Source organism: Bradysia coprophila, unplaced genomic scaffold (assembly GCF_014529535.1).
Source record: "Bradysia coprophila strain Holo2 unplaced genomic scaffold, BU_Bcop_v1 contig_70, whole genome shotgun sequence".
NCBI classification, from domain to species: Eukaryota; Metazoa; Arthropoda; class Insecta; order Diptera; family Sciaridae; genus Bradysia; species Bradysia coprophila.
In genome coordinates, this window is record NW_023503941.1 from 745,006 (window position 1) to 889,184 (window position 144,179).

Below are 144,179 nucleotides of genomic sequence, written 5' to 3' on the forward strand. Positions count from 1 at the left end.
AAATTGGGAGAATTCAGTGAATTTGAACAAAACAATTTGCCGTCCATTAAAAATGTTATAATAAAGAATGAATGCGTTACGTTAATATTTACCTCGACTTCTTCAGTTTGAAGTATTGAAAATATTTTCTATTTTGAAATTGCAACGATAATATTGTTTTGTTCCGCATTTGCATTGTGTGATTTCATTGGATTTTCATTTAACACCATGGGCAATTATGTTCTGTACAAAAGTCAATTTATTTCATTTTTATTATTTTAAAGATGTACAACTGAGTTGTTAACGATCGTATTCTTACCTATGCATTGGACAAAGATTTTGTCGCATGTCTAAAATAGTAATGATGCACTGATGCAACCATTTAATATCGTTTTGAGGGTGTTACTTCACTGTATTCCCGGACGTAGTGAAATACGAACTTTTTTTCGCACGCAGTGCAATAAGAACTTTTTCTGCACGCTATAGAACCTTCATCGAAGATCTTTTTTCTTAGAAATATAAATCTTTCATAGATCAGAATCCCAACAAAAATCTCTTCGAGAAAAGTGTGACGCAGTCTTTGAAGTACAATTTCTAAAATAAATGATATCGCTAGAGTTGACGCTTTCAGCTTCGTTACGCAAAAATTAAATTTTACACCCAATTAGTTCAAACAAGCTGGCTTAGGTTTTCTCATCATCTGCCAAATAATTTTTACCAAAAAAAATTTGACTGGAAACAACCAAAATTTTACCAAAAAAATCTCAAAAAAATTTGACGAAATTCGAAAATATGACGAAAATCGAAAATTTGACGAAAATCGAAAATTTGACGAGAATCGAAAATTTGACGAAAATCTTAAATTTGACGAAATTTGAAAATTTGACGAAAATCGAAAATATGACGAAAATTGAAAATTTGACGAAACTTGAAAATTTGACGAAAATTGAAAATTTGACGAAAATTGAAAATTTGACGAAAATTGAAAATTTGACGGAAATTGAAAATTTGACGGAAATTGAAAATTTGACGAAAATTGAAAATTTGACGAAAATAGAAAATTTGACGAAAATCGAAAATTTGACGAAAATCGAAAATTTGACGAAAATCGAAAATTGGAAGAAATTCGAAAATTTAACGAAGAAAGTAATTCTCTATCTGCCACCATTCAAGAAATATCTCCAAAACCCCAATTGACCCACCCATTTCCAACTTTCGACATTTTTCACATATGCCCCTCTGTTCTACTCGTAAAACTCTGAGACTTTGCCGAAGAAAGTAATTCTCTATCTCTCATAACCCAAAAAAATATTAGTTCTTTCATCCTACGCTCGAGTAGCTCAAAATTTGGTCACTCTAATCACTCTAGCTCAAACGAATCTGCCCCGATTTTTTAAATTATTTTTTTGTTCGAATCGTGTTACGAATACCTTTCATTTGATGGGTCGCACGCCTCTGTAGGTTTCAATACAGCTAAGCTACAGCCGAAAACGCGTTCCCGATCCTCGAAAACCACACTCAGAAACAACTTCGAGGCCAATAAAACAAAATTCTGGTTTTTCCTGGGGTAATGGCGTATCACATTTTCATTTTTATGCCCACCCTGAGGTTCCTGCAAAATTTCATGGAGATTGGCTGACTAGTTTCCGAGATCGACCGTCGATAGATAGATAGATAGAAACATACAGAGTAAGTTGAAAGATTTTGATTGTTTGGGAAAAGTCAATTTGGTGTATTTTGTATGAAAAGTGACCAATTTCAAAACGATGTATCTCCGGCAATTTTAAACCTACATAGTCGAGTGATAGCTCGTTTTGCTCGTATTTAAAGCGAGAATATGATAGAATAGGATTTGTGGTGATACAGGCCAAAGGAAAGAAACTGAAATACTCGGCTATATATAGTTGCCGCGTCTCAAAAAAATTTCTTCGTTCTTTTTTTGGAAGTTAGACTGCGTCAAGTCCTCCGCTATCGCTCCGGACATGATTTTAACCCCCGACACCAAAACTTTTCTGAACATCAATCAGTGACTGTAGCCATTCTGCTAAAGAGTCACTCAATTATACCGAAAGTATTGTTGAAGCGTATATACTAAGCATTGACTACTTGATTTCATTCAACGCGTCTCTTCATCACATTACAATGTTTGGCATTGGAAAGGTGATTATCTCCCAAAGCTGCAAAAAAACGTCGTATCTACCCAGGCTTCGGCTTCGCCTTGGGTCGAAAATCGACATCTAGTGCGATAAAATACCTTCATACCTACCTTGGTAGATAAATAACCATTATCTACTGTAATGTCAAAATGTTTCAGTTTTTAAATGGAGTAAATTTACACTTTGAGAGATCCGTTGTAGCAGATGTTACATTTTGTAGTAGATGCTACACAAATCAGTGAGTGAATTGACAGGTCCGTCAATTATTTGACTTTTTTCTTTTTGTCGTTTCTTCACACTTTGGCGAATTTTCTTGGCGTTTCTTCACACTTTAGCAATTTTTTTGTCGTTTCTTCACTTTGTCGATTTTTTTTTGGCTATTTAAAAAATTCTTAAAAACTGACGAATCGCCAAAAAAAATTGCCAAAGTGTGAAGAACCGTCAAGAAAAATCGCCAAAAGTGTGAAGAAACGACAAAATGTGAAGAAACGCCAATTAATTTGAGATCTCTTATCTGCATCTGAATGCAAATAGTGAATGCATGCGATCAGACCCACTGAACAAGTATATAAGTAACTGTAACAATTATCGATCGACCTTGTCGATTCAAAAACCGCTAGGAAGTAAAAAATGTTCCATATCCCAACCGACAACCACTAAAACCAATTCTGTACCTCAACCAACAACTAAAACCATGAACATTTACTTCACCGCACAATGAAACAATCCGTTCAATTCGTACATTGCCAATAAAATGCGTCAAATCTGTGGAAATGCGACTAATTGTGCTTCAAACTGTTGCCAACAGGTGTATTTACAAAACTAACGAACCGCGTAACCATATAATCACCTACCGAAACCGTAGCACATTATACATCTTATAAGCTTCAAAGTACAATTTATATCGTCTCTCCACTTCGCCTGTGTATAAAACATACCACATAGCACACCACACAAAACACCACTAAGCAAAACCAATATAACAAATCCTACCTCTTGTGTACACATGATACATATATATATATAACTCACATACTTTGCAAAGCTTCAGTATTAATCTGTTCGGCTGGATGAGGCGTCGCGTCACAGAGGATAGCTGTAATTCTTCATAGGGTTAACGTATTATTGCATTCTTTACATTTCGATAATTGTATTCGGTCGGTTTTGATAGACCACATACAGATAGTTGGAAACAGTATGGACATTCTCCATTGGACAGGACAACACTATTTTAGTTATTTACATAATAAGTAATGAACGAACAGGGCCTACTTTTTAGAAACTTTTAGAGAAAATCGAGAAATTCAAGAAACTTCGATAAATTCAAGAAATTTCGAGAAATATTTCTTGAATTTCTCAAAGTTTCTTGAATTTCTCGAATTCGAGAAATTTCAAGAAATTCCAGAAAATTCAAGAAATTCGGGAAACTTCGAGAAATTCAAGAAATTTCAAGAAACTAATTTCTCGAGTTTCTTGAAGTTTCTCGAAATTCTCAAATTCGAAAAATTTTAAGAAATTCGAGAAATTTCAAGAAATTCAAGAAATTAGTTTCCAAAAAGTAGGCCCTGGTAATGAATGTGTCCATGTGAATTTTGTTGATCCAAAGAGACGGCGAGATCAATAATCACACGAAAACGTGACTTTTCACTTTGATCCTGAGTTTTGTGATGGATTTTACATTTAAAGACCGTCGAAATTCATAATAACGATTTTCGACCATTAAGCATGGAAAATGAGCATTACCTTCCTCAGCTGTTTCAAATTTGAATCTATTTTTCAATAGGTCTCTTCCAAGGCCGTTCAAAATGTCAATCGTCATCCACAGAGAAGCCAACACAACCTCACTTTGAAGTTTTAACGAACAAATTTGTTTAAGTTGCGGTTATGTTTGCTTCTATGGATGACGGTCGGTTGTTTTCGGCCTGTCAAAATTCGTTTTTACCGTACGATGGAAGAAACCTATAATGTTTGTTTGTTTATATATTTCGTGTTTATAAAATAATTAACCATTGATAAGTTTACATAGACAACAGGGTAATTATGTTGATTGTAGCCACTGCGCAACGCTATACAACTAACTAGCTCAAAACCAGTGTTACCAACACAGGTTTTTTTTTCTCCCACGATAATCAACTTTGTCGCATATATCACTCCTTCATTATGTGGCCGTAGCCAGCTGCGTAAGGAAGAAGACCTCAAAAGTATAGACCGTCGAAATCTGAATAAAATATTTATATGGATACACTTCAAGCCGTCGGTTGAGATCAACTCAAATCGAAAATTCGATGGCAAATCGAAATTAACAAAATTGTTGCACTGTTGCTGACATAGATGTATTCAGGTCAATTTTTCGAAAACTGAGTTCTAATCTGAAAATTTCGATTAAGTAACGGGTAACTCATTGGCTTTCAATAAAGTTTAAGCTTTTTCATCCGTTCGGCGTGAATAACCTTACTGTCTACTAGACAGCGAGGGGGAAACCACTCTTTTTATATACGAGCGGAGCGAGCGAAATTTTTTGAAGATTGAATTTTGATGATGCAAAAATTTTACCATTCTTTGAAACTGTACTAACTCAAAATTCTAAATTAAAATTTAATTTGAGGAAAAGCACCGCAGGCGACGTTTTTCAATTCTTAGGTCTATGCACCCTATTAGGAACTGTTTCACCAGAAGTAGTAACTCATCAAAAGTTTAGTTCGTTGAAGAGAATAATTCATCGGGATCGGGATAGTGACGAAAACTTCTTGATAAACTCTTCCCGCTGATAAAAATTTCCCGCTGAGTACTTCCCGCTGATAGAGACTTAACACTGTACTCTAACAAAATAACAATTCCCGCTGATAGAATTCCACCTGTTAGAAACTTCCCAATGAGTTCTTCCCGTTGGTAGAAACTTCTCGATAAGTTCTTCCCGCTAATAAAAACGTCCAGCTGAGTACTTCCTGATGATAAAGACTTCCCGCTAAACACTGACAAGAAAACAAATTCTCGTTGATAGACTTCCCGCTAACAGAAACTTCCCAATAAGTTCATCCCCGTCGGTAGAAACTTCTCGATAAGTTCTTCGAGCTGATAAAATTTCCAGGTGAGTTCTTCCCGGTGACAGCTATTTCCCGGTTAGTTCTGAATTCTTCCTGCTTATAGATATTTCCCGGTGAGTACTTTCCGATGATAGACATTTCCCATCGAGGTCTAATTTTTACAGTAAAAAGAAGAAAATCGCCTTCGGCAAAGGCTAAATTTCCCGGTATCCAATTCTTCGCCCCGACGACTTCCCGGTATCTAAATGGTAAAAGCGAAATTAATATTTTTTGAATCGTGTTATTTGACCAGATTCAGTTTTAACTAAAAAGTTTGTAAGCTACGACTGGCTTCAGCTTATTTTGAATAGCTGGACAACATCAAAACTACTGTAGTCTCTTCATCTGTTTAACCATTTATTATCGGGGCGACAATTTAAATACATTTGCCATAAAATGAGTTTTCCTTGTTTTAATATGTAACAACCACGAAAAACGAAATCTCTTTTAAAATGACAGAAAATAAATGAACCATGATGTCTGTTTGTTGTGCGTTATGCACACACACGATCAGCATCTACATAACTTCATGTACAATAAGCCAGCGTGGAAAAAATAATCTAAATATCAACAACACCCCGCTACCCTATGATATAAGGAAAAGTGGCGGCAAGAGCAGTTTTCGTTTAATATTTTGTGCCAATTCAACCGGAAGTAAATTCCTAAAACATTTCTTCCTCACTTCCTCCAATATCGAATATTATAAATGCGCACAAAGTACAACTTTTAAACGATTTTCCACTGCTTTGATGCACGGCACACGTGTTCGGTATATGTTGAATCTATTTTTTATTCGTTTTTTTTTTCTGCTTTATGTATCCAATTTATGTACTTCTGTGGCAGATTGCTTTTATTGAAAAATGAAAATGGAAAATTTTGAATGGAGAGATATGTTTTCTATGTAATTAAATTTTTTTTAAATAGTTTTCGGCTTGTAGGGAAATCAGAAATTTGGCCAAAATGAGTTTGTCTATACGAATTCATTTATGTTTTTGTGTGAAGAAATATATCGGTTCGACCAAAATTTCAAGTATAATCGAACTTGATGAGGCGACATAACTACACGGTCAATATCGTCAGGAACGATATTATCGTTTTTTAGACATATAAAAAAATTTCATCCATGACGATAATATCGTCTAAAATTATAAATTTTAAAATATTTTCAGGACGATATTATCGTTTTCTTGACGATATTATCGTTAAAAAAAAAACAATAATATCGTTTTTAAACGATAATATCGCTTTTTGGACGATACTATCGTTTTTTTTATGATACTATCGTCTAAAAAACGATATTATCGTTCAAAAAAATTTCATCCATGACGATAATATCGTCTAAAATTATAAATTTTAAAATATTTTCAGGACGATATTATCGTTTTCTTGACGATATTATCGTTTAAAAAAACAATAATATCGTTTTTAAACGATAATATCGTTTTTTTGACGATAATATCGTCCTGGATGAAAATATCCGCTGGATGATATTATCGTTATTTTCGTTTTCTGAACAAAATCGGTATTTTGGACGATATTGTCGTCTTGGTCGATAATTTTTGGGACGATAATATCGTTTTTGATTAATTTATTTTTTTATATTTGAGACGATAATATCGTCCAGGACGATAATATCGTTTTAAATTTATTTAAAATAAAAATTCTAGACGATAATATCGTCCTGGGCGATATTATCGTTCTGGATGGTTGTTGAAGACGAAACACAAAATCTTGTAGATAAACACCTTTTTATAGACGGCAAATATATATTAAAAATTGATTCATTTGGTTCCGTAAATTTAAATTTTATATAGAAAAATTACACAGACTAATTATGGCCGCTAAAGCTAATTTCCAACGCTAAATCCCCCGCTAACGCTAAAATCAACGGTAATGCCCTGTCAATAAATGGCACCATTGTGAATGCATACACATGGACGACGCAATTTTCGATTTATTTTCATTTATCATTTTAAAAGGTCATCCGGATCAATATTTTATTACTGCAATCCGTAGATCTAATTTGCAGTAAGGTAGCGACACTGTGCTGGAAAAAATCTATATTCACTTTACAATGAGCTGTTCGACGACAAACATCCTCCACACCTGAAAATAATTTTGTGATTATTGCTCCCACAATGTGATCAGATTAACATTTTATCAATGGAATTAGTAGATCTGACTTGTAGGAAGCCAGCGGAATTAAGCTGGAAACGTTTTTTATTCTCTTTTTAATGTTACAAATAGTATCCTCCACACGACGAACATGCAGTTGGAAAATGTGATTCGTAATACGTTTTATTGCAATCAAAAGTGAATAAAACTTTTCCAGCTTAATACCGCTGGCTTCCTACAAGTCAGGTCTACTAAATGCATTGATAAAATATTGATCCGATCACATTGTGGAAGTAATAATCACAAAAATAATTTCATGTGTTTCAATCGCAGGTTAACCACGTGTTTGTTGTGTAGTTGAAGATGTTTGTCATCGAACAGCACATTGTAAAGTTTATAGATTTTTTCCAGCACAGTGTCGCTGCCTTCCTGCAAATTAGATCTACGGATTGCAGTAATAAAATATTGATCCGGATGACCTTTTAAAATAATAAATGAAAATAAATCGAAAATTGCGTCGTCCATGTGTATGCATTCACAATGGTGCCATTTATTGACAGGACATTACCGTTGAGTTTAGCGTTAGCGGGGGATTTAGCGCTGGAAATTAGCGTTAGCGGCCGTTTAGCTAACGTTCTCTATTATCGTCCTGGATGAAAAATTTTTGGACGATAATATCGTTTTTTAGACGATAGTACCGTCCAAAAAAACGATAATATCGTTCCTGACGATATTGACGGTGTGGAAATGTCCCGCCACCATCGAACTTTTTCAATAGATGAATTAATAGTTACGTTACTAGATGTCACTATTCCCCATTCAACATAACAAGACTGCGATATATCACTCACATTTGCGTGAGCAATCTTAATCTATGTTAATATCAAATTTCATTTTATTCATAACAATTGCATGAAATCCTTAGTAATACACAAAGAGTGACGTCAGTGGGAACGAAAAGTGATGTCACTGTAACGAAAAGTGAAAGAAAATGTGAAAAAAAGTTGTTGGTGAGAGAAGAGAATATGACGCCTTCGGCTCTGTCTGGAAACCTCTCACACGCTAAAAAAGACTTTCAGTCCTAGGTACGAAATGTACTATTTCGGTGGGGGACGAGACAGAATAATGCTGTATTCCTGGGGGGCTCACGCAGATCGTCATTTTATGAGCTGTAAACCTCACACTTGGGGTTGTTCGTCAACGAAAAAAAACTGATTCGGATGGTTAAATGACTTAGGCCTCCGTTCAACGAATTAACACAGAAACTGACTTGATTTTTCTCTCAATTAGTTACGGAAATAACAAATCGAGAGAGAAAGACAGCGTCACAAATGACAGATTATGGGGAAACTGAGGACGCTCAACACGATTTTAACAATACCAAATAGTAGCACACGTACTACAGCAATTATTCACAGATATTTCCGTGATATCAACACTCAATGGAACAAACGAATTACGGTGGTAATTCATTTTCCGGTTGTTTGAGGATTAAGTGACTTGGAAACTTCATTGTCCATTTACATGTCATCTTACGAATAACCGACCACGGTAATCGATTTCTTATCAACTTGTCCGAACATTACAAAATATTGTTCGAAATTGTGTTTACGAAACACTTCCCTTAAATCGCTCATTCACTTACCATATCCACTACAAACAATTTTCTCGGAATGTAACGAATGATTTGTTGCGGTAAAAATGAATATCACAAAGTTTTCATACTATACACAATAGGACACACCCTAATTTTATAAACGAAATATATTTCATTTTCTTGAATGGGCTGTCTAATTCAGTTACTCCTGTTTTTCGTCGTCTCTTTCCTTATGAACGTTTACAACGGCAAATCAATGAAACGAACTGAAACGACAAGAAAAATAATTATAGGCTTTTCAAACGGCATAACAACGTTCTCTTCTGAATGTGTCGTCAGTGAAAGTTTTGCCAGTTTAAGGAGTACTTTCAATTTTCTCTATATGCTCAACAGGGTCAATTGGTAATCGGGAACGCATATAAGAAGTTGAAAATATTGTAGACATGACCACTCTGTCATCCTTGATTTGTTTAATGTGTCTTCTTGAAAGAATAGCTATTTTGCTAATTAGTTTTAGTAAATGGGATTGTTTTGCTGATTCGAGCGAAGCGAACTTTATCAGCGATTCCCTGAATGTACACTCGCGGAATTCTGAACATCGACATATTTTCAGTTTTGTGTTTTTTCAGTGTTTTGTGATTTTTGCATGTATTTTTAAAGGGAGAAATTATGAACTTGCGTAAAACACAAAAACAGAAAATATGTCGGTTTTCAGAATTCCACGTGTGTATCAAGATTCTGACATCAAAATTTCTCTGCTACGATACATTTGATCTGTATCTGCGTGACCTCCCCATAGTTTACAACCTTGATTACAGTCTTCGTCCTAACCTGTTCTTTCAGGGCCTTGGTACTACAATAAACTCAAGGTTGTATACTTCGGGGAGGTCACGCAGATCGCCATTTTATTAGATACGCGGGAACACACCTTTTCCATACAAACAAATTCACCAAAATTGAATTTGTATGGCGTGGTGAATTTTTTGTATGAAACGTGGTGTGTAACCCGCGTATCTGCATCTGCGTGACCTCCCCAAAGTATACAGCCTTGCAATAAACTCGGGTCCTGTATGTTTTTGTATCCCTTTGATCAAATACTTTGGATTCACTGTGTTTGAATGACAATCCGTTTCTTTCGTTTTAGAGCCCGTGTTGTGTCTTTTTTTATATCTTAATGATTCTGATTACGATTGTCATAGGCTATAACAGTTTACAGCCTGAGATACCAAACTGAACTGTGCCCAATTATCAGCCAATTCTGTTTATATTGATAAAAGTGGTTTGTATTTATGTACACAATAATTAACAACAATAAAATAATTATGATTCAAATAAAATTTATGGAATGGAACGTTAAATGCATATAAAATTGAATGTCAGTGTCTTGAATAAGTTTAACCATATTGTTGGATTAGACAACGATATACTAGATTCGGATGCGTTTTTCGTGCTATTTCAGTTCTATTTAAAGAAACGAAATTACGAAACCTCGCCTTCAGCTCGGATACTTTATATTTTGCGCTTATATAGGATCAGGCAAGGCCGTAGCCTAATAAAACATCCGACTTTTCTCAACGTAAACGAATCAAATTTTATTTATCTTCATCTACGGTTCGCCTGAAACTGATTAACAATCATACTCTCTCATGTCAACAACTGTTCTAGTTAACAAAAGGATATCTGCATTCGAATAGTTAATTGACCTGTGCCAACTACTCGGTTCCCACACAACCCCCTCTTAACAAAACATTTGACCTCAAATGTGTTCAACCACACAGCCCTCTTTACAAATATAACGAATGGTAAATTCACAAATGTAACGAATGATAAATCCAAACACTTTTGCCATATTCATCGCCATTGCAACGTTTCATGTTCACATCAAAATCGTCCACATTCCTCGTATATTCGAAACTCAAAATTATCCAAGTCGTCGCATCGTATGATCCGAAAATTATACAACCAGCCTTGCCGCACGATTCCGATTTACCAACCAAATCGAAGTTCAACATATTAGCGACAATTGTACTGCAAATCACTGTTCGATCTGTTGTTTGTTGTTGTCTCGCCGACCTGCTTATTGTTTCGAATTGTATACACCACGTTGCTGTCGATTCGATGTTTCTGGAACTTTTAAAGTTCGTATGCCAACTTTTAAATTACTTTTTCGTCGCGTTGCGTGTTCGTTTTCTTTCCAGCTTCTTTTCGTCCCATCTCAGTCTTTACTTCTTAACAGTTGTTTGTTATCTTCATTTCGATTTGTTCGGCGTAAATCCACTCAGCATTCACCCGTACTCTTTGCGATTTGTTCGGCGTAAATCCACTCAGCATTCACTCAGACTCTTTGCGATTTGTTCGGCATAAATCCACTCAGCATTCACCCGGACTCTTTGCGATTCTTTTCTCCACGTGCTTCTTTTCATTTACTTTCGGTTTTCTATTGTTCAAAATCGTCTTTACACAATTCACTCTGCAAACTTTAAATAGATTTTCTCAATTGTCTTTTAATTTTTCTCACAATTTACTTCCCTTAAAGGTCCAAAAGCGGTTGAGCCCCCATATAGGATCAGGCAAGGCCGTAGCCTAATAAAACATCCAGCTTTTCTCAACGTAAACGAATCAAATTTTATTTAAATCTTTCTTCATCTACGGTTCGCCTGAAACTGATTAACAATCATACTCTCTCATGTCAACAACTGTTCTAGTTAACAAAAGGATATCTGCATTCGAATAGTTAATTGACCTGTGCCAACTACTCGGTTCCTACACTTATGTAATCGGCCATTTACATAGCCTCTGCTGTAATTTACTATTTCTCACACGATATGTTATTAAAATCAGCTTCGCCTCGGATTGATCATTCAGCACTAGGTTACATATATTAGTTCTCAAGAAAAATGTAGATCCTCCTCAAATAACTTTAATACACAGATATTCGATGCAGCTTAACTATTTTTTTTTTTTTGTAATAGGTGTTTCAAACATTTTGAAATCAAAAACTTTTTAGTGACTTGCCTCAAGCCACCAAAAACCAACTGATTTAATAAATTGATTACAGTGAGGGTATTCACTGTTGCTACTAGTGTGTCCGCTAAGGCAAAAGATTGTGCAAATTAAGGTAAAATTGATTTTATGATTTTATTATGATCTGTATGGAATGCTGATTCCAAAATCATCAGGGGCAACTCCGGCAGCTCAATCGTTTTAGAATAATTTTTGCGTTCACAAAAAAATCCAAAATGGCCGAAAAAAATGGCGGATTTAAATTTTTTTAAAGCGTAAAGTATAGGATTTGTAATTGGCTACAAACTTCCCAAAGAAAGTTTTCGGGATTTTTTAGTATGTCGATCGGATTTCTAGGTTTTAAGCAGAAAAAAATGAACCTCAAACTTCCGCCATTTTTTTCGGCCATTTTGGAATTTTTTTGTCAACAAAAAAATTATTCTAAAAAAAAACTTTGAACATTTAAGAATATTCAGCTTTAATATTCTGTTTTAATAAACCGCTTATTCCACATCGATATCTGTTTGGAAATGGGCATGAAAATTCAGTGAAGCCAAAGTGACGTAACGGTCGCTCTAGGCGAAACGAGTGAGCTGCCGGAGTTGCCCCTGTTGATTTTGGAATCAGCATTCCATACAGATCATAATAAAATCATAACCTCAATTTGCACGATCCTAGTGTATTTCCCAGCCTTAGCGGACGCACTATACAGTATATCCAGTATTATACCGTTCAATTATCGATAAGGACAACTGTCAACTGAAAAAAAAATTCGGGTCAACGGATTTTGGTTAAACAAAATGCAAGTAGTTCGCGATGTCAGGACCCCGATGAAGCAATCAATTTTTCGATCGGAGCAATATCTACCGTGCGTCTTTGAAAACGTGATGAGAAAAATATGCAAAAGAAAAACTTTTTCTGAAGTCATTGTCAAGTGCTTTTGATATTATGCATTTAACTGACATTTTCACAAACCTAACCTCTAAAAAATAAAATGTTCCAAGTGTTGTGAAAATAACAACTAATTTGACATATCAAATGTACATGAGAATGACTGAACAGTTGGCAGATATCGGTCCGATTGAAAAACTAATTACTTTACCGGAGTCCAGAGATCATTAACTACACATTGGCAGTTGTCAGTTGTCAGTCGACTCGATTTTTTTTTAGGTCATGACAGTTTATACTCGATATACGGTACATGCCCGAGTATAAGTTCGCAACCGTGAATACCCTTAGTATTTTCCCGAGCACAAAATGCTAGTTCAATTCGTCGTACATGGAATCTTTCTTATTTTCATCATGGTTAGCCATCGTTTTCAATTCGTCTTTACTAAGTACTTCAATGATTGCTGCTCCGTATGCGTCCCCCATTATATTGACAGCAGCCCGAATTCTATTACTGAAAGGTAAAATGTTCATAGAAAATATTAATTTTGCTTCTCCTGCTCGTGCTCCAGTTCAAGTCTTACACAATCCAGTCAATAGCAATGACTAGTGAAATATCCTCTGCGGGTATCCCAATTGAATCTAGTACCATTACTAGTGTTACCAGACCACCCTGAGGAACGCCAGCTGTACCGATAGCGGCACATGTTGCAGTTATGCTAAATCCGATAAATTAATTTTGACTCCTAACTGACAGGCAAGATTCTTTTACCAAACTGCAATTACGTTTCCTATTGACAGATTCACCTGTCTCAATTGAGCAATAAAAATAGCTGCAACTGCTTCATACAACGCTGTACCTATAATTGGCAATTCGACGATAAATATTCTTTTCTTTTCTTTCATCGACAATGATGCGCGCACCATTCATATTTATAGTAGCTCCCAATGGTAACATAAACCGAGATATGCGAACATCAATTTTCGCGTTCTCCTCCAGGCATTTAATCGAAACTGGCAATGTAGCTAATGACGACGATGTCCCCAATGCAGTAAGAATTGCTGGCATCATATGACCAATGAACACAACCGGATTTTTTCTGGTTATTAACAGGAAAATCAGCGGCAAAATTATGAAGCCGTGAATAAAAATTCCTGCAGAAACTGTGGCCAGGTACATGCCCAGTTTACCGAACACGTCTAAAATGTCGTCCATCTCAAGGAATTTTGCCAGAATCAAAAAGTAAACTCCGATTGGCGTTAACCAGATGACAATTTGAATGATTCCCATCATCACCTGAGTGAACTCAAGCACAACCGTCAGCAAATGGCTTACTTTGTCACGCATCGAGCTCATAATGATTCCCAAAACGATGGCAATCGAAACGACCCCGAGCTGTAAGTTAAACGTAATGACGTGACAAAATAGGGGATATTGTCACAGTTTGATCACCATATTTGTACCGTCCACATATCTTCCGCTAATAGTCCAATCGTTAACATGAGCATCAGGTTGGTCTTCTAACGGTGTGAGGACGGTTTGATACGTGGACAAAGTTGCCTGCACTACGTTCGGCGGGAAAATATTTCTGAGGGAGAGAATTTCGATTTTACTTTTGGCGGAAAAATATTCGTTTTTTGATGATTTCTCTGAACCAAATTGTATAATTATTCGACTCGTATAACATTTGAAGTAACCGTGATATTTGAATTGTATACGAGTCGAATATTATACACAAATTCTTTTTTTGGAAAAGAAACCTTTAAAACTTGGATTAGGTAACGATCATGTCCGGAGCGATAGCGGAGGACTTGACGCAGTCTAACTTCCAAAAAAAAACGAAGAATTTTTTTTGAGACGCGGCAACTATATATAGCTGAACATTTCAGTTTCTGCCCTTTAGACCATATCACCACAAAACCTATTCTTTCATATTCTCGCTTCAAATTGACTTTTTCCAAACAATCAAAATCTTTCAACTTACTCTGTATGTTTCTATCTATCTATCTGTCTATCTATCGACGGTCGATCTCGGAAACTAGTCAACCGATCTCCATGAAATTTTGCAGGAACATCAGGGTGGGCATAAAAATGAAAATGTGATACGCCATTACCCCAGGAAAAACCAGAATTTTGTTTTATTGCCCTCGAAGTAGCTTAGCTGTATTGAAACCTACAGAGGCGTGCGACCCATCAAACAGGCCCGTAACTAGCGGGTCTTGGGGCTGGCATTGCAACCCATGAAAATTAAAAAAAACAGTTTTTTTTTTAAATTTCGCCATAGTTGTCTGGCTAGTTACGGGCCTGCCATCAAACAAACAAATAATTAGAAACATTGGTGCAGATTCGGTTGAGCTAGAGTGGTCAGAGTGACCAAATTTTGAGCTACTCGAGCGCAGGATGAAAGGTCAATAAGGGTTTTAGAGCTATTTCTTGAATGGTTGCAGATAGAGTTACTTTCTTCGTCAAATTTTCGAATTTTGTCAAATTTTCGAATTTCGTCAAATTTTCAAATTTCGTCAAATTTTCAAATTTCGTCAAATATTCGATTTTCGTCAAATATTCGATTTTCGTCAAATTTTCGATTTTTCGTCAAATTTTCGATTTTTCGTCAAATTTTCGAATTTCGAATTTACCAAAAAAAATTTGACTGAAAACAACCAAAATTTTACCAAAAAAATCTGCGTCGCATGTGGCAGATAAATTTTCTTGCTGGTCTGTTCCTGAACATCTGCCACTTTGCGACGCAGATTTTTTTGGTAAAATTTTGGTTGTTTCCAGTCAATTTTTTTTTTTTGGTAAAAATTATTTGGCAGATGATGAGATAAAACTAAGCCAGCTTGTTTGAACTAATTGGGTGTAAAATTTAATTTTTGCGTAACGAAGCTGAAAGCGTCAACTCTAGCGATATCATTCATTTTAGAAATTGAAACAGCGTCACACTTTTCTCGAAGAGATTTTTGTTGGGATAACGTCTATTTGTGTTACATCTGTAATTGTTCGTTGGCAATTTCACTCAGTCAGGTAGGCGAAAAGCCCGTTAACGGTGTTATCTTTTCAAAAAGCTTCTTTCTTACCTTATCAAGTCTAATATTGTGTCGGATATTGTGCTTGCTTTTCGCTGTTCTCGATCGACTCCATCGTCAACTCCATCACCTCCTGGTTTAATGGTTACCACAAGCACAACTCCCAGAATTACTGCTATCACAGTTGTCAATAAAATGTACACAATCGTCCGAGCCCCGATTTTTTTGCTCAACGATATATCAAGTGGTGCTATGGCAGCAATCAGAGATGACATGATCAGAGGAAAAATTAACAGACGAATCATGCGCAAGAAAATGTCTCCGATGAAATTTACATACATCACAGTTCGTGCATCATAAGTCGAGTGACCCAATCGCATTATGATTCCAGTAACTATACTTAGAATGACCGAAATTACTGTCAGAATAGTTAGGAGATGAACACGCAACATTTGCAAGAATTTGGCTCTATTCATTTTGAAAATTTGTGAACTTAGGTTCGCCCTTTTATCGAAAGCAAGTTACAAGATTCGGAAATTGACTGATAATCTGACCCGTAAAGCACGTTAATCACTAAACACATAATTCCAACTGCACGTAGTTTATCTGGCTTATTCTGTGTTGTTATCAAATGATTTTCCCCATTTTTAGCCCCGTACGAAGTACAAAGTGTTTGCCTATGTTCATAGATGACGAATCTGCAATAAACATTTATCACGTCAATCTGTCACGTCGATATCTTGAGTAAATCAAATCCGATTTCAAAAATTTTTCCCTGAAAGATAGTCGAAATAGTGAGGCTAAGTTCGAAGATGGGCATATTCGGGTCGGCCCTTCGTGAGTTAGGGCCACCTAAGTGATTTAAGGTCTTTTGGTGATATTTATGGCAAAATAAACGATGGAAATGTAAATGACACGGCAAATGATAGGTATTGTCAATACCAATCCAGGAAAAAAGAGTTTTTTAAAATCGGGTGAGTGGACCGTGAGTTAGGGCCTTAGAAGTGAAATGCTACTAGGGCCCTATGTGTATTTTACATAGAACTCGAGTAAATTTCATTCGTTTTTCGTAATTTTTGTTTGATTTGGAAGGTAATCGAATGCCGAATAGAATGTTGTTGAAAAAAAATTAAATTTGGGTCCTTGGCCTAAAGCCGCTACTAGGGCCCTATGTGTATTTCACATATAACTCGAGTAAATTTCATCCGTTTTTCGTAATTTTTGTTTCATTTGGAAGGTAATCAAAGGCCGAATAGAATGTTGTTGAAAAAAAATTAAATTTGGGTCCTTGGACTAAGGCCGTTACTAGGGCCCTATGTGTATTTTACATATAACTCGAGCAAATTTCATCCGTTTTTCGTAATTTTTGTTTCATTTGGAAGGTAATCAAAGGCCGAATAGAATGTTGTTGAACAAAAATTAAATTTGGGTCCTTGGACTAAGGCCACTACTAGGGCCCTATGTGTATTTTACATATAACTCGAGCAAATTTCATCCTTTTTTCGTAATTTTTGTTTCATTTGGGAGGTAATCAAAGGCCGAATGGAATATAGTTGAAAAAATTTTAAATTTGGGTCCTCGGATTGAGGCCGATACTAGGCCCTTCAAAAAATTAAAATTTTAGGGCGATTTGAAATTTTTGTTTTATTTGAAAGGAACGTCGTACGGGGCTTCGTAATTGCGCTATGCGCAATTTCTAAGATGTACATATTACATAATAATTTTACGTTAACTACATTAACCGGCGCAATAGGCTTACGGTCAAAGTAGGGTGACAGACGCACTAGGGTCACGTACGCAATAGATATACGGGTTTGTGCGGGGCTCAGTCGCAGCAAACGCTCCGACTGTTCTGATGGCTCGTTGTTGAAACCGTTTTGCGTCTCAAAACATTTCCTTCTTCAATAGATTACAGCATATGCGTCATAATAGTAGATTATGCAACTATGGAGAAAATCAAAACAACAACAAGCAATGAGAAGAAAACGTTTTCTATGACTAGCATCGAGTTTCAAATGCTGACTGTGTGTGTGTGTATCTGAGAGACAGGCAGGCTGGTAAACGCCGCTAGTAACCAACAAGGACGGTACGTAAACTTTACCTTCCCATTTACTTACATTATAATAAACTATTGACACAATCAACCAGCTAGAAAAACTCTAATAGACAACCGCTACGTGTGGATTACGCACATTTCTATCTCGATTTATTGGTGATATTGATTACCAGACCGAAGTGATTATACCACAAGTGACAAAATACAATTACACATTTTCAACGTGTGGCTTTATCATTATTGTTGAAGTGCAATAAAAGATGATTTTCTTTACAGAAATAATAGTCTTGTCTATTGTTGTTCAGCTTGTTTGACTCTTATCGTATTACAAATAGATCACAGTAATTGAGATTGCATTTAGTGATTCAATTCGGCCTTGAAAATATTTGCTGAAATAATATTAAAGCAGGATTAGCTATTTTGCTAACTAGTTAATGAATTACGTTGTTTTGCACCATTTTTTTTTTGTTATTTTTTTTATCAAGACAGGAAAAGTAGTAAGGAAAATTTAGGACATGTGCTGAAAAAATCACGTTCCTGTCAAGGTACAGACAACTTTTTATGCATAAGACAAAGGCAACTGAAACAGACAAACACCAAAATAATCAATAATAAATCACTTCGACGAACAATCAATAGTAATTGGATTTTACATGGTTTTGAAACGTAAACCAAATTTATTGTTTTCCCAGGTGTGTAATAGGCCACTTTCGACCCTAGGGAAAACAAAGGCATGTAAATAAACATGTTGTCTACCACAACTCAGTCGGGAGAATACATATGAAATTTCGTTGTCGCCTTAGATCGACAAAAGTATACATTTCAATGCTATCTGAGATTAAGAAAAAAAAACGTATTTTATCTATTGGTACCACATGCAAAACCACATCAACCTGTAACTAACACAGAATCCTACTACACATGATCGTAGTGGGATTCTGTCAAATGCATGAGCAAATACTTAAAGATATTGGTTATATCAACGCACTTCAAGCAAAAGTGCTTCGAGTGACAGCTGCCAAATAGTTAAAGTGCCAAAATTTGCACTACTCTATTTAGGGTACAACTTGCTTGAACTGCGTTGGTTATAAATATTTGCGCACGGAAATTCTCGTGTGTAAATCGACTGCATTTGCTAACTAGATTGATGCTGAAGATTATGAATATCTTCAACTTACGTTAGAAAAATTGTTTTCGTAGGATATTGTCACATTTTTTAACAGTTCGCCTACTACAACAAAATACCTCACCTCACCCTCGTAACGTATTACGTATACGTCTCGTATAAATAATGGAGCATGGTAATGCACTATTTGACGTATTAAAGACATAAAGAGACAATAATAGCGTCTATAGTTCTACTACAGCACTACGCAACACCATCATCGCATACAATTTTTTGACATGACTAGCTCAAAGTCAGTGTTACAAACACAATTTATTTTGTACCACGAATAATCAACTTTGTCGCAAATATCACTCCTTCATATACGGTGAAGCTAGTTAAAAAGTCAGTCGTTGTGTTAGATACTTTAAGATTCGTCGGTTCTTTGCAACCATATTTATAGACCCGTACGAAGTACTGGGGTCTTATAGGTTTACGCATACGTTTGTAACACGTCGAATTGGACTCCCTGAGTAAGGAAAAACCTATTGTGGTTGTCTAGAGATGCCAAATCCGCGAAAAAAAATGTCCGTCTGTCTGTCTGTCCGTCTGTGGGTTCTCTAACTTGAGTAAAACACATCCGATTTTAAAAATTCTTTTTTTCTTCGTTTGGTAATGTCAAAAGACAAACTAGGTTCGAAGATGGGTGATTTCGGATCGACCTCTCCGGAGCTGGAGCATAATAAGTGCCTAAGTGTTTTTCGACGATATCTCCAAACATTTAAGCACTACACTTATCAGTGATTCGTCAAAAGAAAGGTTTTTACAATACCGATCGACAAAAAAAAAGTTTATGGAAATCGGATGACCGACTCGTGAGTTAGACCCCTTGGTGTGAAACAGGCACAGGACGGCAAGCAGTTTTTGCTTGTAGGTCGGCCACATTTGAACATATTTCGTCTGTTTTAGCTTTATTAGATAGGTATTGACCGTACCAATCAGGTAAAAAATTTTTATGAAATTATGTTCACCGGAGCGTGAGCTAGGTCTCTTGGAGTGAGCTCTTATCTGGCTACTCGGCCGTACAGTGAACGTGGTGTATTTTGTCAATATCTCGAGTAAATTTTGACCGAATTTCATGATTTTTTTTTGTTTGAAAGGTATTAACGAATGTAAAGCGTCAGTACTATTTCAGGTCTCCTAACAAAATGGCTTCCTGCGGCCATATTGGATTTTAGTAAAATTGAAATATCTTGTGGAAAATGGTACTTAGAGAGTTTCTGTTAACAGAGAAGTAATTGGTTCTGTGTGGGGGGTTTTAGGAATCCCATATACGGACATCTATATATACCTATATACAGTTATATTGAGCAATATACAGGCATGTAGAGCTATATAATATCAAATTCATCTGTGAAATGTTTATTTATAGGAAAATATAAGTAAATATAGCGGTATATAGCTGTTTAAATAGGAATTTATGAAATTTGACTTCGTACGGGGCTGTCTATATTGCCTCCGGCAATTTATTTGTTGATGATAGCAAGGCAAAGAGTGGATAATGCAAGTGATTTTAAAGCGCGAATAGCTTTTCAGCAGAGAAGAAAATGAAGTAAGAGAAATGAAGAGTTTCACAATAAAGGCTTTTGATACGAATAGGTGTTTCGTACGGGTCGGCGTTAGCTATGTTTATAATTATTTTTATTCTATACACAATATCGTACATGTCCGACTACGTACACGTATAAATCACTTTCAAAATATACGGTCCGGATATGTATAATGAAATGCAATGTTAATGCAATTTACCATCCATAAATTTTCCTAAAAAACAATGTACACACAACAAATAACACGCAACAACAACAACAACAAACCGACCGAGAGAGAGAGAGAGAGAGACTTGGAAAATTTAATTGTAAAATGATTTAATGGACCAACGTTGCAATTATGCTTTTCAATGGAATGGACATAATTCGAATTTGATATACCCATCTTCATCTATTTAAATGGGTGCACATTTTATGTGTTATGTTTATGCCTAATGGGGGATAATATATGGATGGGTCGAACAAAATTCCTCATGTATTATACAATGTATGGATGAATGGGGGGCATTATAAATCCTCGCATAAATCGGTTTTGTCTTTTTATACTGCTCCTGCTGTTAAAGTGGTATAAATTTAAATATCCGTTTGATCATCACTTTGTTGCATATCGATGCTAAATGAATATGTTCGAATTTAGAGCTTATGTAAATGGCGTAAGACGATTTACCCAACATTTTGAAAAAAGATTGAAAATGTCCTTGAGTTTAATTAATCGCATCAGAAAAGCATATAAGGTACATTAGAGGCCGAATAAATACTTTGCATACATCGACAGGATATTTTTACTTACACTGAATATTAGCCAACACAGAATCTATTTGGAATCTCTGCTAGGCTTTGTGAATGTTGGCCCAACATTGTTGGGGTATATCCAGAGGCCGTTTTTTTGTTGCTTTTCTATTGATCTCCAAGGTATGCTTTCCGATGACAATTTAAAAAGACTCTAACTCGTATTTGTTTCGCATCACCTGTATTTTGCCAATAATTACTATAAAAAGGACGCTCAATGCACTGTTTGTAAGGCTTGCGCCAACCTAAACTAAGATTTGATCTGTTTACGAATACGTTCTACCGACATTATGAATATAATATAATATGCTCGTGTGCCTCAGATGACAGCACTACAAACGGCAACAAGAACACTTCAAACAAGTGATCACTTGAATGAGCTTAAAAAGGAATTTGAACACGGTACATTAACTCTGTGTTAATTTGCTTCCCATATATTATTCAGGAATTATTTTTAGTAAATTTTGTATTTTATTGATATGTTTTTTATGATGGGATTTCATTTCAATGTTGTTGGTTGACATTTTTTGTAAATAATTTCTGAGTCTTAAAAGAGCCAAAAGTTATGCCTGTGGCTACCAACACGACAGTACACCAGCTATAACCTCATTAATTTGATAAATAAATAAATCGGAAAAACTTCGACGACAGCATATCTAGAAATAGTTTCCCAAATCAATATCAATTCTTCTCTTCCCGGAAATAGGAGATCGACTTTCTTTTTAAATTGTACAGAAATGATCCTTGGCTGACAGGAGTCAGGAATATTGATCAAAAATCTAAGTAAATGACCGGAAATCGGGAAATGACTAAGAATGGGAAAATGACCAGAAATTGGGAATGACCGTCAGAATGACCAGAAAAGGGAATTGAAATGACTAGAAATATGAAAATGGACTGAAATTGGGAAATCGACTGAAATCGAGAAATGATTAGAAATCGGGAAAATACCGAGAAAAAAAACGGAACAAGGGTACTCACCAGGCATGAGCGCCGCCGAAAATAAGCCGCCGATCAAGCCGCCGCCGGCCATTTTTGAGCAAGCCGCGCCGCAGCCGAGCCGGTGCCAAAAACACGGCTCAAGCCGGCTTGAAACGGCTGGAAAATTAAATAAAGATTTCGAAAGGTGAATGGGTGAAATAATTTTGAAAACCGAGATTCCTGTTGATCCTAAGCAGCTCAAGTACTTTTTGATTTTTTTTTTTCAAAATTAAGAAAATTTTGAAAATTTTCTTGAATTTTCCAGAATGGTATATTACGTCCTCGCTTCTAAGTTTGTTGTTTTGGCAAGAATGACCTTTGCGGAACGAGCCGAAGGCGCACAATCAGTTTTAATTCACAAATTTGAGAAAACTTTATCGATCTTTGCGAATTTTCTCGATTTTTTTTCTTTTCAATTTTTACTTGATTTTCGTGAGCTTTCGATTTCTTCTCGAGAACCATTTTCTTAATGAGTTAAATGAGTGTACTGGAGCATGATTTTCCATTTAGTTCAAGTTTTGAGGCAATAAAACTTGACGTGTTAGTGAACCTTAGACTTAGAGACTTGCTTGTAACAAGACCAGTTCCACTTGCACTTTGAACAACAATCTACCTACATTTTCGCTTTCCGTACAATTTCATTTTCATGCTTACTAGTTCATTTTCCATGAATTTATCTAAACCGTTTTATTTTTAAAAAAAGTTAAAAGGAACCTCCAGCCGAGCCGTTTTAAGCCGGCTCAAGCCGATTTTTTCGCCGCCGCCGAGAAATTTTTTTCGGCTAGCCGCCGCCGAGGTTTCTCCGTCGGCGCTCATGCCTGGTACTCACAATCGAGATGGAGCAAACTTCGTTTTGGCGCATTCAAAGTTCAAAATGCCACATTATTTCTTTGTTTGACGATTGATTAATTTCTAATTTTACATGTAAAATGCAAATGCTACGTTCTGAAAACCTACACATTTTCTGTTTGTGTGTTATACTTGATTTCTCCATATGCAAAATTCAGAAAACGTCATAAAACAGAAAAAGGGTCGGTTTTCAAAATTCCGTGGGTGTAGGTCGCTAGAGAGGATATTGAATCGAGTCGAAATCAGGGATTAATATCATTACATGACAACAGGTGAGTAAGTGCAACAGAAAGCGAAGGTTATCAAAAATTCTATTTTCTACTGTAATGTCATAATATTCACAATTTGTTGACACTTTTAGATGTCAAAATGAGCTAGATTTAGACACGTCATTCTCAGAACGTCAATTTATGAACTGAAAAGTGCAATAATGTTTCATTTGCGCACGGCTAACTTCGATAACAGTGGCGATCCACCGGCACCCTATCTGGTCTCGGTAGCAGGAAATGTGTCTACCCTTCGACACATTATTTAACTTTCAACTCTAAATTTCTTTTGACTAATCCTAACGTAATCGTGCAACTTCAGCAAATGTTTTGTGCTTTAACTATGAAATTTTATCTTACTATAAGCTGCACAACTCGTTGGATTCTTTCACTTCTTTCTTGATTGATTGTGACTTATATAACAATTATTGTAACATTAAATTATGACAATAAATGATTAGATTTGAGATTTGTCAACACTCCCATTTACTACCTTATTATGAAAATAGCTAAATCGATTCTCTTCATTTCGGAAACGGTCAAATCACCTTTTCCAATGTTCTTGCATTTCAAAAGAACAGAATTCAAACGTCAATACCTAGTCAATCTTATTTTTTCGCTCGCTCCGCTCGAGCTATTTTCATTCATCTGTCAGGCTTCATTCATAAAATTTTTCGCTCGCTCCCCTCTCGCCTTTCCGATTCTATGAAGAATAACATTGTTTGTCAGCATTATCGAAAATTGAGGAACCCTAAAGATCAGATGGAAGTCGCATGCCTTTCGTCTACAAACATATTTAAGCGCTGCTATTTTTCCTCCATTTCTCGTGTCCGAAGCCGACATTATGTGTACCCCAACGCGGTGATAATTTCGTATTATTTTTTATTTAAACATAGACTCCATGTTCAACCTCTACCCATGTATCTTTCAGTAAATAAACCAAATGTTCACACTAACGCCGAGACTGTATAGAGCGACCATCTTAATTCAGTAAATTTATTATTGCAGTGTCACTGATGACACAAAAAGAATTTCTCGGGTGTTAATTTATTGAATTTTTTTTTTGTATAGCTCCGGCAAGGCATGACTGATACTATAAAGGGAGTATAAAATATATTGTATACACAAGAAGGGGATGGTTTTACATACATTATTTTGTGGTTGATTTTATCGTTATTCCCTTTCGATGTGTAGACTTCTAAATTACGATACTAATGCACTAGGGTTCATATTGGAGCAAAGACATTTTTTATGTTTTTATGGTAATTTTGGTGAGAAAAGTGACATTTAAAAATTTGCCACCGAATCGATTCTACCAGAATTTGGTCATGTTTTCGTCAAGACAGTCGGTTGGTCGCCAGCCTATGTTGGCGGTCAGGTGGTCATAGGATTGCATACGATTTCGTATTGCTTTCGTTGTTGAATTCAATATAAATAGTATATTTCAACATATACCAATACCCACCAGGTGTGTATGAATACCAGAGTGAGTAGCACGAGTAAAGTACGCACCATGTGTTCAATATAGGCTTGTTCCAAGGCAATATAAAATGTCAAATTTCATCCACAGAACCATAACCTTAATAATATTTCTGTGTAAATCGCGTAGGCGACGTTGCTCGTTTTGTATGAAATATAACGTAAGCGACGTTACTGTGGATGAAATTTCCATTATTTTGTTGGTCTGAATTTGGTTGCCGACTTTGTTCTATTGCATTATAAACTTGATATATTTCTGTCTAGTGATTTTGACAAGTAGTTTAAATGAATCGGAAGGACCTAGTGACCCTACTTAAGATATAATATATATTATACACTTGTCACGAAGAAGTCGAGACTTGCCGAGACTGATAGTGACAAGTGTGTACTCTACTTTATTACATAAGCGAAAACGAGACAACAACATAGACCTGAAGTGTAATTTTTGAATTATTCTTCTAGTTAAGTAATTTTGACATCCGAACATCTGTGATAAAATTATGAAAGTCACTTTGCAATAAACAGCAGAGACGGTTAAGTCTTGGTGGTCCAGATATCATCATTTATATCCTGCAATCAGTTCACGTCTTTGTTGAACGTCTGAAGCATACATTGCTATGAGATTCCAACTGATCTGAATTGACGACACATTCGCAATGTCAGCAAGCTCAATTCAAAATTTCTTTCATTCAACACATCAGAAATTAAAATATCCTTCGTGTTAACTACCGCAAATTTGTTGGAATTATTTAACACACATACGAGTATTGTTTAATGCAAATAACACAAAAAAAACTACGTGAATACACATCCAATTTCTTCACACTGTAGGGTGAATAAATTTTCTGCAGCAGCTGAGCTTTATTTACACATTCAAGTCACTTCACCATCCAATTCAATATACGATTACATGAGGGGAAAGTAGTCGAAAGTTTTCTTTGGCTTTCCCTTTTAACGTCTTTCGTCTTTTTTCTTCCTGACGTAGTGGCACGACCATTTTTTTTCTTTCGTTTTTCTTGTGTAGGATTATGCAAAGAGTGTCTATGTATAACGATGTTTGATGTCTTTCAATAGATATAGTGAAAGAATGACGTTATTATTTTTGTCCATTTTACCAGTGTTTGCCTTTATATCGATTGGTGAAACAGGAATATAAACCGAACAGGTTTCGGTAAAAAACGTAGTGATCAAGTTCAAGATCTTTTGAATAATTTTATATTGCAGCTGGATTTGTTCTGAATTTGAACGAATGGTATGAACGAAAGAGTGAGCGAAAGAGTCTCAGTTGATAAAACGTAACTTTCCAATAGTTCGAACAACAAATCTGTTAGGGATGTTATCCATGGACGCACAGTACTGGAAATATGCCGATTTCTCTGGTGGCCTAATTACTACATATGTTGCATCAAACACGATGAAAAAATTACAATAGAGGTTGGCGGCGAATGTTCTGCATCTTTCTATTTACCACATTGACTTAGATCAACTTCAAGCAAAAGTCATACTCGACAGCGAAATAGAGTACCGTTTTGTGTGAAACGGTTTTTTTTACAGTGTTTTACAGTTGTATGACACACTGTCAAGTTTCATATCCTATTTAGATCACCACTCATGCTTGAAGAAGTGCTTTGCTTAGATCTAAAAGTTAGAAAGTGAAAACCTTTTTTGTCCTTTCTGTTGTAGTAATAGCCAAAGACAGTATCAAAGTAAGTATACAGAACCTTCGTTGACTTACCGCTTGTTGAGATTTTTTCATGGTAAGCCAAGGTTGAAAGAAAAATGCCGAGGTGAAAAAGAACCATGAAGATGGGATGGGTAACTTTCTGAAAACTCCAATGAAGTCGTTTAAAAGTTGTATTCTCCACAAATTTTCTAAAAAATTGCTATGCTGCTACTGTTACACCAATATTTCGTGACGATGTCTTCCAAGAGAGACGGTCCTGCTAATAACACCCGCTGATAGGTAAAATGTATTAAATAAAAAAAACTCGTCCAAGCATATCACTATTACCTTAAGGTAGGGCTTACATTTTTAAATTTTGTATCAGAGGACATTTTGACATAAAAAAGATGACAAAAAGAGAACTATCGAAAAAGAGGATGAAATGGTTTTTTGGATCACAAGGGACGAAAGTGCCATGTGATCCACACAATTTTTCATTACAATATCTACGAAAATTGTAATTTGAGCTTCCGAAACACGTTTTAACTGATGAAAAAGAAAAACGTTCTAACTGGTAAAAGAAAAATTAATAAATTATTGGCAACATTCTTTTCTATCACAACAATCACAGCGATCACAATGACACCAGACGGAACACATGTTGTTGCTGTCATTTACTTTCGCATCTTCGTTTGAGAGTCGAAAGTACTTTCGATCCTCTGTTGTTGCTGGTATCTACTTTCGCATCTTCGTTTCGGGGGCGAAAGTACTTTCGCACCTCTTGTGATGTCGTGGCTTACTGAGAGTTGAATTTTTAAACTTTCGCATCTCATTCAATAGTCATTTGTGTACCTGTTTTGGACGATTGATTTTAGGCAATTTCGCGGATGTGCACATGTGAGTTTTCATGCAGAGGGCCGGAAACCCGAGAAAATTCGAAAAATTGCCCTCATTTTCGGGACCGAAGCATGAAAAGTAGATTGTTAACGAAGTATTACAGCTTTTTTATGCCAAATACTGCGAAAGTTTGTATTTTCGGTTCTCAAATGGTGACCGAAAGTAAAAAAATTCAGGCCTTGGGCCGAAAGTAAATGTCACTGTCATCATTTTACTTTCGCCCCGTGGGCTTGCGTATTTGCGGGCCGAAAGTAAATGTCACTGTCATCATTTTACTTTCGGTCCTCATATGTCTAGAAAACACATGTTCACTTGATTGAAAGTACGCATTGAGTGTAGTGTTGTGTGGACGATAGCCAAATGTTTTGTGAGCAAGTGAATGTATGTTTACAGTAATTTCATTTGTTAAATTGTTTTTATTTTTATACCAGGGGGCTGCCGCCCCCTGGACCCCCGCACTTTTCGGCATATTGGTGTTTCTACAGCAAATTTTGTTGATAACTCAACAGTTTAATTAAAATTATGTTTTGTTTCGGACCGAAAATACAAATCTTCCGCAGTATTTGGCACAAAAAATAGTATGCATCACTCGGGGCAAAAGTAAAAAAATTCAAACGTGTGAAGCTTGCAGCCCGCGCCGCAGGCAAGGGCGGCAATCACACGATTTGAATTTTGCAAAATACTATTGTTAGTGATATCATCCACCGATTATGCGAATAAGGCCTTTTTTCTTCCCTATCAAATTTTCTTCAATTTTATTTTGATTTTCTTTCCTGCGAGAATTTTGGTATATAAATTTAAGGTAGTGTATTGTATATAGAAATTTTTCGCTCTGTGGGTATGAGCTGCGTCAAATTTACTTAAAGGAGTAGTTTGTTTTAAGAAAGAAAGGCAAAAAAGGACATTTTATGAAAAAAGTGATGTTCTTAGAATTTTTGCAAAAAAAAAGAACGAGGCGAAAAAAGGGCACCAATTAAGGGAAAAAATTTAGACCATTCAAGCAAAAATTGCACCCTTGCCTTCATCATTACAGTATTATCAAGTGAGAAACAGAAATACTTCAAACAAAATGGATCAAAATTAACACAAAATGTATTGTTATCGGTATGATCGTACATTCGATAACTAATAAGTTTCATACTAAAGTGCCGCATTTAACTGTAGGATTTTTCTTTCATTCCTAACTCAGCATGATTCATCAATGAAATGTTGTTTCCCTCATCCTACCGTTTAAAATTTTGGTGATCCGATGCATAAGAGATTTCATTTCAATTCGCTTCTTTTACTCAAAATTATTTAACACAAATAATTTCATTCAACAATAAACTGTTGGCAGCCAGTCTATAAAATGATTTGTTTTTCTTAAGTCACTCGTAAATTTTTAAGTTAAAATGTTCGACAAATGTTTCAGAAATAAAGTCACATGCGCAAGAGCATTTTTCTTTCAATTTACTTCCATAACAATCGTCTTACATCGTACAAATCGATCAATAAAATAAGGACACAATGTATTTAAACGACATTATTGTTCCTACCTTTATATTGACATTAGTCTGGTCAAAATATTGTATTGAAACACAATGTACGAATGTCTAATAATAACAGTACAATGAAATTCAATATAATGCAACAACCTATACGACAAGTAAGAGCGTATCGTCTCATTGAAACGTACCTAGTAAAACTGTTCTGACCCAAGATATTATTATTGGAAAGGAAAACCTTTCATTAAACTTACGTCATGTGGTTATTGAATATTAACATAAAACATATGCAATGCCGTAGCGTATAAAGGAACGCGGCAAGGAATCGTGTGAATCAAATTTTCGAGATTTTTTTTATGTTTCGAACAAAATGTAGAATTTTTGGGGGAAAACTATGATTTTAGCCTCATTAAGAATTTTAGTCTGTTCGAAGTCGAGTGAAAATATAAGGCGCCAATTGACCGATAAGCTAACGAATAATTGTTCAACGTACAACTTTATTTAAATTTAGATAAACGATAATGTTGTTACATGCTTGAATTATAGGTGTGGTTCCAAGTAACTGTAAACACGAACTTTGACAACACAAACTTTGACAACCCGAACAACGAAAATTTCATCCACAGCAACGTCGCTTACGTGATATTTAATACAAATCGAGCAACGTCGCCTACGCGATTTACACAGAGATATTATTGAAGTTATGTTTCTATGGATGAAATTTGACAATTCATACGGCCTTGGAACAAACCTATTATCTTACTTAAAAAGGATTTAGTATTTGGTCTAGAGACGAGTGGGCCGCCCGCAAAAGCGGGCTGCCCGCAGCCCACGCCTCATGCCCATGGGCATGGGCGTAATGGGCCTCAGAGATCGTGGGCATGGGCCAGGGTGTGGGCATTTTTATAAAACTTGGGCGCCCAAACTACGATTTGTTATTGTCATCCCATCACTTAATAAGTAATATTTTTCGATAATTAGTGTAATATCGGAATTTTTTTGGATCCTGGAATTAAATTTTGTTTGAAACGGTCGTCATTGACATGGGAATCACTAGTGGAATGTCTTTATACAAACTTATTACCCATACAAGACACATTTAACACTAACTAAATCAGCGATTCTTGTAGACAAAGTTTGTGGGCTGGGCTAGTGCCCATGGGCATTTTACTTGTGGGCATTGGTCTGGGCATTGGGCTCATTTTTTCAAATGATGGGCATAGTGGGCATGTGGGCACAAAAATTTGCTATGCCCACTCATCTCTAATTGGTCTGTCGGTTGACTTTTTCCAACTTTGACTTCGTTACCTCGATCCAGAGAAATGATAACAGATCGATCGGTTATCCTTTCTCTGTCTCGATCACGTTAGTATTTATAGTAAGTGATGTTGGCTGGTACTTTTGTGAACCCTAATCAACTTCTGTCAATTTCAAATATTTCCCACATAACATGACAAATGTTTATTAAAAATGAAAAATAAAACAAACCAACCATGCGTTGTTAAGAACAATGGACCCTTTACAAATCTGTAGCCCACATTTAGGAGGAAAAATATTCGTTTTCTGATGACTTCTCTGAACCAAAATCGTTTAAAAAAAAAAAGTAAAACCATTATAGCACGCAAAAATGTGTTAATTTGAAAGGAAAAATTGGTTTGTGAGTCATAACTTAACTTACTTGGAGGAAGATAAATTTACACAATCAGCAAAGGTTTCTTCAAGTGGGATAAATTATGACTCATAAACCTCAACATCAAATAACAGAAAACATATGACACGTTAACGAGTCGAAACTCATAAACTAATTTTTCTTTTATCATGCATTGTACATTTTTAAAAATGAATTCTGGTGGAAAGATATCATCAAAAGTAAACTAACATCCAGTATTTTAAAAACGCCCAAATGTATGCTTTTCAGCAAAGCATCGATGCCTCTTTAAAGTAACAAATTTTTGCGTGATTTAATGGTTTTTCTTTTTCAAAAAAAAGATTTTGGTTCAGAGAAATCATCAGAAAACGAATATTTTTCCGACTAAATGTAGGCTAAAAATTTGCAAAGGATTCATTGCTCTTAAAGCATATTATATCACTATGAATATGCTGCTCACCTTTCTGCTTTATTTAATATGTTTGATGCCACGTTCTAAATACATAGACAATAGTCTCACTATAATAGCGAAAATTGTACTGTACCCGAAATGTGTGCAAAAAAGCGAATGATTTCTATTATAAAATAAAATAATGAAGAATGGCAGCGACAAAAAAAATGCATCATCAAATTTTTACACTGTCCACGAGACCTTTATTTCAATTTGAGTACTTTACTCACATCGACGTCTGCTCTATTTTCATCAATTTCCGTTAAGATCCAAAGTCTTGCTTCCTATTTCATTCACTGTGCTTCCGGATGGGGAATGATATTAAGATTTATACACAGATACAGACACTGTGTATAAGCGAACGTGTGTCAGTAGGAAACGTATTAATATTCTAAATGAAAAACAACGTTTTCCGAGTACGTTTCTGATGCAAAGAAAGAGGTTGGCGTTAGTGTGAATGAAACGATAATAATAATAATCATAAATTAAATACAAAACAACTTTTGCTTTCTTTTGTCGTTGGATCGCATGGATGTTATTTTCAGTTAACGAATTAATTATTTTTCTTTTAAATTTGAAGTTGGTGTGATACAGTCGACGTCAGTGAAATTTAGTGAGAAATTTTCTTCAGCTGGTTCACTCATACACACAAAATTTTATCACTTCCGCGCTCGTACGTGCCTAGTTACACGCATAAAAATGTCTGTGTAGTTTTGTATGTATGCTTGGGTCAGCTGACAAACAGCTGAAGAAAATTTCTGTAAGTGACGATAATACTAGAATGTTTAACGAGTTGCTAGATCCATCTGTTAAGAGAAAGATTGAACTAAAGTTCACAAATTGAATAAAAACCTGCACGTGAGTGCTTCCAAACTTTACAGAGCCAGATGTGATGTGATAAATGCATCTAGCATTCTATGTTAACCAATTTAATGATGATCGGTTCATCTTTTGGTTCAACAAACTCAACAAATGCAGACACATTGCACATCGTGTCTGTAGAAGAATCAAACTACTCATGCATGAGCATTTGACTTGTTTACAGGTCTGTTGTGTATGTGTTTACTCATCGTTCTGAAATGCTTTTTCATTCGCAGTATGTGCTGCTCTGTAGTGGCTGTAGCTACAGCACTCCAGCACGTGGAGTGTAAGTTTTTTAGTGATGAGGCAATTTGAAGAATTTTATTTCTTCATTTAGCTAATGATTCACTGAAACATAGCGTGTATAAAGTTATGACTACCTCTCGTAGTTTGGTCATTTCTTTGCCACTGTCGCCATGTGCATGTTTATAGATTTACTGAGCAAACATTACAATGTAACAGTGTTTATACAGTTCTACCACTACCACACATCTGCGTGCACTGTTAAATGTGTAAAACCAATTTTGTTTGTATGAGTGAACCAGCTGAAAATCAGCAGCAGCAAACGTAGACTGAAATTCGATAGCCCTTAACTGCGCGGCGAGTCAGTAAATTTTTAAGTTTTAATTTTTCGACAAAGACTTATTTTGTGTAACTATACCGCTTCCAAAATTCACACATAGCTTCGTTCTTTCGAAATATTCACGTTTCTATGTTTGAAAGACATGTACGTACAGTCACTTCTTCTCCTTTAAAAATATTTTTATTGAACACAACATAAATAACATTTTGCCACAGAAAAAAGGGTCTTTTAGGTGGAACGGCTGTTCTATTTTAACAGAGCGCGACGACAGAGAGCAGACTTATCAATATATGTGTTTTCACTGTGTCTTATCACCGCTTTCTGGATGAATGCGTTTAAATTTAACTCCATGGTTAGGTTGAAATATTGCCCCAATCTTTTCGGTGCATGTATATGTAAAATAATGATATAGATAACGAAAATATCGCAATGAATATTCGCTAGTGCAGTGCAGAATACCAAATTTTACACTTCCATTAATGTATCATCAACTTTATACGTAAATTTGTTTATTTCGCTTAAGTTTACATACAGTAGTCGTTCTAACCGAAAATTTAAGCTGGCAATAGGGAAACTGACGCTCAAATGTAAAAGATTTTTTATAATTCTATTACATTTCGTCAGAACATTAGAGAGTTTGCGCAAATGGCGTATAACTTATACGTCAACTTATCATGGGCGCGCGTTAGTGACGCAAGTCCTATTACTAGAAAAAAATTATTTTTTTTGTCGTAGACTGCAGAACCATATATACAGCAAATATTGAAGTTCTACAACTCAAATCCAAATGACTCCAAATTAACAAAATTTAAAAAAAAGCTACGCGTCCGTACGAGTTCAACGAGCTATCACACGTTCTTGTAGCTTAAAATTTGGCCACGCAATACATCTTCCAAGAAGCCACTATCCCATACATTTTGGTCTATTACAGTACTTTAAACGAAATTAAAACATAGCTAACGCCGACCCGTACGAAACACCTATTCGTATCAAAAGCCTTTACTGTGAAACTCTTCATTTCATTTACTTCATTCTCTACTGAAAAGCTATTCGCCCTTTAAAATCACTTACATTATCTTTCTTTACCATTTTATCATCAACAAATAAATTGCCGGAGGCAATATAGACAGCCCCGTACGAAGTCAACTTTCATAAATTCCTATTTAAACAGCTATATACCGCTATATTTACCTATATTTTCCTATAAATAAACATTTCACAGATGAATATGCTATCATATAGCTCTATATGCCTGTATATAGCTCAATATAGGTGAACATAGATATATATAGATGTCCATATATGGAATGCCTGAAACACCCCACACACATAACAAATTACTTCTCTGTTAACAGAAACTCTCTAAGTACCATTTTTCCCAAGATATATCACTTTTATTAAAATCCAATATGGCCACCGGCAGCCATTTTGTTAGGAGACCGAAAATTTTACCGACGCTTTACATTCGTTAATACCTTTCAAACAAACAAAAATTCATGAAATTCGGTCAAAATTTACTCGAGATATTGACAAAATACTCCACGTTCACTGTACGGCCGAGTAGCCAGATAAGATCTCACTCCAAGAGACCTATCTCACGCTCCGGAGAACATAATTTCAAAACCTTTTTTTCCCTGATTGGTACGGTCAATACCTATCTAATAGAGCTAAAACAGACGAAATATGTTCAAATGTGGCCGACCTACAAGCAAAAACTGCTTGCCGCCCTGTGCCTGTTTCACACCAAGGGGTCTAACTCACGAGTCGGTCATCCGATTTCCATAAACTTTTTTTTTGTCGATCGGTATTGTAAATACCTTTTATTTGACGTATCACCTACAAGTGTAACGTTTAAATGTCTGGAGATATCTTCGAAAAACCGTAAAGCACTTATTGGGCCACAGCTCGGGAGGGGTCGATCTAAAATCACTTATCTTCGAACTTAGCCTGTCTTTTGACATTACCAAACGGAAAAAAAAAGAATTTTCAAAATCGGATGCGTTTTACTCAAGTTATCGTGCAGACAGACAGACGGACAGACTCAGGGAGTCCAATTCGACGTGTTACAAACGTATGCGTAAACCTATAAGACCCCAGTACTTCGTAGGGTCTAAAAATCCTATACGTTACTTTGTGGTTCCGTCCGTGTTTCCTATCTTCTAAAGTCTTCTTTAGAATTTCTTGAAATTTTGGGAGTAGATTCTAGTCGTCATTTAAAAAATTGGGGGGAACGGGCCTCGTTTGGGAGCTAGGGCTCCTCGAAGATCCCATATAAGCCCCATTAAAGAACACCTTTAAGTGTGTGTGTGTGTGTGTGTGGATGTGTATGGTAGAACAAATTTGTTCGCTTTTGGTGAGCTCGGCTCACCTCAAATTTTTTTCCTAAATTTAGTATTTTGTAAATTTTTCAAATTTTTTACATTTTTCAAATTTTTTAAATTTTTCAAATTTTTTAAATTTTTTTATGAGTATTTTTGTAATTAATAAAGTGTGCCACTTTGTGACTTCTAGAATTTTTTGGCCTAATTTTTGCTTTGACAATTTTTGCGTACAAGCGCAGAATGCGTCACCTACAGCGATATCAGTTGTTTTGGAAGTATGCCCAGGGACTTGCGTCACTTTTACTCTTTGAGTGTTTTTGACTGATTTATAAGTGTTGGAAACTATAAGTAACATTCCAGAACGTCTTGTATGTAGATATGACCTGTAATTTCATGTGCCTAAAAAAGCATTTATCACTTGGTTGCATAAATAACAATTTGGGTCAAAGCCTTCTCCGACTCGGATTGACAGTTTTTCCTTTTTTCGCAAAACTTCAAATTAAGACACTTGATAGGAACAGCTATTGATTGTGGAATCAAACTTTGATTATCAAAGCGTATAGCGAGTAGGTGTTGCAAACAGGTATGTGGATCTCTTTATTGTATAATATGTCTATAATACTGCAACGGAATGAAAAGACCTTTAACGATTAAAGTCAACACAAAAAACAAACTCGAGAGCTTCAATTGAACCACGAAGTCAATGTAAAAAGTCTATTCTATTCTTCGTACAATAACCGATTTATGTAACAAAAAATGTGTGTCCTACACTTACATGGGAAAGTGCTTCCATGGACATATTATCGGTTGTAACTATTTCCATTATAAATACTAAAATATCCGAAAATTGAATTCATCCGTGTTTTCAGTTGTCGAAAACTTATTGCTAATAAAATAAATAACTTTCCATTATATAACGTCCTGAAGTGACAATAATTCATTTCATTAGAGGTTGACTTTAATAAATATAACACGTAAATCCAATGTTATTAGAATTTCCCTTAAAAACTGCACGATGAACGGGGAATGTTGTTGTCTTCTCTATCATTCAATTCGGTTTTTGTTAAACGTTGAATGGCACTTTGAAGTGTGTTGTTTGTGACGAATACACTCAGTGAGGGTTATTTTATCACATGCAACCTATTATAACTGAAACTAACCATTGTCACATAATATCCATTTTATATTGTAGTACAACAAAATAGGTATGTGAGGCATTTTATGCATCAGCACTATTATATGGTATAAGTTTGTACATAGGTAGACGCTATTAAAAGGATCCATTCGGTCTTCATGCATTCAATATGAGGTGCTAATTAATGGTGCCATTTCTATGATTTAATACGACAGATGGTTTTTAGGAAAAAGGTCAGAGTGAGAATTTATTTTTTATTTGTGACGGAATAGAACAATAATTTATTGAGATTGAATCGTTGCATTTGAAGGTTTTGCTTTTGAATTTACTTCCTATTTATATTATATGGAAGAGTTCGAAAACTTAAGATTTTTCCGTAGAAGTCGAACTCTATAGGAGAACGATGTTTAGAAACTATGAAGAAATGTAATAGAGTTTCCCACATTTTAGTACATTCTGTCATAAAATTACAGCTGTCACTGCGCTTATTTTCATGTGATCCAACTTCATTTGTTGACATTTGTTCTGTAACGACAAATGTGAAAATAAGCCGCAGAGAATGAAGTACTATGCAAAAAATGTGGTGCCTCTACAGGCCAACCCACTTGTCCCATAGTTTTCAACGATTCAAGTGTTGGCTGATAAGACATTCGACCACTACCGTTTCGATCTGTGAGACAATTAAATACGTCGATCGACGATGCAGTTCAAAAATACATACCATTTCTCCATGACAACAGAGGTACTCGATACAGTGCTCTATCGAACACTAGACCGATTTGCGCACGAAAAATTCTAGCGAATCATAGTTGAGATGTAATGTCACATCATCACCAAACTTCCTAATTCGTGGTCCGGGTGAAAAGCACCACTAACTGAAATTCAGCAAGGGGTTTGCAAATACATACACAAACCTATGAAAGTTTTTCAAACCTTCATAAGTCACACACCCATGCGACTTTTTGATAGATACGAAGTGCAATGTATCTGCATTTGTCGAATTGTCAACCAACTGTCATAACCACTTTCTTTTTACGAAGAGCGTCTTTTACGTTTTTTGACAATGAAGTAGTAGATGGAACTATACCCTAAAATGCATCTGATCAAAGTAGATCCAGATCGATTGTGTACAATCTTGCAATCATATGAAACTTTGGTATGAATCGAACCAGCCAATATCTGGCTATGGGATTGAAAACACTTCAATGAAACCCGATTGTAACTATTGCCCTCTTTCTGATTCAACTGAACAAGAAATTGATCAAGCATTGAGATAGGAAATATTCGCTTCAATTAGGAGCATAAAAAATCGATAAAAAAAAAGAAAATCTTGGACGAATTTGTGACGAGACAGAAAAAAATTGTGTTTTGCATAACTGACTCGATTTTTTTTTTATTTATTTGCATAATGAAAATGGTAAATCGGGGTCAATGGAGTTGATGTGAAAAGTTAAAAAATAAAAATCGTGTAATGTTCTATGTATAGATTGTCTGGCTGTTTTGTCCGTATATATATTGAATTGCATTAAGTGCATTGCCGTTTTAAACGTTTAACGAAAAAAAAAACAAAAAAAAACTATGGACAAAGTTCAATGCTGATAATAAGTGTGAAATGATAATGCATTCTTCGTGCTGATAATGAATGTCAAGCGAATGTATATGAACGGTTTCTCATTGGTCAGTGGGCGGAGTCAGTAATGCGTTTATTTCAAAGCACTGTTTCCGTTTCCCCACCTTGCAGCAGAGTAAAATTTACCATTTCATATGAGGCGTGCGTATACATTCGATTCATTCACACGACCGTTGCAACACTATGTTATATCTCAGCTTATCGGTATAGTAAGCAGTCGAAGCGGTACCGAATCAACATGCCCGTTAGCATAAAATATAATATCGAGACGAATATACATCCAGCCCACTTATATCCATTCACCAAACCAATTATACCTATAGTCGCACACCGAGCAACAAACGGTTAAGACATGTATTCATAATATATCGGGGAAATTTTACGTTACCAAATTATTTTCTACACCCAAAAAAAAACAAGGAAAATACCAACAACAAACCAGCACATAAATAAAAACGGATTTTTAAAGTTTCGTAATTTTTGTTTTGTTTTTCATTTATTTTTTTCCCGTACGCGTACTACACAGTGTCGTTCGTATGTGTAACCCGTTAATAGCACAACCGAATAATACACATCTCCCGTATATCGACGGTATTGGATAGAACCTGCGTGAATTTAACATTATACGGTTTTGTGGAAAACTCCCGACCACACACATATCTCCATATATAAATAATATGATGATGATGATGATGTTGTTGAGGTGTGTGGCAGAATAGAAAATTGTTTTTTTGTGTAGTACTCGGTGGACCATTTTTCTGGTTGTTTGTTCGATGCTTCGTGAATATTAAACACACGGATACAATCTCCTGAGAATTTCACAATTTATTTTTATTTATTGATTGTGTGTGGAACATTAGTGAATTTATAAATTTTGAATATTTACTTGGAGATTGGTCTTACACATTTATAAATATATCTCGGATATGAAAGAAGGAAAATATTTTGATTTGTGATTTGAATTTTTTGTTGCAATTAAATATGATTGGATGCTGTAAGGAGCAATACTAATGACGTGCAATTTTATGTATTTTGTTTTGAACTTAAAGGGAATTGAAAATAATTTTTATTGGAACATCATTTTGGATTACTCAACACAATGAAACAAATATGTAAGTGAGGCAAACATTTTCTGTTTTGTTTTTATATTCAAAACGGTTACGGGTTACGGCACAGCACTGCTCATTGCATGATTAGATTCGGGAGACTGATGAAATCACAGTTCTTTTGTACAGATAGATCACTTGTTTTCGTTGCATGAGTTAGAGCAAACAATCCTAAGCGGTCGCTCTTATCACTAAAGTCTCCAAATGTAACACTTGCCAAGTCAGTGTTCATTCTAGGAGCAGTGCTGTGCATTTGTTGTTAAAAAATCCAACAAATGAGATTATAAACAGATTTATTCGTACTCTCCTTTTAACAAAATTCCAAACATATATATAGGGTACGTGGGTTTCGGATACACCTATACACCTAATCTGTTTTCTTAAGTCGATCAATTTTCCAGCAATTATGTGAGTTACTCTCGTCACGGCAAAGTAAAACAAACCAGCAATACTCTCTCTAGCAAGCAAACTCTCTGCTCTCTGTGTCAAATTCACACCTTATTTCTTTGTATTCTACAAACACTATTTTACATTTTGACTGACTAGTAGTCAGTGACTATACTGTAAAGTACATGTAAATTCGAAAGGCTACTTGATTCTTTCACCACCTTAATAAAAGTATTGTGGTTGCTAGAGAGGGTATTGAAACGAGACATGAGCGCTTCATTTAACTAGGGACCTGAATTATCTAGCAGTCTCATAATTCGCGAATAAAATTAATTCAATTTAAGTCAGTGTTCATTTGCATGCACTGTATTAGGTCGCTTATTTGACTTTTCAAAAATGAACCACTCCTGCCTGGTTTATTTTACTCTACCGTGCTATCATCTACTCTAATCGTTATGCTTATTTCTGATCGCAGAGTAAACCAACTCTGTAACTTCTCGTTTTTCAATAAAACAACATCGAATGATCGAATGGTTCTACTAAGCGATAAGAGTTATTTATGTGTGCGAAATAGCAAAGCACCTAGCAGGGTAATAGAAAAAAATAAAGTAGTACTTTAATCGAAGTATGCGAATATTTCCATACCTTTTTTTCATAATGTCATTGCAAAATTACCATTAAGGCTGCTAATGGTATTATTGGTATCAAAAAACTACTCTATTTGACGTGTCAAAACCTCTATTACCCTGCTAGGTGCTTTGGAAATAGGGTTGTTTTTGTCTCCAGATGTGAAGTGATTAAATAAAAGCAACCAGTTCCGCATCGTGTTGCGAAAAGTGAACTTTTGAAAGGCAAACAGATCTTTTGATTTCCACTCTAGTTTGCAATATAGAAACACTTTTTGCAACAAGTGACGAAAAGTAGGACTTTCCTTTGTTTTTATTGCGAAAAACGTTGTATACAACTCGATGATAAGTGTTCGGCCTCGAGTGACAATCTTCACATCTAGATCCTAAAAAAGCATTTATCACTCGGTTGTATAAATAACTATTTTAAGTAATCATTCACTGTCATAGTGTACATCGAAAAAGTTAGTTTTGCGTCGGTTCTGCAATATAATTCACACAATTTTGTTGGTTTCTTCAAATAATTAACTACGTAAGTGTGTTCTAGAATTTGAATCTCAAGTGAACAAGTGAACGAAAAATGAACAAATAAATAATTGATGTTAGCGTTTCCTTGTATGAGAATGTGAGGTTTCAACTCTGCGTTAAAAAGACCTTCTCACGTTCCCTTTTGTTGAAGGTGTGTAATTCAAACTTTCGATTGTATCGAAATTCTTAAATTACTCCAGTAACGACCAGTTTCTTTCTGTCACTAGTGACAGAAAGTAATTTCTTATTGTAACTAGAGACAAAAAGTAAAACTATACGTCACTCAAATGAAAAAGTTCACTCTCCGCAGCTCAGTTGCAGAAAAGCTTTTTTAGGCACTAGATTGTCATTTGAGGCCGTAGGTGAGTGTGACAATACACATTTTGTGCCTAAAAAACAATTATAACGGAGTTATATACAACGTTTTTGTAAACAATGATTTAACTGAGATAAATAGACACAACTGGAAGGAAAAATTTAAATTTTCTGTGTGATATTTGTCCTTGGGTTCGCCTCGGGTTACACATTTTAGAACTATGTTTTTGACTATGAACCGTCATAATTTGAGGGTAATTGACTCGTTTGAAACTCTCGGATCAATTTTAAATCAAGTAAGGTCTGTAATAATAAACGGAACCTAGTCATTCCATTACAATTTTGCACACCCACCGCCTAGCACTCAATGATCGATTCGAAATTTATTAAGCCGAAGAAGAATTTTTTGGGGGGGATGCTCAAACGGAGAATCCCGCTAAATCCTTAATCATGGAAGTATATAGCAATTGCACATCTTTGATATGTTTGTTAGTAGCCAAACACGCTTCTATTTCCCTTTTAATGTTTTATAACTACTTTCCCAAGGTGTGCTTGATTGGTTTTGCACACAAGATGTGAGACAACCAGCCACAGAACCAATGCGTAAACCTTCATTTTGAGTGTGCGAATGTGAAATAATAAAGATTTTCTCACATAGCGTGTATACCCTAGATGATTCATGCTAGTTAGTATAGTTAGTATTTTAGCCAAACCACTTCAGCAACTTTAGCAATCTAGCAGCGAAATAAAGCAAAAAATTGTATCAAACAGAACTTGTTTCCAGTTAAATTTCGTCTAACAAATCTATATTTTAGTGTTTCGTTGTTTCGTCGCAACTATAAATCTGAAAATGGAAATCTAGATTTTCGTTTGTTGAACGTTGCTTTTGTGGAAACAATTTCTAAACACACCAAATTCGAACTACGCTTTTCCGCGATCCTAGACACTTTTAAATTTTGAAGGCGCCACTGGAAAATTGTATCCACCATCGGTCTTCTTCACCAGTTCAGATATGACGTACGATCTTTCAAAGACGTTTTCAACGCTTTTAGAATTAGAAATTCTTTGATTGGCGATAGTAGACACTTTCGTCTCTTGGCATGCACAAAAGATTCTGCTGCAATATTTCTGCTTTTTTTAATACTATTTTCCTCCTAGGTATTTTCGGTCACGAATTACATATCAACATATCGCCGCACAACTGAATTACCAAACACGCTCATCAAGTTCAACGCAAGTGAAATATTAATTTAAAGCAAAAAAAAAAAGAAAAAATCTCAGAAAAATGTGTCAGTGAAAGTAAGAAGATGCAAGTAATAGTGGTGAAGAAAACAAAAAAGGAATACATATCACGTGGTATATTAACGAAATATCAAATCAGTATTATGCACCTTCAACTAGTTTGTGTTATTTAATGGACGTTAATTTGCTTCTTGTGATCACCATAATTCTTTAACGAAAAAGTGGAAAAACAAAATTTTTGCATTACAAACAACACCAGCCATGGGAGCGGCTGTGACTCCCTGGCCTGGTTCAATGATGGACCGCGTTGGACTCGATGACATGACCCACAAAGGTGAGTGAAAAGAACTTTTGTTCAAGACATGGCACATTTGTCACATTTCTTGGATGGAAATACTTTTTACGAGTGCCACAACGAAATTACCAATTTTAGGCCAGGAACAGTCAAAAGTGGACAAAAAATTGGTCGAAAAGTATTTTTTTCTGATTTTCATGCTAATTTTCTTGCGATGTAATAAGAGACTTATTCATAGTCACAGGGTAAATAGGGACACCCTCACTCTTTATGCAACCGATGTAAAGAAAGTTTTACGTAAATTTTAGTTTACTTTTGATGATATCTTTCCACCAGAATCCTTTTTCCAAAATGTACGACCGCAATTCCGAACACGAATGTGTTAGCTTTCAACAGAAAATAGATTTGGTTGTAGCAGCTTGACCAGCTCTGAGAACAATGAGCAGTTTATGAAAATTTCGTTAAACTGCTCACTTTTCTCAGAACTGGTCAAACGACTACAGCCAAAACTAATTTTGATTTAAAACTAACACATTCGTGGTCGGAATTGCGGTCGTACATTTTTGAAAAAGGATTCTTGTGAAAAGATTTCATCAAAAATGAAATACGAGGCACACAAATGTAGGCTACAATTTTAGCTTAGTACCGGTGCCTCTTAATTACGAGTAATGTGAAAATTATTACCGATTGCCGCAACTCCCCGTGACGCAAGACCAATTACAAGAAGAAATGTAAATGTAAAGTGTTTCTCTTACACTCGCGGAATTTTGAAAATCGACACATTTTGTTATATTTTCTTTTACGTCCCAAGGTCCCTAAAATGCAACTAGAATTTCTTCGTTGAATCGCAATGGAAACCTTCTGTAGCAGGTAGTCCATAGAGCGCGGTTCCCCAGAAGCCTTTTGCATTAATGATCCCAATTTCTTTATAAATGTCTTTGTCTCAGGACCCATGCTACCTAGTGATTCAAAAGCAATAGGTGTGAATAAATAATTATCTGTAAAATAAATGTAACGATTGTGCTTAAATCTTTCGGCATTATCAGCAATCGAACCAGGTTTTTTGGATGACTGATTAACATAAGAAGGGGCTAGGGTGTCTCTAATGGTTATATCCCACAAAATAGGTCGACCGTGACTCCATGGAATTAGAGTCATACCATCCGGTCTTTTCCCGTCATCTCTTGAAATTCCCGGAGGCTGTACTAAATTCGAAAACCCTGTAGAAGAAAATGCATGAGAAAAGATTTTGTTAACTTCATCATGTCCAGGAATCCATCCTCCGCTTTTATTGCAAGATAAACCATGTAAGCCATCCTTCTGAACGTTTTTACCACAAAGCCACTCCATGGGTGGAATTTGTGTCATGTACAGGTACAAATTTAGGATTAAATTAACACTTTAAACGAGAAAAACAAAGACATTTATGTTCTTCGCATAATTGACAACCTAGTCGAAGACCAACAGCAATTCGTGCAGAATTGTTATCTAATAATAAGCCTAATTGACTCGATGGAACTACTTGTAGCTACTTTGAAGATTCTTTAGTAGATGACGCAAGCAGTCGAGCAGGAGCAGTTGGCTCACTAGAATGAAACATTTCCGAAAATTTACTTTTGGACCTACCGAATTCTTTTGCACTTTCTTATGGGCATCATTATCTGGAATAAAATCTTGAGGAATATCTTCCATCAAACGTAAAATGTCGTCATTTATTATTCGTAAATTAAATTTTTCATGTTTTTAGAGGTTTCAATTCAATTTTATTTAATTAGATATTTATTTATAAAATTTACAATTTTTGTTTAGAAAGGAGGTAATAAACCTCATCCAGGGCATATGTTGATGGCAATGTTCCAATAACTGATGCTGCATTGCCACGTTGTATGTCTATACTTATTCTTTGTTTGTTTTTTTTTCAAGTAATTTGTCTGACAGATCGGATGATGAATATACAGAAGACAAATATGCTGGCAATGCCAAATCCTCTACTTTCCTAATACCCATACCTCCAAAGGATAAAGGCAGCGAAGCCTGATCCCACGAAAACCCATCCACCTTCGTATTAGTAATAACTTCGAGTGTAGAACCGAAGATATCGTCTACAGCTTTTAGTTTATCTAACAATAAGAAAGATCTACAAGAGCACAAGAGATAATTAAACCTACAGCTAATCAAGGACTTCCTAAAAATACACAAAGCAGGATGAACATCCATCAACTTCAAACGATCGCACATCAAACTAATTGACTCAATCTTAGACGAAAACATCCTCTCTAAACCTAATTCGAAAATCGGTGAGCGTAAAATCTCAAGTGAAGACTCATCAACTTTCTTAATCCCTGGCAACAACGCTGAAATGTCAGCGTATATACGAGCCTCATCCTCAGCAGAAGCGTTAACAAAAAACACCTCACACTTGTTCGCATTCAAAGGCAAACCCGAGATGTCGCAAAAAGACAACACATTCTCAATATCTCCTAAAACAGCTGACAGTACATCACCAAATAGTACCATCATCTAAATACCAACCGTTCAATCTAGAAGAAAGAGAATGAGTCATTCTCATAATACCAATACAGAACCCCGGAGGACCCATAGGATCACACATTTTCTGTTTCGTGGTCGCAAGTATTTTTATATGGAGAAATCAGAAACTCAAGTAAAACACAGAAACAGAAAATGTGTCGGTTTTCAAAATTCCGTGTGTGTAGATTTATATTCCTACAAATTTTACGTACTTCTCGTAGAAGTTTGTTCTCGTTGTTTCTATGACCCGAAAATTAATTTTTCGATTTATTGTTACTAGTTCTTTTGAAACGGTTAAGATAATTACGAAGAAACTTCGCATACGAGTAGTATGTCGACCGACAAGATTCATGAGTGTACCCTAAAATTGTGGTAGCATATCTGGTACATACATATTACTCCTCATAGATTTCTTTCAAAAACTGTTAAATTCTGAAACGACTCTAACTCAAAAATCTTAAAATATTCCGTAAAATTGTGGAACTCCCAGTTTTACACAAAGAAAACCATATTCCTTCTTATCAACAGAAAACTCTTCACAAATCAATAAAAAGCAATAAAAACAAAAAGAAAACTTTTCGCTTAAAGTATTGAACCGTTAAAATTCTTTTCGCTGTTTTATATTGCACGACTTGGGCCGTACTGATTATCGCTCGTTGTTCGGTTATCAAACATCTTAATGCTGTATCATATGCGTATAAAGGAAAAGATCAAAGCGTCACTTTCGGTAATATATTGGTCGAAATATTCAATAAACGTTTGAAAAATGTATCAGAAAGATTGTATTGGTTGTGTTTACAATATGGCAGTTTTAAAAGGCAAAAAAGGACAGGAAAAAAAACCTTTACGCTTCAATATTTGAATATCTCAAATGCTTTCACATTTTCCTTTTTATTTACTTTTGTGAACCTTTTTCCTGATCAGTTTCGATTTTATTCTGGATAACTATACGTAGAATGTATAATATTGCATGATTGTGTACGTTTATTGAAATCGTATTTATTTTCACTATAAGCTGATATGGGTCGTAGTATCTTCTACACATACAATCAAATATCTATCATTTTGAGCGGACTGTTCTGAAAAGGTAGCCTCCCCACTTTAAGTGGAACTTAGTGACGTTTCTTCTTTTTCATTTGAGCCAGTCGAAAATCGGCTGTGAATACTACGAATATAATTTGCCTATTCGCCTATTGCATTCAATCTACTTTTCTTGTCTCAACTGATTCAACAGATTAAAATCAAATCTTTCACTCCATTTGTTTACTAGGACTCTCGACTGGACAGGACTGGATCCCTTGACTAAAAATCTTTTCTGTAGATTTTTGAATTTTTAATAATAATAATAGTAAAGAGACCGTAAACGATGTTTTTTGTTTGTTCCATTCGCTCTATTCGACCCACATAAAGAGTTTCTTTACATTTATTTCATTCCACCCTATTCAGTCTTTCATTCCACTCTATTCCACTCTTAACATTAAAAGACGTTCATCTGCTCCAACACTTAAATACACCCTCATGTGGACGGTACTGACACTTCTACCTTTTCTATATTACGCGATGGAAATTAATCTCAATACCAACGCACTTCAAGCATGAGTGGTACTCTAAATAGGGTACTAAAACTGGACAGATTTCAGCACTGTAAAAAAATTTCGGACAATTTTTTCATACAAAGTAGTACTCTATTTGGCAGCTGTCATTAATAGCACTTTTGATTGAAGTGCGTTGTCAATACTCAAGTTGTTGAGTCCTCAACACTGCTACCAGCTAGCTTACGATTTGTGGCTTCGGGGATTTCGAGATTGAAAATGAATTCTCATTTTATTCTAACCTTTTTTCCACGACTGAGTTTTCCACAGAAAACTCGATTCCATTTCATTTCAATGGCATGGATTCGCGTTTCAACACAAGTTCTTGTGGTAATAAGGAAGAACGTCTTTCCCCAATATCCCAGATCTTAATTATTATCCATCTACGAACTCAACGACAAGGATTTCATTCTTTGTCGATTAAAACCAAAATCTTAAAAATTGGGCAACCTCGCAATGTCACTGGAAAAACTCAGTGTAATCGTGAAAATTACCTACAATCATCGCAGTTCAACATTTTATGTGTATGAAGTCCTACAGCTTTATTTGCTCCACATCGTTCTACGAGCTGCCAACGAAAGAAACGTGAAGAAGAGAGTCGTTGAACTCTTCTCGTAGCGTGTGGAATGGAAGAAATGTAGAGAGAGCTGATACTATTATATAATGAAAAACATTTGGAACAGCCTATTCCAATCTATCTCCAGGAAACGAAACTATGAAATCTAGTGTGGTAAAAATGTGCAGTGTACGCTGTCTATGACAGCCTGTCATCAAAAATTTTACACTTTCAAAAATAAGTTTCGGTGCTCGAAAGTCATTAAAATTAAATAATTTGTGTGTTACAGTGAACGACATCTCAAATGTCTCACTGTCATTTTTTTCAGAGAATGTCATTGTGAATTTGCAATGACACAATAAAATTCTCAGAAAAATTTGACAGTGAGACATTTGAGATGTCGTTCACTGTATGTTCGTTTTTGTGTTTGTGTTGTGTTGATGTACAAAATGAAATAAAATTGGTGTTTTCTTGTGATGTCGATTTTGTTTTTAAAAAAAAAGCGCAGCACGGAAATGCCATCACTTAAAAATTCAGTGTCAATGTTGTCAAAATAAAGTGGTATTTTGACTGCGTCGAAACGAAGTTGGTTTGCTAGAGAGAGTGTTGTCTATTCAACGAAATAAAATGTAAAAACTGGTCTAAATTTCAAATCAGCTTATTGATGACCTCCATTTCCATAAAAAAACGTACTCACTTAAGGTGTACAATATTGCGTGTGGAAACGGCCACGGTCAAAAAATCAATCGTACTCACAAAGATGCATTATAATATGGACGTTACACTAGTATCTCCCGTCGAAGCTACATTATCTCAGCTGGAGAACTGTCTTTCTTTTTGGTATTTAACTGAATATGATTTTCGCTAAACAATGAGTCGATGAGTGGGTAGGCTGAAGAATCAAGAATCAGTTTCTTGAATTGTGAATAGTCGGTAAACGTCATGAAATTCCATTTAATTGTATTGATACACTCTATTAAAAGTAATTACCGACATATTTTCCAATTTTGTTCTTGTTGTGGTTTGAAATTGTTTCCACACAATTTAATTTAACAAATGAAGATCTAGATTTTTTGGATTTTTTGTTTCAATTGATTTATTGCATCACAGCACGAGCATGAACATAGAAAATTTTAGGATCACATTACACACTGCGTTTCTTTTGTACAGATAGATGTTTTCTAATTCGGGAATTGTTGTGGTTGGTAAATGATTCAAAAAATGACAAATCGGTGTTTCTACATTAGAACCAAACACTCCACATGTACTTGTGTGAGCGTTCGAAGTTTTGTTCTTCGTTCGTTCTTGCACAACACTCGTACGTGCTTTCGTTGGTATTTAACAGATTTGTAGCGTTTCCACATGTCTCGCATGTGACTGCATGGCTAGTGATGAAGCAGAATGAAAGCATATTTTCATTTTGCTTATGATTCGCTAGACTTGTACATGCAACAGGGTATGACTAGCCACTTGCTAAAACACAATTTCCACACAAATTGAAGGACCGATGTGATGCAGCACAGTAACAAACCAGAAAAGATATGGGTATGTGGTGATAGGGCCAGATGTGCTCTACATTTCACTCATAGTCTGATGTCTCAACAAACTCCGACTTTTGCGTTATGAGTGTCACAAAAAAAAAACTTGTGGTTAGTTGTTTCCTTGCCACTTGGCCTGATGAGATGTTGGCAAAAATAATTCTTTAAAACTTTTGAGGAATTATGAAATTGCGTTGCACTGCCGTCCCTCAGATCGAAACAGTGGCAGAAACCATTCGCTAAATTTTGTATAACAAATGAAAATCTAGATTTTTTATTTTAGTATTTCATTCTTGTTGCGTGACCATTGACCAATAACCGAAAATAAAAATCTAGAGTTTCATTTGTTCAACGAAATTCTTGTGGAATCAATTATAAACCACAACAATTCCCGAATTAGAAAACATGTCCACTCTCACCTTTCTCTCACTGTAGTAACGCGAAACACTAAAATAGAATCTAGATTCTCGAAATCATTATGAAACTTCCATTATTTACAAAAAGATGCACCCAGAAAAAGAAAACTCAAGCAATACTCCGGTTATGTGTAAAATTCATCGGAACGGTATGATATACATCATTGACGCATATGATACATGGACAATGTTTCGTATACTTGGGACACGTTGACACCGTACTTACGTATTTCGATTGTCAGATTTGAATATTCATGTGTTGCGTATTGTGTTGATGTACGTGAAATGTGAATAATGTTGAAATACGATGTTGCAGCGGACAATAAAAACACAAGCGGTCAGGTTGAATGCTGTGACAAGAAGAAATTTATTTGATGACAAGTTCAACTTACATAAAGACAACAGAACAAGCCTAAATCAAACGTCCATATGACTAGTACGAATTACAATTCCAACACACCTCCTTAATGCGTACGGTCATATCAAAACAATAATGGGAAACTCCCTTAAACTGATCAATTCGTTTCAGTTAAAACAGTTAAAAATTTCAAGACAAATTACGTAAAACAACTACTTCACTGTCTTCAATAATTCAAAATCCTTTCGATACTTTAGAGTCTACTTCTCTCCTTGTAGAATAATTCGTCGTTCTCCGTTCTACTTCTCTTCTTGTAGAACAATTCGGCGTTCTCCGTTCTACTTCTCTTCTTGTAGAACAATTCCATTCTTCTGTTTCGCGTTCTTCGTGTTTCTTCGTACAGTCTTTCGCCATGTGACCCCTTTCACCACATGTATGACAACGAAACCTAAATGCTCCATTTTTCGACGATCTTACCATCAATGCACCACCGCGACTTTTCTTCGTAGCTAGTTTCGGGTCTTGTAGAAGCAATGTCTTCACAGAATCCAACGTCAATTTCGCAGTTGAATTTTCTATTGCCATTACTAGCGGTTTACATTCGATCGGTAGGCCCGCCAACATTAGTGATGCCAGCAATTCATCGTCCAGTGCCGCCGTATGTAACAAAATCCACGCTCGGTTTCCATTCATACCTTTCAGCAGAATCCTTTGCAATGTGACCAATTCACCACGTTTCGGGTTTCGGCATTTTCCTTTGTATGAGACCGATTCACCACATTTCGGTATTCGAGCGATCCAGAAGCACCCACTGTCTTCGAATTCATCATAAACGCACTGTCCAAACTTTGCTTTTGTAGCGTTCGTTCTTCTTTTCAATGATTTCGTGTCCACAGAACAAGATTTGCTACTTCCCATTGTTCTTTGTCGAATTTTCCATGCCTCGTGAGCCGTTGATGTCTCGATGATGTACGACAAAACACTTCCATGAACCAGCAAATTGATTTCAGACCACGTGTTCGTATACCAATTCCAGCAGTTTTCACGTCCAAAACCAGCCAAACGATTCCAGTTGTTTTCACGTCCAAACCAACCAAACGATTCCAGTTGCTTTCACGTCCAAACCAACCAAACGATTCCAGTTTCTTGTTCGTCAAATTCCACTTCCTCAATGTTACTATCAAGCACTTCGATGATTGTCTATTCTTTTCGTTTTGTACCGATTCACACATGAACGAAATCAAAGAATATTCCAACAAATTCGAATCATCGGCAAATGAAAACATTATAAAATAGATGCGCAGCAATGCTGTTTCGACTTGTGATATTTATTTCACGTAAATCTGGGTCCATAACCTGTTGAAATACGATGTTGCAGCGGACAATAGAAACACAAGCGGTCAGGTTGAATGCTGTAACAAGAAGAAATTTATTTTCTTTTTCTCTTAATGCTAAGTACATTCATGTTCCGAACTCACATTACCATATGGTCAGTCATACGAAATAACATATTCCAACAATGCAAATAGTTATTTCGAAGCGCTTACTTAAGGTGAAACTTTTTTTTAGGAAAACCACGATTCATGCCGTTCTCTCATTTTTTTTCTCTTACTTCTAGCTCGAGTTCAATACCAGATGTCGGCTGAATTCCAACCAGATACAAGTGAGTACAAAATTATTATAAATGCGTTCCGGGCAATAATCACGTCTAGATGATAAAATCTTAGCTGAATTTTCCAACAATCAAAAAAAAGCAAACAAATTTTGTCAATAAGTTTCAATTTTATTACGCTTTGCGGTTTACTTCACATATTATACAGCAAATGAATTTATTTTTTTGCCAAAATGATTTGTGTCCCTGCTGTGCCGACAAGTTTTTCTCCATTCAAACGTTAAACACATCATTTACTGACAATAGGGCAATAGTTTCATGCTTCTAAAATACGATAACAATGCAATTATTGTAATGTGTGTTGGGTATACATGAGGATTTTAATACATACAAGTACTTTACTGGGTCATACCCTTATAACTGAAATAAGGATTTCATACAAAAGACCTACTGTAACAAACTCAGATCCTTTCGGTATACACAATCTTCGTTACATAGGTGTGTTTAGTTATTGTTGTTTTGTTGTTGAAAACGAAAATGATTTTGTAAAAGGAATTTTGATATATTGAGCTTAAGATGAAAAAAATCCATTATATCTGTAGATCTATACACTATTAGAGTAGTGAGCTACTTAATATAAAAGAATATTGGGAATAATGTTGTTTGAAATTTTACGCTGGTAAGAAGACATCACATTACGTTCTCAATTTGACTTGATAGGTTTTGGTTCTTCGTTGGTTTATGCTTGAGAAAATAAGTTAATTTTGATGCATAATATAGCCCGGCTGCTTAGCTTATTCATTACATAATTCCGATTTGTAACGTTTAAGAACACTTTTCTGTTTATTATGCCGACGGCTGAAAGCATCAGTATGCTCAAATCAAATCTATAGCTTTGCAGAAGACAAGGAGGATTGGGCGATAGCTGGACGAACTTTAAAACTGAGGACAAAAGCGAAGAAAACTTGAAAATATTGTACTGACGGAACTAGTATTCGAATTATTTTTTCTAATTATCTAGACGCAGATCTCTTATTTGGTTCATAAGGTCTTGTAGTACGATTTTGAAGAAGAAAGTATAAATATACGCAGACCAGTGTGATTTCCTTATACAGTCGGCGACTTTAACATAAGTGACGCAATTTCGTTTCAGCTGTTTTTCAGCTGATCCACTCTTACTAACAATCCGTTTTATCATTACCACACACCTGCATATACATATTGTTCACCCGTGTAAACAAGCATTTGTTTATATGAGTGGATCGGCTGAAAAACAGCTGAAACAAAATGTGTCCTTTCTTTCAAAGTCGCCGACTGTAATTCGACAAAAGTTTATAGAGTACGTGGTGCATTTACACCACTTACATACATTCAGGACATTTATGTTAGAAAAAATCTTGAAAAAAATTTTAATATAAAAATTCCTCACCTCCTAATGCAATGGATTGCGAAGTCAAAAATAGGCATGTCCATCGAATCCGGAGCATCTTGTCGAAGCAAGACCAAGAACAATTAAGTTGACAGAATATTGCACAGGCATTTTAGATTTTTACTCCCATTTAAAGTTTTCTGTCTAACAATACGGCCGAATCAGAACCAGCTTCGACTTCAGCCAACGCCTTCAAGTAAAAGTGATCAATGTCGACGTCGACTATTTGAAGTACCTCTGATGCTTGAAGTGAGTTGCTTCTAATTTCCAATGCTAATAACTGATCTACTTAAATAGTTATTAGTAAACCGATATTCATAATAGGTTAAATTGTACTAGTCCTGTTAATGCTATAAGCGACAGTAATTGTCATTCAAGGGTTACAAGATTTATCATACATAATTATGCATCTTGCAGAACCTCTGCGTTATTTCCTATCAAAAAGAGTTGCCTATTATCATCGACCTATTATTCACCGTCCCTACTGTGACAATCATTATCGCTTTTTGAAATTAAAGTTGCGTCTAAATCAATTATTGGAATCATCAACCGAATGACAGTAGTTTCTATTCATATTCTGATCGCTTGGTGTGGTACAAGTTGAATTACTATCGCATAATTTGTAAACGTGTCTTTGCCTCTTTAAGATTGCATTAGTATTGGGCTCTACCTACCGAATACTACGTTCCATCATCACTCCAACAAAGAGGAATATTATTTTATTACCGTGAAAATAACGGAGACACTGTCATACCCTCCAAATAAATGGATAGATAGTTGTTTAGTAGGTACATCAACAACACTTTTGTTGACAATATGCATGTATGAGATCATTCCGTGTTTGATTGTACCGATGTGTATATATATAATGTTGTGGTCAATCAACCAAATGATTTGGAGTGGCATTCCTTGAAAATGTCAACACAAATTAGTTCACGGTTGGTAAGTCCCCGTGACATTATAATGTTCGTTGCTTTGTTCATGAGTTTTTTTTTCCTCTCTCGATGAGATACATATTACCTCCCGCTAAAGTCAATATGTGGAAATTAAAGAACGCTTACAGTTCGTTCAAAGTATAAAATTATGTTAAAGAATGGCGTTGTATTGTTGTTGTATGAAATCATTTACTGTAAGGCTTGAACGTTTCTTTATGCTTTTTTTCGAAACATTTTTGTATTGAAATTTCATTCAAATTTTATTTTGAACAACATCGACCTGATCTGATCAGATCTACCTGAAATGTGATACTTTCATCGAACAAATTTAGTTATTTATGCAATCGAGGTGCAATAGTACATTACTGCTGTAAGGCTGTATATAAGAGACGTGTACGTATACGAGCGCTTGCGCGAGCAGTAATATTTGGCAGCTGTCACACTGTTGGTTTTAGCAGATTGCCAGCAATAATACGTTCAAACTAAATGATCAAAAACATCTATTCGTAGCACACTAAATTGAAACATAGGCTTCTAGATTATTCTGATTACTCAAAATCCAACACTCCTCCTTATACAGAATAATCCTCGACTCCTCCTTAATCAAGATAATTTAATTTGAAATTCGAATGACCGCAATTTGTCCTTCGAGCATCCAAAATTCGTTCACGGAAATCGAATGATTCTTTCGACCATATTTCTTTTGCCGTAGGCGGAGTACCTAATCGCAATGATTAGAACTTATAATAATATTAGCTGGACTATAACATAACAATATCACTCCCAACACCACCAACGCCATAACCGATTTTAAAACTGTTCACGTTTCTCATTGAATTATTTAATTCTGCCATAGTCGCTTCCACCACTCCGCGACTAATTCTAAATTCTCCCATGATCACTTCCAGATTGCAGTTTCTATCACCATTCACGTTCCATACGACCACCACGCCCCGTGACCAATTCTATCAGCCATGACCACTTCCATTCCATGGTCAATTCTACAAATTAAATCTCAAAATTCAAAACACTTTGAATCCTCTCCAATTCGTTCCAATCTTCCGTGAAATTATTTCGCGTTCCGATTATTTCTGTGCTGCTCCGAAGCTTTGACGATTTCCGCAACGACTTCACTTCAAAATTATTCCTTCTTTGCTTTTGTCTTCTGGGCCCATAACCTGTTGGTTTTAGCAGATTGCCAGGAATAATAATAAATCCGGAGTGATACAAATGTACAGAAAATTTTATTAGAAACGTTGATCAAAAACATCTATTCGTAGCACACTAAATTGATACATAGGCTTCTAGATTATTCTGATTACTCATAATCCAACACACACGAATCGTAACCCAATGTGAAGCATCTTTGCAACTGTAACTTTGTTTTGGGTTTGAAAAATGGTGAAACAATTTTGATGTGTTTTCTTTCGTGGAAACGGTTATTCACGCCATGCACGGTTGAAAAATTATGTTTCATCTCGGTGACAAATAGAAAATTCCAGCATGAGCGAAATGATTGAATTTCCTATTTTCGCGCTTTCGTAAACAAATAACCAAAAATGTACCTGGAGTCATTATTAGCCACAATTAAATGAAAAATCGTCTCACAGACATCATTAACAAAAATGTCATTTTTCCTCTCTTTTTTCAAAACATTATGACAATTGTCAACGCACTTCAATCATGAATGGTACTCTAAATAGGGTACTGAATCTGGACAGTGTATCGAACAAATTGTGGCACTGTGAAACAATTCAGACACTTTTTTCATACAAAATAATATTCTATTTGGCAACTGTCATTAACACTACAAATGCACTGGAACAGGGACTAGAATATCTTTAGTCTACATAATAAAGCCGAGAGGTCGTTCCACTTAGGCTCACCTAGCTTCACTTGGACTAGGAATTATCAAGGAATTCCAATTCCCTGTGAATTATTCACTGGAACTATAAGATTCACTACGAATTACGATTAAAATGTTTTGTATTGCAGCAACACAACACTTAGAAGTTGAGTCAGTGTTGTTGAAGAAAATTAAGTGGTAAGCTTGGAAGCTCTTACACTGCAGATGATAATTTTGCTGTCACGATATTCTTCCTTCGACAAACACAGATCACACACACACACGTCATTAACGTAGAGAGTAACGTTTGTAAAAGTTATGACCAAATAATACCCATTCCGCTTACGATTACAATGAAATTGAATCGAAACATGGATTTCGGTAGGATAAAGCAAATTATATTTACCTGGTCTAAGGGTCAATATATTATCGCAACAATAACACATAAATGTTTCCTTCTTATAGTAACAAAAACTATACAATATCGGCATGTCGCTTTTACAGAGCTCAATGTTAATTCATATCATTCATTCCATTCAGTCCACATTCAACATTAAATCATCTACAGTTCAACACCGAAATTTTCTTCTTTTTTTTCGAGATATCATTGTTTGCAACGATGGTGACTGCTGTAAAATATTTATTTATTCTTCAGTTTTGAATGGATCTGATGATCGTCTCGTTATTTGTTGAAGTTATTATTGTTATTATGCGATTGGACAGCTGGATCTACGGTTAAGGGTGTTTCGAGATTCAATTAATTTAGTCCTGGTGCTACTTTTTCATCTCATTCTGTGATGGATCAATATGGTCCAGACGGTTATTGGTATTTTGGATGTCTAAGGTCTTTTTTGACTTGATAAATTAAAAAAAAAAAATTGAATGGCAACACAAACAGATGTTTGTCGCTTGCTTAGTGGTAATTGTAATCATTGTTGGCTAATAAATTTAAGAGGGTTATCACAAAATGAATTATTTTGGTACTTTTCCGATTCAGTGTTAATAATGGTTAATAAGTGTACGGATGATTCCATTACTCATTCAATCTTTTCTGACTCACCTGAAGCTCAGAAAACAGTCCAAATTCTTTAGTTTTGTATGTTAGTTGCAGATTGTTTATGCATCACATAATTCTAGTTAACTGTACCGGATTTTAAAGTTTCAACATTTTCGCTTCTAGTCGCGGGAGTATTTAAGAGTCAATTTTCCAAAACTTCGAACAAGGTTATGGCATTGGGAAATCTGGCACATGCGATCATAGTATGCGCTCTTTGACGACATGTAACGAAAAGTCATGACTGTGCCAGATTCACCTCTAAGTGGTGAATCTGGCACACCATCAATTTGTATTTATTCGTTCAATATAATCGAGGGATTGTAAATTACGTTGACAAAGGATTTTCAAAAAGGAAATCCTCTGAGGATTTTGCTATCGTTTTCCAGGGATTTTTTACTCATTCTGGATGGATTTTCAAAGGATTTTTTTCTTCAATTTTCAAGCATTTTCTTGAGCCTTTAAAGGCCAGTTGAAGTTGTTTACATATTTTGCGATAGTAAACACCTTCACCTGGCCTTAAAGGATTTTCTAAGAAATTGAGGGTTTTTTGAAGATTTTCTTTTGACTGACAAAGGATTTTATATGAATATTTGCCACTTGATTAAAGTTGTCGAAAGAAATGTCTTTGGTATCTAAGAGTAATTATACCTAGAGAGGAAATTTTGAACAAAACTACGTAAAATATGTGGTCCCAACATTAAATACGAAATGTTTATTGGTATGTGTGTTTGCCCTCTTATTTAAGAGGGCAAATTGAACTATCAAAAGCAAAATAGCGTCAACGCATACATGTATTGGTGTAAAATGTGTATCTTATACAAACTGATGTTGGGACCACATTTCGTCGTACGAATTTCCTCTCTAGGTATAATTACTCTAAGTTTGGTATCGGGTAGTGTGACAATTTGACAACAGTGGTCTCACTAAGAACTTGAATTTCTGTGACTATGTAAATAAGTATATTTGTTCGTTTTTTTTCTTTGTCGCTGTTGCTCCAAGCCATGTAAGCACCATATTCCGGATCTTAACCCATCTTCACAACTTCACAATGCCTGTATTTCTTTCTTCGGTTGAAGGTTTCTTTTTGAATTGATCTCTGGCTATATCATATTTGCTCTATTATGCAGTATTGTAGCATACATGTTCTACCACAGAGTGATTGAGCTGAACGCTGAATAATTTTCTATTTCTTTAGTCGATTGTCGATTGGATTCACGTGGGTGGTAATAAAAAAAAACTGAATCCGTCCCATATTCCTTACCATCAATATTTAAATAAGACGACATTTTATACCGGTGAGGTCTGACCATAGATATTTAATATTTTTCCCCATCAAATTTGAACGACATTTTCAATAAATTTTTTATATGTCCGGTCATATACTGTACCCTATTAAGTTATATATAGCAAGTCAAAAAAAAAAATATAAACACAACATACAAACGTCGTTTGTGACAGAATATCGTTGTGGTAATCGATATGTTAAATTTTTATAAACATAATTTTCTAGAAAAATATTAAGTGTCGATGTGCAATAGCCCATAATGGAAAGTTATTGTGTTGACTTTTATTTTAGTTTTTTTTTGTTGTTCCAAGAGTATTTATAGAATCATAAGAAATCAATCAATCATTATAAGGAAAACAACAAAGAAACATGTAGTTTAACAGAAAAATTTTCGATCGAAATTATTTGTCATTTAGATATTGGAGTATTGATTGGACTTATGAGATCTTTTTCGATTGATAATTCCGTATCTGAGTTTGTCGTATTAATTTGAAACTTGTATTCAAATTACTTAGTTATCACAGAACACAAATAAGTTATCGCTTTCTTTATCTCATAATTATTATTAGATCAGTGGCCACGTACTAGCCTTCCACCAAATTGATCTGGGTTCAATTCCCGTGTCAGACAATTGAACATGGAACTTTTCTTGCGATTATATTGCATTGCTAACGTCCTACAGTTCACTCAAGCTTGGGTAGTTGAATGACTCGTATGACGTAGGCCAAATATGACAAATTTGTGGGCATATGTCTAGTCTACATTTAGGCGAGACATCAATTAGCACCTAACTTTCCTCAGAGAGTATTTTCATACTTTGAGGCGTGGTTTGAAAGTCACGTTAAGCCTGTTGGTTGTCCAGCTTACATTTGTTGATGACCGTAACAGGCTGTTAGTGAGATTAAATCAAATTTCACAACGATGTCGATGACGTCATATTTCTGTGACAAAAAACGTCTCTATGTCTCTACAAGATCGTGAACCGTCCCACGATCCATATCTTTTTTTTTTTCACATATGCCGTACGATGTGTAACTAAAGAAATGAGCAGTTGGCTTTACGAAAAATCACACGAACTATGGGTGGTCCTTCACTCGTTGATCACTAAATACCTTCAGTAATTAGTATTACCTTTCATGCTCTAAATGTTATTGTGCGCTCTAAGACACAATGACCATTGGATGGATGTTATGAATTATTTTAATTGACTATGCTAATTTGCTAAAGTGTTTAATTGACAGAATTTTGTTTGACAATGAGTTGCTTTAGAATTTTTTTTTAGAGAATTGAACCATTGTCGGGACTACTTTTGTTCGAAATTCTGAAACGTTAAGAGTTCGGACGTCGTAACGAAATAGTAAGATTGATTTTGATTTTACAAGTTAATTTCATCTGCCTATCACTTTCAGGTCATAGCGGTGTCAATCAATTAGGTGGTGTATTCGTTGGTGGTCGTCCGTTGCCTGATTCAACTAGACAGAAAATTGTAGAGCTCGCTCATTCCGGTGCACGTCCTTGTGACATATCTCGCATACTACAAGTATCGAACGGGTGCGTCAGTAAGATACTAGGAAGGTAATGGGCGCAAAATATCTCTCACAATCGAACGTGAGTAACAAGAATTCTATTTCAAGATATTACGAAACTGGAAGCATACGACCGAGAGCGATTGGGGGTTCAAAGCCGCGTGTCGCCACTGCTGAGGTGGTTAGTAAAATATCACATTACAAGCGAGAATGTCCGAGTATTTTTGCATGGGAGATTCGAGATAGATTACTTCAAGATGGTGTTTGCTCAAATGATAACATTCCAAGCGTAAGTATCGTTTAAAAATTTGAAACGTTTTATTGTTCATCAAGCATCAGGTCACCATAACTTAGAACCATTCAGTATTTTATTATAAAATGCGGAAAAAAGACTGCTCACTAGAACATATTTCTTGATGCTGATTGGATTCCAATTCCTATTGACGTTAGGGAGACAACACACGATCTATTTTGCGTTACTGAGATCGACAATTATGCAGCGCTTTCAGATATTGATCACAGTGTAAACATTGGGAAACTCCCCATAATTGTCCATCCCATCAACGCAAAATAGATCATTGTCAATGTCATTGGAGATGTCAAATGAGCTGTCATTTTTACAAAGCTAACCACAGTGTTATGATGAAAGAGAAGAAGATAATTTGACAAATACCCCAAGGCAAGTTAAAACAAGGAGAGCGATTTTTGACCACTTTGTTTAAACTGGTCTCGGGGTCACACGTCAAAATGAGAGAAATCACATACAAATTTAACTGGACTCAACTCGCTCAACTCTCAATTTCTTTTTTCATTGATGAATATTTGACAGCTGACCCCGAGACCAATTAAATTTAACTGGTTTTCGCTCTGCTTAAACACTGTATAAACTGGTCTTCTGTCCTCTTGCTCTCAACGTACCACGTTGAAAGAGAAGAAAATACGTTGACAAGTACCCCAAGGCAAGTTATAATAACTACTCTTCGGTTTTCTCGCTCTGATCATAACAGTCTATGTTACAAAAATTTATATGGAGCTGTCATTGTTTGAGGTTAGCTTTGTGAAATTGACAATTCATTTGACTCTATTTTGAAAGAAGAAACCGTTATTTGACACTGATCTATTGTTCGTGTGTTTTCAACCTTGGCCAGAAATCATTTGGTTCATTTGCGACTCTAGAACATTGCCGCAGTCGATCGTCTTCATCGAACCTCCTTATTTTTCATCATCTTTTACATTTTACCTAACTTTTTAAAACGGTTTTAGCCGAGAAAAAAAATTGCAGCCAATTTGAATATTCTCTTTATATTCAACCAACATATAAGACATCCGTATCTCTGCTTATACCCTAAAAATCACATAAAGTATCCAATAAACGACATTTAACGGTCCTTAAACGATATCCGGATATTTTCTTTCGGGATTTTTTTTTTTCGTTATTCAGATTCATTCAGAAACATTTTCTTTCATTTTTCTTTTCTTCGTCTTTTTTTTTCGGGAAATGGAAAATGGTAGAAAATGTGATGGTTGCTTAACCATCAGGGATGAAAGTTAGACTGGTGTGTAATATAATGTGACGGGTGTTAGGTATTTATATTCTTCGGAATACATCGATTGTATTCACCCACAACAACAAAAAATGTGGGGGAAAAAAAGAAAGTGTAATGGGGAGAGAATTATTATAAATACGAGAATTATTTTCACCATGGTTCTCCAACAATTCTGAAAATGTGTTGGTGCTGTGGGGTGAAATGGCTTTGAATGTTCATATGATTAGTAAGACGATGTGATAGTTTGGGGATTGGTGAAAGACTGTGAAAATATTTGCCGCAGCTATATGTTCAAACGCTATGGTATATGTATAGTCAATGTTTGTATGGAAATACGCGGACGTCTTCAGTCTACACATTAAGAGAGTACAAGGGTACGCTGAAATTGTAGCCTACATTTGTGCGTTTCGAAATTTTTGATCGCTGATAACCGAGATTTGCACCAAAGGTACACTTTTCTTAAAGCACATGAATTTTCCACAGACAATCATATTTTTTATTCAAAGCTGCCCTGTGAAAGTTATCAGCGATCAAAAATTTCGAAACGCACAAATGTAGGCTACAATTTCAGCGTACCCTTGTACCCTCTTAAATTGTTAGGAATTGTTAGAGACAAAACAATTCAGTTTCTTTAGGGCTCAGTCGAAAATCGCTATTCTATTCAGCATCAGCAGGTCCGCCTGACTTACAACTAAGGACGTAAATTAAAAAATTGTTTAGCGTATTGACAGCGTAAATTCTATCGAGTTCTATACACTATGTGAAATAAATATCTAAAAATGCAGCTAAATCTCACTGCAATAAAGAAAAATGAAATTAATCGTTGCAATAATGACAGAAATATTGTGTCTATTACAAAATCAAACATTACGCTGGTAACATTTATCGAATTGTTTATTACATCCAATAAAATGGTGTAAGCATACACGAACGACTCGGGACGCGTGCCATTAAACGCGCACATCATGCAGAACACATCGTCCAATCCAATAAAAAATCGATCACAAAAAATATGATTTCTCCGTAAAATTTGTGAAATTTGGAACAAATCTCAATTCAATATTATTATTTAGCTGGCTGGGCAATAAAAAAATTATTATTTTGTGTAATAAAGACATTATATGACTTTTTTCGATGATTCTTTACCCACGGTTTTTTTATCAATAATTGACTATACGTCCGTATCTTTTAATAATGTGCCAGTGTAGCGTGCGTTCGAAAAACACATTTTCAATCTTTTTTGTGCATAAAAGGAGAGGAGTTACCTACGATAGAGTGATATGTGAATTAGGGTAGATCAAGTTTTGATATTTTTTTTCGAAGTGACTGATTGAAATGGCAAATATGTAATCTGATGGTTAATTTAGGACAGATAAACTTTATGAAAATAATTTAAAACATTTAGAAGAATATCATTTCCTAAAAATATTAATTAAAAGTATGGAAACTAAACTTTAACAGCAGTTGCAGAAGCAAAGACCAGCTGGATTTTCAACAGATATTCGAAAATTTTGTGCCAAAATAACAATTTGGAAGGAGTTAGGTACTATATTTACCTGCGTTACAAAAAAGTACCACTCTTTTAGTTCCACTTTTGTTCGTAAAAAGGAAAAGTGTAACAAAAAATGTGAAACTATACGGGTGGGACGGATCGATTTTTTTTCGTGATTTTTTGTCACATATTAGCAGAAACACGAAAAATAAGACACTCGTATATCGGGCATTCTCAAAATATTGTCTCATTTAAAAGATTTTACAAAAAGAAAATCTACGAAAATAGCACTTCCCACTCAATTTCACACCCAAATTACATCCAATCTGAACTTAGTCAAATTTGGTTTAACGAAGAAAATCGTCGTCAAAGTCGTTAATCGTAACATGAGTATTGTTTTTGAAACGTCAAATCACCAACACAAAAATTTAGTGTCGGTTGCGTCGGTTGTGAAATTGAAATAACTTTGATGATTTCGATGTGATTCAATACAGATTTTGTGCGCAAATGTGCTTCTTTTTTTTTAACAGTTCGCTTAGCGGTTTACTTAAAATATTCGTCAAAGCCACCAAAATGATGAGAAATTTATTTTGACCAATCATGTAAGCAAACAACAATATTGTCATATATTGACATATTCCCTCTATCCGTCGAAACGACCCAGTCGTCATATTAGCATCTCTCTGACTTTTGAGGAGCTTAACGGTAACACCTTTAGTTAGAGAAATGTCACATCCCTTCATGCTACACCCAAAAAATTATATTTAGCTCAACATTTTTTTTTGAAGCGGGACAAGTAGAAATGTTTAACGTAGGAGTAAATATAGACTTACGACTAAAATGCATTAATATTCAGCTGAGCAGGGCATCATTCTCATCTATTTTGCACATAGTATAGCTTAATAGACAATAGTACTGTTCAACAGTACTGTTCAACCACCACGAAAAATGCAAGGCTGTAGACTTTGGGGAGGTCACGCAGATACAGATACGCGGGTTACACACCACACTTGATGATAACATGGCAGATCTCATACAAAAATTCACCTACTGTGATGATTGTCATCGCCGTGATGATGTGGGGAATTTTTTTTTGTATGTAAAACCATCAGACGTTGTGTGTTCCAGCGTATCTGATAAAAAGGGGGTCTGCGTGACCTCCCCAAAGGATACAGCCTTGGAAAAATGTACTGGCTGCGTCATTATTGTGAGCAGTCTTTTCTTGCGCATTTAATGTAAGAACAGTAAAGGGTATTTCATGTTCTCAAAATACCATTATCGTCAGGGAATTTTAACGAATAGGATTGAGTGAAATTCAGTGAACGATTAGTGGAGGACGGGTATGGGTGCACCAGTCTACGGCACATGTAACCATTAGACGAGTAACTGTTGTTACTTCATTGATAAACTTTTTGCGTCCGACTGCTGGTACACGCCTGGAGACTGATGCCGCCATCTCAGCCAGGATTCGTTTAAAAAAGAAGCAGAAAGAGAAAATGCATTTTAAGAATTTTCTGTACAATACCGATTACCGATGTGTTATGTGTCTGCCTACAAAGATATATAAGCTCCCAGCTACACCAACGTGTTAACATAATCTCACTAATCCTTGATTGTCTCGAATAACAAATCAAAATACAGAATTATCATCACGATCCCATCATCATTTCATATTCAAAACGTTTGTTTAATTATTCGTTACAATCCTTCTGATTACTGCTTTTCAAGACCACTCCAGAACGTTTAGATCTGTGTCCATTATACCAATACAGCATTCACATCATCAACAACAACAAAAATATTAAATGAAAATCGCAATAAATTTATGCATAATGAATGTTTCCACTTGCTGTGCTCCGAACAAGAAATGAAAAGTGTTCTTGTTTCAGTCGTAAGTACATTTTAAGATTTAATTTTGATTAAAATGAGATTAAAATCTAGAAACAAATTACATTTTTGTTTATTGTTGCTGATGGTATGGTGTTCTGTGTTTGGGTGATGATTATCATTGAAGGGGGCTTGGAATTCAGTCAGCTTTAAGGGCTGATGGTGGAATTTTCATTTATTAGGTGAAAGCACAATCCAAAAGAATATTTGCAGATGAGGCGACATAACTACACGGTCAATATCGTCAGGAAAGATATTATCGTTTTTTAGACGATAGTATCGTTTTTTGGACGATAGTATCGTTTTTTAGACGATAGTATCGTCCAAAAAACGATAGTATCGTTTTTTAGACGATATTATCGTCTAAAAAACGATATTATCGTCCAAAAAAATTTCATCCAGGACGATAATATCGTCTAAAATTATAAATTTTAAAATATTTTCAGGACGATATTATCGTTTTCTTGACGATGTTATCGTTTAAAAAAACGATAATATCGTTTTTAAACGATAATATCGTTTTTAAACGATAATATCGTTTTTAAACGATAATATCGTTTTTAAACGATAATATCGTTTTTAAACGATAATATCGTTTTTAAACGATAATATCGTTTTTTTGGACGATACTATCGTTTTTTTGATGATACTATCGTCTAAAAAACGATATTATCGTTCAAAAAACGATAATATCGTTTTTTTGACGATAATATCGTCCTGGATGAAAATATCCGCTGGACGATATTATCGTTATTTTCTTTTTCTGAATAAATTTATCGTTATTTTGGACGATATTATCGTCCTGGGCGATAATTTTTGGGACGATCATATCGTCCAGACAATATTTTAGAATTTTTCAATTTAGACGATATTATCGTCCTGGATGAAAAATTTTTGGGCTATAATATCGTTTTTTTTGACGATAGTATCGTCTAAAAAACGATAATATCGATTTTGAGACGATACTATCGTCTAAAAACGATATTATCGTTTTTTAGACGATAGTATCGTCCAAAAAAACGATAATATCGTTCCTGACGATATTGACGGTGTGGAAACGTCCCGCCACCTATTTGCAGGCCAATAGGCAATTGCAGCTTAGCTGTGTGATATAATTCGATTTGTTGGGCTTTCACTGGGACTTCCAATGTTGCTGTGTGTTTCACATTTGACTTCGTTGAACTATGTTAGTACGATGATTTTCTATTTTTCTTTGTTTTGTGATAGGTCGGCAGTCATATTACTGTCCCTTATCCTAAAAAGTACCGACCCACCAAAACCGTACTACCTTCCTAGCAACGTTTTTGTTTCGACATGTGGGATGCATTCCTCGCCTTCGGCGCACTTTCCACACACATCAACGAAAACTGTCCCAGCGATACTATTTCTCTTTCGTAAAAAAATTACAAATAAAACTTGCCAGATACCAGTTAACGAAACGGACTTTTTTTTCTCGTACAACTCCATTTCATTTCTCATAGCGAAAATAGCTACAACATTTGGCTGTGTTCATATATTACGGAGTGATTCACACAAGTGCGTCCGTACGTGATGCTTATCTCTTTTTTTAATATCATTTTAAATATGTAATAAAATGATTAAAATCCTCATCACCATCCCACATATAAATGATATTGGGATGAGATAAGCAGCAATGAAAAATATTTCGAAAATTCAACCCTCATCGCAATATGCTTCTCTGCAACTGATTTTGAAATAACGTGAAAAGTGACACGCGTCGCCCCTCGAAACGTCATATTTAATGTTTAATCTCCATGTAACATTAGTTTTTACGAATGAGAGATATGTGCGTAAATCTGATTGGAACGTCTGATAAGTTGATATTTAGAATAATGAAACAATGCAAAGTAATCTCTCATTTTCTGTAACGATTCTTCACTTGTTTTTTGAGTTGAGCGAATAAATAAAAAAAAATTTGGTTTCAGGTGTCTTCTATTAATCGAGTCCTACGAAATCTAGCAGCTCAAAAAGAACAACAAAATAGCTCACCACCAGGCGTAAATTCGGGTATAAACAGTGGCAGCAACACCAATAATTCTGGCATTGTGGTAGATTCCGTGTACGAAAAGTTACGGTTACTTAACGGTCATCATCAGAATGGTCCACCACCGAGCTGTTGGCCCCGAGCGCCATCTTGGTATCCCAGCTCGTTAAACAGCTCAACGCCATTTCCTTTACAGCCACTCAGTCCAGATGGACCAACATGCACAATCTTAGCGGATGACATTCAATCCAAAAAGGGTAAGTTTTGTAAAAAAGATTTTTTTGTCGGTTAAGGTGATTGTATCATCATCAGTTGGTGTAGCTGCATCAGTCATTTCATGTATTTTAATTTGGTAACTTGCGTGAGATACAGTAACTGTATACAGTGTTAGGAAAGCGATAAAACAGGGACAAAAACTCGATCAAAATACGTCAAAATTTCTACTCTCTTTTAAAACTCTATATACAGTGTTAAAGTAGAGAGATTTCTGCTCAGTTTCAGTTAGCTGGCTTCCACGGTTTTCATACCCATACAAAGTGCAAATTTCGAAAGTTCTAACTCTCAATTTCGATTTATTTTCATTAATAAATTTTTGACATTGCCCTCGAGGCCAGTTAAATTTAATTGATCTTCTCTCTACGTAAGCATTTCCATATACATACGTAGTGCTTTTTTCATAAGTGGAAAGCAAGCATAAAGTATGATTTCCACTCAACAAAAAGTACTCAGTAAGAGAGTCATGAGAGAGTCGTGATAAGGCGAGCTGTCAAATAAACAAAGCAAAAATTGAAAAAAATCAATTTTTTCTCTCACACGGAGTACCTTTTTGGTAAGTGGAATACTGCATAAACACACTGAAAAGAGCGTAAAAGAGAGAAAAATGACACTTTAATGCTTGATTTCCTCTTACGCCGTTTACGTTCCGTTTAGCTAAACCACGCCTCTTTTTTATTGTTTAAAGAGTAAACGGAGTGCAAACGGAGCGTAAACGGCGTAAGAGGAAATCAAGCATAAGTGTCCATTCCACTCAACAAAAAGTACTCCGTGAGAGAGCCGTGAGAGAGCGAACTGTCAAATAAGCATAGAAAAAATTGAAAAAAATCAATTTTGTCTCTCACACGGAGTACTTTTTTGGTAAGAGGAAACTAAGCATTAACCAACTGGTCATTTTTCACTCTTTTACGCTCGTTTCAGTGTGTTTAAAAACGAGAGAAAAAATACCACTAATTCAACTGCTATCGATGGGTGATATGTCAAAATTTCTATGTCCAGTTAACTAGGAACAAACCAGTTAATTTAACTGGGCTCGATGGGGGAACACTATTTTTAACATTCTATTCATTTTGGGGGACCATGCTACCACTTTCGCTTTAACTTCGATTCCATTTTTCGACCACTAAACGCTAGACCTACCATTTTTGGGGCTCGAAATCGATAACAAAAATGCCAGAACATAGGTTCACTTAATACGTGTACGTAAGCTCTGGGTCACGTAAAATTGGATTTTTCTATGTTTATGCAACGTGTGTCTCTACAAAAACTTTTCAAATTTTATCAAGACATATGTTCCGTAGCAAATCCAGTACCGTGAGAAGACAAGAAACAATTAAGAATAAAATAATGACAAAGAAAACATTCGGCTCAATGTGAATCGAAAAAGCAGAATAAAAACCTGTGACTTTGGCTAATTAATTGAAAATTAAAATATATCATGCAGAGTTTGATGAAATTTTACCATCGACTACAATATACAATATCGCTTATACTTACTCTGCCATACTGTACACCGTCTCTACAATGAGTTGAGAACAATATTGAACAAAAGAACAAACATTTCGCCCCTTTGTTCAGATACCTTCTTTTCTTTTATATTATTACCATTGCGCGACAACTACAGCACAAAACACTAAATATGAAAATTGAAAATCAAATCGGCAGCGTTCAATAAATAAGAAAAAAAATATAAAAATTCACGACAACGAATCACTGGAATATATCTAACAGAAGTAAAAATATGCCATTGGAATCGAAAATCACTCACACATTTTACAATAAGGTAGAAAAAGAGTCCTACCCGACAATGGGTATATATGAAATGAATATAAGTTCGAAATGAAAAGAAAAGAAATTGAAAAGAAAAATAAATGGAAATAAACAATGGCACAATAATATAGATCGAAGATTAAAAATTCTCATGCGAAAAGTTATGTTGCGAGAGTGCGAGACACAGGAACAATTTAAAATATTATTTTTGATTTTTTCATTAAATTTATTTCGTTAATTGGAATTTCTATTCTGAATCACACGACAATGCATGTATGAAAATTTATCTCGATACCTTCACGGTGCGTAGCGTTCTAGTACATCTCGTCTGTCTAGAAACTATATCAAATAATCGACTCGGAAAGTGCTATAACAGGAAACCGCGAATAAATTTTGATGAATAAAGGAAATGGGAAATTGTGTGAATTCCGAGAAAATGGTAATAATGGCTCGTAAATAATAATAGTCATGGTAAAGCGGAGAGGAAATTACCAGTTAAATGCTGGTATTCAATTATGTGCATAGAGTTATCCAGTGAATAGTACATTATTTACCAATTACTTCTTGTGTGTAATTTGCCGATCAAGGCGTAGCCGAGGTTGGTAAACACACAAGAAGTACCAATTCCATCATTTGCCCCATTGCCAAGTAAGGTATATTGTTCAAAAACTTGAGGTAAAGTTTTGGATCCGTGCAGTAAAGTTAACTTTACATCACTTTTTTGAATAAAATACCTTACCTGGCAATGGGGCAAATGATGGAAATGGGACTTCTTGAGTGAAATTTATCCATCGAGGCGTAGCTCAAATTTCAAAAACAGTTCAGTTGCAATATTTTATCACACTCGTGCCATGTTTTGATGTCACGTTATTTATCTAGTAGGATAAATCGGTAATTATTGACAGGAGAAACTGTTGTGGTTTACTAACAACAGAGTAAAGTAAACCAGGCAGGAGCAGTCGATTTGACGAGGGATCTAGATGCATAAGTAAGCTTTTGATTTCGGTGCAAAACGCTCACCAATACAGGTGCATGAAATAATACGTAAACGATTGTAACTGGATTTAGGTCCTTGCTTTAAATGTATTTGCGTCCTCTGCTCCTGTCGTGGGATCAATGTTAAACGTGTTCAGTTCAAACTTTCGATTGTATCGACATTCATAAATTCCTCTTCCTCTTCATACGCCACCCAAATTCAAATCATGCTCGAAAAGTTTACTTTTCACAGCTCAATTGCAGAAAGTTACTTTTTCATTCAGGACCAACAACGTCACATTCTCTCACCAGATAGAGAGCCAATACAACAACTTTTCTCTCACCTTTTCGCACTCCTACACTTTTTGCGTATTGCGTATTGGGATTTCATGCAATTGAGTTACAAACAATTTTTTTTTTTTTTTTTATCGATGAAGAACCTAATTATAAGACACTTTGTCTCGTATCATATGCTAAAAAAAGTTAAAACTTTTTTTATAAATCATTTTGAAAGTCACTAAAAACACGAAAATTCGAATAGAAATACAGTATGTCATCAAAAATTTTTGTATTTCGATTCGAATTTTCGTGTTTTTAGTGACTTTCAAAATGATTCATAAAAAAAGTTTTAACTTTTTTTGGCATATGATACGAGACAAAGTGTCTTATAATTAGGTTCTCCATAGATAAAAAATAAAAAAAAAATTGTTTGTAACTCAATTGTTATGAATAAAATGATATTTGAGATGAAAGTAGATTGCTTCGATTGGCAAATATGAGTGAGTGATGTACCGCAGTGTCTGTTGTTATGTTTCGTTCGGAATGTGACCTTCTGATCAGCCTGACTCTGAGAAGTACCGAAACATCGAATTTTTTAATCGTAGTTGCAGTGACGGAAAACGTCGAATTATGATCCTAAGGTACAAAAAATAATATTTCTAACGAAAAATATTTTGATTTTGAAAAAAATCTACAAATTTAAGATTCATCAGCTCATTTTCCCAGGACGTCCTGAGTCCTGAAACATTGCCCAATTTTTTTTTTCAAATTTGTTAGCACTAAGAGTCCAATCTTAAAATGCTCAACTAACACTTTGTCAAGGGAGAAATCTCCGAAGTTATCAACCAACCCCAACACAGAACAATGTTTTCCAAACCACAAAAAGAAGGAAGCAATACATTGAACGCCAAAAAAAACGCCTTCAAGCAATTATGTACCTATTTATGTCGACTAAGTTCTTGTTTATTTAAACTCCATAAAAGTTGTTTAAGCAAAAAAAAAAACAAATTTTGAGTTTGTGACACATATCAAATGCATTTTCTAACAGATGAAACAGACCCACTCTTTTCATACACATTTTACAAACAAAAGATTTCGATGTTGCTTCAAACATTGGGATCTCACAAAGTAACAATTTTACTTTGATCATCTAAATCCGATTAATAAACATCATCAGGCGATGATAATCGCATAACATTACAGATTTTCCATTTCATGTTTTGTTTGCATTTAAGATACACCGTGTCGTTGCCATATAACAAGATTTTATGGTAGAGTACACTATTACACTCCACCTATATACCACATCGTTCTATATGTAGATATATACACCGTTCGGCACGAAATGTTGAATAAAATGTAAACGCAGATATTTCACACAATGCGGTTGTAGATAAATGGGCATTTAACTGTTTTGTGTGGGCGAGGTATGTGGCGATTGTGTGGTAAAATTATATGTTATTGTATGAATGGGGTTCGTGTGGGAGGAGTGGATTTAAAAGCATTTAAGTGGTGGAGAACGTTTTAATTTAATTAATATTGTTTGTTGTGGTTGGATGATTGCATTTGTTTGCTTTTTTATGTTGTGCGATTGTGCCTTTGAATAAACAATTTTTTTTTGCAGTTCGGTTATGAAATAGTTATTTATGCAATCGAGTGGTAATAGAGTATTTTGTACTCGGTGAAGAAAATTGAAATTTTCTAGAACTCGTCGACGTGTGTCCATGAGACGAAATCAAGAGTTGTACTCGAAAGGTGGCATGGTGCCGCTGTCAATCAAAGGAAATCACAAAAACATATGGGAAACCAGACATGTTCAAACAATCACAGTGCCACGTTGACATCTATCGAGTGTCAATGTACAACAATTTAAGTTTCTCTTGGAAACCATCATTGTACGTTCGGTTGCGGCCGAAATTAGTAATTTATGCAACTAGTTGCGAAAAGTGGTACTTTGTGTCACTAGATGTGATGTCATCAAACAAGCGAAGTGAGTTTGATAACCACATCATGTGACAAAAACTACCACTTTCGCAACGTGTTGCATACAACGTTTTCTGCAACAAGCTGCGAAAAATGAACTTTTGAAATGTAAAACATAACTCTGCCTTTAACATACATCCTACTGTATGAACGATCAAGTAGACTGCATTTATGTACGCTTCAAAAATTGGTTCACTGCGATTATATATCTCCATAGCCGAATGGTTAGAGGTGTTGCTTGATAAGCATTGGGTTTTGGTGTCGGTGGTTCGAAATTTGGTCAGGGCAGAGTTTTTATTTACGGGTAATGGTTCAGATATTCAGAAGGAGTGGTGAAAAGGAAATCCATTTCACCACTAGTGACAAAAAGCATATATGAATTTCCATTTCACCACAAGTGGTGAAAAGTAAAACATAGAATACCAGAGAAAAAAGACCGCTCGATCGCCCCCCAAATCACGCATGAAAAAGTTCAGTTTTCGCAGCGCAGTTGCAGAAAGTATATTTTGTCACGTGTGACGAAAAGTTGAATTTTTCGGCACTAGTCTGCACGACATGTACAGAAGAATTCCACTTTCAGTTCGAGTCACAAACGACGTTTTTTAGCTTGAAAACTGAAATAAAACGAAAGTACCACAACACAGACAAAGAAATCACTCTACAACCATTTCAACAGCAAAGCATGCACACTTGATCGCAGTCGGAAAAATATATATGAAAATACATTTTCAGCCGCTTTCCCCGGTCCACAAAGTTTTTTTGCCTTCGCCGTTTAGGAACAGCGTTGTTCCTAACTTATGTTAAAAAAGCATTGTAGCATGCTTTAGGAAAATAACTATTTTCGGCCGCAAATATCTCTCTGCGGAAAGTACCGCAAAAAATCAATTTTATGCCACTCAGCATCATAATATGTAAAATTTGCATAGTTTAGATGTCTCTATGGCATAAAACGTTGTATGCAACTCGATGCAATGTATGTCTATACTATAGACTCTATAGGCTCACGATGTGTACTATGACACACGACCTCGTATCATAATTACAGATCTAGAGCTATTTCGATCGTAGTTTGTGTGTCGAAATCCGTCGAATTTCAGTCTTCAATTCAAAAAGGCAACGCACTGCTACTAGCACGAACACTACTTTGACAAATGTCCAATTTGGAGGCTTTTGTGATGAGAGCTACCGTTTAATATTGTTTGTATTGTGTGTTTTAACTCATACAACGAAAACTATTCATCTATCTTTACGAAAGAAACGCAGTGCCTACTGTGACTACATCAGCCTCCAAATATTTCTTATGTTCATGCTAGGAGCAGTGCGTTGAAAAAGGTTATAAATCCTTTCATCGAAATTCATTGACGCGAAAAAACACACGCCATCATATTTTTGCATACGTAAATGGTAATGCAGACTGCTGTTCGACTACAGAAAAAAAGATATTTAAACTTTACCGCCTTGCAGCGGCAGCCTAGACTTTTTCGAGATACAGAAAATCGTGGAAATTTAATGAATATTTTCAATTTGACAGTCCAATGGTATGTACAAGCTATAAAAACCTAACAACAAGAAAAACAATGTTTTGCGTTGTTGAGTAAAACAGCGTACGAATCTTTGGGATCATGATGGAAAATGGATTAACTCGGGTCAATGTGTCGCTCGGCCAAGGGCTGCGGTAACACAATGACCCTCGTTTTTTATATATAAATACGTAATCTCCTATAAGATTTATTTGAGACGCCACTGTATGTAGTACGTGGATCAAGGTAACATAAAGCAATCCAACTGTATACCATTACTCGAATACCCTTGCATGATACGGTAAAGTTAGAAAACTGTGATTTTTCTTTGCTGTTATTACACTCTTAGAGTAATTATACCTAGAGAGGAAATTTGTACGACGAAATGTCGGTTTTTGTAAAATACTCATTTCGTATAATTTTACACCAATACATGTATGCGTTGACACTTTTTCGCTTTTGATAGTTCAATTTGTCCTCGTAATGCCATTCGGTGGATTTCATTCTGGATAGTTTGGATTTCATTCTGGATAGTTTGGAGAGCGGCAAATAATTAAGAGGGCAAACACACATACCGATCAACATTTCGTATTTTCTGTTGAGACCACATATTTTACGTAATTTTGTTCGAAATTTCCTCTCTAGGTATAATTACTCTTAAATTACACTTACCGAATTTGAAGTTTTTGCTGGTCGTCGTCAGCTGGGTTTAATTAATAATTAATAATTATCGCTTTTTTGGCAAGTGTTCCACCCATTTGTCTTCACATACTTGCATCGTAAGATGTACGTATATTGAAATGATAACCGTTCTGGTATGAATTCGACACAGATTTGAAATTCGTTGATAGTAAATATACCCTGCATACGCAAATGATTTATACAATATACATGTACAATACACACGCACATAAATGAAAATATAAAAATGATATGAACATAATGTACGCAAATTTATAAATGGGATGTAGGCAAACAAAAGAAAATTCTAAAAAAAAAAATCCGAAATATATTTTACAATACACAGCAGATATAAACGTTGAAATTTGCATTACGTTCACAGAAATGAGCACATTATATAAATATGGATGAGTGAGTCGAGTATATGTATAATTTCAGTTTTCTGGCTGATAAAAAAAAATATTTAGGGATGAAAATATTAAATTGTTTTACTTTTCATTTTTTTTTATAGCAAAAAATCGGAAAATACGTCTGGGGTTCGCTCACATTTGGAGGATGTTGTTAAAGTCAGATTCTTTTTAGTATCGCCCCGCCCCGCCCCACTATCGAACAATTAAAACTGCTTATGTGTAGAAAAAGGTTTATGTTTAATAAATGATGGAAACCCCGTGGAAACAGACATCAAAAACGGCATAATTCGTGTATTTTTCTAAAATTAATATTTTGCTTTCAAGTGAAGGCTCATATTTGACCAATTTTTGAAGGCTCATAAAAATTTCTGGTCTTTGACTGAAACATTATTTTTGTTATTTACGAACAATGGGACAGGACATGTAACATATCTGTACTTGCCCTGTGTCTCCGGGACAATATCTATCCAATGAACCCCAACACACGTATGTCCATAGCCTGTAGCGGCAGTCAATCACGGACAAAAAACACCCTTCGATTTTTGGTGGAAGTTCACTTGCCAATAAGAGAATATTAAAATTAAACGACTGCGGTTTTCGAGTATCTGGCCAAGGGCTATCGGGGCTTTTACACAAAAAGTTGCTAAAAAATAACTCCGACGGAGCCTGGTCCACTTTCGAAAAAATCCCTCTCTTTTTCGGTAAAGAAGAAAACAAGGAAAAGTGCCCTGGTTACTCGCCAAACAAGCTGCTTAATCCACGCATTTAGTGGTATGGTAGAAAGCGCTGCATAAAAAGCGGTCGAATCCGATATTTTAACGTTGATATCTCCGTTGTTTTTAAAAGAATAAGAGCCAGATTTTGCTAGGTTTGCATCTTTTATGGAGTTTTATCGATTGGCATACTCATTTGTGTAAAATGTTGAGTAAAAATTTTTTTCTAACTATTTCACACAATTGAATATGCCAACCGATAAAACTCCATAAAAGATGCGAACCTAGCAAAATCTGGCTCTTATTCTTTAAAAACAGCGGAGATATCCACGTTTGAATGTGAATTCCCATACAAAAATTCAAAATATCGGATTCGACCGCTTTTTTACGCAGCGCTTTCTACCATACCACTAAACGAAGGAACAGTGGCTATTGACCGGGGGTGTCTAGCCCAAAGTTCGTTAGATCCATTCTAGCTACCAAAGCGCAAAATGAGTACTACTGGTTGAACGGCGAATGCCAATTTCCAGGACGTCTCTCGGAGTGTTGCGACTCCGCGCAATTTGAGCAAGCTGATCGGAGCTGGAAGTTCATGCTTCCATCCGAAGTGGTCATACCAACCACGTACCCTACCCGAGGGTTTGTATCGGTACCACGGGCGCTGGCAGCCCCCCGAGAACCTTCGGGAACTCTCGGGCCCAGCGATGGTTGAGGAGCCTATCCTTGGCTGAAACGTGGTGGCTGTGGGTTGCACCCTTTGGGGTACTACTCCCGAGGGAATTGTAGTAAGAATAAAGATGGGTTCTGGCCTCACCTTTGGTATGCGGTGCATGAAACACCGGCATAAAAAGGTAGTCTTCGGACGCGCTGATTGAGCGTATCTCAATCTATTCCTCTTAGAGAGGACGAGATGTTATGCCTTCGGGTGGGTAATCTCGTTAATCTAAAGATGCTTTTCTTACATACCACTAAACGCGTGGATTTTCTTATATTTTCACAACTAAAGCGTCTCTTCCGACCATAAACATTTGCAGTCAGTTTTACAAAAATTCCGTTCGTGTATCATCGGTTAATCATTTCACCTAGACGAACTATCTCGAGCTAGCCGAGCTGCTGTATTTTATTTGTTCGGCGTTTCGGATTTATTGCAACTCTTTTACTGCCGCCAGCCTCTAACAGTAGTACGTTAAAATTAATTAAATTAATTAATTAAATTAAAACGAGGTTTCTCCATTTCATGCAACAAATTTAAGTCCCATCCAACGTTTCCCATTATTTATTACGTAACTATAACTGTTTGATGACAGTCATGTGTTCTTACTAAACTGCTTTTATAAACCCAGAAAACATCTAAACTATCAAAACGGAGATCTACCGACGGCAAAAATTTCCTCCATTCAATGAAGTGCATTCCAACGCTACGAATTGTTATTCACTTTTTTCATCTATAATTCGCGACTATTCAACGTAGTTGACACACATGCTTATTATACTTGTACATAAAAGAGTTCGAGTGCCACTTCGTTAGAAGTAATAACAACTCTTCTTGCTTACCCATTAATTTATTAATGTTCGGGTACTGTGTAGGTTACAATCACATGTCAATGTCACTTATTCATAATTTAAAATGTATATTTAACAACAGGGGCAAATGGGAAAAAAATGTTTTTTTTTTTCTTTTATTTTTGAAATGGATATGGTAGTTAAGTTTGACTGTTCATATATTTCTGCCGCAACTTAACAATTGAAGAGTTTTAGTACTTTTTACCTCTGGAGCATTTTACAATAGGTTATACGTTGCGTTACACTAAAGTATGTAAATTTATTGTGAAATTGGAATTTTCAGGTTCTAATACGTAAAGCTCAAGAATTAATAGTATTCGAGTGTCTGAGAGACCGTAGACTAAAGTTGACCAAGGGCGTACCCTGAGCGTGGTATATTTGTACTAATCGTTACATTTCCAGGGGTGCAGTGAGTAAGCAATACCTTTGACGTCTTTTATTTACCCAGAACACATTACTTTAATCACTACAACCAAATTCTCGAGAGTATAAATGAGTCGCGTTTACTTACGTGCGATTATTGACATCGGCTTCGATTCAGATCAACAGAAATACGCACGTAAACTTGACTTTTTACCCCTTTTGAACCATTACTCGTAAATAAAAATCCTACCGTGACCAAATTTCGAACCCCCAACAACAGAATGCTATGTTTATCTAGCAACATCTTTAACCATTCGGCTTTTACGATACATAACCAGTTTTTGAAGCGTACATTATCGTTCATACAATTTTTCCTTCATTCAGTAGTAAATGTTTTGAATTTCAAAATTGTTACTTGTTACCCAACGGAAGAAAATTAGGAAAATTCATTTCGAGAGTGTTGTTCGTGGCCAGAGCGTAGCGAGGTGTGTAATAAGCCACTTTCGAGCCTAGGGAAAACAAATGACATGTAAATGACTATATGCCAAATTGTGACCGGTTCTGACGCTAGGCTGATATTATCATTTGAATAATACAACCGACATATTGGGAACTTTGTTTTCCTTAAAACAACATAAAAATGAAATGTGATTTGAAATATACGTATAAAGTACTTTTATTTGTATATATACGTAATAATTACGCTAAAACACCTATGCTTCTGCTATGGGTGTACGTATAATTTGAATTTATTCTACGATGAGATATGCCAGGCATTTTACTTTACACAATGTCAGGTTTATTCAAGCAGAAGGCTGTGATAAGGCATTCATTTCATACATTCAATGTTTTCCAACCCCTCGGTACATGCATTCTATTACACGTTTAGAACGGCAATATGTGTGATATATACTTTACAAACGTATATGTTCGCTAAATTTTCACCATTGTGAGACTGTATATGGACTACATACAGTGACACTAAACTAAACATTGTTATTTAGAGGATTATATTATAGATGGGATATGAAAAAAAGAAAGGTATGAAAACGAATGTTAAATTATGATGACGATGTCGACGTGTCTGTTGCTCAAATTTTACTGATAGATACAGTTTACGCGTTACACTCTACATTTGGTCATAAAAGAACAAGAATGAGGTAACAGACCAGTTCTCTGATCATATTTATACAGTTACCCAATTATATTATGACTACGGTTGTGGGATTCATTACTTTTACATCCTACACACTTCCCACATTCAATTGAACCAACGAATTCAATTTTGATTTTGTCGATTGGCACCATTGGCATACAAGTGGTTAGTTCTCATTATCTGCTTGTGGTGGCACCATATACTTTGCGTGTCCAAGCAGTTAAAGAAGTGCCAGGTAGCGTCAATCAAAATTCTGAAAGGACAGTTTAGATCACATCTGAGTTGATCGCAAAGGGAGTAAGCAATTTAGAAGGTTTTTTTTGTATACTATATGCATTTTACATGCTACATGCGTCGAAAACGGTACTTTTCATGTTTCACGCACTACTTTCGACTCCCATAGCATGTAAAATCCACTCGGGAAGATGAAATGTCTCGTTTTCCTGTGTTTATTGACCTCAATTGCGCCTCGGATCAACAAAATTCACACGAAAACCATACTTTCCATCTTTTTATCCCAAGTCATGTAAAATACTAATGCTTTTCTGATCTTTCAAACATGAGAAGGAAATTCGTGTGAAATGGGAGAAATGTAAAACCCTAATGAAATATACCCTCTGACAAGCCTTCTCTTTTGAACACTTTGCACCGAAAACAAACAAAATTTATCGAAAAAATTAAAGATGCGACTTCTCTAGAATTGAAAGACGAATCCAACGATCTATCACTCATTTGAATTGGAGAACCCGTGTTCCCAAAGTTAATGAAATAACCTGCAGTTTTTGCGATATCACGAAAAGCTTAAAAATACACTGAAATGTCACTTCGCAATCTGTTGACAAATGAACAATGAAAATGTTATGAAAAGAATCTTGCATATGTCATGTACCAAGAAGGCGGATATCAAAAACGGTGGAGGTACAGCCGATCGTCATTTTGTTGCACAACATCTTATGATTAGAATTTTGCTATTTTGTCCAATTTAAACTCAACAATCAACACACGTTTTTAACGGTTTTGTTGGTTTTCTTCATGTAATTCGTTCCATTCATTCTACATGTATTTCATTAGGGTTTTACATTTCTCCCATACGAATTTCCTTCTGATATTTGAAAGATCAGAAAAGCATTAGTATTTTACATGACTTGGGATAAAAAGATGAAAAGTATGGTTTTCGTGTGAATTTTGTTGATCCGAGGCGTAGCCGAGGTCAATAAACACGCGAAAACGAGACATTTCATCTATTTATCCCGAGTGGTTTTTGCATGCTTTGAAAGTCGAAATTAGTGCGTGAAACATGAAAAGTACCGTTTTCGACGCATGTAGCATGTAAAATACATATAGTGCACAAAAAAAAAACTTCTAAATTGCTTACTGCCTTTGCGATCAAGTCAGATGTGATCTAAACTGTTCTTTCAGAATTTTGATTGACGCTACCTAGTAATTCTTTAACTGCTTGGACACGCAAAGTATATGGTGCCACCACAAGCAGATAATGAGAACTAACTACCTGTATGTCAATGGTGCCAATCGACAAAATCAAACATAGCTAACGCCGACCCGTACGAAACACCTATTCGTATCAAAAGCCTTTAATGTGAAACTCTTCATTTCTCTTACTTCATTTTCTTCTCTGCTGAAAAACTATTCTCCCTTTAAAATCACTTACATTATCCACTCTTTGCCTTGTTATCATTTACAAATAAATTGCCGGAGGCAATATAGACAGCCCCGTACGAAGTCAACTTTCATAAATTCCTATTTAAACAGCTATATACCGCTATATTTACCTATATTTCACTATAAATAAACATTTCACAGAAAAATATATGCTATTATATAGCTCTATATGCCTGTATATAGCTCAATATAGGTGAATATAGATATATAGATGTCCATATATGGAATGCCTGAAACACCCCACACACATAACAAATTATTTCCATGTTAACAGAAACTCTCTAAGTACCATTTTTCCCAAGATATATCACTTTTTATAAAATCCAATATGGCCGCCGGCAGCCATTTTGTTAGGAGACCGGAAATAGTACTGACATGTAAATTCGTTAAAACCTTTCAAACAAAATAAAATTCATGAAATTCGGTTAAAATTTACTCGAGATATTGACAAAATACTCCACGTTCACTGTACGGCCGAGTAGCCAGATAAGAGCTCACTCCAAGAGACCTAGCTCACGCTCCGGTGAACATAATTTCATAAACTTTTTTTTCCCTGATTGGTACGGTCAATACCTATCTAATAAAGCGAAAAATGTTCAAACGTGGCCGACCTACAAGCAAAAACTGCTTGCCGCCCTGTGCCTGTTCCACACCAAGGGGTCTAACTCACGAGTCGGTCATCCGATTTCCATAAACTTTTTTTTTGTCGATCGGTATTGTAAATACCTTTTATTTGACGTATCACTTACAAGTTTAACGTTTAAATGTCCGGAGATATCTTCGAAAAACCGTAAAGCACTTATTGGGCCACAGCTCGGGAGGGGTCGATCCAAAATCACTCATCTTCGAACTTAGCCTGTCTTTTGACATTACCAAACGGGAAAAAAAAGAATTTTCAAAATCGGATGCGTTTTACTCAAGTTATCGTGCAGACAGACAGACGGACAGACGGACATTTTTTTTTCGCGGATTTGGCATCTCTAGACAACCACAATAGGTTTCCGCTTACTCAGGGAGTCCAATTCGACGTGTTACAAACGTATGCGTAAACCTATAAGACCCCAGTACTTCGTACGGGTCTAAAAATGAAATTGAATTCGTTTGTTCAATTGAATGTGGGAAGTGTGTAGGATGTAAAAGTAATGCATCCTACAATCCCATACTCATAATATAATTGAGTACCTGTATTCTCAGTGCAGCGAAATTATCACCATCCCTCTCTCAAACCTCATTACCACTAAATGTCTTTAAAATTCCGAAATGAACGAAAAAATTGAAAATTTGATTACAGAACTAGACGCTCAAAACTCCGATGAAACTGGGTCTGGTGAAGGAGAAAATTCGAATGCTGGCTCAACGATTGGTACAGACGATGATCAGGCAAGATTGCGTTTAAAAAGAAAGCTTCAACGAAATCGTACATCTTTTACGAACGACCAAATAGATAGTCTAGAAAAGGAATTTGAACGAACGCATTATCCTGACGTTTTTGCTCGGGAACGGCTAGCATCCAAAATTGGATTACCTGAAGCGAGGATACAGGTTCGTAAATGATCGAATCATCAAAATTCGACCGATTGTTCTGTAAAAAAAATGATTTAGGTTTGGTTTTCGAATCGCCGAGCGAAATGGCGACGAGAGGAGAAGCTTCGTAATCAACGACGAACGCCAAATTCATCCAATCCAATCGGAACGGGCGGCAACACAAATACGAACACAAGTCATGGATCATCAACTCCATCACATTTGGGTACACCAAGTGATGGAACGAATGATTTGCAATCGGGTATCCATAGTAGCACACAGATTCCGTCTCTATCACCTCCTAGGCTAAATCTGAATTCAAATTTTGGCAGCACAATGAGTTCTATGTACTCAACGATACATCCATCAATGTCAATGACTGATTCTTATAGGTAAGAGAAGCATTCACCACCAACAACTAACTGAGAACTGCTCATAACGAACCAAAAAAAAAAAAGTTTTTTCAACAGTCCAATGACATCGATGTCATCCTTTTCTCATCCGTCGATTGGATCAATGCCTTCCTCACCGAACATTGGCATTGTACCGGGTAGCGGTAATGGCGGCAGTGGAAATTGTTTGCAGCAACGTGATTTAACTCCACCGTCACCATACCAATGTCACATGACACGTGGACCGATCGGACCTGTTGGCGGTGTTGTGCCGCCACATCCATCACATTCCCATTCCACATACGATTCATTAGGCTTAGGTTATGGAACACGTCATTCGCCATGCAGTCCATCACAGACGGGATATCAAATGAACGGTTCTGCGTATGGTCCATCGAATGGAAACACAACAGGTAAGATTTGGAATTCATTGCGCCGGCATCCGGAAATGGTTTAGTAATTTGAGTTCGCTTCATTATTTCGAAGGACTCATATCACCTGGAGTTTCTGTGCCAGTCGCCGTTCCTGGTCAACCTCCAGATATGTCAACGCAATATTGGGCAAGGCTTCAGTGACCATGGTGTTAATATCAATTTTGATTTATGATTTTTGTTAAGATTCTAATTTTAGTCAGAAGAAATCTTTTGTTTTCTTTCGAAAATAATTCCATTCCACCGATCGTACTATTATTTGTAGCGAAAACGTTAAGGAACAGATGTAACTATGATCCGGTCGAGTCGCTATCAAAATTGTTAAAGGGAGAACAAATTTTACGTCAATCGACCGAATCACTGCAAAAGGGATATTTAAAAGTTGGTCTCGAACAATGATTTGCTGATCAGTTGAGCGTTTGCAAATGGTGCGTTTTTGTGAGTAACGAAATAGCTATTTTCCTAACGCATGCTAAAAAAGCCTTTGCTACGCGAAAAAATTTCCGCAACGACAAGACTTGTGGTAGAACTTTTTGAAAAATCTGTGTTTTGATGGCGTTGGGAAATCTGGCACACGCGATCATAGTATGCGCCCTTTTACTGCATGTAACAAAAAATCATGACTGTGCCAGATTCGCCCCTTAGAGGTGAATCTGGCATACCAGCAATTTGTAAGGTGTGCCAGACTACCCCACGCCACACTCAACGAAATTCGAGACAAATTTAACGAAAAATTTCTGTTAGATTCTGCTATAACTGATCGCGAACGTTACTAATGACATTGAGGTCGTTTAACCAAAATCGACAGATAAAACTAAAATCTTCAGTTACACATTATTTTCGTTACCCCCACGTTCATCGTCTAGTTTATTCATTACTTTTTGTATTCCATCGGAGAATATTATTTTATGGCTTTTTGTGTCACTGAAAATATGTTCGATTAAAAATTGATTTGTATATTACCGACAGGCCTCCCACTTCCCATAAAATTCCCACAACTTCGCAACACTGTAAAATAAAAATAAATTTTCATGCTACTAGGTTCCCACTACCCATTTCTAGGTGACTTATCTCCACTTTTATTACTGGCTCACTTCTTTCCTCGCATCGAGTCGAAATATGTTTAACCACTACCGAAAATAGATCATTGTCAATGTCGTTTGCGCTGTCAAATAAGTTGTCATTTTCATAAAAACTAACCTCAAATCGAACAAAAAAGGTGCTGGACACAAATTTTCATATATTTCAAGGGGCAGCTCTGTGAACGGAATATCTTTTGAGGTTGGCTTTGTGAAATCGACAAGTTATTTGACACATTTAGAGATCTAGGAGATCTAGAGATCTATTGTAAGGTCAATTCTCGGAATCCGATTGTCTTTCAGCAAAGCACCTCAAGCATAAGTGGTAATCTAAATAGAGTACTGGATACAAGTCCTACAATTGTAAAAAAAAAATTGGATTAAAAGTTCATACAAAATCACCCAAAAACCACTTACAGTGGAGGTGTGACGCAGATTCTTTTATACACTTAGAAAAGAACGATACACAAAAAGAAATGCACAACAAACGCCAAACGATTTCAGCGTCATAGCTATTAACATTGACAAGATTGTACACATTCCGAATGGATCTAAAATCTACAACTTCACATTAAATTGAGTTTCAAAATGTCTGACATTGTTCCAATAACGAACTTTTCATGCAGTTGTTTACAGCTTCCTCATCGTATGTCATTTCGTTTTGCGTATCGAATCTGAAAGCGTCACCCTACCGATATCAGTTCTTTTGTAAGTGGATAAGTGGACTTCATTAGAATATTCATTAAAACATAAATTTTTGAGATATGGCTCACACAGCTTAAAACGTTCATTTTATGAAAAATGTTCCTTTTCCAAATTTTGTTTAATTTTTAGCCCCGTACGAAGTACTGGGGGCTTATAAGATTAATATGCCGTTTGTAACACGTCGAATTGGAAGCAGACAGTAAGGGCAAAGCATTTGCTTATGTTCATAGATGACGAATCCGCAATAAAAAAAATGTCCGTCCGTCCGTCCGTCCGTCCGTCCGTCCGTCCGTCCGTCCGTGACCCCTCTAGCTAGAGTAAATCACAACCTTTTTTCAAAATTCTTTTTTTCCCCGATTGGTATCGACAAAAGTAAGGTCAAGTTCGAAAATGGGCATGGTAGGGTCGGCCCCTCCAGAGCTAGGGCCCTATAGGTGTTTTTCAGACTTTCGACGATATCTACCGAAATACGCACGCAATAGCTGCTTGTCATATATTAAATGAAAGGTATTGACGAGTAGAACAAAGTTGCTGAACATTGTTTTTGGGTAAGATGTAACATGGGCTTGTTGGGAGGGCTCAAAGGTCGTTACTCGGCCCTAAGTGTTTTTTGCACATAAATCGAGTAAATCTCATCCGATTTTGCTAGTTTTAGTTTTTTATGGAAGGTAATTGAATACCGAAAAGAACGTGGCGAAAAAAGTTTCAAATTAGGGCCCTTGGACTAAGGCCGCTACTCGGCCCTAAGTGTTTTTTGCACATAAATCGAGTAAATCTCATCCGATTTTGCTAGTTTATGTTTCATTTGAGAGATAATTGAATACCGAAAAGAACGTGGCGAAAAAAGTTTCAAATTTGGGCCCTTGGACTAAGGCCGCTACTCGGCCCTAAGTGTTTTTTGCACATAAATCGAGTAAATCTCATCCGATTTTGCTAGATTTTGTTTTATTTGAGAGATAATTGAATACCGAATAGAATGATGGCAAAAAATGTTTCAAATTTGGGCCCTTGGACTAAGGCCGCTACTCGGCCCTAAGTGTTTTTTGCACATAAATCGAGTAAATCTCATCCGATTTTGCTAGATTTTGTTTCATTTGAGAGATAATTGAATGCCGAATAGAATGATGGCGAAAAAAGTTTCAAATTTGGGCCCTTGGACTAAGGCCGCTACTCGGCCCTAAGTGTTTTTTGCACATAAATCGAGTAAATCTCATCCGATTTTGCTAGTTTTAGTTTTTTATGGAAGGTAATTGAATACCGAAAAGAACGTGACGAAAATTTTTTTAAATTAGGGCCCTTGGACTAAGGCCGCTACTCGGCCCTAAGTGTTTTTTGCACATAAATCGAGTAAATCTCATCCGATTTTGCTAGATTTAGTTTTTTATGGAAGGTAATTGAATACCGAAAAGAACGTGGCGAAAAAAGTTTCAAATTTGGGCCCTTGGACTAAGGCCGCTACTCGGCCCTAAGTGTTTTTTGCACATAAATCGAGTAAATCTCATCCAATTTTGCTAGTTTTTGTTTCATTTGAGAGATAATTGAATGCCGAATAGAATGATGGCAAAAAAAGTTTCAAATTTGGGCCCTTGCACTAAGGCCGCTACTCGGCCCTAAGTGCTTTTTGCACATAAATCGAGTAAATCTCAACCGATTTTGCTAGTTTTTGTTTCATTTGAGAGGTAATTGAATACCCAATGGAAAGTTGGCAAAAAATTTTGGGTTTCTAAAATAATATCGTAAATTGTTGGTTTTATTTGAGAGGTACTTCGTACGGGCTTTCGTAATTGCGCTATGCGCAATTTTAAAAATGAACACTTTCAGTAAATTTGACAATTCCCAACTTGACTTGCATTTTGGTAACAGACGCATTAGAGGGTTGTAGACGTATTAGGGTTCCGGGCTTATTAGGGCTACGGACGTATTATGGTTGCGGACGAAATAGGATTACGGGTTGTACGGGGCTAAGTCGCAGCAAACGCTCCGACTGTTCTGATGCCTTGTTTTTAGATATGAGAACTTGCGTCACGGCCACTTACTAAAGTGGGGCCATGATAGTACTCCCTAGAGTGTTATTGTTTGCACTGTCAGCAAAAATTTTCGAACAGTTACATATACAGTGACATAATACATTACCAACACTATATTTGACAGCTGTCACTTCGATCACTTATGCTTGTAGTGCGTTGCTTTCAGTCATTTAAAACAATTTTCTAGTAAAATGTATATTTTAACTTGCGTTCCCGTGAGAACTATAATTGTAATTCCCAGAAGATGAATAAAATGAGTGGAAGGCCTGAAATGATGCTAATAACGTGTGTTTTGTATATGTGTACCAAAAGAAACTGCGAGTAAACTTATTTCCAATGTTTTTTTTATATAGAAAAATTCTATTGATTTTAGTCGTAAGATAGTCATCACCCATCAAAGAGCATATTTTTACTAATGAAAAACTAAATGAAAGATTTAAAAAGAAAATATGAGAAACAAAAATGTTAATGAAAAACAATTCTAAAAAAAAAATTGCGAAAAAGAAATGGAAAACATTGAAAATTTAACATTTAATTTATCCTAGTTGTGTAAGGTCAAGAGAAGAATAAAAGAGATTACAAATTGTGTATAAATATTCGTGAAAGGCGCGGCGGCGCGATAACAATAATTAAATTTAATTTGAAAAGGGAAAGACATCAACAGCAATAGAATTGATATTCGTAACATAACAACAACCACAAAGCAAAAGAAAGGAATGGATTGTGTAAATTCTTAATGTACCCCCCCTTTAAAATCGTTCAGTACTCCAAAAAGAAAAGGAATAAAGAATATAAACCAATAAAATCGCTTGTTTCTCTTTTTGGTCTGAGCCCCTTCAATTCGTCAAATGTCTGCATAGCCTTGACAAAACCACATAGTAGGGGCTCACTAGCTACATTTTGCTGCATTTTGGCATAAATCCGTGAATTTTTCACTATTGATAAATATGCATTTGTGGATTCCAAAACGAATAGGGGACCTTGAAAAAGTGACCTCTAGCGCCACCTACATCCGGTTGCAGTTTTAGATGCAGAGGTAACTTTGATGAATTTCTGTGTAGCGGCGATCGAAGCTACACAGGTGATATTGGGCTCAAACGAAAGCTAAAGGTGTGAGATATGTGGTGGGATCCGATTTCAAGCAAATTTCTAAAAAATATGGGAGGTAAGTGGAAAAGGTAAACCAAAAATGATTTTCTAATCAACATCCGTCTAAAAATGATTTTTGCGTCCTTTTCACTTATCTGCTTATCTCCCATATATTTTGAAATTTCCTTGAAATTGGTTCTTACCATTTATCTCACATGACAAATCAAAATCATACATCCTTTGATCCGAAGGTGGAATTGGTATCATTTGAAAGCTTAGGGTCTCACAAAGTTCGCCGAAGGAGGAAAACTGGCCGATTTTAGCAGATTTCAAGAACTTATCTTTTTTTCTAAAATCGAAAAACTGTTTTTATTTTGTTTTTAGATCATGTCTAGCAATACCCAGTACTAGTCTCATTAAATTTACGAAAGAAAAAAAATTCGCCATGCAATAGGGTCCAAATTTTCGATGAAAACTGAGACTACTTGCCTCTGTTGCGGAACATCCAAAAACTTTTTACAAGTTTGGAAACTGAACGTGCAACGATAATAGCGTAGAAAAAAAAAACTTTTTTGAACCATTTTTAAAAATTACTTAACTCACCTCAGTTTTAAAATACCATTTTTAAGAAAAATCGGAAAAACTGCTGGAAAAACGGAAAATTCATGAAATTTTTTTGCACCAAAAAAAACTTTGAACCTTTAGCTTTCGTTTGAGCCCAATACCACCTGTGTAGCTTCGATTGCCGCTACACAGAAATTCATCAAAGTTACCTCTGCATCTAAAACTTCAACCGGATGTAGATGGCGCTAGAGGTCACTTTTTCAAAGTCCCCTATTCGTTTTGGAATCCACAAATGCATATTTATCAATGGTAAAAAATTCACGCTTTTATACCAAAATGCACCAAAAAATGTTTTTTGTTCAACTAGTGAGCCCTACTAACACTAATTGGAATTATGTTTGGATAGAACTGTGCGAGATGAGTCAGATTTAACTCAGCAGTTACAGAAACTACAAAATCAGCGTTTCTGACAATGAAGCTTTCAAGAATACGGTGAACTTTTTGTTGGTGTCACTGCTATTTTGTTTGGTTCATTGTCAGCGCCACCTTTATGAAGTTTTCGCAACTGACCCTGGTACATTACATTTAACACAGATGCCGCACGTAGGCTGCTATAAAAATTATCGCAACAGCCGCAGCTTTACAAATTTTTTTCGGTAGAAGTTGGGGCTGTAATGTAGGGTTTGTTGGCTGATTTCAGTAAAATCGGCTCGGCGTGGTTTCAGTACGTCCCAGAATAATGCCGTGAATAGAATTTTTCTCGATTTTTTTCACATTTTAAGGGACTTACGAAACCTTTTCGCTGATTTGAAACAGAGATGAAGAAGCGGGTTGAGATTTTCTCCGAATCGCCCGAACCAGACTCGACTCGTTGACTGTTTTTGAAACCCAGCAACTTGTGGCAACCAAATTTTCTAAATTAACGATGAGTCTGATGATTAGTAGCGACAATAATGAGCAATGATATTCGGTTAATGTGGTCTTACAACAGTGTGTGGATATGTTGAAACAAATGAAGTAACAGATTATGTGGGCCACTGGGCAATATTTTGAAGAAGAAAAAATCGCGTGACTCTTTATTCTGATTTATTCGTTGAAAACGTTGATTCGCGCCCTTGACATTATATTCTTGCTTGCAATTGAGTAAAACAAAATTAGATTCACTTTGGGCATGTTAAATCGGGCATCGGTTTCACACAGGCTGATCTGCATTCTTCGTCCGCACAAATTCCACACAAATCTTTCGACTTTGTCTGATAGAACACTGTCCCTCGACGACCTGCCAGAATAATTAAAAAAATCGAAATTTAGTTACTGACAAAACCGGTGAAACAGTTCAGCTACACCGCCCTCTATGCATAGCCATTACTCACTATTATCGTAGTAATCGTAGACCTGAACAGAAACGGGCTTCTCATCCGCTATTTGACACATTCTGTATGCATTCAGTTGCAGACAAATTTCACTCACACCAACATTGTCCAGATAAATTACCACGACGGTGTGTCCATTTTTCGTTTCGATTTTCTTCACGACCGGATTTCCTTTCAATTCCTCTTGAATGGACTGAAAATCAGCTACAAATCCGGTAGGGAGTTCTGCTTCAATAACAGCCATATTCGATGAGTTACCATCAGCTGCCGGTATAAAGCTGGTGCAGATGTTGAGTACCAGGTGATAGTCGTTTGAGTTTTTACCGACGTGAGCGTTCAATTTGAATCTTGGCGACATTTCGGCCGTATTCAAATTGAACTGATAAGTCAACTGAGCTAATGAAAATCCGCTGCCCATACAGGTGAGAGATACCAATTTAGTGTCTCGTGGCAGCTGTAAATGTGCGAAATATTTCTGTAAAATGGAAGAGAGTGACACGGAGAGTAGAAAAACAAGTTACCTCCACTGACTGTAGCACCAGCGAATTCTCTTTATTGATTTTAATCGTTGACTGACCGGATCCATAACTTATTGAGCACGACATTGCATTCCCTCCGGAAATTTCGCCAGCGAACGTGGCAAGTGCTGTGATACCCATGACCTATTCGAAATTCGAGGAAAATCAGTTAACGCATTCGATTTAACTTTGGAGTCATTTCTAACCGTATCTTGTGTGGACGAAAATCCACCAGTACTGCTTTGTTGGCTCAGCAACCATCTCATAACTGGAAGACCGTCAATAACTCTTCCAGCTTTGATGTAGCTCAGTAGCGCATATGATGTTATTTCGACATTGACGGAAGGTGGTTGACACCACGGGTCGGATGGTGTGGTCAATTTTACCTTTTGCCAGTACTTAAGATCGCCTATATAGAATGTCAATGGTCAGTCAATTTGATGCAGTCGATGCGTTTTCGTTTTTTCGACGCTTCTTACCTTCGACTATTGCCAGCCTGTCAAGTTGCTGCATTAGCACCGTTTTCGATGAGTGGTTGGCGAGTTGTGCTGCATAGCATGCAATAGCCAGCGAATAAATATCACCGTCGCCGAGCATCGTTTTCACATAATTCAGAGCTTTCGAAATGACATCGGCATATTGTCTGGCTCTCACCTGAACGTCACGTTCAAATATGTTCAATGAGTAAGAAATACGTTTGCAATCGAACAAACCAAACCTCATTTTGAGCGAATGTAATTGCCACGTAAGCGGTTAAAGCAACTCCTTTTGTGGCCTGTCCCTGCATGTCTGAATGAATTACTCGACCCACTTCTGAGAAGCTACCGTCTGATTTCTGAGAAAGGTAAAAGTTTGACCAGAGTCGTGGAAAATTGGGATTGTTCGCTATAACTAACTTGCAGGTTTTTCAACCATTCCAGAGCTTTTGTTATAACTTCACTGTCGATAGTTATGAACTCTGAAGCCTGAACGAAAATTCTCACAACGAATGCCGTCAACCATGTACTACCACGACCATCTGATTTTCCGAACGCACTGAATGACCCATCTGGGTGCAAGTAGCACAATTCACCTTGATAACCGACCTCCAAGTAGTTGATGAGTTGTTTCTTCAATTCACCGGTTAAACGACCGACCTTGGTCAAATAGGACAAAATGACAACATCTGGTGCTAGGCCTGAATGAAGGGTTTGCTTCAAAAATATTCTCAAATTTGGAATCAACTTTTAATACCAATCATTGTCTGCTCACCGCAGCCACTAGGCAACTTAATCAGCGATTGGATATTTTTGAGAGTTACACCCATGATGTCACCTGAAAATTTTGAAAGGTTTTTTCTTTAATACCGCGCGATGGAGGAAGACCTGTCTACAATCAGTTTACCAATTAACGAAAACGACACCTGAGTGGACTCCTTCACTGCGTTCGACGGAACGTCCGCGGTAAAGTCAGTAGCGTATGCACTGACTTTCCGTAGGTCAATGAACTTCGCTTTGTTTTTATACTGTGGAACACCTTCAGGTACTACTGGTAGCATAACTTCGATAGCATCGCCAGCAATCGGCGATATTGCAGTCACTTTTATTGTCATTGGTCCGACAATTAGTGGCGTGATTAAGAACGACAATTGAGCACCGTCATTGGATGGTACGTTAATGTTCTTAGCACGGGACAATTCAATATCTGAAACAACTTCATCTTAAGCATTTACAGCTGGCGTCAGTGAAATTTAGGAATCTGCTCCAGCTGATACACTCAAACGAAACTGCTTATTGGTCTTTATACGATTTTACCACTACTACTACGATGTGTGTGTAAGTATTCCACCCGCATGAAGAAGCATAATCAGTTTCGTTTATGTGTGTGTACCAGCTGAAAAACAGGTGGAAGAAATTCATGTCTTAATTTCACTGACGTTCCCTGTAAAATTTGTGTTTGCATGTCGTAATTACCTCTCCGACATCCTTTATTTTTGTAGGCCTGCGAAATTGGATCAACGAATTCAAATTCTTTTCGTGAATTATCCAGTGTTACTCGGACCGTCACTTTTTCCGCCATATAGTTGAACACCACAATCGATAGAGCGATGGTCTCGCCGCGTTTTACAGAATACGGTAGATTGAGTGAGATGAAAAACGATTTGAAAACTTTGAATACGGTCTTGTCATCGGTTACGCCAAGACCGAATCTGGTGTGCGTCGCAAAGGCCGTTATATACCACGACGTAATAGTATCCGGAACGATTTGTGGGATTGTTAAGTTGCCGGAACTGGATGTTTTGGAGAAAAATTAGAATTTTTTCAATTTTCCGCTTAAATACTAGAATCGAATTGGATTTGAAATAAAAATTTTTGATGTGCGCGGGTGAGGCACGAACTCACAACCTTCAACTTGCCGGGCTGATGCTATGAACATCACATCAAAAATTTTTATTTCAGATCCAATTCGATTCTAGTAACTATTTCTAAAGTACAAAAAATAGTAGATTACGTTGGATGCTGCGAAAGTAATTCATTACACAAGGACACAATTTTGTGATACGAGCAAACTCACGAGTAAGTTTTTGAGCAACAAGCTTCGGTAACTGTTTTCGAGGCAAGTGTAGAGTTTGCATATCCGAGCCGAAGGCGAGGTATGCAACTACACTTGTCGAGAAAACAGTTACCGAAGCTTGTTGCTCAAAAACACGAGTGAGTTTGCGAGTTCTACAAAATTGTGTCCGAGAGCAATGAATTATGTCGCAGCATCCAACGTATTCTGGTTTATTGCCTGCTCATGCGAAAATTGACTATTACACGGCTGTTCACCAACAAAACAAAAATAAATCTGTTCTTCCGATAAAACGTTTACAAACAAATCTAGTGTGCTGACGAAATCGGCTCACACGCTGCACGCCTACTAAAAAATTGATCCCGAAAACAGCACTCGTGTTACATTAGTATTGTCGCAACAGTAGTTACAATTGCGTTGGTGACATGTTGACATTGAATAGTTTTTCGCAGTTAGTATCGATGAAGACGCATCGTTTGTGCAATTATTTTGTTGGTCCTTTTTAATGTTTTCAAAAAAATGTGCAACAAAGTGTAGTGTTTGTACTATAAGCAAAAGCATTTAGTGTTACAAGTGAAAAATACAACGAAATGTGTGGCCATAAAGTGTTACTTCGGAACATCAAAATTATTGTTACAATAAATATGGCCGACAATTCTGTGTTGCGAATTTTTCTAAAAGTATGTTGTAACCAGATTACTTGCGTAACAAGTTTTTCTGAAATAACTGTGTTCATCGATCAATATTTTTAACGAAAAAATGTTATTTTAGCGACATTTCTTACATTCTTTTTCGATCGATCGATTCATTCAACAAAAAAGATAAAATGAAAGCAAGGCAAATTTTACTTGAAAGAACTGTCAACTTGAAATAAACCCCAAATATCCCTAGTGTAATGGATCACTTTCGCAGGGGGTAAACAGCCGTGTAATAGTCAATTTTCGCGTGGGGCAGGCAATAAAAGATTTTTGTTGAATGTTTAGAAAGCTCAGTTAACATGAAAGCAATTAAGTTAGTCACCAATGAGATCAACGAACACCAGCCGTCTAAAACCTAATTTACTGAGACAATAAAGAAGATCTGTACTGTCTCATTAAATGATTCTTTTTAGAAACCCTGTAGGTCTTTCCCACAAAAACATAAAGCCTCAACTCAAATCGACCATCAAATCCACATTGAATCTTCAAACATTCTGTCAAAAAAAGTAAGTTTTTCCAACTAACCCGACCAAATTACAATTCCAAAGCCAAGTTTCTGGAAAGTATTTACGAGTTCTGATGGGCGCTAATGCGTTTTGTGGCGGTTGGCTGTCCATTATTTGCTCGTCTGGTGGAGGTGCTGCAGCTCCTGCCATTGCCATCATCGGCATTCTCCATATCTCGTCAACTTTAACATTTGATAGAAAACTTTGTAAATTGTAAATTGATTTCGCCTTTTGTAACAGTATTTTGCCGATGTATACGTCTTGACAAAGTTTCTGGAAAAAACTCTACGAATTCATTTGGGACGATGTCGAAACTGCCATTACTTCAGCATGATTTACGATTAATCAATTTTATTGGCATTCTACCCCGAATCGCGACGCCTGAGATTTACGCATATTTTTCGCGAAATTATACTCAATATACAAATTTTGGTTAAATTGAATGAAATGAATTTGAAAGCGATTTCTCGATGATAGGCAGAATAAAAATATTTTTGAAGCAGTTACAAACCGCGAATCTTTACAAAACCAGATCCAAGTTTCAGGGAAAATTTTTCGAACGGTAGGCGACGCTGACGTCTTTGCAGCTATGGAAGAAGTGTTTGTCGCAGCTGATAATTTCATTGAAACTCCTCCCATTAACTTCGGCATAAATACAGGGACTAAAACAGAAATTCGTCATTTATCTGGTGATAGATGTACGAAAGAAAATCGCTGCCTCTGTTGATCGACATTAATAGAGTGTTCCATTTCGGAGATAGTTCAAGTTTGTCCCACGGCATCGTCATATAAAAAATACCGAAAGTGAACACGTGACTCATTTTTTGTATGATGTCCCACGCGTCCCACGGCATAAAAGTGAACTATATCCGAAATGGAACACTCTATTCTAAATTTTAAACGGAATTTCTATCATTTTACGAGTAACAAAAATTAAAACTTTCGTTGACTGCATTGAGAAAAACGTTTTATGCAAATGCAACATAAATGTGTATAGAGTGTAACCGTGGATTTACATAGCAACGTAAAAGTGACAGATGCAATGTTTTTTAAATACTGCAACCCGAAATTTCATTCATAAAATTAAAATTATGAATGAAATTTCGAGTTGCCGTATGAGAAAATTTTTGCATCTGTCACTTTTACGTTGCTATGTAAATCCACAGTAAGTGAGAGAGATGGCGAAACGACAACATATTGTTCCATCTCGGGGTCTGCTGTCAGATTCTTTTGTATTATCGATGACAGCAGACCCCGAGTTGACTTTCCATCTCGTTCTACTTAAACACCATATAGTTTAGCCACATTCGACCTGCGGCCTCTGACGACAATTCATCAAAGGACATTTACAGTGGACGTCAGTGAAATTTGGACATGTATTTGCTTCAGCCGTTTTTCAGTCACAAACAAAGCTGTTTATACGTCCTTATACGGTTTTACAAGGAATTTCGTTTGTATGAGTTGACCAGCTAAAAACAGCTGAAACATATTCATGTCAAATTTTCACCGACATGTCCTGCATCATTCGGTTGCACAAATAACTATTTTTGTTACTTACATACTGGCGGCGGTGAGTTTGCATTTGTTAAGATAAACAAGTTGGCGGACTGTAAAAAATAAAAGAATTTGTTATTATGACGGTGTTAAAACAGGAAATGAGGACAACTGAGAAGAAGTTTCGTTTTCAATTCTGTGTGTTGCAAATTCTTCTACAAGTTCGTTGTAATCACATTGCTTGCGTCAGAATTTTGTCTCGAATAACTGTGTTCATCGGTCAATATTTTTGTAAGAACTGTCAACGTGAATAAACCCTCTAAATAAACCCTAGTGTAATGGATCATTTTCGCAGGGGGTAAACAGCCAATTTTCGCATGGGACAGGCAATAAAACAAATAAAACATTTTCTTTTGGACTTATTGAAAAAAAAAACTTACATCAAAATCCACCCAACCACCTCTTCGTCTGGGTGGCCAAATAATTGATCGTTCCATTGCTACCACGTTTGGCTGTCGTTCGATTAATGGACGAAATATTGGAGATGTATTTCCGACGTAATTGTTGTAGGTTCCCAGTTCAGCGTAAACTTCCGATGGTACAATGTCATTTCCTGATAAAGTCGTCATGATTTTGAGAGAAAAAAAGAGAAGAAAAGAAAAATCGAACCGGATTTAAGCAGAACCACACTCTGATCGACTCCGAGGAGACAAACATTGGACGAAGGTTTGGTGGAGACGATTACGTTCACTTTCTCGCCAGGCTGTTTTTCCGCAGCAGATGTTTGTAATTTCACCTATGCGAAAACGTTGAAAGTATGAAAGTATCTAAACACTGAAGGTAGAGCACATCCGCAGTTACGCACGGATCCCTACACTGAAAACGTTTTTCGTACCACGTACCAATTTTACCGTTGATTTGGAATGAACATTCCAAAATGGTACAATTTATTTGGTGAGTCGTACCAATCGTTGGTATGCTGCACAAATTAATTGGTACAAGGTTACCAAGTTGACCGTTCATTCCAAATTAACGGTAAAATTGGTAGATTTTATTTTCAGTGTACTTTCAGGTGAATTTAGTTTCGTTAAGTGGCACACATAATGAATTCGTTTGCGTCAAGTTGCGGCTAGTGATGAGGTGAATTCGATTCCATACAAACTTAGCAGGTGCAACAACATTAGGCACAAGAATATATGACGATGGCAACATTGCAAAAATGAATTCACCTGAAAGTCTGGATCCGTATTTTCTCTGATCCGCTGGGGATTTGTATTACCTCCAGTGTTTGGAAGGGATTATTTCGGTAAAGTTTAACTTAAAAAAAATTGGGAAATCTTCATGATGCTTACGAAGTTATTGAGACCAGTGACTGGAATCTGAATATTAGTGGATATAACGTCGCCGTTTTCTGTTATGTAGTAAGCAACCAATGTACCACTAGGAACCATGTCGAAAGTAGCAGTGAATGTGATGGTGAAACTGCTCTTGTTCGGTATGTCCTTTTTTGCTGATAAAATTAACTTACCGCGTGAAGATAGCAAATAATTTAAGGACGTTAATGGTTGCGCCGATGTTATTTCAACGGAAAGTAGGTCGTTTATCTTTGCGCTGAGGGAGGAAGCAATTAGAATAATACTCTTGTTATCACTCACCCGAATAGGTGGGTTACTTCTTAGTTAGTAGTCTGGCTGATATCGAATTAACACCACCGGAAAGCAGAGACGTTGGTTTTGTATAAAAGCCAACATTGTCGTAATAGTCCATGAATTGTACCTGTTGTGCAAACAATCTGCTTTTTATTATTTAGTTCCACGTGCGGTACCGCATTACTTTAGCTGTTCTTCGCGGTATGGTATACATTCTATTTTGTTCTACCGTGTTAAGCTAAATCGTCGTAATCGTCGAAAACGAGAGCTTTCAAATTTCCTTTGTTTTTCTATTGAGAAATTGAAAGCTCAGAGCTTTGGACTTACGATAGTTTAGCACGGCAGAGTTTTGCTCTTTTCACTTACAAAAATATAAAATCCATTTGTGTTACTTGGTGATGGAAATGTAATGCCAAACGTGGCTACACCTTTGGAATCCATGGTACCAGACTTCAGGAATACGGCGTTGCTCTTATCAAGGCTTGGACCATAGCTGATTTTTATGGGTGCATTGGTATTGACGAATGGTGATCCATCGTGGTAAGCAAATTGAAGCTAAAATAAGCGAAAGTAAGGAAATTCGAAAGACTGTAAATCTGATAGGATCAGACGAAGATGAGACACGCTGCGGCTACGCATGCAGACTGTTTGTGACTATTCAAGTTTAGGCAGCCAGATTTGCTGATACAAAACGATACACACAGTAACGCCGAATCTTAGATTAGATTAGATTGTATGGGGTGTGACGAATCTCTGCACTTAAGCCTCTGTTGGGCCTGTTGTGCGTGCCCCTTTTTCGTCTAATTGGACCTACTGATTAAAATGGAATCCGAACCACTGTCAAACGTAAGTCTTATTATCCTTACGTCGAGAGAAACTTTTCGATTTGAAATCTGGTATGAGTGTGATGTTTATGTGACATCACAGATGGCACTGTAAGTTACAATTGTGTAAATGCATGATTGTCATACATGAGAAACCGCTATGATTTCTTACTGTTTTTTTACGACTTTATTACGGTCGAAAGAGCCTATTGGCATTGCTATTGCAGTAACTAATCACACTTTGATTACGGAGCAAGTTTACTCCGGGAGTCGAACCCGGAACCCGTACGTTATGAATCCAATGCTCCACCGATTGAGCTACCTGGAACGCTGGACCTTGATCACAACACTGATTTTTCTAGCTCACTTACCGTCAATGCAAACGAATCCCCTGGTGTATACGATCGGTCGCTATCGAGATTAGCAATTGTGAACTTAGATCGGCGGATGGTCATCGTAGTGATTCCTTCGAGTACCTTACCTGAAAACATATTTGTACCTACGTTACAACACAACTATCGAATTGCAACTACAATGAAGTTATCAAACCAGTTAAGCTTTCAGTGACTGAAGCTTTCACATCAAAAGAATCCTGATAGTTTCGCGGACTAACATTCAACTCAGACACTAGAAATTCAACATAGCCATTCCCATTGATTTCCAATTTTCTCTCAATTAGTGCCCCAGCCGACGGTGTGGCTGTCCAACTTTGTGATGTAATAGAAACTAGTGTTGTTCCCTTGACATTTCCACCATATGTGTATTTTGCGTTAATAGCAATTCGAACCATTCGATCCGTGTAAGTTAGATCTTTCGGGGCTGTTACGATCACTTCGAATTTCGGCAGAACGTATTCAGCAACCTCAAATGATTTCAATCGCGTCTGATTGTCGACAGCAACATTTATATTCCATATGCCTAGCGGTGGATTCGTCGACAATTGCAATTCCTCAGTAAAGATACCCATGACGGTATCAACATTCGTCCATTGTTTAATGCGATTGTTAGTGCCGTCCTAGGTTCGAAGAAAGGATTAACTGGAGTTCTAAAGGATGTGGAATTTTTAATGTCTTACGGTTATGAACACGTTCATGCTATTTATTGTTGCCGGGTTTGTATCAGAGTTGAGGACCAACACTCTAAATTTCACTTTGTCACCCGGCTTGTACATTGCTTTGTCGGTTTGAATTAATACCGATAGACGTTTCGATGGCAAACTAATTGATATTTCCTTGGTAAATGTTAAACCTGTCTGACTTTCAGCTATCAGTTTATAGTTCCCTTCATCCAACTTTCCAATCTAGTTTCGATACAAAAGTGAGTGTCCCAAAAGTTCTATCGATTTTATGGTGTAAACTCACCGAAAATTGAACCACTTTACTCGATCGTTGAGGAACAAGAACCGTGTTGGTAAGCTTAAAGCTTTTATCATTTTGGATTGTAAGTTTTAAGAATGACGACGTAGTTGCACTGTTAAGTGAAACCGCTACTGCGTACTCCGAATTCGGTTTAAGTGTCTTCGATCCAATGATTGAATAGTAACTGTTAACGGAGTTGCGGTTAGTTTCATTTTTTCGATGAGCTCCAATGTACTTTGTGTTGACTTCTGGACTTATTACTTTATATTAAAATGGGGGATGCATTTTTCTCTCAGTTTGGGCATAACAATCATTAACCATCTATATCAACCTTTTTATCGAGAGATATAACGAACAAACTCAAAATATGCATGATCTTAGGTCAAGTTACACAAGTAATGCGAATGCCGGAAAAAACATTCCTGCATGCAGAGTAACGACTGCTCGAGAGCGATAAATCCTAAGTAAGGAAGACAAGTACGGCTCTAGCAGCAGTTCATGAATCATGGCCCTACGTTAGTGAAGGGCCGTGACGCAGAACCGTTCACATTGAAAAATTTGACAAAAAATTTTTCCGCAGGACTGAGGAACATATATACACGAACTTTTTGACTTTCCCCCCTTTGCTCCTACTATCCCCAAAGTATTTTATTCGTAATCTGGGAGTCCACACTCCTCAAAAGGTTAAGATTTGGCCGAGATATTAAATTTAAAAACTTGGAAATTTGTAGAAATTTGCATGAAGAAATGGATTTTCATACATTTTGAAATTGATAAATTTTACCAACCTTTGTCCCAAAGTATATAAACACTTTGTCCCTTTGGCACTTTGTTACAACGAAACTTTCGAATTTACCGGTGGATTTGGCTGAAATTTGCAGGGTATGTTAAGCACGTAATTCTAAGAAACTAATTTGAAGGAATTTTTAGAATTTTTATAAAAGCTTATAATTTTGGAGCTATGAACGTGTTAAGCTATTGAGCTACAGGACTCATAACTCAGAAAATATGGCAGATAGAAAGTTCGTTTAAAAGACAAATTTATAGAGTTTCACATTCTAGTCGACACGTGTTTCATGGTTTTCCTAAAAAGTCGTCTATTTGTGAGGTTTTAAGTGCGAGCTATGTCAGCCATAACTCGGAAAATACGGCAGATTCTATAGTCGATGCGTGTTTCATGGTTTTCGCTTATTTGGGAGCTATGAGCGTTTTAAGTGCGTCAAATTTTCGATTTTCGTCAAATTTTTGAATTTCGTAAAATTTTCGATTTTCGTCAAATGAAAGCTGGAAGGCTCAGATCAAAGAGAAAGTTATACAGTTTTGTAAGAAGAATATTTTCGTTCAAACTGCAATATGCACAATATGATTGTCTGTTATCTGCGACCAAATTCTAAAAAATCACAACTTACAAAAGAGCTGATATCGCCCACAACCACTTACAGTGGAGGTGTGACGCAAGTCTTGTTATCCGCTTACAAAAGAACTGATATCGGTGTAGGTGACGCTTACAGATTCGACACGCAAAAAGATATGCGTCACAAATGGCAGCTGATGAGGAAAGTAGGCGAAAGTTTTATCAACAAAAATCTTACCAGAAAAATTTTAGAAAGAAAATTATAATAAAAAAAATTTGCGTCACAAGTGGCAGAGGAAGGTTGAGGAAGGAAAATTTTTATAATTGTGAAATATATTGCTTTATAGAATGGAATTCAAACGGAAGAAAGCCGAATCATCTGCCACTTTTTGACGCAATTTTTTTTTTTAGAATTTTCTATCTACAGTTTTTCTGATAAGATTTTTGTTGATAAAACGTTCGCGTACTATCCTCATCAGCTGCCATTTATGACGCATATCTTTTTGCGTGTCGAATCTGTAAGCGTCACTTACACTCACCGATATCAGTTCTTTTGTAAATGGATAACAGGACTTGTGTCACACCTACACTGTAAGTGGTTTTGGGCGATTCACACTACAAAACTCAAAATGCCATATTCTCACAGGTAGAGCGCTGTTGAATAACTATATTTGCTTTAGGCGCCGATCATAAATTACGTGACTCAATAATCAGTATTTCCAAGACCCCTCTTATACTGTCACATTAAATATATGAGATTTTCCACTGATACCTGACATAAGCTATGAATGGCCCTTTACGTAACTTATCAACAAACTGTGACAAACTTATACTTACTCTGTGCAATAAATTCCTTGCCTGACAAATACCAGCAATATGACGGGGAATATTACCAGAAACATAGTTTCCTTTATCTCAAAGACTTATTTAAAAATAAATTTAAAAAAAATCGTTTTTCTCCGTAGCTAAGGTGAACGATCACGACGATATGAGAATATTGTCGATATCTTTGCTATTTATCAATTTTAGTTTTATTGATTTCAACTCGCCAGAAACTGGGGTATGAAATTTTGTTTGTTCACCTACTTTAAATAAATATTTGTTTTAGTGCAACGTGCCTGCAAAGAAACGGTGAAATAGTATTATACTTTACTAGGGAGGTAATGTGGCCTTTCCATCACTAGGGAAAACCCTTTTACTCGCTCGTAAAGCAAAATAGCATACTGCACACGGGAAATAATTTCATATCCTCGTATCACGATGAGTAAAAATACCTCGGTCTGAAGCCCTCGGATCCTTTTACTCATCTGGATACGAGACATCAAATTACTTCACTCGTACAGTAATCTACTATGACATAACAAGGGATAAAAAGATGAAAAATAGAGTTTTCGTGTCAATTTTGTTTATCATGAGTCATGTAATGGATTTTACATACTTTTGAAATTTAATACAAATTTTTGTTTGCCCTAGGTGTGTAATAAGCCACTTTCGGCCTCAGGGAAAACAAAAGCATGTAAAATTTGTTTCTTCTTTAATGGAACTACCGATACTGCAAACAAAGGAAAATGAGATCGGTGTTGCAGCAGCTGTTTCTTTTTATTATTGAGGTCACGTTTCAATGATATAATTTTCAGTATGTTGGTTTCGATATGGCCGGAAGTTTACTGTCACAACACGGTGATCATGAAAATGTCCATACCTGATATGTCGTGCACATGACATTTTTTTATTGATATTAATAGAGGGAGCCCTGTGATTAAGAATCACATAATATTAAAATCGAGTGTGTACGGCAAAATTTTGAGCTGAACGAATTTTTTTTTTGTTTAAGACCTGGGTCAATTTTTTTTTACTCTAAATTTGTGTTGCTGTGTTAGCCATGAGTCTCACCTTTCCAACTATACGGGGCTGCCCTCTACTAATATCAATAAAAAAAAAACTTCGTGTGCACGACATCAGGTGTGGACATTTTCAAGATCACCGTGACAATCCACTGATTAAAGTAAATCAGAGAATTTCTCACAAAAAATGTCAAATCTCTCAGATAACAGAACCTGAACCGAAATTAGAATTGTGTCAATCTGCCCACTTTAACTGTTTCGATTTTTTTCTTTATCTCGTTCGATTGAGCATCAAAAACTCTGCAACGAACTTTTTTTCTAGAAAATGGAAAATCTGGTCGGAAAAGCGGTTTATATGAAAAAAATTAAAAGTCAAATTATCTACCGAACGTGACAACTTTCTTCGAAATTTATTTTTCATGTCTTGGGCATAAATTACGGAATCACGTCGGCTACAACCCACGAAATTGCCTAGAATATACCGTCCACAACAGATACGTAAATTACTATTTTTCATTCGTTGGTAGCATGTGATTGTGTTTCCGGTACTCGTTGCTGTTTCGACATTGCAAAATTCAAGTAATCAAAATTTTGACATATTACCCAACGAGCTCAGTTAACTTAACTGGTTTTTCTCTGTTTTTACGCTCTTTTAACACTGTATACAGTGTGTGTGTGAGAGAGATAGAGAGAGATTTCGGCTCAGTCAAAATGAGACCACATGCTAAATTTAAGCTGCAATCGCAGTTCACCGTTTTGGGTCTCCGTTTAGACAATGCGCATGCGCAGAGAGAAAATTCTCTCAGTGCGCATGCGCAATATCTAAACGGAGACCCAAAACAATGAAGTGCGCTGGCACCTTAAAGGTACAAGCACAGTTCACCGTTTTGGGTCTCCGTTTAGATATTGCGCATGCGCACTGAGATTTTCTCTCATTTTCTCTCTGCGCATGCGTATTGTCTAAACGGAGACCCAAAACGGTGAACTGCGGTTGCAGCAAAGGTACAAGCGCAGTTCACCGTTTTGGGTCTCCGTTTAGATATTGCGCATGCGCACTGAGAGAATCTTCTCTCTGCGCATGTGTATTGTCTAAACGGAGACCCAAAACGGTGAACTGCGCTTGTACCTTTGCTGCAATCGCAGTTCACCGTTTTGGGTCTCCGTTTAGACAATACGCATGCGCAGAGAGAAAATGAGAGAAAATCTCTGTGCGCATGCGCAATATCTAAACGGAGACCCAAAACGGTGAACTGCGATTCCACCCTTATATTTTGAAAATTCGAACTCTGAATTTCGACTCTGATGGTTACATATTTGACATTGCCCTTAATTCTGGTTAAATTTAATTGATCTTCGCTCTCCATTAACTCCACTGTACTTATTTGGTAAGGGTTTTATATAATCATGTTACGCAGATCACTGGGGTAATTATTGAACAAAATTTCAGTACAATTTCAGTTCAATTGAAATTTTGTACCGGTATGCACTTGAAGGTACAGACATTTTTTGCGAGTCAGCCCCGTAAAATAATGGCGTAACGTGGTTACTTACTTTTTTGCCTCTTTTATCGATTTGTCACAGAAATAAGCCACTCACAAGATAATTTTGTTAGATGGGAATCGTTTTGTATTTTATTGAAAATTTTTCTTTTAATTTTTTCAATTTGTTTGACTTACTTTCGTTTATCATTCTAAAGGTAATAATGGTAACAAGATAAAATTTAATTTTCTTTAAAAATTTCTAGTGAAAACTCAGAATAAAATTCGTTTAAAATTTTCTACTTCTTTCCTTTTGGTCTAATAACTTTTAATGTAACTTTTGGTTGCGCAGCTCTGAGCATAAGTGAACTGTCAGTAAAGCTTAACGATCGTATGTCGTCCCCATTGATGTGGGTAACGATATCACCTTTGATCATACGATGATCTGAATCAATAATTCCACCTTGCATCTGAAAAGCAGAGACAGAAAACAAAAAACTTGATGAAAATTGTGAGTTCATGAAAACTGCTGTTCGAACAATTACAATTTCTGTGATATAAATTCCATGGCCTTTGCATTCGGCAAAGCCTAAACCAAGGTCTTTACCAGACTTCTTCGTAACATCCACATCCATTTCCTTCAAGTCTAACGGATCAGCACGATAGACCACCATTTTAACCTAAAGTGATTTTGTTTATGAAATTAAACGGGGTGAATGCAGTTGGATTCAATGAATATAAACTACCAGGTATGGTCTAGTATCACACCGCGACGGCATAACAATTTTAAAAACGGATTCAAACGCACTCATTTTCATATTACTTTGACATGAATAATGAGTGCGTTGAAGATAAATCGGCCGATTTGGAACAAATCGGCCACACCTGGTATGTACATTCATTGGTTGAATTCAATCGAAAACCGTCTGCTGAGCATTACCTTTCCATAGCAATGCTGAAATGTTTTCTTCAAATCGTTTTCGCTGGTCTCTGATGAGATTTTTTTGCCGTCAATCTCGATGATTTTGTCGAACACTTGAAAGCGACTGTCTTTGTGGATAGCCCCCTTCTCGTGTATAACAATTATGGATGCTCCAACCTATAATCACACCAATTCGCAACATTCTCTCGGTAATATTCAATCTCTGTGGCAAATTTCTTTACCTGAACCGTTGAATTATCCCCCTTCACCACAACAATTCCTAGTGGCTTATTTTCGGCATTGACTTCAATTACCGTCTCTTTATTGACATTAATTGGTGCAGTAGCTGGATCTTTAGGAACTTCGGGAACAGGAGCTGGTTCTGGTGCTTTTTCTGTTCAGAAATCAATTGAAAACAATTGAAGAGATACGACATCGCTGTCGGCCTACCTTTTTCGATTGGTTTGACCGATTCCTTTGACTCTTCCCCATCGTCTTTCTTGTTCGGATTACACAATATTAGATTTACAATTCCCTCAGCGCGTTTAAGTAGAGAAGCAGCCTGCGTCGGGATAGTCAGATTAAATTTTGGGATAAAATAAATCGAAGACCAACATCTTACGGCATCATAATTGCAATCAATGAGTAAATCCTTATTTACAGCAAGAATCATTTCGCCAATTTTAACGCCAGCCTAGAAATTTTTGATTTCGTTAATGTCTCCTCTGGAAATTCTATTTTCTCCTTCGTATACGTACGGTTTCGGCATTAGAATTCTCCTGAATGTCCGATATGAAAATGCCTTGGCCAACTTCCGAGTGTTTTCCTTCAATGATCATGATGCCGAGACTTGTTCCCACCTGAAAGCGAAACAATTGTAAATAATCTGTAAAACAGCAGGAGAACTGGCTAAAGCCTGATGAGGTCTTTTGTTCGATTACTGTTTGGAACTACTAAATATTTGAGTTATAAATAGTCAAGGAGAAAGAATAGTTTCATCTGTCGATATCCAGCTGTTGAGCCTCACCCGAGGCCTCACCTTTCAATCAGTTTGGTAGTCAACTACCAAATTATCGAATCATGGTGCCACGGTAGAAAGGCTCTGTGACGCAAGTCTATAAATAGCAGCCCGAATAATTTGCTCAGTCGGTGTGTAGCTCATGAACAGAAAACAGTTCTCCCACCTCTCTATCAGATTTGGTAGTCAGTTATATCAGTCTACCAAAAGTTCAAGCTTTAAATAGGCAAGCAGTCAGAATAATTTCATCAGTCGGTCCTCAGCTCTCGAATAGTAAACATCTCTGCCCCGAAAATAACGTTTGATGGTCAATAATAATCTTGGTAGTCAGGTACCAACTACCAAATTTTCGAATTGTAATGTAAACTGTTAGCTACCAGCTACCAAAACAACCGATTACCAAACTACCAATATCATACTGCGAACGGAAAAGCACATCAGAACGATGTGTAAACTCATACACAACAGACCTGTAAACAAGTCAAATGCTCATGTATGAGTAGAGGTGAGCGCCGGCGCCAGTCGCGCCGATCGCCGCCGAAATTTTCAGTAAAAAGTCAGCCGCCGCCGGTCGAAATTTTAAATTGTTCAGCCGATCGCGCCGCCGCCGATAAAAATTAAACACTGCGCCGCCGCTGCGCCGCCGGTTTTTTTTTCATCATTTTTCGGCGCAAAGTAGAGGTAATTGAGAATGATTTCGTTTCAACAAGTACGACTAAAAATAAATTTTTATCAAAAAACACAATAGAATTGAGTGAGGAAAACCAGCATATTGCATGTGTCCAAAATGAGAAGGAATGGTAGACAACTAATACTCGACTAATGGTTCGAAAAAAATCTGTATAAGTGATGGTATCTTGTGAAAAATGGGCTCGTGTGAAAAGTAAACTCCTTCGCTACGCTCGTATTCGTTGATGTTGATAAAAAGAGAATAATATTTTGGTAATTCTATATCACCAACCAATAACATCAGTAAGTGCTTTTATATGCTTCGCTTTTTACTATCAGATTTTTCAACTTTCTTCTTTATTGACCATGGAAAAGTTTGAAACTCGAAACTCCAAAATAAGTTGGAGTTTCGGCTGGTATGTAGCTGATTGGATAATCTCGACTTTCTCGGATACTTTATGTACGGTTTGGATTTTGAAAACTTGAAATTAGTGAAAATTACAAGTTTAATAAAAAGTCAATTACTTATTTTTCCGTTTGAAAATCCCACTTTTGAGGGAACAGCTATTTGAAAAAATGATTCAAAACCGGAGTTCCTCAGATATTAGTTTCGTTGAGAATGTCTTGGACCGCTTTTTGTCACAACAATAAATTGAATATTCAGCACTGGTCTTCAAATGAAATATTTTTAATTTAGAGTAAAGCAGGCATGAGCGCCGCCGAAAATAAGCCGCCGCCGGCCATTTTTGAGCAAGCCGCGCCGCAGCCGAGCCGGTGCCAAAAACACGGCTCAAGCCGGCTTGAAACGGCTGGAAAATGAAATAAAGATTTCGAAAGGTGAATGGGTGAAATAATTTTGAAAACCGAGATTCCTGTTGATCCTAAGCAGCTCAAGTACTTTTTGATTTTTTTTTTTTTGAATTTTCATGAATTTTCCAGAATGGTATATTACGTCCTCGCTTCTAAGTTTGTTGTTTTGGCAAGTATGACCTGTGCGGAACGAGCCGAAGGCGCACAATCAGTTAATTCACAAATTTGAGAAAACTTTATCGATCTTTGCGAATTTTCTCGATTTTTTTTCTTTTCAATTTTTACTTGATTTTCGTGAGCTTTCGATTTCTTCTCGAAAACCATTTTCTTAATGAGTTAAATGAGTGTACTGGAGCATGATTTTCCATTTAGTTCAAGTTTTGAGGCAATAAAACTTGACGCGTTAGTGAACCTTAGACTTAGAGACTTGCTTGTAACAAGACCAGTTCCACTTGCACTTTGAACAACCTAATCTACCTACATTTTCGCTTTCAGTACAATTTCATTTTCATGCTTACTAGTTCATTTTCCATGAATTTATCTAAAGGTTAATATTTTGAAAAAAAAAAGTTAAAAGGAACCTCCAGCCGAGCCGTTTCAAGCCGGCTCAAGCCGACTTTTTCGCCGCCGCCGAGAAATTTTTTTCGGCTAGCCGCCGCCGAGGTTTCTCCGTCGGCGCTCATGCCTGGAGTAAAGTAATTTTTTTTGAAAAGTAACAACAATTCGTCATATAGCGCCGATTTTTGCGCCGAAATGCGCCGCCGCCGCTGGTTAAAAATTGTATTCCGCCGAAGCGAGCCGCCGAAAAAAAAAACTTCAGTCGATTCACGCCGCCGCCGATACTCTGAAAAATGTTTATAGCCGCCGCCGAACAAAAGTTGACCGGCGCACACCTCTATGTATGAGTAGTTTGATTCTTCTACAGACACGATGTGCAATGTGTCTGCATTTGTTGAATTTGTTAAACCAAACAGATGAACCGATCATCATTAAATTGGTTAACATAGAATGCTAAATGCACTCATCACATCAACAACGAATCCATGACATTAGACAGGCATAATGTCGTACGAAATCGAGGTACGTTTGGCCACTGTTTCGATATGTGAGAAATTTAAATATGTCTTTCGACATGTTGCATTAATATGCAGCTCAAAAATACCATTTCTCATCAGGCCATGGCGACAGTGGCAAAGAAATGACCAAACTACGAGAGGTAGTCATAACTTTATACACGCTATTTTTCAGTGAATCATTAGCTAAATGAAGAAATAAAATTCTTCAAAACGCCTCATCACTAAAAAACTTACACTCCACGTGCTGGAGTACTGTAGCTATAGCCACTACAGAGCAGCACATACTGCGAAAGGAAAAGCACATCAGAACCAATATCAAATTGGAACATAAGCGGCCAAAATAGGTCTCTTTTTCTAACGAAAAAAGACTTAAAAGAATAGGATCGCAGGATCGAAAACGAAATTTTCCGTTTACTCGGTTGGTGCCGTGGTGAAGAACAAGAACTGACTGTTATTCAAATGTTGAGTTTTTGATTTAAATGAAGTGAACTGTGTGCCAGATCTGTGTGGGCTGATCAGATCTACTACATAAATTCGTCGCGATGCTTTGACTTGTCTCCTTCCTAAAATTTTATCTAAAAAGCACATCGACGAAATAAAGCAACTCACCTTTTGGATAGTTACATTTCGAACGTTCTTGAAGCAGGAATATAACTGATCGAACTGAAAGTGGAAACGTTTTGATTAGAGGTCAACATGTGCAGCATTTCGATTAGACCTTACCTGATCAATGACAGTAGGAAAACTGATAACCGGCTTAACTGCCAAGTCATCCAGTGCTGAGGTTTTCCTGTTGAGTTGAGTAGAAAATTTAAATTGTGAGATTTTCGTACACACGGTATGATAGTAGGGAAACCTACCTCAGCAATAGAAATTCGAGAGTTGTTCCCGGAATTCCTTTGATAATAACGGACGCATTCAGATGACATAGTTTATGTAAGACCACTCCATTTATCTTCGAGCGAGTACAAAAAGAATTAAAAATGTTTTCGACACACACAAGACCGAATTCTACGAAAAAATCACCTCCAAAATCTCATCACCGACTTTAACATTTTGGCTGCTGGCTGTACCTTTGGGATTTATTCCAGCAATGAAACAACCCATTTTATTTCGGTCCTTGTAACCCGCCAACGCCAGACCCATACTGCTATTACCGTCCCGTTGAACATATGCCCGAGCAATGTTTCCCAAAGCACCGTACTTCTTTTTGATTTTCCCTGTCAATTCGATCGCAAAGTGTAAATCAATGCGTTCGTACACTATCGCCACGTAATTGCTTACTTTCAGTGTATCCGTAATTGTTTTCCGGTTCGTCTGTGGCTATTTCCTCCTTAGTAAGTTTAATATTTCCTGCTGATTTTCTGTCAATCTAAAAGTGTTCCAAAATTTCAATTACCGAACAATTTGCGGTAGATTGACCTAAGCTAATTTCTAGAGCTGCGGGAAATATTAAAATAATGGTCGAAAAGGGGGTTTTCTTGGTCCTTTCCCGCAGCTCCCAGATATTGTAGAATTTCATCAGTACCTCCACGCCAGCTTTCGTTACCACCTTTCCAGCAGTCTCTTCGTCTTCTGATTCCTCTTCGGACGAATGATCTACATCGCTAACAATTGCCACTTCTTTAGCCGTGTTTTCATCTGAAAGCAAACGTTACGTCTCTTTGCCTTTATAATTAGTAGGGCTCACTAGTTGAACAAAATACATTTTTTGGTGCATTTTGGTATAAAAGCGTGAATTTTTTACCATTGATAAATATACATTTGGGGAATCAAAAACGATTAGGTGACTTTGAAAAAGTGACCTCTAGCGCCATCTACATCCGGTTGAATTTTTCGATGCAGAGGTAACTTTGATGAATTTCTGTGTAGCGGGAATCGAAGCTACGCAGGTGATATTGGTCTCAAACGAAAGCTGAGGGTTCAAATTTTTTTTAGTGCAAAAAAATTTCACGAATTTTCCGATTTTCCCGCAGTTTGCCCGAATTTTCTTAAAAATGATATTTTAAAACTGAGGTGAAAGTTAAGTAATTTTTGAAATTGATTCAAAAAAGTTTTTTTTTTCTTCGCCATTATCGTTGCACGTTCAGTTTCCAAACTTTTAACGATGAAAAAGTTTTTGGATGTTCCGGAACAGTGGTAACTAGTTTCAGTTTTCATCGAAAATTTGATCCCTTTTGCATGGCGAATTTTTTTCGGCGAAATTTTTTTTCGTAAATTTAATGAGACTAGTACTGGGAATGCTAGGCATGATCTAAAAACAAAATAAAACCAGTTTTTCGATTTAAAAAAAAATATTAAGTTTCCGAAATATGCTAAAATCTGTAAATTTTCCTCCTTCGGCGAACTTTGACAGACCCTAAAAAATCCATAAACGTTTCAAACAGTACAAAAATAATTTAAACGCTTAGCTGGGACCCTCAGCTTTCAAACGATACCAAACACTCCACAACCGGATCAAAAGATGTATGACCTGTGATGTGAGATATGTGGTTGGACCCGATTTCAAGCAAATTTCGAAATATATGAGAGGTAAGTGGCTAAGCATTTAAAGTATTTTTGTGCTGTTTGAAACGTTTATGGATATTTTAGGGTCTGTCAAAGTTCGCCGAGGGAGGAAAATTTACAGATTTTAGCTGATTTCGGAAACTTAATATTTTTTTTTAAAATCGAAAAACTGGTTTTATTTTGTTTTTAGATCATGCCTAGCATTCCCAGTACTAGTCTCATTAAATTTACGAAAAAATATTTCGCCGAAAAAAATTCGCCATGCAAAAGGGCTCAAATTTTCGATGAAAACTGAAACTAGTTACCACTGTTCCGGAACATCCAAAAACTTTTTCATCGTTAAAAGTTTGGAAACTGAACGTGCAACGATAATAGCGAAGAAAAAAAAAACTTTTTTGAATCAATTTCAAAAATTACTTAACTTTCACCTCAGTTTTAAAATATCATTTTTAAGAAAATTCGGAAAATCTGCGGGAAAATCGGAAAATTCGTGAAATTTTTTTGCACTAAAAAAAACTTTGAACATTCAGCTTTCGTTTGAGACCAATATCACCTGCGTAGCTTCGATTCCCGCTACACAGAAATTCATCAAAGTTACCTCTGCATCGAAAACTTCAACCGGATGTAGATGGCGCTAGAGGTCACTTTTTCAAAGTCTCCTAATCGTTTTGGAATCCCCAAATGCATATTTATCAATGGTAAAAAATTCACGCTTTTATACCAAAATGCACCAAAATGCAGCTAGTGAGCCCCTAGTGTCTTCAACACTGATGAGTCACTCAAATCACTTTTTTGGTGAATATAATTTCGACTTATGGTCTGGCTAATTTATCGTAATAATACCTTGCTTCTGGTAACGACACCTTTTTATTCACTTTTTCGTACCTGTATTTTCGTTGTCATGATCGTATGGCTTGGTAGATTGTGTGTCACAATCAATATTTTCTGGCTTTTGGGACACTAACGATGCACCCTTGTTCGATGTATTTTCTGAGTCCTAATTTCGGATTGGATTTTAGTTTTTCTTTTTTTTCACCTCTTAATTTGAAGTTGACTATACATACGTTGGCAAAATCAAAGCTTTGAAGTACTAGATGCAATGTACAGCCAGCATTTTTAATCAAATTAATTGTTTCCTCTTGACTCGCATTTCGTACGTCTTGGTCGTTTACAGATAAAATTCGATCTCCTATCTGATGTTAATGAAAACAAAATCTTTTGGTCTTTGTTCGTTACCAGATTCGAAAATGCAAACCTTTATCAGATTCGATTTTTCGGCTGGACTGGATGGAACTATGTTTTTTATGAATATTCCAGACACCTGCAAATCTTTAGATATGTTCACCTGAATCGTGTTTGTAAAGAAAAGGAATTTTTTTTTAAATATTCGAAGCTATGTAATGGGATTGAAGTCTCACTTTTCCGCCAACTATACAGACACCAAACGAAGTGGTCGGCTCTCTTGTCAATTTGACATTCACATGTTTGCCCCATCCAACGTCTGTAAAATGAAAAACAATTTTCATTTTCTTTACTATCTGCGACATTATGCTCTCAATATACCATCATTATCACCAAATTTCCGATCATTTGGTTGAGTTACCGTCATTCTGGACCTGAAACAATTCGTAAGATTTTTGTTCTTCATTATTTGTAATAACGATGCAAAGATGATTGGTTCTTTAAATCGATTAAATACATTTGGAAATAATGTCAAGACACGAACTGGGCCTCGATTTTCATGCGTTCGTAACTTAAAAAATCGTTACGAATTTATGAGAATCGGCGCCCTGAATTTGTAACTTGACAATTAAGTTCCAAACAAAAAAATTTTATATTTTTTATCGATGGAGAACCTAATTATAAGACACTTTGTCTCGTATTATATGCCGAAAAAAGTTAAAACTTTTTTTATAAATCACTTTGAAAGTCACTTAAAACACGAAAATTCGAATAGAAATACAGTATGCCATCAAACATTTTTGTATTTCGATTCGAATTTTCGTGTTTTCAGTGACTTTCAAAGTGATTTATAAAAAAAGTTTTAACTTTTTTCGGCATATAATACGAGACAAAGTGTCTTATAATTAGGTTCTCCATCGATAAAAAATATAAAAAATTTTTGTTTGGAACTCAATTGTCACCTTAGTCGTTTGGACCACTCTTAGCACAAAACTGACAGCTGTCTAAGAATTCTTAAATTCACGACAATCTTCACCATAGGTTCTCGTAGCGTTTGTAACTTTTAGAACTCGGAACTTGACAGGTCTTATAGGATTTTATAGACGCGAGTTACGAATATTTGGAGTTACGAAAATGCGAGAATCGTCTCCCTGACCCTTCATTCTCATACGTTCGTAACTTGACAGTTCTTATGGGACGAATATTTGGAATCGCTGAGCCCCGATTCTCATACATTCGTAACTCTAAGAATTCGTAACTTCGTTGTATACGTATAAAATGTCGTAAGAAAAGTCAAGTTACGAATTTGTAAACTTACGAAAGTCATGAGAATCACCACCCTCAGCTACAATTCACTGTTCGTTACCTTATAATTGATTTGGCTTACAGTACCTGGGCTCTTTTTAGACCTTTTCCTTTGAAAACATGTCACGAACAAGCGTTACTGACAATTTTTTTGGGACGAAGAATGTTTTATCAACGGACACAACTGCAATTTGAATTTCAATGGACAAACTCTCGAATATATTTTCAATTTTTCTATCGGAGAAGCAAACGACCACTGCTAAGTTTTACATTATTCAAGTTTTCATTATTGTTGAAGCCATAAAACATCTTTATGACCATTACATTATCATACACACGAACATGTCTGCATGAGATGCATAAGGTATGGTATAATATACATGTTTCGAATATATTGTGCTTTTTCAACGCCGTGTATACTAATGGTGAATACGGGAAAGCAACTTAAAGTTTATTATTATTAGTGGAAGCCATAGAGGACAGAGAGATCGATAAGAGAAATTACCCGTCGGGTCGACAATGATGGTCATAATAGTATATTATAACATTTTAGGTGGAAATCATCATGGATCATTTTCGCTTATGTAATGCTTATGCAATGGTCAACTTTCGCATGGGTCAAGTAATAAATACTTTGACCACCTTGACCTTTTACGTCAGGGAAGTGTCGAATTTCGAATTGGTCAAAAATTGGATCAAGTCAAAAGAATAATCTTGTCAGCGTGTAGAGTAAAATAAAGACTGAAATAAGTTCATTTCGACCAGAGGGTAATTATATAAACACAATCAATAAAAAGTGGTGCGAAAAAGGTTGCTTCCTTCCCTACCATCGGCGAGAAAATCTGAATCTAAATTGTTAATGGTCGAACGTTCTGATGTGAAGCGTAAAAAGAGTGAATTCACGTCAGTATTATTTTGTTTGCATAAATCATCCGTTGTTCTTAGACTGCTAAGTGTTGTGCGAAATAAATTAGATTCTTTGCTTCGAGCCAAGCTTATGAATGATAAGGAAAATCGTTCTTTAGGTTATTGTTGTTGTTTTTTTGAACAAAATTACCAAAATTTTCTGCCAAAACAATCCGAGTATGTTTGGCTTCGCGATTAAACCGATTCAGACTGACCTGTGATTTCAAATCATTACTAGCCACGACTGAAGAAGAATATAATTTTTTGTTACGAGCTTTTGTTTGCCTCGTTAGGACAAGCTTACTACTAGGCCCAAAAAAATACCATCACGAGTGAGAAACCAATGACAGTCTAGAACAGGTATGGTCGATCGGCGAATTCGTCTTAAACGCACTAACATTTTATGTCAAAATTATATGAAAATGAGTGCGTTTAAGTACGAAAATCAAATTTTTAGGTCCTCCGGGCGGACAATAGACCATACCTGTTTTACACTTTCATTGTGAGAAACGACGTTTTCTACGTCTGAGGATCATAGTAAGCAGTGCCGGACTGGCCCTATGGGCGTTCGGGCGATTCCCGACGGGCCTTTTGATTTTTGTATGGATAAATGACGACGAAGGGCGTTTTGAAAAATTTCTCTATACAACGCCCGAAGGGCTTTATTGAACCAGTCCAGCACTGATAGTAAGACGAAACTACTACAGCATAAACAAAGAAATCATTCTGTAACCATTCCCATTTTCCTTAACAGCCATCATTTAAATCCAGGGCCTATTATTTGGGAATCGATTTTGGGAATATTTGGGAATATTTGGGAATTTTGGGAATTTTGGGAATATTTGGGAACATTTGGGAATTTTGGGAATATTTGGGAATTTTGGGTAATTCAATTGTCAAAAACCAGACTCGATCATTTTATTTTGCTTTCATTTTAGTATATAAGAAAGTCCCGGAAAAAATAGCGCTGATTTCGGTCAGTCGAAATTCAAAAGAAAGCCAAGAGTAGCTGTTCACAGTGACTTAGGAATATACAGCGACGTTACAGCAGGTATTTTCTATCGTATACATTTCTTCAATCTTCTACTTCCCAAATATTCCCAAATATTCCCAAAAATTCACAAATATTTCCAAATATTTCCAAATATTCCCAAATATTCCCAAATATTCCCAAAAATTTGGAACCTCGGACGTAATGTGCTTGACGTGATTAGGCAATGTCAATGCATATTCCTTATGAACAAAGTGTTATTTTCATTGCACTTAACACTTAAATCTTTTGGGGTTCCTCCATCTGCTTAAAACAGGTCATTTTGTGTATTAAAAAGTTTATAAGGATAATATCCACTGATCGTTCAAATATTTAAAGGGTAGTTCCTGAGTGAAAAGACATCTGCGTCTCTACAGACGACTTCCTCAATTCAGTTCAATATTTGGGAATTTTTGGGAATATTTGGGAATATTTGAGAATATTTGGGAATATTTGGGAATTTTGGGAATATTTGGGAATTTTGGGAATTAATTCCCAAATAATAGGCCCTGTATAAATCTATATCGTCGGCCGTGTTTATCGGCCGAGGAAGTTACTTTTACGGCCGAAATACGGGCAATACCAAAATATTGACTTTTCGGTCAAAGTTGCCGTGTCGAAAAATGTCGAATCGTTACTATGTTGCAAGGCGGATAATAGCTATTTCAACGGCTGAGTAACATAATTCAGCAACTACGATCGAAAAATTCGATTTTTCGGTATTTCTCAGAGAGACGTATTTGCGACCAAAAATGGTATTTTTCCTCTGGTTTTCCTCGCTTCCGGCTCGTGCTGGAAACCTCTCGTTCGCTAAAAACGGTTTGTTTATAGAGTTTTTAAAAGTGGGAGAGATGGCGAAACGACAACCTATTGTTCCGTCTCGGGGTCTACTGTCAGATTCTTTTGTATTATCGATGACAGCAGACCCCTAGTTGATTTTCCATCTCGCTCTACTTAAACACCGTACAGTGTGTCGGAAACGAAGTCGCGATATTTTGACACTAGATAAATAAAGTAACTTTGTCGACCGGAAGGAGCAGCCGATAACGGAATTTCTAATACATTTTTTCGGCTGCCATCGAGTGTGCATGATAGTTTATGAAATTGTTGTAGTTGATTTCTTTGTTTATATTGTTGTGGTTTCGTCTCATTATTATCATTAGGGCACAAAAACGTCAATCGTAACTCGTGATGAAAAGTGCAATTTGAGGTCGTGAGGTACTATGCTTTGCCTCCACTTTTCATCACTCGCAACAAAAATTTACTGTTCAGATCGAGTAACTAAACCACTGTGATCCCGAGTTGTTTATATTTAGTGAACCTGTAGAGGTGAAATTTTTGTTGTTCTTCGAATTTTAATGAACCAAATTCGACTTTTAAGGTCTTTCAAATTCGAATTGACGTAGAAGATGGTAACATTATTTATCAAAGATCACGATGCTTCAAAAATATATGGGAAAATTAGAGACATGACAACTCGTGATCTGAGCTCGTACTCATTTTTTCATAGAAAAGTGACGCTCTCTACAGTGAAGCTCAAGTATCAATAGATTCCGCGATAAATATTTTGGGACTGTTGTGTACAGAGTTGCTTAATGTTCAATTCTTACCAATGCAAAAATTACCGATTTCATCCAGGTTTTGATTCAAAGACGAGAAAAATCAAGAGACACACACAAATGAGTTGCAGTTAGCATGACTTATTATGCCAAAGAGATGCATTAATGAATAACAAAAAATGCATTTGAGTTGTATCAAAATAGGTTTCGAATTTCCAAAATTTATTGCCAAAAAAAATCAAATAAAAAATTTACCTTTTAGCATCGTTTCGCTCCTTTGCAGATACTGTTCGTCCGAGAATTTTCCGTTGAATTTTCAAATAATCCAACTTCCGTCGCTGTTGTTCGTTAAAACATTCGCCCATGTCGTTAAAATATTCTCGTCTCAATTCCGTTCCATTGACCGTTTTCGGATGCTGAACACCACCAACTCCACCACTTCGATAGGCACTTCGTATGTAATTTTTGAATAGAAATTGAAATAGTTTCTTCCGCGATATTGGATTATTACTGCTGATTGTTGGTTTCTTAATTGACATCTTAAGCAATTCAGCGTGCCCAGATAATTTACTTGTTTTGCCTTATATATACGTTACATGTGGGTGGTAAAATTCAAAAGTCAGCAAAAGAGATCTACAATTTTAAAAATAGAAGAAGAAAAAATCATTGAGTGCATGGTGTACTTGAGGGGATGTAAAAAGCTGCTTGGTACAGAACTTTGCTATAGAAGATGCATACATCTAGTATTATAATAAACACCGACGGTAATTCAAAATTACAGCGAATCATAAAATTATCCGGAATAAATTCAATTTTGTTCAACAATATAAAGTAAAAGATTTTATAGAAAAGCTGGAAGTAATTTTGTGTTAAACGAACCTAGAAATTATTTGCAAAATCGAAATTAAACTTCCGTAAACCATAAAATGTAAATAAATCCCACTAAAAAAATGAACCACAGATATTTCGGTACAGGCCTACGTGCATCATACAACCCTCGTCAAATTAAATTTTTATCCGCGCATGTGTCCTTACGACAAGAGAAAAAAATTATCTCCCCTGATACATTTATACATCGAAATGGAATACAATTCATTCGGAACGAAAACAAATAATTTGATCGCAATAACATGAACATTTTTGTCCCGAAACGAACGGAAAGCCTGAACAATCCCGTCTCAGCGCTTTTCTTCCACCAACATAGCGCCATTTACCTTAATGAATTACTGGCGTTCACTGACTAGTTTTTTCACCATTTGCAGCCTCCAATTTCAACGATTTTCAATGATAAGACGAATATTCATTTGGCACAAATAAAACATTAATTCTATCAAAATTATAACACCGGACGATAATTTCATCAATTCCGTTTCGTGTTAAACATTCAATTGGGAACAATTAACCGTTTTGTACTTAGTTTTGTTAGGCTTTTTTAACCAATACATTGTCACTTGTTTTCAAAGCTACATAATTCCGACTAATGATCTGTATATACGATTCCCGAATGAGATGAGTATCAGGACGTAATACGCAAAATGCTCGAAGACATCTGTACATAATACACTGTAACTACATCCATTTTAGAACATTTTCACCGAAAACAGTCGAATGAATTTTCGAGCTTTTCCAAAAAAAAGCTCCCGCGAATAGCCATCGGATGCAGATGGCAGCGTTCAGAAGAAATGCGCTGAAGCGGTGGAATTCGACATCATCACCAGATTTACAAGATGACGAATCTCCATGTTCTGATTTGAACGATGATGATATAGCGGAAACTACGATGTCAACTCTGGATTTGTGATGTAATGTGGAGCCCGTCGCGTCGTTTCCAATTTGAACGATGACTGCGATGACATTGCAGTAGAAACTACACCTGATTTGGGAGGTGACGGACGGAGACATTCACGATTCATGTGAAGAAGGTGAGAATGGATGGGAAGACGAGGCTGAGCTGTCTGGAGAAGAAGATGCGGAGTCGTATTACATTGGCCAATACTACTACGATTCTTTCAACGAATCAGATGATGATTATTTCGAAACAATTTACTACATCCGCATGGTTTGGTGTTTGGCCGTAAACATAGTCGGTTGTTGGAAGTGGTCGATAATGAAGTTTAATTTGTACGATACAATGGCGATCCGAAGGACGTTATGCGGATCGTTGTTGTGCCGTAAAAAACAATAGAATAGATACGAGGTCAACTGTGGGCTTTACGTCAAAAACGAATATCGTGAGTCTAAAAATACCGGGTTGTCGTTGTGACTTTAAGGGTGCCGGAAATGGGCAAAATTGCAGTTTAGTGGAACAACCCCGATTTGGACGAAAGTCGATGGGATCGACAGGGGAAGGTCACCTGATGACGAAACAATAAGCGCGGAAGCCCCTCCCTGAACCACCAGGGCCCTCCAAAGTTTTCACACTTTTTCGAATTTTTGCGTGTTTTTTTTGACGGAAACGACAGTTGAAGGTCCACTGATGACAAAACAAACGAATGAAGAAGCAATAGCCTCTCCTCTGGCCGCCAGGGTCCTCCAAAATTTCCACAGTGTTTCGAATTTTTGCGTTTTTTATACGAAATCGTCATTTTTTGTGTTTTATATGTACTGATGCCCTTGTTGCAATGAAATTACGAATGTATCTAGTTGCACTCATTATATTCTTATTCCGTCTCTGAGTCGGTGGCAGTAGAGGGTTCTTCGTCTTTCGTTGTTTTCGTGGCGTCGTAAGCTTTAGTCTTCGGCATTTCGTACAAGGAAATTTCTTCTGAGAGGCGAGACACCTTTGGAAGGACCTCGGGCGCGTCAATTCTTGTTGTTTTGTAATCAGTGGACCTCATACTGTCGATTCCTTCAAAAAAACGCACAGGAGAGGCTATTTCTTCCTAATTCTTGTTGTTTTGTCATCAGTGGACCTTCTACTGTCGATTCCGTAAAAAAAACACGCAAAAATTGGAAAAAGTGGGAAAACTTTGGAGGGCCCTGGCGGCTCAGTGAGGGGCTTCCGCGCCCCAAATCTTGTTGTTTCGTCATCAGGGGACCTCTCCTTGTCGATCCCATCTACTTTCGTCCAAATCGGGGTTGTTCCACTAAACTGCAATTTAGCCCAAATTCTTGGGCAAATTTTGAATTAAAATGAAGGAAAGTGATTACTGTCTAGCCCAGATTTATCTATAAGATTGTGGATTTGAGCACTACTTTACAGGATACCGTCAATGACTGACGCTGTCGACAAGGCGGTCTTCTGTCACTTCACACTAACACTGTTTTCATGGACAATGGTGATCGAAAATTTAAATTTCCTAACAATTTTTTTAAACTTAGTAGATATATCAAAGGACCCAATGAAACTATAAACCGTTCATTGAAAAGACCGACTCGAAGCCATTGCCATTGCTGATTTTAGCGGTAGTGACGAGAACAATTTCCAAAATTTTCCGAAATTTACCAAATTTGCTAATGGCAAATTCTAGCAAATTTTAGCAAATTTAAGAAATCAATTTCCCAAAAATAGGCCCTGGTTAATTTATGACACTATGCATTCTCCCGGGAGGCTGGACTAGCCAACAGGTTCGGCAAGCGAATATCGATGACATCTTGAAGACTCATAGGTGTGTTCCAAGGGCATAAGAATTGTGACATTTCATCCATAGAGACATAACCTCATCAATATTTATATGAAAACCGCAGAGAGGTGAAAAGTTGGCGACTGGGACATCGCTTCGACAGATAGAGGTAGCATCTGGGGCCATTTGTAAAAATATTGAATCCGAGGATACCAATAGAAACCGTCATAACCACACATTTTAAATTATTTTCAACACAACCAATTTCAACGAAATAAAGTGCTAACGTGATGCGTGTAACATCAGAATGAACGTAAAATAATTTTTGTAAGAATCAGATTCGGTATTATGCACAAATTCTTCCTTTCAAAAGTGCCCTTTTGGAGACCATTTTCGAACGCGTATATCTCCGATAATATGAAAGTAGCTCGACAATGAATTGCTGTACGTTAGTTTTGACACTGTAGGAAAACTATTTCCATAATTTGTGGCTCGAATCGTTGCAGTCAAAAATTAATTTTTTTGTAAACAATAAACCAATTTTTGGAAATTGTCGGCCATTTCTGACATTTCATTCGTTCTATAGAAATGGCCCACATGTTACCTCTATCTGTCGAAGCGACATCCCAGTCGTCAACTTTTCATCTCTCTGGATCTCTGTGGATGAAATCCATGCAATCGTGTTCGTTTGGCCAGTCAAAATTTGTGTTTACAGTTCTTTGGAACAAACCTATTGACGTGAATAGTGGGTGTCATCCGTTCACTTTCAATTATAAGAACCTTACAAAGATATGGTGAGCAATTTTGACTACTGCGTATACAAAGTGTATCATTTTGAGTGTCATTGTGAATCATGCCGTTGCCGGCGCGAGATTTTTTAGCAGTAAAAATAGTTATTTACGTATCGATTGAACAGGCGAAAGCTTCCGCCCCGCGAATTGACAGCTTTACTTTCGGTCCTCTTAGCAAGCATACAAACTAATATTTTCAGGCCTTGGGATACAATTTCAGAAACGTTCTTGTCATTTGGCCGCCTTACATGAAAAGTTGTGCACGTATATGTTGTGGACTGGACGGTTGTATTGAGGCCTTAGACGATTTTGCTAGTTGTAGCCCGAACGACGTGAATTTCCGATCCGCTCAAATTTAAATTAAATAAATTGTAAAAGTTGGTAGAACTGATTTCAATCTGGTTTCTATAGCCTTTCAGTTGAAAAGGTAGATTTGATTAAATATGTCTCCTGTCTCTTGCCTTAAGCTTTCCATACCTAAATATGATTCGAGGACTATCATTTCCAGTCTTAGCCGGAAGGATTACAGTCAATATTTGTTAGCTAATTAATATGGAGATGGATTCTCAATATTTTGACAGATTTCGATGAAGATGGATTCTAAATATTCTGACAGATTTCAATGAAGATGGATTCTCATCTGTCAAACATTGACAGTAAATTACTTCCTTTATCACAAAAAAATTGTTTCTGAACGAATCAATTTTAGTTGGAATAACGCGTGTTTACGAATAATATTACCATGTAAGTAGATAAGTTCATGCGAAAAACGGTTTCAATTGCAAAATGAGTAGTATCGCTGCTCAATTTAATCAAAAATTTACAAAATATTTTAAAATTTCATCGGTTTCAAGTTATATAATCATTATTGGAACGATTGGATCCAGCGTCGTCATTTAAAAATTGGTTTTGTCGAATCGAATTTACTATTGTGTGCTGCGAATGTTGAATTGCTTTTCTCTTTTTCTACAAGGATTCCTCAATTTGAATGGAATCTTGATTATTTTCTTTAAAAGAAATAGCAAATAAGTTAATAATGAAAGGTTTCCAAGGTTGCTAAAGCTCAATGTTTGTTTTTTTCTTGCAGCTATTCTAAACCGGTTCAAATTCAACTATCAACTCATGATGCGACAACAGTTTACCCATGTACTCAGATTGAATTTCAATCCGGTAAGTTTCATTGCTTTGTTAGTTTCTCGATTGTATTGAGGGGATTTTCATCGCACAAGAGAATTTGTTACATCGTTTACACACGTTTTTCTTGCACATTTCATACAGTATTCAGGGGATCGTATATACATTAGTCTATACAAAAAGTGATAGGTTGGTTTCCATCTGTACTTACAATCTCTCAACACAAATATTTGTATCCAAAAGAGTGGTTCAATTTCTCTCGCGGAGCGTTTTATCACAAAACTCGGTTATACTAGACGCGACTGTCTTTGTTAATATTTAACCTAACAGATCGTTAGAAATCAAGATCGCTGTTCTTCGTACGTTGCCGTCGTCAATCTCATCTACAGTTGAATATAGCCGAAACCACATTTGCATTCAGATAATGTCATTCACTTGAATTCACAAAAACATTTTTTCACCAGCAAATTCAATTGGCCCTCAGTGCCCTCAGTTGTTGGTCTCCCTTGCATCCGACGATTTGTCGTTAAATTTCACATGATACATCAAGAATGTGGACTACCGTAACACAAAGTCGCTCTAAAGAGCGGCACCAATTGGTTCGAAAGGATAAGTTGGAAAGGAGCATTGGGCATTGACCGATCTTCCTGTAAATGGGCTAAAAAAAGGTCTCGAAATTCGAAAAACGTAGACTCACGTCTCAAAAGACAATTACATTCTATACCGTGAGACTACGTATTTCATACTTTTACCACTTCGTTTTCCACTAGAGTATGGCCATTCCTGGCCTCTTCATGCCATGCATTTTAGTCGATCTTCACTCAAGCGTTCCACGATCCACAATTTATGTAATTCCTTGATGGAAATGCAAAGTTACGGCGAATATTAGTGACTCAATCGACATTGTTCACCTTTTCATCCCAAATACCCAAATCACCTCTAAGCGGGGAATTTTCTTTGTTGGGTGTTGCGTGTTTGCTAAATTAGTGAATTGTCGACTTTGTACTGAGCTATGAAGATGTTAACGAAACAACATTGAGTTCAAATAATTGTGACAATAAAATGCGTCGCAGATTGTGTTATTATACGAATTCGTTATCGGCAATAATTCAGAAAACACCGCCAGATGACCGCGAACACGGCAGTCATTAGGAAGTATTCTCTATTCTTTTCAAAAATTTTATTTACCGATCATATCGTGCGTTGAAAGTAGCTGCTCAATTTGTTGTAGTATATTTAGAAATATTTAGAAAATAATGAAACGACGCGCATTTTTTGTCCAAGTTTTCGACCAAAATTTATAAATAGAAAAACTCGACTGAACATTGAACGTTTTATTTATATTGTGATCACAATTATTAGCAGTAGTGGAAAACAACAACATGTTCCGTAGCTGGTTTAAAGTAATTTTGAAAAGAAAAAAAAATCTCGAGATAGAAACCGCTGTTGTGATTTTGTAGCGCGTGGGATGCAAATCGGTTCGTTTGTGATCAACACTGAAGGTAATGCTAACCTTCAGCAGATGAGAACATTTAGCGGGACACCGACCGGTTGATAGAAGGCATTGTGTGCTTTGGAAATTGTTAATGTGGTGAATATGATAGCTCGTATATTGGAGAAGTAATTCAACCAGTGCGAGAAATCCAAGTGGTGTGCTTTCGAAGATTAGCATTACCTTCTGTGTTTGTTTACTGGATGCCTAATGCATTTTAATTCTACGATTCAAGTACAAAGCGATAACATGCCCAACATAATGTTCTTTATCGGTAATTTTATGGTTGATTTATTCGGCAAATAAAATGCAAAATTATTCAGAGATTGCAATTTCGTGACAATAAGTACTTTGAACTGTCTCTTTGTTTTCTCCTGGTATGTGATTTCAGCAAAACAAAAATTGTAAAAGAAAACTGTGCCAAAGCGGCGATAAGATAAAACCCAATTAAAATGGAAATTTCATTGAGCACATGGTTTGACTGTTTATTAATCGGTGTGTGCAGTAGGTTTTATGACCTTCGGTTCGAGATTAAAGAATAATCAAATCGTCGAAATGATAAAATGTTCAGCTACTACGGGTTTACATTTTTAGACCCGGTATACCTCCATGGAACCGGCTATAAAAATCGGTTCAATGGATTTGGAGACTGTTACCGTACAACACATAAAAACCTTAGAGAGGCGAATTTGTGAGAGAATTTCATATATTTTCTCTCACAAATTCGCTTCTCTCAGGTTTTCATGAGTTGGTCTTGAAGGGAGCCAAAGTCGGTTTGTAATTTTTCAGGAATACAGCAGTCTGAGGGTTATGCTTAGTTTCCTCTTACCAAAAAAAGTACTCCGTGTGAGAGACAAAATTGAATTTTTTCAATTTTTCTTTGTTTATTTGACAGTTTGCTCTCTCACGGCGCTCTAACGGCTCTCTCACGGCGTACTTTTTTTAAATGGAATGGGCACTTTAGTTTCAAAGTTAGTTGTGGAACTTTGCACATTGACTATCATAATGACACTTATTCGTAGAGACGTAGGTAGAGTACATCATTTTATGGCTCAATGGATAACGATGAAAATGCTCATTCGTTTAGTTTTGGGTATCACTTTGAAGTTGAATACGGGCCTTTCATGCTGGATTGTTTTTCTTGTTAGCTACATACGCTTTATTCATTGTCCCGTATGAGACCCTAGTTTGGCGTCTTTTTTTAGCATCATTTCAGGTTCAAATTTGTCGCTTTATTTACGGATTAGGGAAAGGTATATTCGGGAACCGGTCCACGAACCATTTGGGAATTCTAGACTTTAACTCCTAAATAAAACGCTTTTGTTGGACATTTTGGCTTCAAAACAAAGAATCTGGTCGTCTCCCTGAGAGGAGTCAGATTTTCTTTTTATAAATTTAGTTTGTTACGCTAATATACCACTGCGCTGGTGTCTCTTTATATTATAAAGAAGAGGATATTATGTTGATCTCACGCGAAAGTAGGGTCCGTAATTGTGAACCATACTGTCATCTGTTTACTTTACATTCGTTGACACTGACATTTTTCTCGTTCTACATTTTATTCATCATTCACCCGAAAATTTATCGATTGAGTGCGAGTGTTACTTTTATCTTTAATCTGAATATTACCGTTGTGTGACTCATTTTATTTTTTCATTTTAGGTAACAGACTTGTCTGGCCGCTCCGTTGATCGTGTTTTCAATCGTTCTGCCGCTGTCCTGGCTGCACTAGGTATTGCACTGTCATCCTTTAGCCTTAAGCAAATGGTCAGTACCAACAACAATTCTCGACGTAATTAACTAAGGGGGCAAATTATGTGCAAACAAAAATATTTATAGTCAACGCCAAAATCAATAAATTTACGAATTCGAATTGAGAATGTGTAATTTGGAAAGTTTCTTTTTTTTTTGCCATTTTATTTTTTGTCTTCGATCGAATGGACATTGAACATTAAGAGGGATGCGAAGTGTGAACGTGCGATTGCGATAGAGAATATGATGTTGTTTTTCGACAGTTAAAAGAAAATTTGAGTTTTGTTCGCTCAGTTAAACGAATCGTATGCGCACATTTTGCTGATAATTTCAACTAAAATCAAGAATGAGGCTGTACTGGTTGTAAGGATAAATTCTAAGTTCAGTTAAAATGATTTTTATTTCATTGTTTCATTTCGTTTGGGATTAGAATAATTTTTGTTAGGTTAATACTGTAAGACTGTGTAACTCACATGGAGCTCATTAAAAAGCTGTTAGTTTGTCAAAAAAAAAAGTTGTCTTCTCATTTCATCGTCATAACGTCATAGCCTCCGTTTTGAAATACGGTTCATCCGTTTTTTTTACACTTCGAATACAAAATTACGGAATCCACGCCATTAGTCGTATAAATTTATATGTCACAGAGAGAGAGAGAGAGAGCTTTTTTCTCCTTTGTTACGATCTGTCTGTTTTTTTATTTTGCGATTTTGTATGGAAATGAAAACTACAATTGAGATATCTTTGCTGTTTTAAGTGGTTTTTCACATTTTTTTGGACCAAAATGTTTTAAAATGTGTTTGGAATCGATTAACATTAACAAAATGATAAAATAGAAAAAAATATTTTCACACAATCTGTTAATATTAATCGATTCCAAACACATTTTAGTACGTTTTGGTCCAAAAAAATGTGAAAAACCACTTAAAACAGCAAAGATATCTCAATTTTAGTTTTAAACTTGTGCTTATTTACGTACTGACGACAAGTTCTAGAGCCAGTAGCTACGTCTGGTTACATTTTCAAATTTTAATGTATTTAATGTTGTAAATTAGCTTAGAGAGCGTTTAAAATTGAAGGTTTCGCATTGTCAGAACCTGGGAATACATAATAAGCTAAAAAATTTTTGATTTAAGGTAATTCGACTGTCGCCACCAATATTCCATGTACCAAAAACACAACTTTTTGTCAGATAAATATCAAATTTAGATATCCCAAATCAAATCAGATGTTGTATTTGACTCACAGCGGTCCATTTAGCATATTTAAAGTTTAATTTACATTTTTGCACATTTTCATCAAATTTTGTGGCGAGATTAAAGTCTTAAAATCACCATCGGGGAACTTTGACAGTCACGAACTCAAAAAATATTTTTTAGACTCGATCTTTTTTATAAAATAATCTGTGAAGCCTGGAGATTAGATTACCATGTTGGCTCAACTTTTTATGTACACTGAGCCCACCGTCAAAAATCGATATATGTGACGTGTACCGAAAACGACGAAATTTTCAAAAATCGATCAGGCGGCAGCACAAAATTAATGTTTGAAATTTTTCTTTCTTCCATAAAATGATCAGATGGACCAGCTGAGTGGATTTCCGGCTGAGCCTTAAAAGAACTAACACATTTTGTAAAAACCGCTACACCCTAGTGTTTAAGGCGAGTGCACAGTTCTTGAAAAATGGTTGGAAAATGACTGAAAAACAGCGTACGGTCCACTGGCTGGAAAATGTTTGAAAGATGTGTGAAACTACGGTCAATTTCTATTTTAATGGAATACAAGTATACTGCGCTATTGGTAACTTTGGTGAAATATAATTACCAAGAGCACAACATTTGTATTCCATTAAGTATAGTTTCCACTTAAAAAGAGCACTCCGTTTAGCCTCCGTTTACATGACAGTTGTAAAATAGAACAAAGGAACTGTCACGTAAACGGAGTAAAAAATTGAAATAAATTCAATTTCCACTCCGTTTGCGTGACAGTTATTTTGTTCTATTTTACAACTGTCATGTAGACGGAGGCTAAACGGAGTGCTCTTTTTAAGTGGAAACTATACTTTAAAATCAATGAATGTACAAACTAGCTTACAATCACATCAAAATGGTTAGCAAGAAATTCATATCGTTGGTTGTTTTTCTTAAATTCCGACAGTTTTCCTTCTCACACACATAATCGGTACTAATTGGAGAACAGTAATGCTGAAAACAAACGAGACATTGAAAACGTGTTTTGGTCCTAGTTTTCATTGACAAATGCAGCAATCGCAATTTTCGATAGAGAAATTTCTAAATTTATTTGACAGTTGCGACAATTTCGTCATGAAAACAAGGACCAAAACACGTTTTGAATGCCTCGTTTGTTTTCAGCATAAACTCTCCGTTTACTCGCCGTTTTCAAAATGACAATGAAAACGGTTCTCTTCCCATTGTTATAGCGTAAACGGTGAGTAAATGGAGATCGTGCGATTCATGCTTTAAGCTCAAACTCCGTTTTCATTCCGTTTTGCGACCGTTTACGATCAAAAATTGAACACATTCGATTTTTGTGTTTAAATGAAAAATTTGTCACGAATATTCATTTTTGTTCATTTTAGTACACAACCTTAGTAGATCAAAACGAAACATCGCATCTTAAAGATGAGTACACACCAGGCCCAAAACGAACCGCCGCCGCCGCCGTTGATTTTGGTCGGCTAATTGCAGCTAGCCGCCGCAAGCTTAGGTCAGAGGTTTAGGTCGGCTAACTCGGCGGCTGGTGCATATTTTATCCAAAAAAGACAAAAAGACGACACAAACCAACAACATTAAATTCATTTTTTGGAACAGTACCGTCACTTGAGAATGTACTCCTACTTTTAATGTCCCTTGCGATGTCTATCTTTAAGATATTTTCTACTTTGATTTTCGTAAGTTTTTTATTTTTTCTTCAAAACAACATTCCAAGAAAAATTGAGAAATTTAAGAAAATTTCCAAGAATTTGTAGAAAATATTGTCGATGGACATGGTCTTTTGTTTGTGAAAATCCCAAATTTTATGAAAATCGTAAATATTCGTAAAAATTGCGAAAATTCGATTCGTAAAAGATTTGAAATTTCATGAAAAGCGCAAAAATTCGTTAAAAGCGCGAAAACTTGTGAACAGAGCGAAAATTCGTGAAAAGCGTGAAAATTCGTAAAAAATCGCAGAAATTCGAGAAAATTACAAAAATTTGTCATCCAGCCGCCGCCAGCCGACCTTTTTGGTCGGCGGCTAGGCCCAGTCGCCGACTGAACTTTTTTAACGGCTAAGCCGTACTTAGCCGCCGCCGCCACACTTTTTTTGGACGGCTAGACGCCGCCGGCGTTTATATCTCGGCTCTACACTCTGGTACACACTGTGTACTACACAGTTCCTGAAAAATGGTTGAAAAATGACTGAAAAATAGCATGCAGCCCACTGGCTGAAAAATCGTTGAAAAGCGTGTGGAATTACTGTCTACAGTTACCAATTTACCTTCTAATGGTATGCAATTATAGCGCTATTGGTAATTATATTTCACCAAAGTTACCGATAGCGCAGTATTTGTCCACTATAAAATTTGTAAATTGGTAACTGTAAATCCACACTTTTTCAAACATTTTTCAGCCAGTTTCAGTCGGTTTTCAACCATTTTTCAGGAACTGTGTACTAGCCTCTAGCATAAAGTCGAGCAGCAGCGACTGTTGGTAGAATAAAATTCAAATCAAAGCAGAAGATAAAGTTTTATTTTAATTGTTAATAGGAATAGGGTCAAATAACAATTTGCTAAAGTAATATCCATCTGTTTATCTGATTCTAGTATATCCGGATCCGTGATCGGTGACGGTCCTTAAAACCGAGTTTTTTGACCGGTGAAACTGCTTGCCTAGATGGTGCTAAAATGTTTTCTGTGTCGTTTTTCCTACGATTTAGTTCAGAGAGATGCTAATATGACGTCGTTTCGACGGATAGAGGGAATATGTCGAATGACAGCTGGTTTTTTGAGAGAGAATTCAAAACATTTTCTCTCGACCGAATTCAAAATCATTCGACATATCAGTCGTCATATTAGCATCTCTCTGGATTCAGTTCGACTATTTCGAAACTTCTTCAATTTGTCTTATCTTTGGTTTCTTCATGGCACGATCATGTCCATGTTTCATTGACAATTTCATCGTTTCATTCTGTCGAGTGGACGAAATTTTTGGTTGATTGTCTTTGGGCGGCTCATTGGAAAATCGGTACAATTTGACTGTATAGAACCAAATCAACTCAATGATACTGATAACAGATCCACCCTAAATCCATTTGACGAACGAAAAGTTTAGCCGATTTATTGGGAAAACGTACGATGTGTACATGGAACATAGCATGAAAATACTAACCAAACATAAGGAATAGATTCCGCCACAGGAAGCTGTAAACATTTAAATTGAAAGGAAAAGTGAGACGACCAGACCATAATTTAAACAAATTTACCAAACATTGAGTCCCACGTCAGGAACACATCTCGCCGATACTTCAGGCAAGTGATATCCTTAAAGTGGATTTTTAGAGTCACGAAATCGTGTAGTGTCACAGAATCGTCACTAAAACAAATGAAATTCATTCGTACAACAAACGGCGTTCCAGCCATCTCAATGAGCTAATTTTTAACACTTGAACACATGTCGTAGTCGGACAAAATCATTATGCAACAGTGGGATAGACTACTGTGACTGCGAACTATGTTCAAGTGATATGAGTTAAAGCGGTCCTTACAAATGTAGCGAACGAAGTTGATCTTCGGATAATCTTTGTGCGACGGTCGTTTGAATGTCGTAACGCTAATAAATGCAAGATGAATTGAATACCTAAATAATTTGCAAAAACCTTAAATTACCACTTCTGAACAACTAGGCTTGCAGGTGGAACAGTTTAAGCCAACTGTTACATTCAGAGCCGAATCTGGTTGAAGACTTGAAAATATGTCTGAAAAGAGAATCACAAAGTACGCAAGCTTCTAATCATGTTGCCGCTTACGATGCACATTTAGGCACACCCTGTCAAAGAAGAGTTGAAAATATTACCTGTAGCAGGTAACTTTATCTCCAAGTAATGTACATTATATGCCACAGCTGTATTTTCCGTATGAGGCGCTACAGCTGTGGCAGCTGTAGCAGATTACCTAAAGATAAAGTTACCAGCTACAGGTAAGAGTTTCAACTCTTTTTTGACAGTACGTGTGATGAAAACAGCTACTTATTCACTTACGCCGATTTTTTCTGAGACAATTGACATCTTGCAAAGTGCACTGCCGTATATTGGTAGCATTAGCAATCATCTCTGAAACACAAAACAAGCATCTAATTGTCTCACAATTCCAGTGGAGCAAATGTTTAGCATTTACGCGCTTCTACGTAGTAGAAAGGGACACAGCCGCACATTCTGAAAATAGTATCGACAGCACACTCGTTAATGCAGGTGCTGAAACTGTACCTGGTGGCTGTACGAAGTTTCACCTGCAACATTAATTCGTTTCACTTATTTATAGCAAATATGACTGCCATCACGGCAGACTAAAATAAACCAGGCAGTAGCGGTTCATTTTCGAAACGTCAAATAAGGGACCTAATGCACTGTATGAAAATGAACTCAAATGAACACCGACATAAATTGAAAAATTTTATTCGCAAAATATCAAGGACTACTACATTATTCAGGTCCCTACTCAAACAAGCGCTCCTGCCTGGTTAACTTTACTGTGTCGTGCTGCCATTCAATATTTGTGAACCTCATCCTTAAAATAGCAATTGCGCTGCGCCAGAGCTAAATTTTGTACAGAATTTTCGCTAACAATCACTGAAGGGACAACATTTATTATAACATCAGTGCCAATCTGGCCCAGAGTTTTGGCCACCGAATTCTGTGGATATTCGTGCGGCGAATGTATCAGCACCGATACGCCAAAGTACGTTTTTGTATAGGACACGTACTGTTCTGGTTCAATGTTCACCAATAATTCCATTCCGACGTACGGCCCAGCACCACTAACCCGATAATTTGGATTTTGAAGCTTTTCCGACACATTATCGCTGTCACTAAGAGGTTAAACAAAGAAAAAATTCTTTACGGACTTCTTCCTGGCACAAAGGATTCATCACATCACATTTCCAGGTCTTCTCTGATTGCATCGTAGTTGAAGCTACAGCAGTAGCCGTCGATACTTTTCGCTGTTCGAAATAATGTATTGCACGGAACAAACTGTCCCAGCCACAGACATTGAGTCAACATATTGTCGCATGGATGCATAACTTCCCTCATTAAAGTGTCCGTCCTGTAGCCCAATTCTTCGAGTATTTTATGTGTATTTTCGAATAAATCGTTTGTGTACTCTGGCGCTACCAGCTTCGACAAATTTTTGAGAAAGAAATCAATTTCATGGTTGGGTACACCGTTCGCTGAGCTGGTGATATTATTTTGATCAAAAAAATAAGTTTTGAATCGGAAATGACAATGTAGTTTACAGTTCTTGCGTTATATTCGATGTGGCGGCTTTATAGACCTGTTCATTGTTATGTGCATTAGATTAAGAAAGAGTGCATATAAGATGAATCTAGTACTTGCCTTGTTGACGTTACATATTGTTATCGCAGGAAATTCGACTGGAATTTGAAAGAAGTCAAAACTACAGTTGGAGACCGTGAAATTTCAACATAAATCAGCTGTTTTTCAGTTGATTCACACAAAGAATCGAAAATGTTTAGGCGTCTTTATACGGTTTCATCACTACCACGCGTTTAGCAGCTTCAACCATGTAAACAGTTTTGATTGTATGTGTTAAATAGCCTCAATACGAACAACACACACTCCGTAGAGTGTGTATTGTTTGTATTGAGGCTATTTAGTATGTGTGGATCAGCTGAAAAACAGTTGAAGCAAATTCATGCTGAAATTTCACTGCCTGTAAGGTCGTCGGAATAAGAAAAAAATGATGAGGCGACATAACTACACGGTCAATATCGTCAGGAACGATATTATCGTTTTTAAACGATAATATCGTTTTTTCATGATACTATCGTCTAAAAAACGATATTATCGTTCAAAAGACGATAATATCGTTTTTTTGACGATAATATCGTCCTTGATGAAAATATCCGCTGGACGATATTATCGTTATTTTTTTTTTCTGAACAAATTTATCGTTATTTTGGACGATATTATCGTCCTGGGCGATAATTTTTGGGACGATAATATCGTTTTTAATTAATTAATTTTTTTAAATTTGAGACGATAATATCGACCAGGACGATAATATCGTTTTTAATTTATTTAAAATAAAAATTCTAGACGATAATATCGTCCTGGGCGATATTATCGGTCTGGATGGTTGTTGAAGACGAAACACAAAATCTTGTAGATAATCACCTTTTTATAGACGGCAAATATATATTAAAAATTGGTTCATTTGGTTCCGTAAATTTAAATTTTATATAGAAAAATTACACAGACTAATTATGAGACGATGCGAGAAAAAAAAATTAACTCCTAAGTTCCGACACCGTTCCGGCGCCCGGGCTCGCATTGCGGCCCTCCGCTTCGCTCCGGGGCAATGGGCCGGATCGCTCGGCGTGTTAAAACGCTTTTTATGTACAATCAAAGTTGGTATTCATTTCGTAAAAAGATGAATTATTTAGGGACGAACTAAACGCCTTTTTTAAACACTGATGTGTAGGTGATTTCCTCTGACAATTGTTTTTCGATATTTTGGAAGAGAATTCGGTTCTTGCTGCACCTCTGAGTAAAATTGAGTCCTGGACAATATTACCACCCAAAACTAAACGATAATATCGTCCTGGGCGATATTATCGTTTTTTTAAACGATAGTATCGTCCTGGACGATATTATCGTTTATGAAAACGATAATATCGCCCAGGACGATATTATCGTTTTGAACGATATTATCGTTTTGAACGATATTATCGTTTTGAACGATATTATCGTTTTGAACGATATTATCGTTTTGGACGATATTATCGTACAGAAAACGAAAATATCCATTAGATTTTCTAGAACGGTAATATCGTCCAGAAAACGATAATATCGTTTTTTGAACGATAATATCGACAAGAAAACGATACTATCGTCCAGACAATATTTTAGAATTTTTCAATAAAGACGATATTATCGTCCTGGATGAAAATTTTTTGGACGATAATATCGTTTTTTTGGACGATACTATCGTCTAAAAACAATATTATCGTTTTTTAGACGATAGTCCTGACGATATTGACGGTGTGGAAATGTCCCGCCACCGAAAAAAATCAACGGACTGACAACGAGAGCAAATGAAAACTGCCATTTAGCAGTTCAAATTATAATTTAAGGATGAGTGCAACCGATGGTCGCCTAATCGAGTGCTTCCGGTTCATACCTTCATGCATAGAACTGCTCCTAGCATTAAGATATTTTCTCCCCGGAACTGTATTTTTTTTTGTTTTGAAAAAATGTGTAACAAATTGATGTTAGTCCAACACAGACGGAAACACAAACGATTTTTCTTTGGGACACTGTAGCTTCGCCAAAGAAAAATCGTTTGTGTTGAACATTCCGTTTCTGTTTGAACAATCGGACGTTCACTTATGTTTCGTTGAGAGAAACGGTTAATCACATTACGAAAACGTTGTGTACATCTCAGGAAGAAAAATAGAAAATTCCAACTCGAATGATTCGCGTACCTCGCTCCGCTCGGGTCGCAAAACTTCGTTCTTGTTGGAATTTCCTATTTTATTCTACCGGTAACCAAATAACTTATCTGCATTACCATTCCAAATCGGATAGTTGTTCGTTTCAATCGTAGTTATTGTAGGAGTGGTTTGAAATCGTTTCCAGAAGTAACTTATCAATATTGATGCAAAAATAATTCCCAATGTGAGAAACGTTATCCACACGGAGATCGACAAAACTTTCAGGCATCGCTGAGTTCTATGACAATAATTTATATGTTAACTTAATCTTCTGCAAGAGTGCTTCAATAAATGTGTAACTGTGCATCGAAAGAGAATACTCGATATAGCATAAGGCTTGACTTCCCCTTACCAAAAAAGTACTCCGTGTGAGAGACAAAATTGATTTTTTTTCAATTTTTGCCTTGTTTACTTGACAGAGCTTGCTCTCTAATGGAGTATTTTTTGTTGAGTGAAAACCATACTTAATGCTTGGTTTCCATTTACACCGTTTTGCCTCCGTTTAGCTAAACCACGCCTCTTTTCTATTGTTTATTGAATAAATGGAGTGTTCGAAAGTAGAAACCAAGACTAAGTTGTATGACAAGTTTTTCTTCTCGGAACACTAAATAGTTTAAATACCTCGATTTAGAGCGATTGTATTCCACCACCGACTCATAGATATTTCGTAATCCATGTAACGATGTGTTGAGGCAACAAAATTCCGTTGCTTCAATCAAACTTTGAAGAAACCGCTTTTCTTTAATCTGCCACTTGGATATTTTCTTATCCAGCACTTCGCGCCTACGATCAAACGCTTGCCTGTTAACCAGAAACATTGAACTGCTCATAATCAGAAGCGAATCAATCTTTTATATGCTAAAGTTTTGACAATTAAAACTTTTGACTTTGAACGTATAATTTGATGGACATTCCCGGATAGTGATGGGTAAAGTGCAAAACTTTTCGTCCGAAAGAAGTCAATTAATAAAATAAATCCATCGATTGTAATGACTCCTCATTATATAGGTTTCCCTGTTCATTTTCACACATTATCAGCCGATTGCATGACAATCGGGGTGGTGATAATTGATACCTGATAGATATCTGTTAATTGCCGTATAATTGATTCACATTTCCTCCTTAACTGTATGAATATCGACGGTCTATGGTTAAAACAAACAGTGTATAAACATATGTACATACTACATGTGTCGAGTCTTCGTTACAAACGTCTTTCGGCTGAAAGTCGTTCAGATCCAGAGTCGAAACGGGTTACATGTAAGGCATCGTAGTGTTAAGTGCGGGTATAAAAAGTTCAAATAATCAGGGTGTGGAATCAATATCATCATGCCCGCACGTTAGTAAGCGGGCGTGACGCAAGTCCACTACCAAAAATGTTTTACAAAAACTTTTTTGAGGACGGCGGAGCATATTTACAGCAACTTTTTGACTTCTCCCCCTTGGCCCCCAATTTAAGATATCTGGAATCTAGGAATCCATACGAGTTCAACGAGCTATCACACGTTACTGCAGCTTCAAAATTGGCCGAGATATTGAACTTCGAAATATTGATGTTTGTATGAAAATAAGCAAAATTTTGTATTTTCAGACAACTCAAATTGGCTACGTTAGTTAGTTAGTTCCTATGAAAAAGGACGATTTCGTAACTCCTAAACGTTTCTTACGATTTTCCTGAAATTTTGGTTGTAGGTCAATCTCGGGCCCTAGATTAAAATAAGATTTAAAAAAATGGGGGAATGCAAGCGTTTTTGAAAGACTCCCGGAAGTTTCCATACAATGTCATATAACAGCGTGTTTTGTGTGTGTGTGTGTGTGTGTGTGTGTGTGTGTGTGTGTGTGTGTGTCAGAAGAAGTTTTTTTTCAGCTAATAATTATGAATTGTGATTGGTAAATGTTGGAAAAAGTGTTTGGGTTATTTTCGTCATGGTGATGTGTTCCAAGGTTGGTTCCTAAATTTTGAAATGAGAGATGATTCCTCTGGCACTTCCTTACTTCCATCAGTTTTTTCGATGGATTAGAGTTATTTTAGATAGAAGTGAGGTGTTCCGAGGTTGGTTCCTAAATTTTTGAATGACAGATGATTTCTCTGGCACTTCCTAACTTCCATCAGATTTTTCGATGGATTTGGGTTGTTTTAGATAGAAGTGAGGTGTTCCGAGGTTGGTTCCTAAATTTTGGGATGACAGATGATTCCTCTGGCACTTCCTTACTTCCATCAGTTTTTTCGATGGATTAGAGTTATTTTAGATAGAAGTGAGGTGTTCCGATGTTGGTTCCTAAATTTTTGAATGACAGATGATTTCTCTGGCACTTCCTAACTTCCATCAGATTTTTCGATGGATTTGGGTTGTTTTAGATAGAAGTGAGGTGTTCCGAGGTTGGTTCCTAAATTTTGGGATGACAGATGATTCCTCTGGCACTTCCTTACTTCCATCAGTTTTTTCGATGGATTAGAGTTATTTTAGATAGAAGTGAGGTGTTCCGAGGTTGGTTCCTAAATTTTTGAATGACAGATGATTTCTCTGGCACTTCCTAACTTCCATCAGATTTTTCGATGGATTTGGGTTGTTTTAGATAGAAGTGAGGTGTTCCGAGGTTGGTTCCTAAATTTTGGGATGACAGATGATTCCTCTGGCACTTCCTTACTTCCATCAGTTTTTCGATGGATTTGAGCTGTTGTCGACATGAGATGCTTACAAAACTAGTGACCCTTACCCATAAACTTCCAAAAGAACTGATATCTGCCAAAAAACCCTAAAGGGTGAAAGTGTGACGCAAGTCCCTACTTACAAAATAACTGATATCGCTGAGCGTGACACTTTCTGAGGCGAAAGTTTTATCAACAAAAAATTGACCCAAAAAATTTAAGAAAGAAAATTTTAGAAAAAATTGCGTCACATGTGGCAGATGATTCAGGACATATTTTTCCCTGTTTTAACAATTTTTCTAACATGAGTTTCTTCAACATCTGCCACTTGCGACGCAATTTTTTCTAAAATTTTGTTTCTTAAATTTTTTGGGTCAATTTTTTGTTGATAAAATTTTCGCCTCAGAAAGCGTCACCCTCAGCGATATCAGTTATTTTGTAAGGAGAAACAGGGACTTACGTCACACTTTCACCCTTTAGGGTTTTTTGGCGGATGCATTGATATCTTGTTGGCTTGTTGAGCAAGTCAGATATACCAATCTTTAATATCTTGTTGTATCAATGCGGCAATGTCCGCATTAAAACCAAAAATCAAGAAACAACGATTCCGAAGTCCACGGCATCGAAACAAACAACACAATAGATTGATGCCAGGGATGATTATTTTTGGATCATTTTGAATTAAGTAAACCCGACCTCTCACATGCAATCGTAATGCTCGAGAAATCGCACAGTCAACAATTCAGTAACTCGCCACCGCTGAGTTTTGAAAATTCACGCCGTAAGTGCGGTCGAAATTCAAAATTTTCATACAATGAAGCGTTGAAATGTATTTTTCGGTTCACTTTTTCATCAAATCGTTCACTTAAAATTCAAATTTTAGCCACACTTACGTCATGAATTGTTTTGGCTGATAGTTCTCTTCAAGGAAGTTTACTACGAAAGAGACTCACAGCTGTAGACTGTTAAGATCAGAGTAAGAAGCCTGAGGACCAGTTAGTTATAGCTTACCTTGCGGGACCATGTGGTATGGTAACTATTAACAGGTCCAGACGGTCATTGTTCGGTTACTATGGAAAATCAAAGCTTTTTCGTTTTAAATCGAGGGCGCCAATTACATAACAAACTTCTGTCGCCCCATCTGTGTTGTAAACAATTCAGTTTTGACAGTTGTGACAGCGATCATCAGTGGCAGTGTTTTTGTTTTGGCAAAACGTAAACAAAATAATTGTTTCGTCTAAAATATTGATAAATACGCGTTCCGTCGACAACAAAATATGAATCGGACTAAAAGGGGAGAAATCTACGAATGGCCCAATAACAAATTCACATTTGTTTGTGTTCGCTGCTCGGATGAATTCCAACAGTTCAGCGAGTTTACATTGCACGTTCAAACGCATCTGCATTCGGACCTTAAGGGGATCACACAGGACTCGGTGGTGAGCGATCTGAATGAATTGGATCAGCAATCGAAAATTCAACTCATCGCCCCGAATAACATAAAAAAGCTTGAAGATAGTGATGACGGCAATGAGTTTACCGATCATTTTACTGAATCTGCATACAAAGTCGAATCGTCAACAAGTGAAGATGGGAATATTCGAAGGCGCCGGCCGACTCAGAAAAACTTTGAATGCTTCATTTGTCACAAGAAATTAACGAGTTCATTTGTGGTGAAGCGACACATGATGAAAATCCATCGGTACGACGACCTCAAATGTAAATATTGCAACACGAAATTCCGGACGAGTCGCTACTATGAACGGCACAATGCGAACGGATGCATGTCGCATCCAGATCGAGCGAAATTTGTGTCTCAAATGCCAATCATCGACAAACCGATCGAACCAGTTCGAACCTACGAGTGTGCGGTGTGTAAAAGGATTTTCCGTGACCGTCGCCAGCTGCAAAGTCATATGACGAAACACAAACAAAGTCCGTGTCTGTGTTTGATTTGCGGCAAATTATTTAGCGGAGACCGGACGTTGGCTCGTCACATGAAACTACACGATTCGACCAACGAATCACATCCGTGCACCGAATGTGGAAGAAAATTTAAGCAAAGGCGCTACTTGCTGGATCACAATCGAAAAGTACATAATTTGTACGCTGACGATGGCCCATCGACCTGTGAGTCTTGCGAGCAACAATTTCCCAACAAACGATTGCTTCAAATTCACATGCAGACACATCCGTTTGTGGAAAAGCGCAAGTTTCCGTGCACGATGTGTAACCATTCGGCCAAGTGTGCGTACGACCTACGGCGACACCTCGAAACGCACAGCATAGAAAATCGATCGTTCGTCTGTCCGATTTGCGACAAGAAACTGTTACCGCGATATGCGAACGATCACATGAAATCGCATGATTCGACTCGCAGCTTTGAATGCAACGAATGTGGAAAGCAATTTAAGCGAGCCAAGACATTGAAGCGACATCAAAACACTCATCAAACGGTGTCGGAAAATCGGGCAACATACAAATGTGATGTATGCACGAACACGTTTGCTCGGATGGATGGTCTGCTGAGGCATCGACGTCGACATAGCGTTCCAATGAACTATCATTGCCGAATTTGTGGCAAAGGGTTCATCGAACAGAAGTCATTTCTGTTTCATGAGGCCAATCACACCAAAGGTAATTTCAAAAGCGAACAAATTTAGTGGACACCATTGGCGAAGCACACCCGAAATGTAAATTTTGATTTGAAATTAAAATTTATTTTGATGAAAACGAAAAGTATTCCGAATTTTCAATTTCGAAAAAGTGTTCAACGAAAAAGACATTGGACATTGTACCACCGACAAGGATGGACAAAATTATTCGAAATCTGCATAAAGTTTGACTCTGAGACTGTATTTCTATCTTCTATCATGTCCGGACCGTTAGCGGAGGACTTGACGCAGTCTAACTTCCAAAAAAAGAACGAAGAAATTTTTTTGAGACGCGGCAACTAGATATAGGCGAGAATTTAAGTTTCTTTCCTTTGGCCTGTATCACCACAAATCCTCTTCTATCTTATTCGCGCTTCAAATACGAGCAAAACGAGCTATCACTCGACTATGTAACTTTAAAATTACCGGAGATACATCGTTTTGAAGTTGGTCATTTTTCTTAGAAAATACACCAAATTAACGTTTTCCAAACAATCAAAATCCTTCAACTTACTCTGTATGTTTCTGTCTATCTGTCTATCTGTCTATCTATCGACAGTCGATCTCGGAAACTAGTCAGCCAATCTCCATGAAATTTTGCAGGAACCTCACGGTGGACATAAAAATGAAAATGTGATACGCCATTACCCCAGGAAAAACCAGAATTTTGTTTTATTGGCCTCGAAGTGGTTTCTGAGTGTGGTTTTCGAGGGTCGGGAACGCGTTTTCGGCTGTAGCTTAGCTGTATTGAAACCTACAGAGGCGTGCGACCCATCAAATGAAAGGTATTCGTAACACGATTCGAACAAAAAAATAATTAAAAAAATCGGGGCAGATTCGTTTGAGCTGGAGTGATTAGAGTGACCAAATTTTGAGCTACTCGAGCGTAGGATGAAAGGACTAATATTTGCGCGATTATGAGAGATAGAGAGTTACTTTCTTCGTCAAAGTCTCAGAGTTTTAGGGGCATATGTGAAAAATGTCGAGAGTTAGAAATGGGTTGGTCAATTAGGGTTTTAGAGTTATTTTGTGAATGGTAGCAGATAGAGAGTTACTTTCTTCGGCAAAGTCTCAGAGTTTTACGAGTAGAACAGAGGGGCATATGTGAAAAATGTGGAAAGTTGGAAATGGGTGGATCAATTGCGGTTTTGGAGATATTTCTTGAATGGTGGCAGATAGAGAATTCCTTTCTTCGTCAAATTTTCGAATTTCGTCAAATTTTCGATTTTCGTTAAATTTCGTCAAATTTTTGAAATTCGTCAAATTTTCGATTTTCGTCAAATTTTCGAATTTCGTCGAATTTTCGATTTTTGTCAAATTTTCGATTTTCGTTAAATTTTTGAATTTCGTCAAATTTTCGAATTTCGTCAAATTTTCGAATTTCGTCAAATTTTCGAATTTCGTCAAATTTTCGATTTTCGTTAAATTTGTGAATTTCGTCAAATTTTCGAATTTTGTCAAATTTCCGAATTTCTGTTATAAACTGTTATAGAAAGCAGTGTTGACTACACTTCTAAAATGACTGATATCCCAACAAAAATCTCTTCGAGAAAAGTGTGACGCAGTCTTTGAAGTACAATTTCTAAAATGAATGATATCGCAATGAGTTGACGCTTTCAGCTTCGTTACGCAAAAATTAAATTTTACACCCAATTTTAGTTCAAACAAGCTGGCTTAGTTTTTCTCATCATCTGCCAAATAATTTTTACCAAAAAAAATTTTGACTGGAAACAACCAAAATTTTACCAAAAAAATCTGCGTCGCAAAGTGGCAAATGTTCAGGAACAGACCAGCAAGAAAATTTATCTGCCACATGCGACGCAGATTTTTTTTGGTAAAATTTTGGTTGTTTCCAGTCAAATTTTTTTTTGGTAAAAATTATTTGGCAGTTGATGAGAAAAACTAAGCCAGCTTGTTTGAACTAAAATTGGGTGTAAAATTTAATTTTTGCGTAACGAAGCTGAAAGCGTCAACTCTAGCGATATCATTCATTTTAGAAATTGTACTTCAAAGACTGCGTCAGACTTTTCTCGAAGAGATTTTTGTTGGGATCCGAAATATGTAAATTCGTGTGACTAAATTCCTTTGATAGATTAGGATCGAGATAAGGACAAATCCATTTTGTAAAAGATTTAACAGAAATTGGTGTAATTAAATGCACGAAACCACATTTCCAGACATTTTGTAGATGTTGATTCAATAAATTATTGATGTCAATACCAATTCTGAAACTAGGACATGCGACGTCCGATCACTGCACGCACAATTAGTTAAACAGAAGTGGTGATTCGTCAATTTAGCGTTAATTTGTGAATTATTCGATCGGAAAGAACGGACAGAACAGTATTTACATTACAAATAAGTGGCAAGTATTATCGGTATGGGAATTTTATGTGTCTTTCAAACTTTTGCACTTTCGATATACTTTGGCCGTTCTTCCATGACCCTTTGATTCTCACAATGGTACTCACATCTATACATAGTTGATGTCAGTGCTGAATTCCCATTATCATCTGCGGACATGCAAATAATGTTCAGGAAATTGTTCCTTCGCCCAAGACTTTTTTTGCTGATGTACAAAATTGGAAATTCATTTTGTGTCCTTTTTGACGATAAATATCATCGAAAAGTATTAATGTGCGGGAAGAACTTGTGTGGAACTCTTTATCAGCTGGAAAAACTTATCTCTGGAACTTCCATAGTGACAGTATTTATCAGCGGGAAGAACTCATAGGAAAGTCTCTATAAGCGGGAGAACTAGCTTACAGGGCGAAGAACTAAATGACCGGGATACTGTCTGATGAATTATACTTTACAACGAACCATACTTATGTTGAGTTACTCCTTCCGGTGAGACACTTCCCAATAGGTAAATGAATATTTTGCTCAAACTAAAGTTTCACTAAGACTTTGGCGTTTGAGCAGTGAAACTATTTTTGCATCATCAAAAACTAATCTTCAAAAATCTCGCTCGCTCCACTCGCGAACTAACTTTTCCCTTCATTAACATTTAGGAGAGTTAAGGCAGAACTTTGAAGCTTTTTAAATTATTTTTTTTAGTCCATTCGTCTGTCAGAAAATTTTCAATTAGCTTCTTAACAACGTTTCTCTTCTACAATTGGAAGAGTGCAAATTTAAAAGTCAAAATTAGAAAGTCCCGAAAAGGCTGCAATATTAAGAGTCAATTCGCCAATTCGTCAGCCGAATTTTCAATTTATGAAGCAAGCTTGCTCCGTTTTTATTGAGTTATAGCTCATTCGATTCGTCGTTCAATTCGAGCGAACAGGTGTCTGCCATTTTTTTTAAAATAAAATCCACTTTGTGTGTAATGTGTATAAATGTCATGTGATGTCATAGGGTGGTCAAAACATTTTTTTAGCAATAAGTTGAGGAAGGAGCAACACAAAAAGTTGAAACTTTGTAGGATTGTTGGCCTATCCACGGCCGACAGTTTGAGCCCACTCTGACGTCCACACTCACCACCCATGGCCAGCCATCAGTCAAAGTATGGTCAACTTTCAAATAGTACTGTACCTCTGCAACATCATTGTTCTGATGGGCTGACTACATATTATGGTAGCTGACCTCAGCCACCATCACTTACCAAAATACTACCTCAGAAGTTTTGTGTTGCAGGAATTGAGGACCATTTGAAAAAATGTTGACCTTCACGGCTGGAATAAAAGAGTAAATTTGAACCAAATTCTCGTCCAAAATAGTTTTTAGACCCGTACGAAGTACTGGGGTCTTATGGGTTTACGCATACGTTTGTAACACGTCGAATTGGACTCCCTGAGTAAGGGGAAACCTATTGTGGTTGTCTAGAGATGCCAAATCCGCGAAAAAAAAATGTCCGTCTGTCCGTCTGTCCGTCTGTCTGCACGATAACTTGAGTAAAACGCATCCGATTTTGAAATTTCTTTTTTTTCCCGTTTGGTAATGTCAAAAGACAGGCTAAGTTCGAAGATGAGTGATTTTGGATCGACCCCTCCCGAGCAGTGGCCCAATAAGTGCTTTACGGTTTTTCGAAGATATCTCCGGACATTTAAACGTTAAACTTGTAAGTGATACGTCAAATAAAAGGTATTTACAATACCGATCGACAAAAAAAAAGTTTATGGAAATCGGATGACCGACTCGTGAGTTAGACCCCTTGGTGTGGAACAGGCACAGGGCGGCAAGCAGTTTTTGCTTGTAGGTCGGCCACATTTGAACATATTTCGTCTGTTTTAGCTTTATTAGATAGGTATTGACCGTACCAATCAGGGAAAAAAAAATTATGAAATTATGTTCTCCGGAGCGTGAGCTAGGTCTCTTGGAGTGAGCTCTTATCTGGTTACTCGGCCGTACACTGAACGTGAAGTATTTTGTCAATATCTCGAGTAAATTTTGACCGAATTTCATGAATTTTTTTTTGTTTGAAAGGTATTAACGAATGTAAAGCGTCGGTACTATTTCCGGTCTCCTAACAAAATGGCTGCCGGCGGCCATATTGGATTTTAGTAAAATAGAAATATCTTGGGAAAAATGGTACTTAGAGAGTTTCTGTTAACATGGAAATAATTTGTTATGTGTGTGGGGTTTCAGGGATTCCATATACGGACATCTATATATACCTATATACAGCTATATTGAGCTATATACAGGCATATAGAGCTATATAATAGCATATATTTATCTGTGAAATGTTTATTTATAGTGAAATATAGGTAAATATAGCGGTATATAGCTGTTTAAATAGGAATTTATGAAATTTGTCTTCGTACGGGGCTGTCTATATTGCCTCCGGCAATTTAGTTGTATATGATAACAAGGCAAAGAGTGGATAATATAAGTGATTTTAAAGGGAGAATAGTTTTTCAGCAGAGAAGAAAATGAAGTAAGAGAAATGAAGAGTTTCACATTAAAGGCTTTTGATACGAATAGGTGTTTCGTACGGGTCGGCGTTAGCTATGTTTTTATTAGTAACGTGTCTGGGGGACAATTCTAGCCCATTACCGATCGATTTCGAGGGACTGAGTTTAGACTGATGGCTGGCCATGGGTGGTGAGTGCGGACGTCAGAGTGTGCTCAAACTGTCGGCCGTGGATAGGCCAACAATCCTACAAAGTTTTTGTGTTGCTCCTTCCTCCAGTTAATACTAAAAAAATGTTTTGACCACCCTCTGACATCACATGTCATTAGACACATTACACTCAAAATGGATTTTATTTTTTTTAAATGGCAGACACCCGTTCGCTAGAATTGAACGACGAAGCGAATGAGCTGTAACTCAATATTATCGGAGCGAGCTTGTTTTCCGAGCGGTCGAAAAATTGTCGAATTGACTCTTAAAGTAACTACATTCACACCAAGATTCACATTAAAGTCTTCACGAAAAGTAACAAAAAGGCCAGAGAAATCATATAGACGCCACTGGGATGTTGCTTGCAAATCACCGGGAAATTTTGTCTTGTTTACTGATAAGAAAACATTATTTCCAAGCCCGATCATCTGTTATCGACAACAAAATATTGATCTCAATGCTATGTCGCCAATTTATTTAGTCGTTCAACAAGAGTTACCGCCTAGCGCCCACTCAAACCATGCTATTAATAAACTTTACTAAAATTAAGTTTACCGCCGACCGCTCGCCTAATGAAAATAATTGGCACTTAGCAGTACCTATACTCTTCAAGTAATCAGAAGCATGTCTATGTTAAAGGGGTTGAATCAATTAAAGACTTTTTTTATTTAGAAGCATGTCGTCAGACCCACCCTCCATTAATCGCTAATGTAGTTTCCAATTGCTGAGTGATTTTCGTTTTCATTTTTATTTTTGTATAATTACAATCCTTACAAATG

General features: G+C 36.5%; 6 protein-coding genes and 3 long non-coding RNA genes across 12 annotated transcripts; 3 read left to right on the forward strand and 6 right to left on the reverse strand.

Annotated features, from left to right (window-relative positions):
* Window positions 1-12,590: 12,590 nt before the first annotated feature.
* On the reverse strand, window positions 12,591-16,479 carry LOC119083573 (excitatory amino acid transporter 3-like). The gene is made up of 6 exons (XM_037193319.1): window positions 15,900-16,479; window positions 14,275-14,410; window positions 13,746-14,217; window positions 13,594-13,681; window positions 13,406-13,540; window positions 12,591-13,335 (listed from the first exon to the last, which is right to left on the reverse strand). Exons 1-6 carry the CDS (start codon window positions 16,322-16,324, stop codon window positions 13,194-13,196), a joined length of 1,398 nt encoding a protein of 465 aa, XP_037049214.1. The 5' UTR covers window positions 16,325-16,479; the 3' UTR covers window positions 12,591-13,193.
* A 21,513-nt stretch (window positions 16,480-37,992) lies between these two features.
* LOC119083571 (paired box protein Pax-6-like) lies at window positions 37,993-81,755 on the forward strand. Its single transcript, XM_037193317.1, has 10 exons — window positions 37,993-38,768; window positions 41,777-42,194; window positions 50,763-50,807; window positions 58,718-58,883; window positions 58,943-59,123; window positions 65,707-66,022; window positions 80,423-80,673; window positions 80,734-81,047; window positions 81,114-81,460; window positions 81,534-81,755. The coding sequence occupies exons 2-10, from the start codon at window positions 42,122-42,124 to the stop codon at window positions 81,620-81,622; spliced, it is 1,782 nt and encodes a 593-aa protein (XP_037049212.1). The 5' UTR covers window positions 37,993-38,768; window positions 41,777-42,121; the 3' UTR covers window positions 81,623-81,755.
* LOC119083589 lies at window positions 40,411-54,795 on the reverse strand. The gene is made up of 3 exons (XR_005088893.1): window positions 54,783-54,795; window positions 48,409-48,414; window positions 40,411-40,442 (listed from the first exon to the last, which is right to left on the reverse strand). It is a non-coding gene; the product is annotated as an uncharacterized LOC119083589 (long non-coding RNA).
* On the reverse strand, window positions 74,651-75,363 carry LOC119083588. Its single transcript, XR_005088892.1, has 3 exons — window positions 75,332-75,363; window positions 74,994-74,998; window positions 74,651-74,768 (listed from the first exon to the last, which is right to left on the reverse strand). It is a non-coding gene; the product is annotated as an uncharacterized LOC119083588 (long non-coding RNA).
* Window positions 81,756-86,507: 4,752 nt separating the features above from the next.
* Window positions 86,508-94,012, forward strand: LOC119083597. Its single transcript, XR_005088899.1, has 3 exons — window positions 86,508-86,518; window positions 89,798-89,885; window positions 94,000-94,012. It is a non-coding gene; the product is annotated as an uncharacterized LOC119083597 (long non-coding RNA).
* LOC119083560 (CD109 antigen-like) lies at window positions 88,018-100,237 on the reverse strand. The gene is made up of 22 exons (XM_037193279.1): window positions 100,104-100,237; window positions 97,916-98,096; window positions 97,630-97,854; window positions 97,104-97,569; window positions 96,926-97,035; window positions 96,097-96,285; window positions 95,754-95,857; window positions 95,434-95,692; window positions 94,751-94,877; window positions 94,522-94,694; window positions 94,146-94,194; window positions 92,607-92,769; window positions 90,786-91,102; window positions 90,217-90,516; window positions 90,067-90,147; window positions 89,730-90,010; window positions 89,552-89,668; window positions 89,313-89,487; window positions 89,040-89,242; window positions 88,837-88,977; window positions 88,316-88,769; window positions 88,018-88,221 (listed from the first exon to the last, which is right to left on the reverse strand). The coding sequence occupies exons 1-22, from the start codon at window positions 100,166-100,168 to the stop codon at window positions 88,103-88,105; spliced, it is 4,299 nt and encodes a 1,432-aa protein (XP_037049174.1). The 5' UTR covers window positions 100,169-100,237; the 3' UTR covers window positions 88,018-88,102.
* Window positions 100,238-102,713: 2,476 nt separating this feature from the next.
* On the reverse strand, window positions 102,714-121,364 carry LOC119083566 (inactivation-no-after-potential D protein). 4 transcript variants are annotated; one of them, XM_037193307.1, is made up of 20 exons: window positions 121,273-121,364; window positions 115,829-116,206; window positions 111,155-111,207; window positions 111,010-111,092; window positions 110,847-110,936; window positions 110,656-110,784; window positions 110,477-110,588; window positions 108,612-108,724; window positions 108,368-108,455; window positions 108,110-108,303; window positions 107,944-108,038; window positions 107,807-107,873; window positions 107,693-107,746; window positions 104,269-104,370; window positions 104,133-104,204; window positions 103,961-104,072; window positions 103,753-103,904; window positions 103,529-103,687; window positions 103,134-103,268; window positions 102,722-103,058 (listed from the first exon to the last, which is right to left on the reverse strand). In XM_037193307.1, exons 2-20 carry the CDS (start codon window positions 116,110-116,112, stop codon window positions 102,888-102,890), a joined length of 2,265 nt encoding a protein of 754 aa, XP_037049202.1. In that variant the 5' UTR covers window positions 116,113-116,206; window positions 121,273-121,364; the 3' UTR covers window positions 102,722-102,887. The 4 variants fall into 4 exon arrangements, with proteins under 4 accessions (XP_037049203.1, XP_037049202.1, XP_037049201.1 ...); XM_037193306.1 differs by lacking the exon at window positions 121,273-121,364 and adding an exon at window positions 116,788-117,078; XM_037193308.1 differs by lacking the exons at window positions 115,829-116,206; window positions 121,273-121,364 and adding an exon at window positions 112,140-112,338 and having other exon boundaries at window positions 102,714-103,058.
* Window positions 121,365-128,393: 7,029 nt separating this feature from the next.
* Window positions 128,394-130,856, reverse strand: LOC119083578 (sodium channel protein Nach-like). Its single transcript, XM_037193323.1, has 10 exons — window positions 130,812-130,856; window positions 130,454-130,750; window positions 130,079-130,385; window positions 129,695-129,806; window positions 129,559-129,630; window positions 129,188-129,276; window positions 129,067-129,131; window positions 128,785-128,894; window positions 128,691-128,722; window positions 128,394-128,603 (listed from the first exon to the last, which is right to left on the reverse strand). The coding sequence occupies exons 2-10, from the start codon at window positions 130,606-130,608 to the stop codon at window positions 128,400-128,402; spliced, it is 1,146 nt and encodes a 381-aa protein (XP_037049218.1). The 5' UTR covers window positions 130,609-130,750; window positions 130,812-130,856; the 3' UTR covers window positions 128,394-128,399.
* Window positions 130,857-136,859: 6,003 nt separating this feature from the next.
* Window positions 136,860-138,414, forward strand: LOC119083574 (zinc finger protein 611-like). Its single transcript, XM_037193320.1, has one exon. The coding sequence runs from the start codon at window positions 136,959-136,961 to the stop codon at window positions 138,342-138,344; it is 1,386 nt and encodes a 461-aa protein (XP_037049215.1). The 5' UTR covers window positions 136,860-136,958; the 3' UTR covers window positions 138,345-138,414.
* The last annotated feature ends 5,765 nt before the right edge of the window (window positions 138,415-144,179 follow it).

Bases quoted from the DNA above. Each gene is read 5' to 3' on its own strand.
- LOC119083571 (XM_037193317.1), top strand. From the start codon at position 42,122: ATGGGAGCGGCTGTGACTCCCTGGCCTGGTTCAATGATGGACCGCGTT. The intron at 50,808-58,717 runs GTGAGTACAAAA...TATCACTTTCAG, and splicing joins TGAATTCCAACCAGATACAA to GTCATAGCGGTGTCAATCAA. The intron at 59,124-65,706 runs GTAAGTATCGTT...ATTTGGTTTCAG, and splicing joins CAAATGATAACATTCCAAGC to GTGTCTTCTATTAATCGAGT.
- LOC119083560 (XM_037193279.1), bottom strand. From the start codon at position 100,168: ATGTTTCTGGTAATATTCCCCGTCATATTGCTGGTATTTGTCAGGCAA. The intron at 89,488-89,551 runs GTTTGGTTTGTT...CGTGACGTTCAG, and splicing joins TTACATTCGCTCAAAATGAG to GTGAGAGCCAGACAATATGC. The intron at 88,222-88,315 runs GTGAGTAATGGC...TTATTCTGGCAG, and splicing joins CTACGATTACTACGATAATA to GTCGTCGAGGGACAGTGTTC.
- LOC119083574 (XM_037193320.1), top strand. From the start codon at position 136,959: ATGAATCGGACTAAAAGGGGAGAAATCTACGAATGGCCCAATAACAAA.
- LOC119083573 (XM_037193319.1), bottom strand. From the start codon at position 16,324: ATGAATAGAGCCAAATTCTTGCAAATGTTGCGTGTTCATCTCCTAACT. The intron at 14,218-14,274 runs GTGATCAAACTG...TTTAACTTACAG, and splicing joins ATGTGGACGGTACAAATATG to CTCGGGGTCGTTTCGATTGC. The intron at 13,541-13,593 runs GTAAAAGAATCT...TATCGGATTTAG, and splicing joins GGAAACGTAATTGCAGTTTG to CATAACTGCAACATGTGCCG.
- LOC119083578 (XM_037193323.1), bottom strand. From the start codon at position 130,608: ATGAGGGAAGTTATGCATCCATGCGACAATATGTTGACTCAATGTCTG. The intron at 129,277-129,558 runs GTAAGTGAATAA...TTCTCTTTTCAG, and splicing joins TTGTCTCAGAAAAAATCGGC to ACATATTTTCAAGTCTTCAA. The intron at 128,604-128,690 runs GTTAGTATTTTC...AAATGGATTTAG, and splicing joins GAATCTATTCCTTATGTTTG to GGTGGATCTGTTATCAGTAT.
- LOC119083566 (XM_037193307.1), bottom strand. From the start codon at position 116,112: ATGTCAATTAAGAAACCAACAATCAGCAGTAATAATCCAATATCGCGG. The intron at 108,456-108,611 runs GTACTGATGAAA...GAACACTTTTAG, and splicing joins TAACGAAAGCTGGCGTGGAG to ATTGACAGAAAATCAGCAGG. The intron at 107,874-107,943 runs GTAGGTTTCCCT...TCAACTCAACAG, and splicing joins CTCGAATTTCTATTGCTGAG to GAAAACCTCAGCACTGGATG.